At 48.3% G+C, this 114,336-nt stretch overlaps 28 protein-coding genes and 1 non-coding gene across 29 annotated transcripts; 16 read left to right on the top strand and 13 right to left on the bottom strand.

Annotated features, from left to right (window-relative positions):
- Positions 1-2,579: 2,579 nt before the first annotated feature.
- F4807DRAFT_472338 (carbohydrate-binding module family 18) lies at positions 2,580-9,291 on the bottom strand (the record flags this gene model as incomplete). Its single annotated transcript, XM_048003003.1, has 10 exons — positions 2,580-3,316; positions 3,409-3,807; positions 3,918-6,287; positions 6,351-6,716; positions 6,815-6,991; positions 7,086-8,147; positions 8,215-8,375; positions 8,432-8,583; positions 8,639-8,763; positions 9,286-9,291. 10 exons carry the CDS (start codon positions 9,289-9,291, stop codon positions 2,813-2,815), a joined length of 5,322 nt encoding a protein of 1,773 aa, XP_047848834.1. The 3' UTR covers positions 2,580-2,812.
- A 323-nt stretch (positions 9,292-9,614) lies between these two features.
- Positions 9,615-12,605, top strand: F4807DRAFT_465820 (uncharacterized protein; the record flags this gene model as incomplete). The annotated part of the gene is made up of 8 exons (XM_048002326.1): positions 9,615-10,083; positions 10,156-10,363; positions 10,444-10,723; positions 10,779-11,109; positions 11,210-11,613; positions 11,681-11,736; positions 11,808-11,899; positions 12,025-12,605. 8 exons carry the CDS (start codon positions 9,615-9,617, stop codon positions 12,603-12,605), a joined length of 2,421 nt encoding a protein of 806 aa, XP_047848833.1.
- Positions 12,606-12,949: 344 nt separating this feature from the next.
- On the top strand, positions 12,950-15,391 carry F4807DRAFT_354548 (uncharacterized protein). Its single transcript, XM_047995498.1, has one exon. The coding sequence runs from the start codon at positions 13,294-13,296 to the stop codon at positions 14,866-14,868; it is 1,575 nt and encodes a 524-aa protein (XP_047848832.1). The 5' UTR covers positions 12,950-13,293; the 3' UTR covers positions 14,869-15,391.
- A 168-nt stretch (positions 15,392-15,559) lies between these two features.
- F4807DRAFT_454764 (putative polyketide synthase) lies at positions 15,560-17,293 on the top strand (the record flags this gene model as incomplete). Its single annotated transcript, XM_048000623.1, has 5 exons — positions 15,560-15,611; positions 15,681-15,852; positions 15,888-16,322; positions 16,507-16,607; positions 16,638-17,293. The coding sequence occupies 5 exons, from the start codon at positions 15,560-15,562 to the stop codon at positions 17,291-17,293; spliced, it is 1,416 nt and encodes a 471-aa protein (XP_047848831.1).
- Positions 17,294-21,674: 4,381 nt separating this feature from the next.
- Positions 21,675-23,031, top strand: F4807DRAFT_354436 (DUF1711-domain-containing protein). The gene is made up of 2 exons (XM_047995497.1): positions 21,675-22,408; positions 22,532-23,031. Exons 1-2 carry the CDS (start codon positions 22,008-22,010, stop codon positions 22,929-22,931), a joined length of 801 nt encoding a protein of 266 aa, XP_047848830.1. The 5' UTR covers positions 21,675-22,007; the 3' UTR covers positions 22,932-23,031.
- Positions 23,032-24,397: 1,366 nt separating this feature from the next.
- Positions 24,398-27,366, top strand: F4807DRAFT_354270 (SPRY domain-containing protein). The gene is made up of 8 exons (XM_047995496.1): positions 24,398-25,549; positions 25,604-25,830; positions 25,906-26,030; positions 26,103-26,143; positions 26,197-26,251; positions 26,310-26,463; positions 26,512-26,997; positions 27,062-27,366. The coding sequence occupies exons 1-8, from the start codon at positions 24,726-24,728 to the stop codon at positions 27,211-27,213; spliced, it is 2,064 nt and encodes a 687-aa protein (XP_047848829.1). The 5' UTR covers positions 24,398-24,725; the 3' UTR covers positions 27,214-27,366.
- A 5,301-nt stretch (positions 27,367-32,667) lies between these two features.
- Positions 32,668-33,603, top strand: F4807DRAFT_465814 (uncharacterized protein; the record flags this gene model as incomplete). The annotated part of the gene is made up of 2 exons (XM_048002325.1): positions 32,668-32,910; positions 32,971-33,603. 2 exons carry the CDS (start codon positions 32,668-32,670, stop codon positions 33,601-33,603), a joined length of 876 nt encoding a protein of 291 aa, XP_047848828.1.
- A 2,296-nt stretch (positions 33,604-35,899) lies between these two features.
- F4807DRAFT_448052 (uncharacterized protein) lies at positions 35,900-36,491 on the top strand. Its single transcript, XM_047999907.1, has one exon. It carries the CDS (start codon positions 36,045-36,047, stop codon positions 36,318-36,320), a length of 276 nt encoding a protein of 91 aa, XP_047848827.1. The 5' UTR covers positions 35,900-36,044; the 3' UTR covers positions 36,321-36,491.
- A 366-nt stretch (positions 36,492-36,857) lies between these two features.
- F4807DRAFT_454760 (uncharacterized protein) lies at positions 36,858-38,004 on the bottom strand (the record flags this gene model as incomplete). Its single annotated transcript, XM_048000622.1, has 2 exons — positions 36,858-37,385; positions 37,450-38,004. The coding sequence occupies 2 exons, from the start codon at positions 38,002-38,004 to the stop codon at positions 36,858-36,860; spliced, it is 1,083 nt and encodes a 360-aa protein (XP_047848826.1).
- A 1,413-nt stretch (positions 38,005-39,417) lies between these two features.
- Positions 39,418-40,703, bottom strand: F4807DRAFT_465811 (uncharacterized protein; the record flags this gene model as incomplete). The annotated part of the gene is made up of 4 exons (XM_048002324.1): positions 39,418-40,060; positions 40,246-40,364; positions 40,443-40,492; positions 40,607-40,703. The coding sequence occupies 4 exons, from the start codon at positions 40,701-40,703 to the stop codon at positions 39,418-39,420; spliced, it is 909 nt and encodes a 302-aa protein (XP_047848825.1).
- A 2,801-nt stretch (positions 40,704-43,504) lies between these two features.
- F4807DRAFT_454758 (HET-domain-containing protein) lies at positions 43,505-45,722 on the top strand (the record flags this gene model as incomplete). Its single annotated transcript, XM_048000621.1, has 3 exons — positions 43,505-43,817; positions 43,963-44,289; positions 44,326-45,722. The coding sequence occupies 3 exons, from the start codon at positions 43,505-43,507 to the stop codon at positions 45,720-45,722; spliced, it is 2,037 nt and encodes a 678-aa protein (XP_047848824.1).
- A 17-nt stretch (positions 45,723-45,739) lies between these two features.
- F4807DRAFT_448038 (gamma-glutamyl phosphate reductase) lies at positions 45,740-47,935 on the bottom strand. The gene is made up of 4 exons (XM_047999906.1): positions 47,913-47,935; positions 47,752-47,861; positions 47,061-47,667; positions 45,740-46,988 (listed from the first exon to the last, which is right to left on the bottom strand). The coding sequence occupies exons 3-4, from the start codon at positions 47,359-47,361 to the stop codon at positions 45,940-45,942; spliced, it is 1,350 nt and encodes a 449-aa protein (XP_047848823.1). The 5' UTR covers positions 47,362-47,667; positions 47,752-47,861; positions 47,913-47,935; the 3' UTR covers positions 45,740-45,939.
- An 874-nt stretch (positions 47,936-48,809) lies between these two features.
- On the top strand, positions 48,810-50,615 carry F4807DRAFT_454756 (MFS general substrate transporter; the record flags this gene model as incomplete). The annotated part of the gene is made up of 3 exons (XM_048000620.1): positions 48,810-48,856; positions 49,019-49,221; positions 49,312-50,615. The coding sequence occupies 3 exons, from the start codon at positions 48,810-48,812 to the stop codon at positions 50,613-50,615; spliced, it is 1,554 nt and encodes a 517-aa protein (XP_047848822.1).
- A 435-nt stretch (positions 50,616-51,050) lies between these two features.
- On the bottom strand, positions 51,051-53,169 carry F4807DRAFT_465808 (tryptophan synthase beta subunit-like PLP-dependent enzyme; the record flags this gene model as incomplete). The annotated part of the gene is made up of 3 exons (XM_048002323.1): positions 51,051-51,502; positions 51,947-52,312; positions 52,830-53,169. The coding sequence occupies 3 exons, from the start codon at positions 53,167-53,169 to the stop codon at positions 51,051-51,053; spliced, it is 1,158 nt and encodes a 385-aa protein (XP_047848821.1).
- On the bottom strand, positions 51,699-51,786 carry F4807DRAFT_t159. Its single transcript has one exon. It is a non-coding gene; the product is annotated as a tRNA-Asn (tRNA).
- Positions 53,170-53,419: 250 nt separating the features above from the next.
- F4807DRAFT_448026 (ketol-acid reductoisomerase) lies at positions 53,420-55,550 on the bottom strand. Its single transcript, XM_047999905.1, has 5 exons — positions 55,004-55,550; positions 54,907-54,938; positions 54,555-54,833; positions 53,834-54,501; positions 53,420-53,755 (listed from the first exon to the last, which is right to left on the bottom strand). The coding sequence occupies exons 1-5, from the start codon at positions 55,209-55,211 to the stop codon at positions 53,728-53,730; spliced, it is 1,215 nt and encodes a 404-aa protein (XP_047848820.1). The 5' UTR covers positions 55,212-55,550; the 3' UTR covers positions 53,420-53,727.
- A 105-nt stretch (positions 55,551-55,655) lies between these two features.
- On the bottom strand, positions 55,656-57,237 carry F4807DRAFT_448024 (putative NEDD8 conjugating enzyme). Its single transcript, XM_047999904.1, has 3 exons — positions 56,838-57,237; positions 56,687-56,774; positions 55,656-56,618 (listed from the first exon to the last, which is right to left on the bottom strand). Exons 1-3 carry the CDS (start codon positions 56,856-56,858, stop codon positions 56,167-56,169), a joined length of 561 nt encoding a protein of 186 aa, XP_047848819.1. The 5' UTR covers positions 56,859-57,237; the 3' UTR covers positions 55,656-56,166.
- A 626-nt stretch (positions 57,238-57,863) lies between these two features.
- F4807DRAFT_353786 (uncharacterized protein) lies at positions 57,864-62,836 on the bottom strand. The gene is made up of 2 exons (XM_047995492.1): positions 59,341-62,836; positions 57,864-59,287 (listed from the first exon to the last, which is right to left on the bottom strand). The coding sequence occupies exons 1-2, from the start codon at positions 62,411-62,413 to the stop codon at positions 58,260-58,262; spliced, it is 4,101 nt and encodes a 1,366-aa protein (XP_047848818.1). The 5' UTR covers positions 62,414-62,836; the 3' UTR covers positions 57,864-58,259.
- An 8,979-nt stretch (positions 62,837-71,815) lies between these two features.
- F4807DRAFT_353635 (haloacid dehalogenase) lies at positions 71,816-73,334 on the top strand. The gene has a single exon (XM_047995491.1). It carries the CDS (start codon positions 72,044-72,046, stop codon positions 72,857-72,859), a length of 816 nt encoding a protein of 271 aa, XP_047848817.1. The 5' UTR covers positions 71,816-72,043; the 3' UTR covers positions 72,860-73,334.
- A 3,936-nt stretch (positions 73,335-77,270) lies between these two features.
- Positions 77,271-78,413, top strand: F4807DRAFT_353628 (ras-domain-containing protein). Its single transcript, XM_047995490.1, has 2 exons — positions 77,271-77,507; positions 77,622-78,413. The coding sequence occupies exons 1-2, from the start codon at positions 77,403-77,405 to the stop codon at positions 78,225-78,227; spliced, it is 711 nt and encodes a 236-aa protein (XP_047848816.1). The 5' UTR covers positions 77,271-77,402; the 3' UTR covers positions 78,228-78,413.
- F4807DRAFT_353623 (uncharacterized protein) lies at positions 78,414-78,899 on the top strand. The gene has a single exon (XM_047995489.1). The coding sequence runs from the start codon at positions 78,600-78,602 to the stop codon at positions 78,846-78,848; it is 249 nt and encodes an 82-aa protein (XP_047848815.1). The 5' UTR covers positions 78,414-78,599; the 3' UTR covers positions 78,849-78,899.
- A 1,013-nt stretch (positions 78,900-79,912) lies between these two features.
- Positions 79,913-80,455, bottom strand: F4807DRAFT_447997 (uncharacterized protein). Its single transcript, XM_047999903.1, has one exon. It carries the CDS (start codon positions 80,361-80,363, stop codon positions 79,971-79,973), a length of 393 nt encoding a protein of 130 aa, XP_047848814.1. The 5' UTR covers positions 80,364-80,455; the 3' UTR covers positions 79,913-79,970.
- Positions 80,456-88,008: 7,553 nt separating this feature from the next.
- Positions 88,009-89,373, bottom strand: F4807DRAFT_454749 (uncharacterized protein; the record flags this gene model as incomplete). The annotated part of the gene is made up of 2 exons (XM_048000619.1): positions 88,009-89,270; positions 89,337-89,373. The coding sequence occupies 2 exons, from the start codon at positions 89,371-89,373 to the stop codon at positions 88,009-88,011; spliced, it is 1,299 nt and encodes a 432-aa protein (XP_047848813.1).
- A 4,717-nt stretch (positions 89,374-94,090) lies between these two features.
- Positions 94,091-97,846, top strand: F4807DRAFT_447815 (glycosyltransferase family 2 protein). The gene is made up of 3 exons (XM_047999902.1): positions 94,091-94,661; positions 94,770-97,292; positions 97,355-97,846. Exons 1-3 carry the CDS (start codon positions 94,569-94,571, stop codon positions 97,490-97,492), a joined length of 2,754 nt encoding a protein of 917 aa, XP_047848812.1. The 5' UTR covers positions 94,091-94,568; the 3' UTR covers positions 97,493-97,846.
- Positions 97,847-98,206: 360 nt separating this feature from the next.
- Positions 98,207-102,263, top strand: F4807DRAFT_465800 (aspartic peptidase domain-containing protein; the record flags this gene model as incomplete). The annotated part of the gene is made up of 5 exons (XM_048002322.1): positions 98,207-99,134; positions 100,649-100,757; positions 100,815-101,585; positions 101,654-102,057; positions 102,112-102,263. 5 exons carry the CDS (start codon positions 98,207-98,209, stop codon positions 102,261-102,263), a joined length of 2,364 nt encoding a protein of 787 aa, XP_047848811.1.
- Positions 102,097-103,898, bottom strand: F4807DRAFT_472322 (uncharacterized protein; the record flags this gene model as incomplete). The annotated part of the gene is made up of 4 exons (XM_048003002.1): positions 102,097-102,750; positions 102,801-102,911; positions 102,970-103,323; positions 103,371-103,898. 4 exons carry the CDS (start codon positions 103,896-103,898, stop codon positions 102,499-102,501), a joined length of 1,245 nt encoding a protein of 414 aa, XP_047848810.1. The 3' UTR covers positions 102,097-102,498.
- On the bottom strand, positions 103,337-105,324 carry F4807DRAFT_353419 (uncharacterized protein). Its single transcript, XM_047995488.1, has 2 exons — positions 104,016-105,324; positions 103,337-103,959 (listed from the first exon to the last, which is right to left on the bottom strand). Exon 1 carries the CDS (start codon positions 105,155-105,157, stop codon positions 104,087-104,089), a length of 1,071 nt encoding a protein of 356 aa, XP_047848809.1. The 5' UTR covers positions 105,158-105,324; the 3' UTR covers positions 103,337-103,959; positions 104,016-104,086.
- A 926-nt stretch (positions 105,325-106,250) lies between these two features.
- On the top strand, positions 106,251-109,371 carry F4807DRAFT_353338 (GCS-domain-containing protein). Its single transcript, XM_047995485.1, has 6 exons — positions 106,251-106,668; positions 106,739-106,811; positions 106,873-106,938; positions 106,996-107,270; positions 107,324-107,909; positions 107,965-109,371. The coding sequence occupies exons 1-6, from the start codon at positions 106,658-106,660 to the stop codon at positions 108,988-108,990; spliced, it is 2,037 nt and encodes a 678-aa protein (XP_047848808.1). The 5' UTR covers positions 106,251-106,657; the 3' UTR covers positions 108,991-109,371.
- F4807DRAFT_353339 (uncharacterized protein) lies at positions 109,372-114,222 on the top strand. Its single transcript, XM_047995486.1, has 7 exons — positions 109,372-110,137; positions 110,186-110,495; positions 110,544-110,825; positions 110,878-111,109; positions 111,461-112,243; positions 112,300-113,430; positions 113,485-114,222. The coding sequence occupies exons 1-7, from the start codon at positions 109,752-109,754 to the stop codon at positions 114,138-114,140; spliced, it is 3,780 nt and encodes a 1,259-aa protein (XP_047848807.1). The 5' UTR covers positions 109,372-109,751; the 3' UTR covers positions 114,141-114,222.
- Positions 114,223-114,336: the final 114 nt, after the last annotated feature.

The following is a 114,336-nucleotide window of genomic DNA, read 5'->3' as shown; positions in this document are numbered from 1 at the left end:
ATTTTAAATTTTTTTATATATAATATAATTTATTATTTATTTTTATTTAATATAAATATAAATATTAAATTTAAAATAATTAATATTTTAAATAAATTATTATATTTTATTTATTATAATATATTTTTTTAATAAATTATATTTATTTATTTATAAAATAAATAATAATAATATATTATTATTATTATTATTATTATTATTATTATTATTATTATTTATTTTATTTTTTTATTTTTTATTATAATAAGTTTATTTTTATTAAAATTAATATTTTATTTATATTATATATATATATATTTATTTAATTAAATTAAATTATATTAATATTTTATTTTATTTTTTATATATTTTATATATAATTAATTTAATTTTTAATAATTAAAATAAATAATAAAACCTTTTATTTTAATACATGCCCTGGAATATAGCGCTTAAACCGCTGTCCCACGGTTGAATCCACGGTATTTTCCTACTTTACTCTGATTGGTTGCATCCTTGCTTACGTCAGCCCTGCTCTCCCACCTTCAATCCCACTCCTCCTAAGTCTGGTCCTTACAAATCAATAGCAGGTTAATCAGACTATAAATTCAAGACAGGTTCAATTAAACTAGAGGTTCAATACAACGTCAATTAGACTGTTGGTTCAACTGCTGTTCAATTGCAGTTCGATTAGACTGCAGGTTCAACTGTAGATCAACTGCATTCTAATCGCAGGTCAATCGCAGGTCAATTAGACTGTTGTTTCAACTGCAGTTCAATCCAGGTTCAACAGCTGTTCAATACAGGTTCAATTAGACTGCTGTTTCAACAGTCGTTCAATCCAGGTTCAATTAGTCAGCGGGTCAATTAGACGGCGGTTTCAACAGCTCTTCAATACAGGTTCAATTAGACTACAAGTTCAACAGCTGTTCAATCCAGGTTCAACTAGACTGTAGATTCAATCTAGGTTCAATACAGGTTCAATCCAGGTTCAATTAGTCAGCAGGTCCGTTGCAGTTCAATTAGACTACTGGATCAACTGTAGATCAACCGCAGTCCAATCAGACTACAGCTTCAACTGCAGATCAATCGCAGGTCAATTGCAGTTCAATACAGGTTCAATCAGACCTTGAATACAACTGCAAATCAATCGCAGGTCAATTAGACTATAAGTTCAATTGCAGTTCAATTGAATCGCAGGTCAATTGAACCGACAGTCAGGTTCAATACAGCTTCAACTGCAGTCTAATTGAATCGCAAGTCAATTGCAGGTCAATTAGACTACAGGTTCAACTGCAGTTCAATTAGACTTCAAGGTCAACTGCAAATCAAACAGCAAATCAATCGCAGGTCAATTAGAATACAGGTTCAATCCAGGTTCAATCGCAGTTCAATTGAAGCGCAGGTCAGGTTGAAGCGCCAGTCAGGTTGAATACAGCCTCAATCGCAGGTGCGGGGGGGGGGGCGCAGGGGTATGGCGGCACTAAATTGAATAAGTGGCTCTAATTGGGTGGCTTGCCAGCGTTTCCTTGTGGCTTGCCAGCATTTGCGACCGGGGTTGAGAATAAGGTTATTTTAGCAACGTTTCCTGCAGCCTTAGCGCGTGGCTTGACGACATTTAAGGTTTACTAGCCAATCAATAAGTGGGCCCCGAGGAAACGCTCATACAAAAATTTGAACTAATGGCGGGGGTTCAGGGAAACGTTCGATCTTTGGCTGTACACTGTATATTATAAAATTTAAAGTTTAAAAATAAATATTAATAAAAATATTTTTTAATTTAATAAATAAATAAGTTTTAAAAAAAAATATTAATTTTATAATTATATATATATAATTATTAAAAATTATTTTTTTTAATAAATTTTATTTTTTTTTATTTATTAATTTAATTTATTAATTAAAATTATAATTATTAAATAAAATAAAATAAAAAATTAATTAATTATTTATATTAAAAAAATTAATAATAAAAAATTATAAAAATATAATAAATTATATATAATATTTTTTTAAATAAATTAAAATTTTATATTTAATTTAATTATTTTAATTTAAAAATTAATTAATTATTAAGTTTTTAATTTAATTTATATTAAAAAATAAATTTAAAAATTAATTAAATAAATTTTTTAAATAAATTTTTTAAATATAATTTATACGTAAAATTTATTTTTTATTATTATTTTAAAAATTTAAATTTTATTTAAAATTTATTATTTACGAATAAATTATTTTAAAATTTATTTATATTATATTTAATTAATTATAAAACTTTAATAATTAATTTTAATTAATTAATAATTAAGTTTTTAAATTATTTTTTTTAATTTTATATTTAATTAACGGTTATATTATTTTAAAATTATCGATATTATATAATTTTAAAACCGGATTTTAAAGGATTATTACGATAAAAAATTTTTAATAAAAAATTTTATTAAAAATTTAAAAATTTAAATTTATAATATTTTTTCGTAAATTTAAAATATATCTTTTCGTAAATTTAAAATACAAGTTAATTAAACTGTAGTTTTAATACAGGTTTAATTAAACCTTAAATTAAATAATAAATCAATCGCAAGTTAATTAAATTATAAGTTTAATCCAGATTTAATCACAAGTCAAAGCATATCCCTCGTGAACTCGGGCACAACATTTTTATCCCTTTCAATCCTTTCTCCACCCAAGCTTATCATCGCCTGGACTCCGGCCCATTAATATCTTCGACGATGTAATATTCCGGCAGCCATTGGGCTGAATACAGTTAGGTTGTAACCAAATAATAATTCTTCCGCTATCACGAGTATATATAAGATGAACAAAAATTTATCTAAAAGGGATTTGTCCAAGACTTCGGCTTATATTCCTTCCACGCCACGTCGATCTTCTCGATCTTCTCAATGAGATCCTTCAGGCCCGTATCACCTTCTGCCGCCTGCTTGTCCGCCTGTCCCTTCATGAAATCGTTGATGTAAGCATCTTTCAGCTTGTGTAGGTGGTCGTCGATGTGTGTGACGGCCTTGGCGCTCGCGGTCGTGCACTTGTCGCGGATGAAGATGTCCCAACGGCCCTCGAGACCCAGCGGCTGCCACTGGCCGTACGCTTGGCCTTTGCTGTCTCGGCGCACCCAATTCGGTAGCTGATTCACGTCTAGCTCGAGGAACCGCGCCGCGATCCGTTCCTTCTGAGCCTTTAGTCGCTTCGCCACCGTGTCGTCCTGCAGGTACTTCATCGCTGTCATCACGTCCTTCAGGTTCTTGACCGCCCGGTGGCCCCCCCCCTCGTACTTCAACATCGTGTCGTCGTTTTGGATCGTCGGGTCCCTGCTGAACATCTGCCATGAGAGACAAAAGTTAATCAAGGCAAATAAAATCAATCGGCTTTTTTTCCCAATTTGTCGGGAGCTGGGGAAGGAGAATAACCTACCCGTTCCTTAGCGGTATTAACGCCGGAATCGAGGAGCACAAACTCGCTGAGGTATTTGTTGTCGTTCCCGGGAAGCACGGCGAGCACGTGGTTGACGGGATCGCGCTTCACGTTGTCGAGTGCGAAGCGCGAGGCCTCCGGGACGCCAACCCAGAGCGTCTTGACGGCCTGGCAGAAGGTTTGCGGGGGGCCGGCGCCGGGAGCGTAATTCGGGAGAGTCTGCCTTACGTCCTTGTTTACCTCGTCTATGAATTGGGCTACGAGCTGGAGCTCTAGTATGTGCTCGGTAGCCCAGTCGGTGTCGAGGCCGGTGGTAGGGTACTGCTGGTTGCCGTCGAAGCCGAAATCATTGCACTGACCGGGGTTGGTGTACCCGTACACACGTACGTCTTTCACTTTCTGTGTAGGCATGAAAGCGGGACCGTCAGTCTCTCCAATGCTCCACCATACAATCTCAAGATTCACTAGGGGTGGAACCTCTGTTGAGGATATGGTGAAATGTCACTTACCGTGTTGAGCGAACCACTCGTATCGTACGGAGGAGCTAGGAGCAAGACACCTGCCTTGGAAGTACTTGCACACGCCTTTACAGTCCGGCGGGAATCTGTAACTCGGCGGCTCCACTGATGCCAATGTTCGGCATCGGATGAATTGCCATATTCTACGAAGTAGCGTCGTCTCAGAGCGTTCGAGTACTGGTCGGGCTCCCAGCCTTTGATCTGCGAACAAGGGGCGTCGTCTCCTCCATTTTCGCTTTGGCTGCTCTCGGGGCAGAGCAAGGACTGAGCTCCGATTTTAATGACCGGCTCTACCGTGATCCTTTCTCGCTTGTCCAGAGCCTGTCGCTGTGAGAGGGGACCGAGTGCTTGGCTCGCGTTGGCTGAGACGTCGTCGGCATCTATTAATGCGGTGTGTAGCCTCACCGTGTCCCTCTTATCAGGGAGTCCGGCGCTAGGGTCCGGACACTCTTCCATCGGTATGATGGGCTTCATGCCTGAGCCCGGAAGGTTGAACCGCGGCAGGTTCCAGTTGAACACGGACGGTGCTTCGGCCTTTGCATACAAGTCTACTCCGATGTTGATCCCCCAAGTGAATGGACAGCTGCCATCCGTGGTGAAAGAAGAGTGGGCGGTGGCCTCGATCCAACCGTCAGCGACGACGGAGGCGAGCGCGTCGCCGTCAATGTTCCACCGCTCGTTGATCTTGATGCCGAACTCGATGGCGGCGATGGCGTGTAGCTTGGCGCGGCCGTCGGCCGTGATACCGGCATAGAACTCGGGCGCCTGTACTCCCTGGAAGTCGCCCGAGTTGCCGTAGTCGGCCTCGTCCGGCTCCGACGGCTTGAAATTGTCGTTGGCGGGCAACGTCTGCGAGAACTCCCACGAGGCTACATCCACGCGCGTCTCCATGACGGCCGAGACCACCAGCTGCGCCTCGACGCGCGCCTTCAGGTTCACTGCTGGCCCGATCTCGGCAATTCCTGGTATGTAGAAGGACGCACCCGGGAAGGGCACCCGCAGCATCGACTTCTCCTGGCTGTCGTAGTGCAGGTCCAAGTAGGCCTCGAGGCGGAAGATGGCCGTAATGTCGCCCTTGTTGCTGAAGGTGAGGTAGGACTGACTCAGATCGAACTTCTGGCCCGGCGCCGGCAGCTTGCAGACGAGGGTGAAACCGAAGCTGGACTCAACGCGCACGTCGGTCTCGGCTTGGGCCAGGAGGCGGCCGTCGTGCAGAGGGCACTGCCACGTCTCATCGATTATCTTTAGCAGGTATGTCTTGTCCAGGACGTGGCGGAACTCCCGCGAGATGGTCGGCGACAGCATCTCGCTCAGCCAGGCGATGATGCCGGACCCGAACCAGCGCGCGTGCAACTCGTCCCGCGACGCGAGCCCGAAGTGCGCGTCGTCGCGGTATTCCTCCTCTAGCCACCGGACGTGGTTGCCCTGGACGTCGTGCAAGGATCGCTTAGTTTTGCGCTTAGATGCCGCCGCCGACACGATCTCATCCCAATAGCCTACCTCATTGCTGAAGTCGATCCGCACCTGCGTGTCGCCGACGTCGCGCGGCACGCGGGTGAAGTCGTAGTCGAACGTGAGGTCGTAGACGACGGGGGTGTGGGCGAGGCTGCGGCGCAGCTGTCGCGGGAGGATCTGATGCGGCGAGGGAGTCATGCCGACGGCGACGGCGTACTTCCCGGGCCCGCAGTTCGGCGGCATCTGCAGGATAGTGCCCGGCACGCCGTGGCCGAGCTCGATCTTGTGGCAGTTGCTGTCCTCCGACACGTCCGTGCAAATCATCTTGACCGTCTGCGCCTCCTCCGCGTTGGTCGCGTTCTCGCAGTTTAGCAGCCAGTGCGACCCGTCGCGCTTGTCGAGCGACACCTGCAGCTCCTCAGGCGAAGCCATAACGACGAACTGGAATGCGGCGTCCGAGGGCTCGTTGTCGGGCGCCTTGGCGGTGCCGGTGCCCCACGTATCGTCGGTCTCCAGCTCGTAGTCCGTGTCTAGGTTGTCGCCCTCAGGCGGGTTCGGGAACAGCTTGTCCAGGGAGACGGGCAAGAATGGCGATTGTCCGTTGGCGGGGTCGCAACAGAACGCTCGAGATCTCTCGAGGCGAATGCCGCAGTCTTCACCCTCGCCGTAGGCGTTTGTTGTCAGTTGCACAGAATGGCCGACCGGGCAGTGGTTATCGAAGCAGCTCCCCGGCTCTCCGTACCAGGCGCAATTCTGCCAGTTGCTGATGTCTTTCTTGGGACAGCAGTAAAGCTTCAGAAGGTCTATGTTCGCCTCCTCTAAGGCCTCTTCGAGAACAAGACCGACCAAACCCAAGAAAGTCCCGGCGATATCGCTCAATCGCTGCAGGAAAGTTCCCGCGAACGTCTGTCATCGGCCAGGTTAGCTCGTTATGTTTGATACTTAAAAGGGACAAGGAAAACAGCGCACAATAGCTTCGTCATCTCCATTACAGCGTTGTCCCTCTCCGGTCCAGTAGCAGGTATTTTCCAGAGAAGTCTCGCAACAATAGGCCTTGTTCCCATCTTCGCAGTAATCCCCGTCGCCCCAGCGATTGAGCTCAACTGTAACTTCGTTCTCTTGGCAGTGGCCATTGCAAGACGGAGCACCGCCTCTCCACCTACAATGGTCCTTGCTAGGAGCGCCGTCGAGAGGACAGCAGAGCTCGCTGTCCTTCTCGGTGGAGTGGCGAGTGAAGAACTTGGCCCCGCCGCACGGCTGGGTCGTGACCTTGATGAAGCCCGCGTTGCAGTGGTCGCCGCAGTCGGTCACGTAGCAGTCGGGAACAGATACACCCTGTAAGAGATCGTGTTAAACCCAAGGACGCCAGATCTATTATACCTAAATATATAGTAGGGCGGAAGAAGAAGAGGAGGAGGAAGAAGGAAACTGACCTCCCATTGGTCCTTACTCTGGGCCTGCCTTTGGAATAATTTGAGATTGTTCTCGCCGACGACACCGCGAAGGGCCTCCAGGTCATCCGTATCTTGGTCAATGGCCCAGATCAGTAGACCACCCAGACCCTGGTCGTTAGCAAAGTCGATCTTCTGCTTAAATGTATCGGCGTCATCCTATGTGCATGGTCAGCCCATATTGTTCCAAGAACGTCTCAATGGCGATTGTCAAGATCGAGATTTCGAAAACTTCTGGCCATGGTAGACTTACGTACGAAACCCATTGGTCCTGGTTCCACGTGACGTACTTTACCGCATTCTCCTTGTCATAGTATGGCTTTAATTTGTTATTTTTAATGATATCCGTAATTTCACGATAAGTCAGTGTGCCGGATTTCTGGCTGCAAGGACCAGGCGAGGCACCGCCTTTGAACAGGCATCCCGGAGAGTGGCATGTAGGGTCAGAAAGTTGGAAACTTCTTCCGTAGAACCCTAGGCCCAGGTTGAGTTTCCCAGCCGAAACGTCGTTCCTCCAGAAAAGATCGAAAGCTAATTTGATCTCGGTGAGGTTTGTATGGGCGAGGGTTTGGTTGCCTATTGGGTTAGTCGAGTCCCAGATTCCGTGAAGGTCGTAACTCATGACGTTGACCCAATCCACATGGTTGATGGCCTCGAGGTCAAACCACCTCAAGTACCAGTAACTGGTGGGCACCGTGAACGAGACGACATACTTCTCGGGCTGTTGCTTGTTGACCTCATCTAACTCCTTAAGGAAAGTCACAAAGTTCTCACCGTCCTTCTCCTTACCACCCCGATCTAGTGCGCCAGGGTACTCCCAATCGAAATCGACACCGTCAAAGCCATATTTGCGCATGAACCCCATCAGGTTACCGATGAAAGTCTTGCGGTTCTCAGCACTACCCACCATGTCGCTGAATACCGATTGTGTGGCTCCGGGATCGTTGAAAGTCCACCCGCCAACAGCAACGACCGTTTTCAGTCCAGGGTTAGCAGACTTGATAGCGGTGAAATACTCAAACAGGTCTGGTTTGAGGTCGTCCATAGGGGCAATGAGGAAATTTCCGGGGGTGATGTAGGCGAAAGAGAAGTAAGCATGGGTCAAGGCGCCGACGGGGATATCTTTGAAGTTCATGTTTTGACATTCTCTATCATGGGCCCAAGCCTCGTAATAGCCGATGACGCGCTTTTGCACATCTCCGCCTGAAGAGCCCGAGCCTGGCTGGTCGCAGTTACTTTGACAACTGGTCTCTTCGTCATCGGTTTTCTTACAGAAGTCTCCTGTTGTACCGCAGAAACCAAATTGGGAGCAGCACTAGGAAGTACGTTAGACACTTATAGGTACGTTCCAGGTCATTGAATCATGCTTCTCTTGGACTCACCACTTTGAGGGGGCATTCCTTTCCAGGAGGATCTGAGTTCCGTCCACACTCGGCATGAGCGTCACAGTTTGACCAACAAACATCGTTCGGACTGGTACCAGTGGTACCGCAAGCCTTCTCGCCGTAGTTACAGAATCCCGTCGCCTTAGGACAACAGGCCCCTGCACTGGCGTCAGTCACCCATCATTTCGAACTGGGGAGTCGAGGAGGTGCGTACCATTCTTACAAGGCTTAGTTTCGGAACAAGAATAATCATCATCACCCGATGCCTGGCGGCTCATCAGGAGATCAGAACTTGAGGCTTCTACGAGGAAGCAAAGCCCCGGCTCATCTTCCCGACCTCTGATCTTGGCAGAGTAGTCGAAAGGTCTGTCTCGTCAGTACGACTTAAGGCCAATCATTGGGATGGCTTGTTGAGACTCACGATATGTGGGCTTGACAGACATCTCTGTCTTGGTAAACAGAAGTTGAAGCAGCATGATGCGGGCGACTGAATACTATGTGGCTCTGATACGCGATGCACACCAGTGCGGCGGACCTCAATGAAGCCTTCATCTTGCTGCCTAGGTCCTGAGTCCTTACGGAGCGAACGAAGAGTGCAACCAAGCATGTTTCACCTTTACCAAGTGCGTCTACACCAGGTGTTATAATCCGGTCTGACGAGAATATCCTGGAGCCTGCTTCTCGATGGTGTAGGGTTGTCAATACACGAAGGCTATCGTCAGGGGGGTATTCTAGGGCGCCACCAGAAGCCACCAACATCAAAGGATTCCCGCTCGCCCCTCGAGACGGACCTTACTGCAAAATTGAAATTAGACATACGCTAACTGAGGGTGTCACCACAGGTTTTTAATATCAAATGGTGCGCCATGTTATTTCCAAAGTGATATGATATGTCTTCACAATACAACCGAAAGCCAATATCCCTTATCCAGTGCATCTTATATTGGTAAGAGGGTGTGTTGCAGCCAGCACTCGGCACTGCCAAGTCACCGAACGCTCCATAAGGCATCCAATCAGGATCGACGGTGTTCGAGATGGCGGATGGTTCGTTGGGAGCTGTTAAATCGCCAACATTTTGGCGGTTTGGTGGCTTTGTTCATTCTGCCGGCTCTCGCCAGCTATTTACAATTCGTGCTATATAGTAGTTGTCACAGTAAAATAGATATCAGCACTATGGAAAGATATTTTTACGATGAGGAATCACACATGGAACTTTACCCCTGAGCTATTCCGGCATCCTGCAATATTTCGTATCTCCATCTCAAATTCCCCGCAAACTCATCCCTTTCACCAACGAGTGGTGCCAAATAAGTGAAGTATCCCCAATAACTGGGCTCTGTTTCCAACGACTGTGGCATATCCTAGCATTTGTTGTTCAGGGCTGTCGTGCACTCGAGATGTCGGAATTCGTAAGGCCGCTGTCCGTGGATCTACGCATGAACGTCTGGTCATTATGCTCTATAGCTTTACTTGCCCACGCGCAGGCAGCGTCCGCAATACAGATCTATACGCCAGAGACTCTGCCAACAGATCTCTCGTCGAGTTGTGCGGACGCTCTAACTGCTGATGTTGCTGCGTGCCCCCTCTTCGCCACCAAGCTACGATATGGCTTCTTTTATCCAGAGTCCAGGCTGAAGTCAACCTGCACCCCAGAATGCAGCACTGCACTTCAGACATACGAAGAGGGCGTGGTCTTGTCTTGCTCTAACGATACCTGGCTCGCATATGAAGACGACGAGGAAAACCTCCCAGTTACCTTCATCCCCAATGTGATGCGGTATCTGTACGAGCTAACTTGCATCCAAGACGATGGGAGGTTCTGCAATGTCATTGCCGGAATGAATGCGGCTATGGCAGATCCTGGTGGTATATATTTCCTCCTACCGGACTCAAGTCCTCTTTGATGTTTGAATAATAATCAGGACTTTGCTCGGACAGCTGGCGAATCGGGTTGGCTGGGCGACGTCGCGAATGGGACAGGTGCCCCGGAATGTGACTTGTGCTTTATCAAGAGCTTGCGGATGCAAGCTGGATCGCCGTACTACGACGGTCCCGAAGTTGCAAGCCAGTCGATCTATGAGTCTAAGACTTCCAGTTGCGGTATTGCTGACATGCCGCGAACAACGTGGGCCATGCCAACGACTGTGTATGTGAAACCAACCTTCGCGACGGCCAACCCTCTGGTATGATTATAAACACGATGACTCTCCTGCTTACAAGGTGCAGATCCGACCTACCTCAGCCAACTCCGCCTACGTGTGCAGGCAAGACATATCAAATTCAGCCCGGCGATGATTGTCATAGCATATCAACCTCTCAGGGGATTGCTACCTCGTGGCTCCTGTCAGATAATAATCTGGCATCGTTTTGTACAGATTTCCCGACCGAAGGGTCACTGTGCTTAATTAATACCTGTTCGGTTTATACCGTCAAGACCAATGATACCTGCAAGTCAGTTGCGAAAACTTCTAACATCACGGAAGCCCTTCTCATCAGTTGGAATCCTGTAAGTCTTTCTGCACTGACGTGCGACATACGAAAGAGTCTGATCATGATCGTAGGCACTCAGCTCGGGATGTGGAAATATAGGCCGCTATGCAGGAGATCAGCTGTGTATCAGCGTTCCGGGCACGCCCTACCAGGACCCGTCATCGACGGTGCTGGCGCCAACGACCGTGTCCACCCCTGTTCCCATTCCCACCGACGTCGCCCCGGGCGTCAACGAGAGATGCGGGCGCTACTACAAGGTGATGCCTGATGAGTATTGTAACCTCATTGTTTTGCACTTTGGCATCTCGCTAGGGGATTTCCGCTTCCTAAATCCCGACATCAATGATAACTGCACCAACCTGTTCGCGAACGAGAGTTACTGCGTCCTGCCGGTCGGGGACAGTGAGTTTTTCTTTTCCTCAACTTCTACAGCTAATCCACTCATGTACCACTCCGTGACTTTAATTATCCATCATGCTTACTCCCATATTCCTCTCGAAAGTAAACACCTATCCTGGCCGCCCGGGTGCGACTACTAAGCCCCCTACGACGACGAGGCCCTTCACGTCCATCCTCTCGCTCGACCCGACCACGTCCTCCCCGCCAATAGTGACGCCCACGGGGCTTCCCCTGGCACCTAACACGCGAGGGGACTGCTCGCGCTATTTCGACGGCACGCAGATGCTGAGCGCGAACATTACGGCGACGTCGTTCGCCAACGCGTGCGAGTTCGCCGCTGCTCTCTGGGCCGTCTCACTCGACGACCTCATGCTTTGGAACCCGGACCTGGGCGATCTCGCGAGCGGCGAGTGCAACATGGATCCCGAGCTACGGTATTGCGGCAAGAACCTCTTCGCCGATCCGCCTCCTGACCCCGTGGGTCCTGACTACGACCTCGAGATCAGGGTTGGTTACTTTGCTTCGTATATCAGATGCCGTTCGAGAATATCATGCTAACTTCACATGATTACAGGACGGCGCGATCGCAGACTGCACACAATACGGGGACGCGTATCCGGACTGGGACTGGTAAGGAATCGCTCCTCTACGCTATGCCCCTTGGATTAAATGACTACCTTATATACTGACCACTGTATCAGTAACGATATCCTAGCAAATTATGAATTAACTATCGCGCAATTCTTCGAATACAATCCGGAAGTAGGAGAGGATTGCGGCAATCTGTGGCCGGGTGAGCCAACAACCATTCCTCTTCCTCCCCCTCTCCTCCCAATTTTCTCATCGATGCGTCTTGCATCATCCGCACCCTTGCCAATTACCACACGTGCTAACTCGCGCTCTCTCTCCCTCGCGCAGGTTACGCCTACTGCATCCGCGCAGGCGACTACGTCGCCCCAACCCCGACGTCCAGCCCACCGCCGACGACTCCGACCGGACCCCCCGCGGAGACGCACTCGGGGCAGCCGGCCAACTGCAACCAGTGGCACGTAGTAGAAGACGGGGACGGGTGCGACACGATCGAGGCAGAGTACGGGCTGACGCCGGACCAGTTCTTCGGGTGGAACCCGGCTGTGAGCCGGGACTGTCTGACCAATTTCTGGCTGGGCTACGCGTACTGCGTCGGCGTGTCGTCTTCGCCACCGACCACCACTACCCCGACGAGGACGACTTCTTCGCCGACGCCGACACCGACGACCGCCCCCGCCGTGCCGTCGCCCGTGCAGGACGGCAATGCCGTCGAGAACTGCAACGCGTACGCGCAGGCGCAGGACGAAGACTGGTGCGCGGCCTTCGCCGAGCGCAACGACGTGCGGGAGGTGGACCTGTACGCCTGGAACACGGTTCTTGGCGACAACGGGGAGAACTGCGGCAGTAGTCTCTGGGGCGGATATTGGTATTGTATTGGTATCGCGGCGGCGAGGAAGAAGATGTCTTGATGATATTGGTGATAGTCTGAGCCGCGAGGGCCTATGGGACTGGTCTGACCTGGTAATAGGGATTGGCATATTCATGCTAAGTTAGTAGATACCTGCAACTTCCTAGCTGTGACCATGTACCCCTTATCCACAGAAGCCCTCTCTTATCCCATATAGGACTGGGATTTTTCAACTACCGATATAAAATTATTAAAATAAGTACCTATGATAAACCGAACTGTTGATATGAGAATATAGATAATACAAATTTCTCATTAAATTATTGGTATATTATATTATTAATAGCTTCACGCTGAATATAGTGTCCGGCCGGCCCGCCATAGTTACAGTGGGTTATAGCGTGCGCCTTTGGATTATGTTAGCTGGGTTGACGGCGGCGGTTTAGCTCATTTGGCGCACTGTCGGGGTTAGTAGTTCATTTTCTCCCGAATTCCGGCCTTTATCCGCAATTCTTATAATAAAATATACTCTTCTTATTAAAGTGTTTTAAATTCAATTTACAACCAGGAGCATTAAGGGGAGAGTTGGTAAGGTGCTTAGAAATTTGATAAGACGGCGGGGGAGGGGTGAGTGACTGAGTGGCAATTAAGAGAGTCCCTTGTTAATTCCGTCAGCTATCACTGTTCAGCATCTTCCATCTTACATCGTCAGCTCTCGTTTGATCAACCAATCTCGTCACTTCATCAGGATGAACAAGCTACCACTCGAACTATACGATCGCATCGTTCAATTCGTAGGTAGACGTATAGGTGAAGAATCCCTACCACCTTGGGAGCACGGCACTCTTCCCTTCGCGCTGCCAGCCATCGCGGCTGTGTCACGAAACTTTCAAGAGGCCGTCGAGCGACTCACCTTCCGCAATCTGAGAGTTTCCACCAGCCCCGAGGATCTAGATGTTTTCCGTCGCGCCTTGACGCCACGGCGTCAGCGTAACCTACGGCGTCTCGCCGTCCACCTCTCGATTGACCATCCGATGTCGCGCATAACTAGACCTTACCTAACCAGGAGATTCGCAACGAACCAGGACCGGAGGGTTGTCAATGAAGCAACAACGACTCAGTTGAGAGAATTGTTCAATATCCTCGCAGCGTGGCGTTTGCCGGGACCATCTTTGACTCTGGAGGTAACTGGCCCGCCGCTGTCTTACGAAACAAAAGATAATATATACACAACTTACCTCAGATTCTCCATGCTTGACGTCTCAGGCGACCTAGTAGATTTTCCGCCCTTGCCCATGGTCAAACAGTTATATGTGTACTCTATGTCGTGCCACCTGCACCCTCACTTGGCCGTATCTCTGACAGCTAAAATGCCAAACGTATCTCACGTGGACTGGGATCTATCGACCTGCCACACTATCAGTTTGGGTCTCTATCACTACTTGTCCCGGATCTGGCGAGACGGCCTTGTTCAGAGCATCGAATCGACAACCTTACCGTCGTCCGTCGAGAAGTTCAGCTTCAAGATGTTTGTGCCGGGAACTAGTAGATTCCAGATCTTGCCAAACTTCATCGGGTTGATTTCTTCTCCGGACTCTGTCAGTCTTGCCCTCCGCAAGCTAACGAAGGATTGCGCCGAGGTTTACATCGATGGCTCGATCCACGCCTCGCTCTTCGACCCGCCCGCCGTTCCGGGTACCGCTCCGCATGAAGCGGCGCCGGCCTGGGAAAAAGCCACGCGGCTGGAAGTGAGGGCAAGCATGTGCGGTCCGGACGGGAAGTGGCTTTTCAAGATCGATCCAAACAACGGGACTCCCGGGAACCCTCCCGAAGACCTCGATTTCGACCGTCTGCCTCCGGGCTACGGGACCACCGAGTCGGAGCTGGACGAGGCCGAGGAGTACTGCCTTGAGCACCTGGAGGACATTGCGCCCGAGACGATGGACGGGGGCGACCCGGACGACGGCGAGTTCTTCCGCACCGAAGCCGACGACGGGCCGATGAACGCGCTGCTGGCTGCCTTCGCGCGCGGGTGCGGGCGCGGGAACGCGCCCGCCCTGCGCTCCGCCACCCTCCAGTCCGAGTTCTTCAACATCGACAACTGGCCCTTCCAGGTCACCTGCTACGCCGCGGGCGCGGCGGCCCCGCTGAGGTGGGATGCCGAGTTCGCGGGCGGGGACCGCGACGCCTGGCGCGTCTTCTTCCACGTCGGCGACTGGCGGCCCGCCGAGGAAACGCTGGAGGAGTTCCGCCGGATAGGGCGCGAGCGCGGCGGCCGCGATACCGTCGTGTGCTTCTTGCCCTGGGGGAACTTTCTTGATTGATCAGGTTAGTCAAAATCAAGTGGTTACATACTGGTTCGGTACCCTACCGACGGCAGCAGTGGGAACTGATGAGCCGCATCCCCCGCCACCCCTATGGGCTGGGTAGATGGATAGGTATGGATGGAAGGTGGACCGAAGTCGTCTTCGTACTTCCCGGCCGCAACCTCTCCGACAGATGACGATAGACGGGGAACTCGGATATAAAATTAGAGGTGAATGCTGGATTGGGCATTATCGGGCTCCTGGGATTGGAGGCTGTTCGGCTGCTGAGGTCCTTATAAAAGGGGCCTATTCAGAAGGCCAGGAGGGCAGGCGGGTAGAGTATCGGACACCGAGGTTCAAAGGAAGAGAAAGAGGTACCGGCTCGCAAATGATTCAATGTTGTTACGCAAGAAAAGTTCTTCTCACGTGTGCCAAAGTAGGTAGATATAGATCAGCAGGTAAATCGAAAAGTGACAGAACCTACAGCATCGCGAGAGTTGGATCACGAAACATCATATGGTTATTACAACTAACAACAAATACCCCATGAGCTGAGAGAGCGGGTCATGGGGCTCGAGTACTCCGGTATCATCACGGGCGTAGGCACAGAGGCCCAAAAGCAGGGCTTCCACGTTGGCGACCGCGTCATGGCTCTTCTGCTAACCATTCGCAAGCCGCACGCGGATCTCCTGGCATGGCACCGTTACACATGCCGGAGGCTATGAGCTTCGAGGATGCGGCACCGCTACCAATGGTGTTCAGTACTGCTTACGTCGGTCTTGTCGATACAGCGCGATTCCGGAGGGGTCAAACTCTCCTGATCCACGCAGCTGCCGGGGGCGTCGGGCAGGCAACACTTATGCTGGCTAAGCACTCGGGCGCCGGAGAGATCTACGTCACCGTCGGCTCCCAAGAGAAGCGAGAGTTTATCAAACGTGAGTATGGTATCCCTGGTAAACACATTTTTAGCAATCGCAACGCATCATTTGCCATGGCCATCTTGTCGAAATTGGTAAGAAGGATCTCGAAGGCAACAGTCTACTCGATATGGAGGCATTCTCCCGTGTTGCATCAGACGGCTCTTTAGATATGATGACCCTCCTGAGACATCGTCGAAGCGATATACATCATATCCTCTCCGAAATCTCCCGGCCTGTTCAGGCGCAGGTGCTGGCGCCCGCCCGCCCTGTTATCGCGTACTCGATGTCAGACACTGCCAAAGCGTTCCGTCTTCTACAGACCGGCAATCATACGGGCAAGATTGTACTGTCAACTGGGCCTGGCGACGAGGTTGACGTTCTTCCATGTGTGGCTGCCACTACTCGGCTGAGGTCTGATGTGTCGTATCTACATGTGGGCGGCGCTGGTGGACTAGGACGCTCCATTGCCCACTGGCTCATCGACCACGGGGCTAAAAACTTGACGCTGTTATCACGTAGTGCTGAAAAGAGCAGTGGATTTGTAGCCGAGCTGTGAGAGGCTGGCTGCCGAACTATGGCCGTCAACTGCGACGTTTCGATTGCAGGACACCTCGCCAAGGCGCTTCCGCAGCTGCGAAGAAGAAGGACTGCCACCGGTTCGAGGTGTGATACAAGACGCCACGGTCCTTCGAGACTCCGTCTTCGAGCATATGAGTTTAGCCGATTGGCAGACGAGCGTTCAGCCGAAGCTTTACGGCACTCGAAACCTACACGTGCAGTGGTCCCAACCCGACTCACTCGACTTCATCATGCTTTTGTCCTTTTCGGGTATCCTTGGTGTCGTCGGCTAGACCAACTATACCGCAGACAACGCCTATCAGGACGCAATAGCGCACTGGCGCCAGGCTCGCGGGCTTCCCTGCGTATCGATCGACCTGGGCGCTGTAGCGGGTGTTGGGTATGTGGCTGAGACAGCAGATGCGGCCGATCTCCTGTGTATGACAAATGAGACCTTGATGGTAGTAGAGGCTGCCGTCCAGCAAGCGCTCCAAGCAGCCATCGCCCACCCGATGGATCACCCGCAGATCCTCCTAGGGCTTAATACGGGCCCTGCCCCGCAATGGAACCCGCAGGGCAAGTCGCAGATGTCTCGCGATGCGCGCTCTATGGCGTTGAAATACAGAGACCATTGTAGTCAAGGGTCTGGCTTGCAGAAGGATGCAAGCGCGGATGGGTCGAGGGAGCAGACTCTGTCGCATAAATCAGCGGGTGCAGAATCGCGCGACACTGCGGCAGAGCTCGTCAACGAAGCTATTGCTGCCAAGCTAGCGAGTATCTTCATGCTTCCCGCCAGCGATGTCGACTTAGCGCAGCCCCCAGCACAATGTGGTATCGACTCGCTTGTCGCCGTGGAGCTGCGTAATATGCTTATGTTGCAAGCTGCGGTCGAAGTTTCTTTTACTATCATGCAAAGCGTGTCATTGACAGTTTTGGCATTGGATGTAGTAATGAAAAGTAGGTAAGTATGTGCAACAATTATAAATTAGGCACTTGGATACCTATAGAAAGACAGATATTACCTCCTTTTCTATAGTAACGTTGAGTATCACGATGGGTTATTATATGTTCGTCGTGTTTGAGAAAAATTTAAAATCGGCGGCACATCTTACAGATTCTAAGTTGGCACAATACCTCGTGCCTTACACCTTAGAGGATTGCTGTATTGATATTGTAGAAGGGAAGGATTAAAATTTCCCTGTCATAATACACGATGGGCTGCAATACCCCTTTATTACGTAACCTAACAGTCCACACTCAGAACTGTTAACAAAGAGCCGGGTGTTGCATGTTTTAGTGTATTTGCTAAGTAAAGGAAAAATGTAATAGTCCAAAACGATGCAGAACAGTTCGTCATTAACCTCTTATAATATTTGTTTCCTAACCACTTTCCCAGTGTCACGACCTAATACGACCTTCCCGGAAGGATATAGGGGTCAAAGGTCACGTGATTGAAACAGTGAATCGTGACAGGAAGAGATTGGATTTAGCGATTCACTGGTCAGCGTAAGAGTAGAATGAATATAAGAAGGATGGATTTCCCACTGTATCTAGTTACTCGTTCTTCATGGGTATAAGACAGGTAAGCAAGTAATCAAACACTGGCGACAGAAAGGAGTAGTACCCATAAGTAAGGATAATACGATAATTAATAGAGGAATATCTAAAGATTACTTCCGTAAGATTATAAGGGGAAATCCTTTAAGTTATTCCTTTTGAAGTCCCAATTTTGAAATATATAGCCAACCTATAAGTCACACAGCCAATACTTTTTAACCTAGGCTCATTACGAAGTAATGAGCGAGATCTCGAAGCCCTATAAGACCAATTACCTTCTAAGGTAAGTGTTAATGAATTTTATCAGCTCTACTTCAAGGATTATCTTTAGGTATCGTTCATGGGCATCCTTTATTCCATTATCCGTTGAATTTTCCACTCCCTTGGACTGGTACTCCTCTGTAGCCTCTCGAGGTATTCGCCCCATCAACTATATCGAAGCTTCGCCGGAAAGCTATCCGATTTTAATTATTTTGGTCCCTCTTAATAGATTGGAAAGCATAAGCCTTTATAGTATATAAGCCCAGATTAAGCACCCCCATGATCCCTGCGTGTTGGGTTTTGTCAGAAACCTCCTCTGTGAGAGTTAATAGCCAGAGGTTTCGCCAGGGTTAGATAGTAGCCCCAAATGGTCGGGAGTTAGCTTATACGAGACCGCCCTGTTAGTAGTTGGCCTTTGGCTACAGACAAAGGAAGATCTATGTATGTATACCGCATCCCCTGGAAGGGAGTAGTCAGAGCTCTTCGCGCAACAACGTCGTTATTCCTTAGCCCTTTGGCTCCGCCTCATGACAAATTTTCGCTTTTTGTAAATAGTAACTTCAGCCGGTGTGGCCGAAAACTAGGAAACTGGAACTATGCCGGAGGCTCACCCTTGGCTCAGGTTAAAGTAGCAACAGCTCAGGGGGTTGAAGGTAACTCAGTTTTATTGACAACAATGGTAAATTCTCAGGGCGACTTTCGGGCGATGCATATATTTGTAGCAATATCATGTCTTCTTACCTAATCAACCTTTCCCCGTCAAGTTTAAACCGACATAAGTCTGATACCCTTTACTTTTACCCCTTTTTTATGAAATGAAAACAGTTATATAATGATAGTCATGACTTGGGTTAGATAATGCCTTTCTCGGATCAATTAATTGAATCTATTAACAATATAAAGGCTTGATTGTCCTTCCCCCTTACTTAGTATTTTGAATACTCAAGTTTTCCCTGCGTATCATGAACCACTCAAGGAAAAATCTTAACGAGAACGTTTGGGCCATCTAGGTCAATCATAAGTACCTCCTAACCAATCTATAGGGACGTGTTTAACTCAAGATGTGCGGCTTTTCCTCTGGAAAAGCTGCCCGAGGACGATTATTGTGGCACATAGGTAAATTATTTTCAACAGTTTCCGCGCCTGGGATGAACTTTGACATAGCTAATATCATACCCCATGGTAGTATGGATATCTAATAACTATTCCTAAACACGGCTGATAATGAATTTCTAAAATATAATGGTGAGGAATTCTCTCTGTTAAAGGCAATCATTGCTACCGCTGACGAATGACACCTCTGCAATGGCAGAGTCCAGGCTGACGAAATGAATAGGCTGCTACCTAATTCAGATTGCCATTATCAATCGTTCGTTCGAACATAGATAGACCATGATCTTGGTGTATGTTCCCTTTAAGCTGGTTTACGGTCCGTGATAAGATGCGGTCGCTTGATGCTGTCATGATGCTTCTCTAGCGACTAATCACCGTCAAACCGTTCCGGTTGAGGCTTAATAATGTCTGCTTCGCATGGTGCTAGTTGGATCGCATTGGCTCCTAATACGAATTATAGTTAAGACGTCATAATTATTAGAGAGGAGGATTCAACTTAGAATGAGTCTCTATATATACGTTGGCGTACTATTTACCTACGTAATGGCTTTTATCTAGCCGCGTGTCCCTTGGCTGGAATTAGATTCGCGTTGCGAAACTTGTTTGCTTATCTGGGCTGGATAATGGCTTGTGGGGTTCGTAGACACTAGGCGACTCAGAAATCCTAGCGACTAGGTGAAGGATAAGCATGATGAGGTGGAGGCAGCGAACGCGGGCGGTAATCATGCGTAGGAAGATGTATGGAATGTTAGCGGGGGTTATGTGATCGGATTTTGTCGCATGATTTGGGGATTCTTCCAAGATGGGGAAGTTAGTGAATAGATGTGTTCGGGATGAACGGTTGAAAAGAAGGAATTTGGAGAACCCGTTGCCCCTATCACGTAAAATTCATGGATGTACGAAGTATCGTTGGCCGACTTGGAGAGTGGCTAGCTTGATCAAACGAGACACTCCCTTGCGGCATTTTGTTATTGTACGGGGCTCGTCTTCCCACAATTCAGCGTCGGACCGGGTTTTCACGAAGCATTCTTAACGAGAGGATGTATTAGACGGAGGTGACGCCATCCAAGAAAAAAAAAGCATCTAGTGTTGATATGTTTATATGCGCATAGACATTTAGGTACATGTAAGTGATGTGTCGAATCGTAAGTTTCAGCGTTGCGAGTAATGCATTCGTAATGAGTTTTCAAAGCGCTGACTTGCCCGATCGCTGGATCGTAGGCCACCTGAACTTGGCAGACTTAGACCAGTGGCATCCTTCCGCGCGATGCGTAAATAAACGATGGCTTTTGGATCACCAGTCCCATTACTTGGTTGGGCTCATTTGCCGCATGTCCAGGTGACGGGAGGACAAACGGTGTCAGCCGGTGATACAGAAAGGTATCACTCCGTTGGTTGTTAGGCTGCTCTGCTGCTCTGGCTGTTTGGCTGCTTGGCTGCTGGACAAGGGGGGCTGAGCGCCCTCATTCCTCCTAGTTTCTTCCGTTTCTTCCCAATGCATTTATACCATTTGTAGATACCTATGAGACTCCCCTATCTCATTACCAATGTAGTTCGGTATTCCGGTATTGTGATATTGTGGTATTGTAGCATCGTAGAGATAGCCTTGTCCATGGAAAAGCACGGATAGGAGTGTCTAGACGCAAATGGAATAGCTTCAAATTTTATCGGAGTAATAAATAAAATATGGAATTCCAGTCCGGTCCACTGGGCGTGTACCTGGGTACCTGACTAGCCCCTTTTATTACTGGAAGGCGTGGTCTGCGTGGTCTAGCAGACATCTTGCCGTTGTATGTGGAAAGTATGAAACACGTGACATTTCGGACAATTTACTACCCAGGTGGTTCGTGCACCACCAAACCCAAGTTGGATTCTTTCGCGACGAGCTGGATGTTGAGCCATGACGGGAAGCGGGAAGGAGAGACAGAGCAGCCAGCCCTGGAAGCCGTTTTAAAAAAGATTGTACAGTTTAAGCTGCCCCAAATGATTACCACCAACGAACACAATGGCCGCCCCCGTAATTCATAATTTGGCCTTTCCATCATCGCACCCTCATCTTTGTTTTCCCATTCCCATCCCATGACATTTTAATGCAATCCAAACCATCATCCATCACCACCCAGCATCACCACCATCATCGTGTCATCGCTCTCGCATTTTCGGCCAAGTAGTCCAATCCGCAACCGAGTGCGAGAGAGTGCCAAGTCAGAATCACCACATCACCGCACCGCCATCACCGCCTCAGCCTGCACCGCACCACGCATCTCACAACTCATCCGCATCCGCACCGCCCGACTCAAGGGGGATTGGACTATCTCCGAAAGGGCAAATTGCAAATTGCAACTTGCGACTTGCAAATTGGCAGAGACGCCTCCTGCTCCTGGGCTGTCTGGACCCGTGGATAGGACTCACTTTTTGGGGTCGGATCTCGGTGGATCAGTCTTCACGCTTTGCCAGGTTGATGACTTGACCCAACCTAAACTAAATACAAAGTCTGCAAAGTGCACCATCCCACCAAGAAGGTTTTTTTCTTTCCCCCCAGAAAACAGAAAAGATCACACAACAATCTCACGCTTCCACCAACTCACCAACAAATCTTCCACTTTCTTCCATTTCTCACCACCAGTTTCATCATCACCAACAACAACATCGACACCAATACCAATACAAACATCAAAACCTGCACCACAATATCGACACTTGACCGTCGCGACTTTATTTCTACGAAGCCTCATTTTTATCGTCGCCATGCCTACCCCAAGCAAATCCTCCGCCTCCAACAAGGAGAAGGATCGACGAAAATCCACCGGCAAGACCACGGCTCTCGTCACTTTGCGCGTCCCGTCTCTCAAACTTCGCAAAATCCTCGACCCGTCGTCAATCAAGGAAGAGTCCCCCGTGAAAGAGTCCGATGCCACGTCGGCCACAGCTCCCATCGACCAAACACCAGCCGCGTTGAATGGCGACAATGCCTCCGCGTCGAGTCCTGGCACGCCGGCCCCTGCAGGAACGCCGTCGCAGGTGCCCATGGGACCTCCAACCGAGGCACCCAAGAAGAAGGGCGTAAAGAGAAGTGCCGCTGCTGCAAATGGATCTGACCCGACGGCGAAGATCAGAGGCAAGCCCGGCCCCAAGAAGAAGCCTAGATTGTAAGTTTATATCACTTCATCCCCATGAACCTTGTCTCCCCTTTCCACGATGCCATTGCCGATAAACCTCTTAACCCGCGTTAATTAATACTTATCTGATCACCTACTAATTAGGTCTACTAGGGAGGATGGCACCATCGATCCTAACGGGCGAGCTAACGGAGGCACTTATCACAAACTTGGACCGAAGGCAAACCAAGGCGCTATTAATGCCGGACTCCGCGCGCTCGATCGATCCGGTACGCCCTGCCGGAAGTGGAACCGAGGAGGCTTTAAGTTGAAGAGCTTTACTGGCGTTGTCTGGGAGATTCCTCGTTGGACCGCGCCACCCAAGCCCAAGCCTCAAGCCACTCCTGAGGAACCCGCCACTTCTGCCGAGAGCAGCAACAAGGAGAATAAGGAGGGCAGCCAGATGAAGAGCGAGAACAGCAACAGTCATGCTGATGGCGGCGAACAACGAAGCATCCCGCCCAGTATCAACGCTAGCTCTCCAGCTCCTACCCCTGTTGCCGCTGCCTCATAGGCGATACTACTTACTCTCTCGTTTCTTAAGAGAACCTGTCCTAAGGGCTACATTCTTCTGGCCCTATCGGTGGTCATTTGTATTTCATAGGGGTCTAGTATCGGGTTGAGAGAACAACAAAAAAAGCACGGCGTTGAGGGTTGCGTTGACGATGCCAACTGGGAGTTGATCATGAATCGCATTGCTCTTACCAAGAGATAATGAGGTACTTGCGTCGGACGTCGAATTACTTTCAGCGAAGAGGATACATTGGAGTCACTTCATTATTTGGCGTTAGGGATCGAAGGAGGGTTGTACATTACACATTGCATGCCGGCGTTACGGCCAAAATAGCGGGTGGCATGGATCGAACAGTCGACCATAAAGGAATACACGTGTGCTATATGGATCTTTTTTCTTGGGGCTCAGTTCTAATTTCTACCACTTTGTGCTGTATTATAATCGGTTTAGCGTCCTCGGGGACAGGTCGTTCATGGGTTTCCGGTTCACTTGTCTACAAATCCCCCCGTAGTGTCAATATACTCCAAGGGACTATTGAACATGACACGTTCAACATGATGGCTTCCTATTCTATCGGATGGCCCATTCATCATATATGAAACAGATTTTATACATGTAACATATCACCTTTCATTCATACACATTTTCTTGATATGCAGTACGGGCTGTCTTTTTTGAGCAATTATCTAGGTACAAATTTATTATCCAAATACATACCCATGATCTCAACCTCTTATTATTTCTACCCACCAGGTAGGTAACTTACTTTGATACGAAGATTGTGTAGTAGTCTTGGATTTCCCCTTTTCAATGCAGCCCCGGGTTCATCCGCAAAGTTACAAACATGTAACAAAAGGGACCATTAAATTGGCCCCTCGCCGCCAACTAGAAATGGGTACAATCTGCGCGAAAGATGCAATGTAAGGCAATCTTTGCATCATCTAGACTACCATGACATTCTCAGATGCTGACCACTTGAGAATCTATCTATTGATTATAGACTACAAATGCACGCGTATATGCAAATATCGTATTACTAGCTTCAAAGACATACATATGTATCGAGTCGAGTTGGGCATTGACCTTCGATATCGAAAACACGCGATTCTAGATACGTACCTAACTAGGTACTTTTAGGTGGTAGGGACTTGGCTGCTTGGAGGTAACTCCAGGTTTTAGCTCTACGAAACCGGCACTCATTGGATCCCACTGCTATCGATTGACATTTGATATCCCCACTTACCTACCTCCAAGTAACTTAGGTAACTACGTTCGACGTTATCGGGTCAAAGTCAAGCAACAACTTCCGTGACCTCGTGATTGCCCGATACCTACCTCTCTGCACCATTGACCTTTCCAGGTTCGATTTTCTCCGCAACAACAAATCATCTCTCGACCTACAACTCAACATCATAATTGATGCCCATTTCGGACACGCTCTCCTGCTCGGTGTCATTTAACGAAGCCGTTCCGTCGACTATTCCCCCCGAGTTTCGATCTTGCTCGGCAACTAACTTATACGCATAACCCGGGTACGGGATAAGCTGTAATTCAACGACTAACTCACATCCTTTCCATCGTCACCATCATTTCTCGGACTAAGGCGCCGTTCGCGAATCTTATCCGCCTTATCAAAAAATTCTATACATTGTAATCCTCTAGTTCTTGCTCCTGCGTCTCTTCCGTCGGCCTTACATCAATAAATCGGTGCTCCCAGGGCGACAAAGGGTACCCAGCGAGTTCCGGGTCTTCCTCCAATCCCTCTGGGATCCAGCCAAAACTTAGAGGTTGGCTATGGCCAATCCTTACCAACGAGACTCACCTGGATTGAACCCAGACGTTACTCACACGAGCTTCCTTCCACGATTTAGAAATTACTCGTACGCGTCCGGCATACCTGGAGCCAATGCAAGCTTTGCGCCTGCGTCGCATTCTCCGATCAACCGTCTCTCATACCTCCTCAATCCTTCATACGAACCGGCGTCCGACCTCTATGGAGCGAACCCGACTTCTCAACGTTATGTACAAAACATCGACACGGATATGAATAACGGTAGTGTGGACGGAGGGGTCCCGGCTCTGCAGAGTCGTGACCCGCAATTGCCGTCGTTTTCGAGAGCGTTTGAGAAGTTCACGCAATATGAAGCCGGGGAAGATGTGTGGACGAATGTGTACAAGAAAAACAGTTTCTTCACGCCATCGTACTTGACGGGTTCTAGTTACATACAGAAGTTGGAAGAGGCATACAAGGCGAAGCAAGCGCAGAGAGAGACCCAGCAACAATCAGTGAGTACCTTGCCGGCCGGTATCGCGACGACAGGTTCCCTAGCGAACAAGACGCCAGCATCTCATCTGGGAATGACGTACGACTTGATTGAACGAACACCTGCTATCGAGGACGACCATTCGATACCTCCTTTACCCAGTAGATGGAATAAAGATGACAAGCACGGTGCGTTGGAGGTTATAGCTGATGGTCAAGAAGTCAAGTATGCGGCGAGCCGCAATTCGAGAGAGCAGGATCACGAAACTTGCGCAATACGAGCCGATCACCCAATGCCATGGCAAGCCGGGATATATTATTTTGAGGTCACCCTTCTCTCAAGAAGACGAGATGAGTACGTGACCGACGATGACTCTGATTCAGACGAACCTAACCAGGACATGCCTAGAACTACCGTGTGTATCGGATTCTCGACCAAGAACGTGCCCTTGATGCGACCACCAGGTTGGGAGCCTGAGTCGTGGGGTTACCATGGCGACGATGGCGATGTCTACTCGGGACAGAACGTTGGAAAGCAATACGATGGCGGTTCTTTCGGTCCACAGGACACTATTGGATGTGGTGTTAATTTCCGAACCCGCGAGGCCTTCTTCACCAAGAACGGACAAGATTTTAGTATGTACTTCTACTATTTGCCAGCTTCATGCTTAATGTGGCTCGACTTAGTCCCCTCTCTAACCCCATGTACAGAAACCGCGTTCCGAGACATAAAGGGAGATCTTTATCCCACTATCGGTATGAAGAAGGCTGGAGAGCACATTCGTGTCAACTTTGGCCAAACAAGATTTGTGTTCGACATTGATCACATGGTGAAGGTAATCTCTATGCCAGGCCGGATTTCTGATAAGATATTATATTGGGCACGGCTAATACATATGGTTATATAGAGGGAACAAATGAAAATCAAGCAAGCCATAAAGAGAACAAGGTACAACAATCACTTAAAAACGTACTGTATGGAAGCTAATATTTGGAATTCAGCATCGAGAAGTTGGTATCGCCTCCTATGGGTGAGACGGAGCTCATTCAACAACTGGTAAGTCAATAGGTATTTTGCTGGCGACCTTGCGTCGGCGCTAATTGGGGCATTTCAGGTTCTACAGTTTTTACAGCACGATGGATATGTAGAGACAGCTCGGGCATTTGCCGAGGAGATTCATGCTGAGAAGCAAAATCTACAAATAGACCAACGAATACCGGTCCCAGGTATCAACATTAGAAATGACGAAGATGCCCATTGCAGACAACGTAAGTACGTTCAGTCATTTTAATTCGTCTCCTACTAACATGAACTAGGTATTCGGAGAGCCATTCTTGAAGGTGACATTGAGGAGGCTATCCAGTACACCAAACGCTATTATCCAGGTGTTTTAAAGGACAACGACGATGTATACTTCAAATTGAAGTGTCGGACCTTTATCGAAATGGTGCGGAAGTCCGCTGAACTCGGCAGCCCTAATGCCAAGAAGAGCAACGGTCATTCATTTGACGACATTCCTAACAAGATGGACGTCGACGAGAACGGCTTTTCAGATCAGATGGAGGAAGATGGTCTAGGATCTCAGATAGGGCAGGAGAGCCTTCTTACCAAGACCATAGAGTACGGACAAGCTCTACAAGAGGAATTCAGGAACGACTCGAGACCAGAAATTACCAAGACACTCAATGAGGTTTTCTCGCTTCTAGCCTATCCGAACCCACTCCAGGTAAAGGAGATTGCACCGTTACTTGATCGTAAGGGGAGGGTAGCTGTAGCTGAGGAACTAAACGCCGCCATCCTCTGTGAGTTTTATCATCTACCCCCATCGCAATGATACAAATGGACATGGCTAACAATTCTACTTAGCTTCTTTGGGCAAGTCATCTCGGTCGGCGTTAGAGAATGTATACGGACAAACGAGTGTGTTGCTAGATTACCTTCGCGAGGACGGCGGACCTGGGTCGCTCATCACTATACAATCTCTCATCGATGAGATACCAAAGTCGCAACCATTTTGATCAAAGGCGTAGGTGTCTAAAGACAAGCCTATTACGATGTCTGGGGTCTCCCAAGCCGTCAAAGTCTGCCTTAAGAGCTTAGAAATGGCGAGGGTTATTCCTCACTATCCTCCGCCTTGAGTTCATAAACAGCCATGTCAGAACCGGAGTTACTCGGCTTGTTGATTTCGATTTACCCGGTATACTCTTAGAGCTAGCTTAGCTGTTGTCCTGTTTACATATCGAGGCTCAGTGCTATCCGCCTATTGAGAACACCTCGGTCTACGTCTGCCATAGATCATTAATGAAGGGTCTTTGATGGAAGAATGCGCTGTCTTTTACTTTGTACATGTGGTCGTGAAATTCAACCCTCAACCAAACACTTCCCCTTGAGGGTAAAACTCTGCTCAGCACTAGATCACCTATTGTATTATCGGGCTAGGGATGGCGCCAGTGGTTGGTGGGAAGGCATGCTGATTCTGTTCCTTATGTCTTTTACATGGCGGGGTTGCTCTGTCCCTATGTACGCATTATTCAAGTCTACCTTTACTACCCGCTCTCCCCTTTTTTCTATATCGTGTCTCGCGAGAACTCCGCCACAGATTCCCGCCTCGAATTCCCAGACTCCTCTGCGCATCAAGGTATCAGACCCCCCATAAATTAGCAGTGAAATGGATTAGATAGGATAGATCAAGCCAGAAACCTTATAACCCCTCCCCTTAGAAGTATTATTAGTGCGACTACTAATAAGCCTAACCTAGTCTATCGGAGTTAAGGATAAGTGTACGGATCATTGATAAGAACTAAGAAAGGACAGGGAAGGAAACGGAACGGAAGTGCTGGATCGCTCATTCGATTCTACAATCATGATGGAAAACAATAGATGTAACTACTACCTTCGTACACGAGTAGAAGACTAACCACGCACAATTCGAAATATAAAAAAAGTCAAGGTTCAAAATCTAAATAGATACACACCTTCTGAGTAGTATAACCAGGAGAAAAGGGGGTGAATTTCCACAGCACGCCCAGGAGGATCTAGACCTAGACGCCGGAAGACGGGATTCCAAAACACGCATATGCGTAGAATACCAAAAACAAGAGCCAAAGCAACCCTTATATATCGATCGATCTAACGATATTTTTGCTTCTTTTCTGACTGCAAAACCTACCTAGGTATGCTCCGGTAAAATATGAGCACCTACCTCCAATGCAACCGCTATGCCCCCACGTTAGGTATTGCACCGTACCGTCACCGCCCACCGCCCACCATCGAACAAAGGAAGTCGAACAAAATTTGCATGGTTCACCGGCTAGGAGTCGCATCGCATCGAGATTTTTACTTCTTTCTTTCTATTATGAAGTAGTAACCTGATCTAATCTGGTCTCCTCTTCTTTGTCTCGTTGGGCTGTTCTGCCCTGCCCTGCCCAGCCAATCCGTTCTATCCGGAAAGCAAATAATCAAAAACCATCTGCATGCATGCATCCGTGACCGAGAATAGAAGAGGGAAAACAAATACATGCAATCGGGGCTGCAACCTCCAACTCCCACCCTCGTTATGCGCTGCGATCCAATGCTGCAGCGCATCGATTTCGCGAATCGTATCGTGCTGTGTCCTGCAACTGTAACCAACAACAAACCACTTCCCCTTACCGCCCTTTTGCACGCGAAAAAAATCATTCCGTGAAGTGACGGCGACAGCCACACATTAGGTCAATAGATATTAAACACAGTAGCCTCATCCGGTGTAAATAGCCCCCTCTACGCCCTGCTTCATGTCTTCATCTTCCGTGGAACTCATCCTCGTAAAATAAGCATTGGTGAACAAGTGCCTTGACCGTTTCCCCGGGTTATGCCGATGATAAGGTTCCCTCGCTAGGATTGTTCGCTGTAACGCCGATGTCGTAGTGGGGGAAGAAGGAGGGGTGAACCCGAAAACAAGCCTAACGTCATCATATCATCCATGACTCCAAAACGACGAAGGCCGAATCCGTAAAGGTGAACAAAGAGCAGCCCTAGAGCCATGATCCACCAACTAACCCATCGTGCGAAGGTATTGAGCGAAGCCAACAACTACAGGGATGGGAAGAAGGCGTCGAGTAGAACCTATACTGTAGCGCGAATGTAGACCTCATAAATAGAGAAAGCAGTCGAGTGCACACAAGGAGAGTGAGGAAGGTAGGTGTGAGATTACGAGATCGCTATGCCATCAAGATCTCGCATCAGCACAGCCATCTGGGCTCGCTTTGCAGCTTCGGCCACGAGGTTGAGGTCTCGGATGAAAGCATCTGTGCTTGGTGTCTTCTGTGTCGCCGGAGGAGGCTGCGCAAAACTTTGAGATGTCGAGGTACCAGTTGTCGTCGCAGATGAGAACTGGCTCTGAGACGTATTAGAGGAAGTGGTGGGAGCATCCATATTGCTGTAAAGTTTCGTAGGCGAAGGGAGTGCGGTATAATAGATAAGGCTTGACGACAGCGTCTGCTGCCTCGAGATCACTCTATGAAAGAAAAACTTGGGACTCGGAAGGATGAGTTCGTTTGCAACGCAAACACAAGGCTGGCGCGTATTTATGGTGCCTTCGGCAACCTGCAGATATGCGGAGGACTTGGAAAAGCGTACACAGATCGTGCGCCACTTGATCTCTCGGTCCTTTTATATTCTTGTGATAGCGGAGCACGAGATGGTGCGATGTCGTACGACAGGTGGATTTCCTGCTAACGTATAGAAAGAATGATGCTTGTAAGAGTTTGCGGCGAGAAGGACGAATATGTAAATTGTTGAGGGTGAACTTCTCTTGTGCGATGGTGTTTTGAGGGGAAAAAAGAGTAAAAAGGTTGCGAGGTTTTCGTGGGTTAGTGGTAGACCTTATTAAGGACTAGTCAGTTCACGACCACTGCACAGGTGGTCAGGCTGTCGATCAGGATGCGACGCAGGTTTGCCTTAGCTGCTTAAGGCGGTGACGAAATCTGCAGGAATGAAGGTTGTCAAGTATCGCAATTCCCTTTTGCAGGAGGTAAGCGGGTTAAGTTGGAGAAAGCGTCGATGATTGTCTTCCTTTTCTAATTCTTTTTGTTCTTCAGTTACCTAGTAACGGCAGAAAACGGAAAGGATAGTTAGTTGGCGCGTGGGGATTCTCTTAAGAGCAGCACTAGAACATCAATGATCCGAGGTATTTCAACAAGTGCCTAGCGTGCTAAGTTCAAGGTTGCTGGGTTGCTAGGTATCAAAATGGAGATATCGTGATTATTTGCTTTTTGTCGCCTGATAGCAATAACACGGGTGGAGGGCTGTTACTGTATCGACCCCCAATTCCGAGGTCAATAGATTTAAGACCAGGGGTCCTGACCCAGGCTTAATCTTGGCCGTAAGTGCGTGCAGATTGTCGACTAGGCTAGATCTGGATGAAGGGGTCAATATTGAGTAAACCATCAACCATCCAATATAGATAATAATCACCAAGACGGATGCTGCATATAGGGTCCAGCACAGCAGTCAGGCGAAATCCGATAGAAGTATTTTTGGGATGAAGGTGGTAAAAAAGTAAGTACATAGTAAGCAGATTGAATATATCTGGATGGTGTCTATCGTGACGAGGTATTCCGTGTGTCGGTAACGATTGTGACTCGGTGGAGGGACATGACTCGGCGATACTACACTAGTTGACTAGGTGCTGATGCTTAATTGTTTGCACCAAGCGGAGTCAATACATAGTATCGTGACCCAGGAAACGAGGATGACCTAGATGATTGACCTATTCGTGAACTTGAAGTTGAAGTTGAAATGAAGAAGACGGTAGGATCCACTCAGCCGTCAGATGTCAAATAATACTAGGTAGACTTCGTAAACTGCTGTTCATCGCAGTTACTATATACATCTTACCTAGCTACTTACTATACGGAGTTTTATCCCGGATCTTCTATATTACCTACATATAACCACATTCAGATGATTTCACTCGGTGAGCCAGCTCTTAACAACATCCCGCGCCAAAGGTGAACAATCCCACTAAGCCATCGTGGCGCAAAATACCACGCGCCAGTTAGATCTCGAATGCAACCCCGAAAATGGAACATTTTCAGGTCCCCAGGTCCCCAAGATTCGATCCCCCTCACTGATCTCAGATCCCGTTACTGAGAAGCTACATCATCGTACATCTCAAGGTTATTGGGCGGTAGAACACGTAGAACGTGTATTTGTTGATCTCGTTGACCATGTCCGGAAGCAGTAGAAGTCCATCTTCCGCGACGCTCCGCTCGAAAATAAGGTCTAAAAGTCTATGATGTATTCCGTGAGCGGCAGTCTGCTATATCTGACGTGCTGCAATATAGCCGTTGTTCAATTACCTCATATCAGCTAGCGTCTTCGGTAGTCTCATGAATTCGGATGAGCGGCTCGCGCACCGGCCAAGAACGATGAAGCGATGAAGCGGTTCAGTCCCGTAAAGCTCTAGTCCACCATTATCGCGTCCCCTCGGCTTCGTCGAGATATCTTTCCTCCGGTGGGTAACAGAACTGGAGTGTTCTAGCTCTCGTATTTCCCACGTATATCTCTTGGCGATAAGAGAAATCGACTTCACGAGACGTTTTCAAAGGGGTGCGAGTTCGGAAGAGGTTCGAACTTCACAAACCTCCGTCCCATATATCATATATGATAAGAGAACAATATGCATCGGGCATACAGCTCTTCGGATGGGATGATATGGAACGACCTCAGTTGATGCCCGACCTTGAAAAGTCGAAAGAAGTAACATTGAACTCGGTACGTGTTTCTTGCTCCACATTTTGACAGATTCGCATTCCAGGTAACCCCCCATTGATGCGCCCCCCACGGAGAAGAAAATAGAAATTCACCCCGCAATGCGCCCCAGACTTTTTTGGAGTTTGACTATGACAAAATTAGTCTATGATCTGCATTCTCACGTTCCTTGCTTCTAGGTACGTGAATCCTTCCATGCATTATCTGCATCGTGATTTCGTACCTGAGGTCGATGACCTAAGGTATAGACGGGATGTCGTGCTTTCAAGATGTAGGCTCGATGATTTTATCCAACATACCATCCCCTTTGAGGATCTCCGTAGGATGAGTTGTTATCGGACACCGTAGCTTGGAAAATTTCCATGGTTGCGTGGATGTGACGAAGACGAGGACCCTGAAAATGCCTGCAAACCCCCACAAAATGTCCGAAGCTAACGGAATCTATCGATGCTAGCCCCAAGTAACGCGAATATCTCGGAAAGCCGCTAAATCTTCGGTCGATGCTTAACGATAAGCTTCGAGCTCCGATAATTATTATCGATAAGGGATAAGGATGTCAACTTTTTGGGCTTCACTTCTAAACATGAGGGGCAACTGCGATCAGGAAGACAGCCTTTGAGCCTCGAAAGTCTTTGAAATACATAGTATTCGCATGTTTAGGTTATTATATGGGACATATGAAATAGGGAAAGGGCAGAAAAGATTCCATAAATTTCACCATGTCGCCAGATACACCCAATGCGACAACAAATCAGAAACCATCCAGGACGTCTGGCTGGTTAGCTATACCAGCTCCGCTTGCTCGATTATTCAAGAGGTTCCCTCTCCTCACATATCCTCCCAACGAGCTCCCGGCTCGTTCGCCCAGCGCAAGAGATGTAGCGACTCTGTATGTCTTCATATCAGATCGGGACGCCCTAAACGGCTTGCCAAGCTTCAACCCGAACTGTCTCAAGTGGCAGGTACGTCTCTCACCAACACGATAGCTTGTCTTTACATTCCATAGCTCACCGTCAGCGCAGACCTTCCTCAAAATGGCGGGAGTCGATTTCCGCATAATACCCTCAACCAACCACGCCTCGCCCACCGGCGCATTGCCATTCCTCCTGCCCCCATCCAGCCCAAAGCCCATACCCTCCAGCCAACTCGAACAGTACGCCGCTGAAAACGGCACGGCCAAGACCCCTGACGTCCCGACCCCGAAGCTGGAGGCATACGAAGCGCTCCTCGACGACCGGATACGCAACGCCTGGCTCTACGCGCTATACCTGTCGCGCGCGAACACGGCGCTGCTATCGCGCCTCTACATCACGCCCATTTCCACGTCGCCGATCGTGCGGACGACGACGCTGTACCACCTCCGGAGCGCGGCGGAAGCGGATATACTACGGTCGCTGGGTTCGCCAGTCGTAAGCGCGAGGGCATTGTACGAGGGCGCGAGAGACGCGTTCGAGGCCCTGTCCGCAATCCTGGGCGATGACGACTGGTTCTTCGGGACGATGCAGCCGGGGCTGTTCGACGCGAAGGTGTTTTCGTACACGCACCTGCTGCTCGACGAGAGGCTCGTGTGGGAGGATTGGACGCTGACGGAGATCGTGATGGAGTTCCCGAATCTGGTCGCGCATCGGGATAGGATATTAGAAAGTTGTTGGTGAAGGGGAGGGGGGCTGGGTGTATATATCGCAAGTGGAATATAAAACTTTCGATGAGATGGGACGTTAATTATAAGGTGAATTTACCCCCGGCGATAGGATGAGTGTTGATCTGATCCGATACGCGCATGAAGTCATGAGGCACATGCAATGAAGATAGATATTATACCCGTTTGGGCCCGTGTAGAAAAAAGCTATATACTTGAATGAAGGGTATTATATATCAATATACGCTCATGGACATCTCATAGTCCTCCAAGATACGTCCTTACAGCATCAATCTCCTCCCCTCCCGCTGCTACGGGAACGGAAACGAGACACAACACCAAAAAAAAAACTGTTAAAGGCCCAGCCCGAGGTATTATTTATCGGCTCCTGGCTACTGCGCCCCCGCTATTGGGTATTTCTTTGCCACTCCATTTCAGGCCCCAGGGATTCCATAGCACTGATAGTACTGTATTCTTTCTTCTTCTATTTTTTTCCTTTTTTTTTTTTTTTTTTTTTTTTTTGTAAATGGTAATCCTGAGAGTCGAACCCTGGACCACCCCATTTCAGGGGGGTCTTTTATGGGGGTAAGACGAGGTGTCTGAGGCACATAACCAACTAGACCATTGCCAGCAAGGCCGTTGATATGAATGCCGCCGATGGAAAATTGTGACTTTACTGTGCTATTTAAGCTTTGAGTCGGATGTGGATTGTCTGTTGCCCTGGGTTCCTTCCTTGTTTATCTCGTGGCTGGTCAATGCTCAACTATCAACAATACAGTGTATAAATCACCTCCGTGTAGTAAGAGTGACGGGTGCCTGAAGAACGTATAGAGCAGAAATATCACCATGCGCGGAATATATTAGTCAGGCTGCCTACCGCACAGAACAGGACTATCTCAAGTAAGGGATGGAAATAGGAGCGCGAAATGTGAACAACATCTTACAACATTGGTCGCCCTACTCGAATTTATCTTTGACACGTCCTATCGAATTTCGCCAGAACCATGCAATCTACCTCATATCGACGGGATCATTTGACCAGCCATGTCAAGCCACCATCAAACTTGCGACTCGTGTTAAACCACAGTTGGCCATATGAAGTCCTCGTGACCTCTTCCATATTTGCCAGGAAATATTTAGCATACAATCGCAATGTCGGCTCAGACAATCTAGTCATATCTAACATTCCAACCAAGACGTTCCAACATGAGTATGCCCAGCATGTACAACGTATCACCGTCGACAAGCTCACCAGACTTCAAATACTTCCAATTAGTTCGTACACATCACATCGTCTACGACACGTGTAAAGGACATTTCACAGAGAATGGCTTCCGTCGGTAGAAATTTGTGCCGGCGCTTCACGGAGGGTCCATATGCGCAAATGAATAGCGGACGTCATCGGGTCCCCCCCTGATCCAATATCCGAATTCAACCAGCTCCTCAGCCTCGTCATCACGCTTTAGAAGCGCGAGTGCTCGCCATTTGTGGTTGGACAATCGCGTAAGTCCGCTATGCTCATACCACCTTTCTCGATACAGACAACCAGTGCGAACGAAAGTTTCCGAATACCACCAACTGCTGACCCAGCTTCCTCACCATCGCGTCTACCAGTTCCAGGACGTCAATCCCGAAGTCTGCAACGTGATCATTGGGAGGTGAGATACGTACGCTTGCCGACATGCCAAAAGCCACACCATAACCCCAACAAAGCACTTCCCCGGCAACACGCGCAGTCCGGCAAGGCACGTGTCGTGTACGGCTCAGCCATCAACCCCTTCCCGCTTCTCTTTACGCACTACTCTAAATGGAGATGGTATACGCGGCTAAACCATCTCCAGAGCTTAGGCCACGCTGCGTCGCGCTTGCGCCAACTATCTGAGCCCACATCAATGCCGTAGCAACTGCGTCTCTTCCGCGCTAGCTCGTCGCCTGGGTAGAGCGGCGGGTGGACGAAGACTAAGTCTACGGGCGCCGCACTTCTGGGGGCTGAAGTTGGAAGAAGGGGCTGCTCAGTGAATATGTTCATAAATGCGACCCGGAAGGAGACGGGGCCGATGTGAAGACACGTTGCGCCGGCAGCTGTGGTGGCGTATTTGAGCCTTCTGACATGTTTTCACTCCGATTCCGACAACGAACTGGCTCCGTTCCATGTCAGATCCAATTACGAAGTTTCCTAGACATTCTTTGCTGCCGTTCCATGATACTGTGAGAGGTCGAGTGTGAGAAGACGTCGTTGAGAGTGGGAGTTATTCAGGGGTAATCCCTCTCTAGGTACTTTTAACTGTATAAATGCATTTACATAGTATAATGTACTCTACAGATACATATATTCCATCACATATCGTTATATGTATATGATTAGTCACCTTATTGCCCAGGTCAAGGGCCAGGGTTAACTATGCTCTTAGATGTTTCTATGTTCGCGTCTCATTTATTAGGTATTACTTCTCTACTATGAAGGAAGCAGCTTATTTCCCGGTTTTTATATTCATCTTTCTGCCTCTAACCTTAGTTCCTCCGATCATCTCCGGTCAATTAGTTACGCCCCTCAATGTTCGCGATGAGCTTCTGCGCGTCTTGCTTGCACCTGATCGGATCGCTAGCCTTCTCTCTGATTTCTGGATAACACGAAGTATGACAATTGTATGTATCCTCGATGATGCTATCGACATCCGAGTCCGATACATACGCGTTTTCCTGGCTCTCCTTCTCGAAATTGGGCCCGCCTGACGAGCCACCGCAATTAATATTAGCAGGCATGTTTGCTGTGTCGTTTATATAAAGTTGAAAGTAGGTAAATATCGGGGTTGTAGTATAAAGGTTTGGTGTATGATCCTTTTGATTGTAGTGGTCGTGGTTGGTCTATTGATATTTCACGAGGCGTTGAAAATCGAATTGGAAGCTTATGTTATATATTTTTCTTTTGATAGTTACCTAGTCACCCAAAATTCCCAAACGACTTAATCACTTGACATCCAATCTAACCGTTGCGTGTGGCCAGTGATACAAGGTAAATATCTGGGCATGCTCCTAGCTTAATCTGACTCAGGTAGGTAATAATACAATAGGTACTGAATAACTACGTCGCCGTCATGGTGTAACAACAATAATTCGCTACGCTCTTTTCATGGCTCTCAATATCGATACACCAACAAAAATTTCACACCTATAGTCAGGTAACGCTCATTCACATCGATTCCGCCTCAAATTAAAACATCAACCCATGAGAAAAAAGAGCATCGTAAGCACTGTCGCGATCACAACTATCTAGAACCAGGGGTTCCACCTCCGTACGCTATGTAATTTCTCGTCAGTACTGCTGCAAACGGTAAGCCAGTCATTCTTGCTAATCTGCTGCCATTCGACGTTGTCTTTCTGTCCTAGGCATCGGTAACAATTCCAACCATACGCCTCAGCGTATAAATCGAGTAATTCCTCCTTGCTAAGTTGTTGCCAATCCTCTAAGCTCAGCACCACGCTTTCTTCGCACGCGACAACCTCGAATATAGAAGGTCCCGTACGGCGAGAACAGATTGCACAGCACGCCCTTCTTGGTTCTGTAGGAGGCGGTAGCAGAGGTAAGGGCTGGTTATGCAGATGTCGTGATTCCTGAGTTATACTTCCTATTTGGGTCTGGCCTGATGGATCGTGGCGCTTTAGACGATGTTTTTGCACTGCAACTCGCTTTGCCATCTGTACATCTAGTACGAACTGCTTGACAAGGGCCAGTCTCTGGATCCTTGGGAACGGCGGCCATCGGTGTTCAGATGCTAACGCCATTTTCCTTTCCGTAGTCTGCCCGGCGATAAGCCCTGGTGCCGGAGAGAGACTGGATTAGGTGAGAAAATAGGTTGCATACCATCTCTAATTGGAATTTACGCATCATGACCTCTTCGCGAAGTAGTGCGTCGAAGGTCCGCCGCCAATCGAATACAATACCAAAGCCATCATCCTCCACTTGCAGATCGACGATATCGGTATCGTTAACGATGTACCCTCCCGTCATGCCATGGTTCAGAAGACCTTCTCCTAGTCTTAGATGCGCGACTCGATTCTCGAAGGTGTATTGGTCCCACAAGGACCGGATATCCTCTTTGTTTAGTGAATTCGATAAGCCGGGTCCTAGAGTTCGAAACCGAACCTGACTGCTCTCGGGATTATCGTCGTCTGTACGGTTGGACAGTCTATAATCTATCTGGCATCGCGGTCCCGAATAAAGAGTGATGGTCAGCTTCGGTAACCAATAATGCCAGAAGAAGCGCTCTATCCGACGCTTCTGTCGCCGCGCAGTATGTCGCAATGTGGTCCACTGGTACGCGGGGTCCAGATCGTAGTCGTCAATCAAGAGATCCAGGATTCGTTCGATTAACTCGAGCGGGAGTCTCCCCCAAAAATCTGCAATCTCTGGAACCATGGTGGGACGATCGAACGATCAACCGATCAAGAGCGAATCAACTGCTCCGAGTGACATGAAATTGTCCAAAAAATGCAAGAGAATTCCCAGAATCAGGGAGTGCAGTAGTGATATATGCCATAGAATACCTTGTACATAGTACCCACTATCATAGGCTGCGATCACACGACGCGCCTATTGGTCATGCATTGTATGGGAAGCTTCAAAAACATGTCGGTATTTACCCAGAGGCAGGGATCGACAAGCCCTTGAGCTTGAAATCAAACAAATTGCGCCCATCCGCTCGCCCTCGTCGAATACCTGGCGTTGAAATATTGGGCATCATGGTAGTAAGAATTAGACGCGGTCAAACTTCCGGGTTGTATCGATGACGATGGGGTCGGGAGCTTGGGGTTAATGCTGTGCCGGTATTATGAAATTCCACCGAGCGACCAATGAGTCAATATCCGGTGGTAGCACTGCTTTTAACTACCTCGTGGATCGGCCCGTATCCCCAAATGGAAGGCGTCTAGCTACTTCGTCTTAAATTCACGTAGAAATAGAATCCGGGAAACTTTCGTTTTGAATTAGAGATGTTTTATATGTTCAGAAGACCCATCTATACGGCCCGTTTCTCCCATTTCGAGCGCTTGTCTCGGTTCTCTGCAGGACTTCGTCTCGAGACTAAGGATAATAAGCAGCCGGACGACCAAGATATATCTTGGACGTTCCACTTTTAACCTGGGGCTTGGCGATCAGCATCAGATAAGATCGCAAAAGCAAGCGGGTGAATTGAATCCGAGTACTAGGACGATCGATGTCGCAAAGCGAGATAAATATGAGAAATATAAAATAAAAATTAGCAGGCATAACTTATCGTGTTATAACAAATTCGTCCAGATATATGTTCGAAGCGTGACCATAATATGTAACGCCACTGGCTACGCTGTGAGCCTACGTGGCGGACGGCTGACAGCTGACGACTCGGTAACAAGAGTTGGACGACGCTAAAGAGTCCGCAGCTGTTTCACACCAGGCATATGTAGTAAGATCTCGCCAAGCAGCTAGGAAATAAGTAGGCGTAATTCGCCGAAACTGGCCAAGTTGATATTATTTCATTCTCGTTCATCCATTCAATACCTAGTTACCTATCATCTAAATGCTATAAAAAATACAAGTTTGGCATCAATCATCATAAAGGTTATGTCGTCTAACTATACCTGACTTTCAAGAGTCGTAGAATCGTAATATACACGTTTCGACCTGCAGCCTGTCTATTGTGCGGTTCATGTGGAATATGCTGAGTCCCTGTTTCGTTTCCTGGAGTGTGTAAACTCTTCGCCGTACGCCAAATCCGTTGGTATGCAGGATATTGTTTGTTTGAAGCATCAAGTGTCAAAAATCAAAATTTCATTCGTTTCCCTGTATTCCGCTTTATTTCAGTCCGGCCAAAGCAACGTTATGCATTGATCTCACGTCGTAATTGATATCTCGTTCATCGTGATGTCGGCCATCTTGACGACCTTCTTGATCATCTCGAAGTGGCCTGACGCTGTTCTGAGAGCTAGGTCTCTGCCTCCGCGAGGTAGAGCTTGAATTAGAGTACCGCCTTCGCCGTTTGTCTTCCCTGCGCCTCTCGCCCCTCACGCTTGCTGTATCTGGGAGAGTACTTTCCGAGGCGCTGATCTGAGGGTCGTCGATATCTGTTGCTGTTTGCATCTCGCCCGCTCTTCTGCTCTTGTACTCCTCCAAAGCCCTCCGCAGGATCTGGCGCATGAATGCCTTGTTGACGTTTCTACGGACCCGGTCGAAGTAGCGCACCACGTCACCGACGACCATGACTTGGGCGTCGTGATCAACTTCGACGATGTCGGCATAGTTGGCTCGTGAGTCTTCCTTCACGCGGAGCTTGCCGGGGCGCAGCTCGATCCCAATCGACGAATAGGGCAAACGCGCCCCACCGGCCGGCTCAGCGCTGTTGCTAGGTGTCGGATCGCCATTGGCGAAAACAAATCCTTGCTGGAAATGGTCAATTCCAGGTTTGGCGAACTCTTGCTTGCCGCCCACAGATATGGGTCTGGAATTTGAACCACGGTCAGCTAATGAAGATGGAAAACCGAAGTTTCGTGAAGCTGACGTGCCCGCTTTCTCCCCACGCCGATGCACCTAAATACCCCAAAGGACGTTCATAGGCAGTTCGTGATGGAAGGGAACCCCGAGGGGCATACAGAATGATTATAGGGTACCGGGACGTTCACTTACATGCAGGCACAGTGATGAGGGAATGTATCACTATGGCGAAGGACGATGAAACGACTGTATCCTAAACATTTCCATTCCCACTCGAATTCTGGTGCGTCGGCCCAGAGAAACTCGAATACCTAAAAAAGCCACCTTTCAGCCATCGGTCTTCCACCTTTTGCTTTTCCAGAAAAAAAGCAAAGGGGAAAAACACTTACGTCGCCAACTTGCAATTTGGATGCCGGCCCAATATCGTATCCTTTAAGTGCTGTAAACTGGTCAGCGCTGCAACAGGTGGAAGAATAACACCAACCAGGCAAATTCAAATATGCGGGAGGATGGATGTAATGCATCTTCAACACGGGCTACGAATCAAACTTACTCAAAGGATGAGCATCGGGGCCGTCTTGCGGCAATTCGGACGCATCGTCCCCATAACCTGAGTCACTTCTAATCGTTGCTTGGTCGCGTAGTCCCATCTCTGACGAGCCAGAAGAAAGGCCAGAAGAAAGGGAAGAAAAGAGGGAAAGGGTCATTAAGAAGGATGGCCGATTTCGTTCGGGGTTATATCTGGGGGAAGAAGGGTTTACTCGGTTTACTAGGGGGGCGATTTGTTGTTACAGCAATACTAGTCCTAGCATGTCTTAATGATTATTGAGACTCCTTTTCTATTTGTCGGGCGCGGAGTCGGTGATGCTGCCCAACCCCATCCACTCCACATGTGTATGCAGCTCTTGTTGTTTTCAATGGTTGCGGTCAACGATAGGGATCCACCGCGTGCCGTTTCCCTAGTCTTACGGTACGAGAAGTGAGCCCAGATCACAGGGGGTCACGGCCCCCCGGGGATGAGGCGGCGGAAGTGGATCAGGGGGCCCTTTGGCTGGCCAGCCAAAATCGACCACATCTCGTCACCGCCATTTGGCTCCCGCCAAAACCAAACGATTTTTGAGATAATGCAATTTCAGCGACCGCCCACAGACAAAAGGGATAAGCCCTTTCGATGGTCCTCGATGGGTTCCTCCGTGATCGCATCCCGCGTACCTGACTCCGTTTTGCCATCACCTGAGAGGCGCGAAAAAGCTCGACGAGCAAAAAACTCTGGGCTTCCCGTCCCGCTGCGGGGACTTTGATTTACTTTGTGCGCTATCATGAAACGATTTTGAATCCATAATAGAGCGCCGATATATGCGAGGCATGAAATCCGCGCTCATGGTACCCTGACGTCAAAAAGGACGAATGCCATCGGCGCCACGAGGGCCCTTCGAGGGACGGAGAAAGAGCCGATCACGATAGATGGTTTATTCAGCCCGACGGGGTCGCCCCTATTACCCCGTGATACCGGATCCGGAGCCGCCACACAGCGACGTGGACAAATGCATCGCGAAGATACTTCTGCCTATCTAGGAAGGGAGTGCTGAGGTATTTCCTCGTGAAGCCTGCTCTGCAACAAGACTAGACCTGAGCCGATATGGATAGCACATATGGAGTCATCAACATTTCCGCCCATGCTATTCGCCCACCACAGGCCCGGTGGATAGTTAGCAGTAAGATGTGCCAAATTGCATCATGACTCTCCCGCCGCTCTCTAGAATCGTCGAGAAGATTAGCACGAACATACGATAAATAATTGCGTTGGGTTTCAAATCACAATTGCATTAGCTCGTATGCGTAAAAAGTTCTTTCGTCAATGTTGCCATTCTTCCCAACCTCATTCGTAGACGATCTCATCTATTCAGCTCGGTACCAACCTCCCCAGATAGGTAGTCTCCTTCTCTGCATCCATATAGGCGCTCACGCCGCCATAGGGTCACTCGCCTTCTCCAACATCGATATCGATCCAAGATGGTGTGAACTCGAAGTCAAGTGCTGGGTCATAGATTGGAAGCCATTCGCAGAACGACCTCTCGTCGCATATACGCCCTGGCCACCCAAAGGATCTTTAACGTCTTCCCTGTGGGATTGGATCGAAGGTGCAACGCACTTCATGCCACCAGATACCCATTATATAGGCGAACTGTCTTTTACTATCAAGTTTTCGCATTGAGAAGGATGTATATATGCAAACGTCTACCCAAGTAGGTAGCCATCCACTGCCATACCTGAAGAGCACATGTAATTCCCGTCTGCAGCTCTGGACCCGGCTAATGCACTTGTGCTATACCTTCTTCGTCATTATAATTATTCAGCGCCTTCAGGGCTTAGCTCAAATTCTATACTAGAGTTGATGCTCCACATTCTGCAGGTATTGCATGATAATTATTGAGAGTCTACAGACTTAGTAGCTTATCTCCTTCGTTTCTAGTCGCAGGGAATGGTCAATCATATGCACGACGTAGCCAATTTAGCTAGTCTATAAAACTCTCGAGGCATGAGAGCAGCATTGGTGATGGCCATAGGTCCCAGAACGACTACATGTGAGTAATATTAGCTAGTATGTACGTAAGTGTGTTGTACCTCTAATTATAAAATACGCGCATAAGGTACTTAGTCTAGGTAGGTATGTCATATATGTGCAGCTATATCAATTTCGTCATACTACAATATTATTTCTTAAAGCCGCGGATCTTATAACAAGTATATATCTTCCACGTTCACCTGAACGTATCATTCTGCTTATATCTAACGGTGGAGAGCGGGGTTTCTAAATAGCACTCGATATACTTGGCTAAGAAGCGGTTTTGTATCACTTCTAGTAGTACGTATGGCTACTCCAGTCGTAATCTTCGTTTCTCTTCATTTTTATAAATATGCCTTACAGTAGGTTTGCAAGTGCTGTTGGCTGCCTTGATTTTCACTGCCCTCTTCACCTCCTTCCTGGTTAGTAATAGATATGACAGTAAAGGTATTTGCAAGGTAGCAGATGGTCTGACCTGGGCTGTGAGCTCATGCGTGCGTAAGCATCTAATTGCCCCGGGAAGCTCTGGCTTGAGATATCTCTCTTGTTGCTGGTGAATTTGGAAAAACGGGAAGGTTGCCTGAAATATGAGTAAGTAACTTAAGGCACTCTTTTCGATGGCCGATGTGCTGTATGATTATAGAAGGTTCTGAGTGGTGACACATCAAATGAGGCAATGGCGTCTCACGAAATGGGACGCGAACGCCCATAGTAGTTGCTTATCTACTTAGTATTCATTCGATCTGCGTTTCTAACCTTCATTTTCTATTCATCCACAACCAGGCAACGATGCAGCATATCACCAATAATCGCCTTGAAGGCGGGTCTAAGTGTCCTTCTCCCCTATTAGCCCTCGATGATATCCCGCCGAGCAATGCGGAGACTATGCTCTGTTCTGCATGCCAGAGAATCTTTTCGCAGACATCACGGCCATTAGCACAATATGACAAGCTTTGGGTCGACATTGCAACGAATTGCTATGTGCCCAGAGAAGAAGCAACGAGATTACTGCACCACACGACCCAACAAAGCTTCGACCAAGCTGTCCAAGATGGGTGCTTCATCTGTACCAAGGTCGACATCACTCCGGCTGGACAACCAATTAGTCCCGAATTTGAAATTATGGGGAATAGATCCCAACAACCATGCTGGGAGAGTTTCATCAAGATAATCCCTATGGAAAACAATGGTTTGAATCGTGCAGGACGCTACAAAGTGGTCGTATACCTCGTATGCGAAGTTGGGCAGGAAGTACAGGGAAAGGCTAAAATTTTCTTCATGGTCCCAGGCGAGTTCACTTTTATTCTTCTAGGATATTCGTTCTAGTATTGATACCAGAGCAGTCCATGGACGGAAACCAGAATTCAATATACCAGCCAATGATCGCTTATCCCAGATTAAAAAATGGGTGACTGCCTGCTGTCGCCAACACGAGTGGGGTTGTGTAAAATATCGTCATCATGAATGGGCAAGACCTTCACGTCTTATCAATGTGGGGCATCCGGGACAGGAATTCGTCTCATTGGAGCTATTTGGGAACATACGAGTCCTAAATGTTCCATACATCACGATGAGCCACAGGTGGCTAGAGCCGAAGCCACCAGTGCTTAAGAGAGGCAACATCGAACATCTGACAAAGAGCGGAATATCTCTCTCAGAACTACCTAAAAGTTATCAGGATGCTGTAAGCATTGTCCGATACATAGGAATCAAATATCTTTGGATCGATTCTCTCTGCATATTACAAGATTCAGAAGAAGATTTTAGTAAGGAAGCGGCACGCATGGGTAATATCTATGCTGGAGGTGCATTCAACATTGTTGCATCCAACTCGGGTAACAAGGAAACTGGATTGTTCTCGAGCAGAACTAACAAGGGGCTTATACCTATTGTTCGGCCATCATGGCCAGGTATAGGAAGTGACAAGGCCTTTGCCTTGAATCCTGAGGGTGTCGATGCTTCTGAACGCACCTTACTAGGAGATCTCTTATTCAATAGGGGTTGGGTTCACCAGGAGGTCCAGTTAGCCCCTTCGAACTTGTTCTGCACCAAAAATCAACTCTGGTGGGTATGTTTAGAGGGAACTTATTGCGAAGCCTATCCTGGAGGCTTGAATGAAACATTTAATGGAATGGGATACAGGACAAGCCGACTAGGAATCATACGTACGCTCGTGGTTCCAAAGATCCATCCCCCTATTTGGCATAGGTTACACAAGAGGCAGGATGATCGGACTTTCGAAAGTCGCCTATTCATGTATGCCTGGTTCAAACTCGTTCAGTGCTACTCGGCATCAATAACCACACAGCCTGATGACAAATTGGTTGCGATAGGCGGCATTGTTGAACTGTTACGTGAGTGGATGCATAGGGAACAATATAACCTAGAGTCTGGCTATTTCTCTGGCATGTGGCGATACTGTCTCCTCGAACAGTTAAGTTGGTGCGCCTATGGATCATATAGGGCTAACAAGCTAGAATACAGATGGAAGGGTACATATAAGATACCTACTTGGTCATGGGCTAGCATCAACGGTGCAATTTTTTACGACCACATAACCGGGGAAGAATATACTCACGATTGGATCTTACCCAAAGCTTCCAAAACATCAAAGCCTTTAGCGAAGATACTATCACTGAATACTACAGGACTGGACCCTCTTGGCCGAACAAGCAATCGAAATATTCTCAAGATTAAAGGGGCGACATTCCCTGTCTCATTCAAGAGCGAAAAGTTCGAACCGATGGTATGGGCAGATGTTGAGTATAACCAGTCGGATTCGGTTAAACGGTTAGGAGTTCAGATTTTCTTCGATTGCTCCGAAGAACTCCTAGAGGCGAAAAATGACAAGCACGGATATATTGCGATGCCATTGCTTCTGCATGAATCGCAACAAGAACGCGGTCTCTTTCTTATCTTGAGAGGTATTATATTGCGTAGAATAGGGGATGGAGATACACAGCTGCATAAGCGATGCGGATATTTTGACAGCCGCTTTACCTATTGGTCTAGAGGCGAGCTCATATTGAACCGGATTGCTATGAACCCTCTGGACAGCGATGACTCGCTAGATAGCATTGATAACACATATCTCATTACATAATACTAAGACGTTTTCAACCTTGGTTAAGTTGTATAATCATCTTATGTCATAGCAAGGCATATCTCATACACTGTTTTTTTCCTTATTTTAGAAGCAAGTCAACTTAGCTCAGGGACTTTTTCCAACTTTTTTTTCACCTGCGCATTAAAACCCCCCTACAAAACGCCATGGACCATATGTATACTCAGGTATATACTTACCTACAGAGACCGACTCTCTACAGCGGAAGTTTCTCATGTTTAAAGCTCTTCTTTCCCTCGCCCTCGCCGTACACAGCCGTTACATGCCCATGTCCCCGGATCTTGTACTTATAGATCATCAAGCCTTCTAAGCCAACGGGACCCCGGGAGTGGATCTTGTTAGTACTAATACCGACCTCGGTACCGAAACCGTACCTCATGCCATCCGCAAACCGGGTAGAGGCATTCCAGTACACGCCCGCCGCGTCCACGCTCGACATGAACAGCTCAGCGAGCTCCGACGAACTGGTCAAGATCGCGTCCGTGTGCTTGGAGCCGTGGGTGTTGATGTGAGCGATTGCTTCGTGGATATCTGCAACCGCCTTGACAGCAAGCGTTAGGCTAAGGAACTCGGTGTCGAAGTCAGCTTCTTGTGCGTCCTTCAGCGTGGCAGCCAAATTCGAAGGTAGTTTTTTCATAAGACCCGCTTTCGTCTTGGCGTCACAGCGTAGAGTAACCCCTTTCGCGATGAGGTTTCCGGCTGCCACAGGGAAGATGGTTTCGAGAGCCGATTCTTGGACTAAGAGCGTCTCTAGGCTGTTACATGCAGCGGGATAGCTGGTCTTGGAGTCGACGAGGACGTCCGATACTATCTTCGGGTCCGCTGATTGCTCGAGGAATATGGAGCACAAGCCATCCGCGTGACCGAGAACTGGAATCTTGGTGTTTGACTTGATGTATTTTACCAGATCGTTGGAGCCTCGAGGAATTACGAGGTCGATGTATTGGTCCAGATCCAGGAGTTGAGGTATCACGTCTCTCGTGGTGACGAGCTGAATGGCGCCGTTAGGGACCTTTGTCTTCTCCAATGCTGCGGAGATGACCTTGGAGATGGCAATAAATGATTCCGTTGACTCCTTTCCTCCTTTTAGAATGGCGGCATTGCCCGACTTTATCGCCAGGGAGGCGATGTTAGCAATAACCTCGGGCCGTGCCTCGAATATAATTAGGAGGACGCCGATGGGGCAAGTGACTCTCGTCAACTCCAGACCATCGTCAAGCTTAGTTCTTAAAGTAACCTTGCCAACTTCAAAGTACTTAATTAGCTGCGTACATATTAGGTATGTAAGCACCTAGCTCACCAGCGGTGATGACTCACCAGGATCCTCAAGACCTCGAACATCAAGTATGCCCTTCATCATGTCTTCCCATTTCCCTTTCTTCCCGAGGTCCAACCTTGAAACCAGGCTCTGACTTAACTGGCCACTTTCTGCAGCTACCCGTGCGGCCTCAAGGTCGCGAGCGTTGGCTGCGAGGATGTCCTGCTTGGCGGCAGTCAGGCCCGCATGGATGGCAGTCAAGGCATCGTTTCTGGCATATTCAGACAGCGTAGCAAGTACGTGTGAAGCATCTTTTGCCGCCTTTGCAGCTTCAGAAGGGGAGGCGTTCGTGAGAGACATTGCCTTAGTGTTTAAGGTTGAGCAACGTCAATTATTCCTATATCGGAAGTTGAATAGCGTCAAAGTTATGAAAGCGACTATGATGCAAGTGGCTAATCACGGCTCAGGTTATCAGCGGTATCACCTTGGCAACTTCTAGGTTACCCCACCCCCACCAACATAGTACAGCCACGGTGGCTAGGTGAGCATCCATATAGCCACATTGAATCCCCTGGAATTGAAATTTCGTCCAATAAAACACGATACTCAGCAACTCGAAATTTACGTCTCCTTATGTGACATTCGCACATATACATGTCCACCATGCTGTTGTATTGAGTTAGGAAGATAAATTCTCTCTCGTATTTCGAGATGAACCCATCGGCACAATGACCTGCGCGGCCTGCCTACCTTCTATTTTCCAAGAAAAAGAATCCATTTCTTGTACACGAGGCTGCTCTGCAAAAGCTGTCTTCTCAACGAAGGAGCCAAGATCCATCTCAGCAACGAGTGGATAAGTTCTAATGGGACCTTAGATGATTACGCCTCAAGTGGGGTGTATCATAACTGACGGTCTGCTAGAAGCGATGTCTTGCGAGTCACGACTCATCGCCACGTTTATGCGTTCATGCTAAAAAGGAAGGCAGCGAATGACAGCTCCTAAGATACCATAACAACCTGATGATTGAACATCCGGCGAAGTGCTGTAGTTTATAAACTACTATCGCATACTTCCGCCGGGGACCGTTCCTAGCGCCGATATATTCCTTCCACACGGGTATATGGCAGGCTAGTGCGATAGAATCCGATTCCAAGTCAGCTTATACCCGCATTGGTGTCCCGAGATCGCCAGAATGTAACCTTTTGGAGGATCGATTTTCCTGTTGGCGATGGTCTGGCATATCGGAACCACTAACCGGATGGAAATTTCTGACCCGTGGCCATGTATCTCGGATTTTTCGGCTTTTCGCGCCAGGTGCAATTCCCGTCTCTGCATGCTCGTCCCCACACATCCCAAAGGAGTGAATCGACCAGCCGCCTCAGAAAAGCTTACCTTCTGTTATACCTACCTCGGTAGGTAGGTTGCCAAGTTCCTACGATAGGTCCACTATCCGAGTGGTAGTGCTCACCTCGCCTCTCATTGACCCCTGGCGGTTCTACGAGTATAGGACCTAGGTAAATCTTTACGATTTTATTCCTTCACCGTTTGGTCCCCCGACCTCCAAGTTCTTGACATCAAGGTTCCCATTGTCTTGGTAATATTCTATATTCGTCCATGAAGTCCATGAATCATCACAGTACGGTACTATTACAGGGTCCTCGATTGAGTATTAAAATCTGCTCTTCCACCTTCGCTTGAAGTTTTACCTTACTCCACCGATATCGGTTATTGCATTGTCGGTCTAGATAACCTAGGTTGCAGTGAAGGGCCATTGCTCTGTTCAATTTTCACAAGAAACTCCGTGGATATGACTATTGATCCAGAAAAGATAGAGGAAAAGTCAGAAGATGTTGGGTTCGATAGAGGCCGTCCAGACGACAAGGAGGCTACTGCGTCTATCACCAGCTCGAGTCGTGGAGTGGATAATAATTCGATAGATGCCGTCCCTGAGCAAATATTAACAACAAATGGCATACCAGTCGATGAAGAAGCTGCGGCTACTGCCTCGACGGGAAGAGCGAGGTCACAAGCATCGTCTGCTCGATCCAGGACGCTGTCTGTAGTGCCAAGGCTAAAACGACGAGGCTTCCTCGCGCAATTGACGCTTATTCCAGAGGTCGAACGGCCGTACGACTATCCAGACAAAGTCAAATGGACCATAACAGCGTTCATAGCATTAGCAGCGTGTGCTGCGCCGATGGGGTCTTCTATCTTCTTTCGTAAGCATACCTACACATGTCTTCCTTTAAACCGTAACACAACTTTGTTTCTGCGAATAAGTACCGTAAGACTCACGTGAATCGTATTAGCTGCCCTCCCGGAGATGTCTATAAGTCTCAATGCATCGCCTACAGTGGTAAACTTGACGGTAGCGTTGTATATGCTTTCAATGTCAATTTTCCCACTATGGTGGAGTTCTTTTTCTGAGACCCTCGGACGACGTAATATCTACCTGTCGTCCTTCTTTCTAAACGTTGTCTTCTCCCTTTTAAGCGGACTCAGTGTTAACATCGCTATGTTGATCGTTTTCCGTGTCCTCTCTGGCGGAGCTGCTGCATCTGTGCAGGCCGTCGGCGCGGGCACTATAGCCGATATATGGGAACCCAGAGAACGCGGTCGTGCTATGGGCTACTTCTACCTAGGACCATTGATGGGCCCCCTTTTGGCTCCCATCATCGGTGGAGCACTTACTGAAGGTTTTAACTGGAGAGGCACAGAATGGTTCCTTACTGCGTATGGTGCCGTTGTGTTTGTTCTTGTCTTATTCTGCGTGCCGGAAACCCTAGCAAGGCGTCCGGCCGCGACCACGGCCCCGTCCTCACACGCAAACGACCTTTCACGCGTCTCCACCACGCGCTCGGTACAGATATACACCAAGAAAGCTGCAACGGGGTTCAAACGATGTTTCCTCGACCCCCTCGAAATCATCACGTACCTGCGTTTCCCCGCCGTCGCGATCACCGTCTACTACGCCGCCATCACCTTCGGAGCCCTCTACGTCCTCAACATCTCCATCCAATCCTCTTTCTCGAAGGAACCGTACAGCTACTCCGCCATCATCATAGGCCTGCTCTACCTCCCCGGGTCGCTGGGCTACTTCGCCGCAAGCATGCTAGGCGGCCGGTGGATCGACCGCATCATGGTGCGCGCGGCGGAGAAGGCGCAGCGCTACGACGCCAACGGCAAGCTCATATACCTTCCCGAGGACCGCATGCGCGAGAACGCGTGGATCGCGGCGACCTTGTACCCGGGCGCCCTGGTGTGGTCCGGCTGGACGCTGAGGTACGGAATCCACTGGGCCGCGCCGTCCGTGGCCAACTTCTTCTTCGGCGTGGGCAGCATGCTGGTGTTCAGCGCGGCGACGACGATGCTCACGGAGTTCATGCCGGGGAGGAGCAGTAGCGGCGTGGCGCTTAACAATTTCGTGAGGAATATCTTGAGCTGTACTGGCGGTATCGTCGGACAACCGCTGATCGATGTGATGGGCGTGGGTTGGCTGATGACGTTGGTGGGATTGGTTGCTTGGGTAAGCGGGAACGTGTGCATTTACTTCCTGAGAAAGAACAGTCGGAAGTGGAGGGCGCAGATGGATAAGGCTCTGAATGGAAAGTGAGCTGGGCTACGCTAGATGTTTAGCCCCAAAGGAGTTTAAGTGGGAGGCGCTTGGAAGCTTTCATTTACGACGTGATGTGATACTCCGCTTGGGACAAGGGTTTTTGCACAGGGGCATGTTGAAGGCATTGGTGGTGGATGAAGGAGGTTTGGTCATCATCAGGTAAGTAGCATAGCGTTTCCTTTTTGCCTAGAGGTATATACCCCTTACTAGGCGCTTAGGTACTTATTACCGCCTACAAAAGTCTTATTTAGAATACCTAGTTATGTACATACGAGATGGACGAGATGAATGACACTGCGTATATATATACCCCCAACTCTTTATATATCTCTTATGTCTTCTTATATACCGATACTTACCTGTATATACGACCAAGAAACCCCCGAAGTCAACCAAGCAGTCCTCCCCCTATACACCTTTACCCCTTCCTCCTTACTCCTTCCCCTCAGCAAACAAAGCCCCTAGGGCATCTAACCCAACATTCCCGCCACTAAAAACAATCCCCACATCCCAGCCCTCGTCACCCGCCTCCCTCTCCACCAATTCCCTGAACGCCTCATCGTACAGCGCGACGGCAAGCGGCACGGCGGAGCTAGGCTCGATAACGACCTTCAGGCGCTCGTACGCGAGGCGCATGGCGCTCTTGATCTGGGACTCGGAGACGGAGAAAAACGCGGACACGAGACGCCGGTCGTAGATGACGGACCACGGGATTGCGCCAACGGGCGTGCGCAGGCCGTCCGCGATCGTGAGGGTTTTGACGCTGGTGATCCGGGACCCGGATTCGAAACCCCGTTTCGCGTCGTCGGCGCCTTGGAAGGAGGGCTCGGCGCCGAAGACGCGGATGCCGGTTCCCTCGCAGGAGAGGGCTACGCCGGAGAGCACTGGGGGAGGTGTGGGTGTTAGCCTGTTAGAGGGGGTTTGGGAGGTTGGTTGGGTTGGGTTTGGTGTGCAGATAGGTGATAGGGTTAAAGGGGGTTTGGAAGGAAAGGGGTTGGTAATGAGGTAATGAAGGAATGAGTCAATGAGCCGGATTAATTATATCTTTATCTGCAAGAGTAAACACAAAAAAAAAAGTATCTGCCCATCCTGGGATCGAACCAGGGATCTTCTGATGTTTCTGATTTATGATAACAGTCAGACGCCTTGACCACTGGGCCAATGGGCACTAAGGAATGAACGTTTTCTCACACAGTGACACGTTGATAGATGTACCTGCCATTTAGGTAATTTATATGGTGTAAAACAGTGTGCGTACGTCATGATCATGGTTGGGTAGCTCCTGAGTTCAGACTGAAGGAAGGATGGAAGGAGATTCCGTAACTTACTACCACCGCCACCACAAGGCGCAATAATCGCATCGAGGCCTTTCTTCTTCGTCGGCTTTTCTCCACCCTTTTCCGCCTTCTCGGCCATCAAAGTCTCGACCTGCTCCTGGAACTCGAGACCCAGGGTACCTTGTCCTAGGATAATATCCGGGTGGTCGTAGGGCGGCACGAGGCGGGCGCCAGTGTCCTCGATGACCTTGGCGGTGACGGCCTCGCGCTCGACGCTTGTACTACCGCTGAAGATTACGTTGGCGCCGTAGCCCTTCGTTGCGGCGATCTTGGGAGGTGCCGATATTGAAGGCATCACGATGTAAGCCGGGATGTTATTTGTGCGCGCTGCGAGTGAAAGCGCTTGCGCGTGGTTCCCTTGAATTTGTTAGCCTGTGTTTTGGTTCCTGCGTCTGGGAAATTTATAGGAATTCAAGAGATAAGCGGAACATTTCTAATAGATATCTGAGATCATAAGGCGTTTGGATAGAAAATATACGAGAAACGGAGCTCATGGGTAGAGTAGCTACCTGTGAAGCTTAATCATTGGAGAAAAGGGGAAATGCATTGTATCTCATGACACATGAATCAATTCCATCCCGCAACTTCTCACTCCTCAACACAATATCCCAAGCAAGTTTCAAGGCACCTATCTCCCTCGCCTCTTAATTATGTAAACAACATACCATTTCTTAACTCACGCCCATTATCTCAGTCCCTAGAGATGATAACCCACCCAATATTCTACCTTTAGACCCAGCCGCCAAACCAAAGTGAGAGGAAACAGAGGAAACAGAGAAACCAAGCAACGGCCACAAGAACAATATGAAACCAACCCGCAGCCCATCACCGCATCAAAAACACGAATGTAAAAAAGAAAAGAGTAAAAACCCACCAGAGCTATGCGTAACTACGCCCCTCTCCCTGCCTCCGCCCTCCAGCCAGCCCGGCTCCCTCTTCAGCCTCTCGATAGCATGAAACGCGCCGCGCGCCTTGAAAGCGCCCACCTTCTGGAAATTCTCGCACTTGAACCAGAGCCTAAGTTTCGGCTTCGCCTTGCCCTTCTCCTCCGCTCCCGTTCCCGCTTCCCCTATCGCCGGCGCTGGTGAGGAGGCGAGTTCTGAGAGCGAGGAGCTCGAGATGACCGGCGTCCGGTGTACGAACGGCTCGATAAGCTTCCGGGCTTCTGCTACCGAGGCACGGGTCAGGGGCGGAGAGGTTGAGGGATCTGCCATTATGTAGGTAGGGGTAGGAATATATTTCGGATGACTAAGGTGAGACGGGATAGGTGTTGAGTGAGGGAGTGAGCGAAGTATTATGTAAGTCGCACAAGTAAGGATCGAATTCTGATTCGTCTTTCCTGAGTCCTTCCTAAATACCTATCCAAGCTGACGGTATTAAGCTAAGCTGACGGTATTAAGCTAAGCTGACGGTATTATGCTAAGCTGACGGTATTATGCTGGAAGTGAAAGAACTTGGTAAGTGGTGAATTCTAGGCCTAGCCAGACTCTAACCAGTCAAAAATCTACAATTGGTTATCCAAGTCCGATAACGGAGAAAATTACATTAGCACGCATCACGCAAGGCGTATCGAACAATTTCAGAAATGCTTCATGACAACTGGACTACAGCAACTTTTGGGGCCATTCCCGAATATCCTCGTGACTGATGAACCTTTGGAATCCTGAATAGGTAAATGTACAAAAGCTCCTCCTTTTGTTCCCCGGGGAATATGCCTTCACCATTTAGTTTACCGTCCCGCAAATTTTTTCATTAAAAACGCCAAATGCAATTTATTTTTGGTTCTCGGGTCGGAGAGATCTGCAATTTAAGCGGTTAGCTTCGATAGACTACGATGCTTTTAAGCTCATTGGAGAGCCATGGGGTAATAAATCTTACCTTACGGCCTTGCCGGCCTTCCAGATCTCCAAGTTGCGGATCTCCTCCATCTCCGCCTCGAACTTTTGTCGATAGTCCTTCTGGCTGTTGTACTCGAGCGATCGCTTGGTCTCGGTACCATCTCGGACGGAGTCGTAGAGCGAGTTGAAAACGGGCTTCAAGGCATCCTTGAACTTAGGGGTCCAATCAATGGCACCTCGTCGGGCAGTAGTGGAGCAAGCCTCGTACATCCAGTCCATACCGTTGGCACCGATCAAGGGGTATAAACTCTGGGTGGCCTCCTCAACGGTCTCATTGAAAGCCTCGCTGGGGGAGTGGCCACGTTCTCGGAGAACCTCGTACTGGGCAAGGAACATACCGTGGATACCACCCATCAAGCAGCCACGCTCACCGTACAAGTCAGAGTAGACCTCCTTCTCAAAGGTAGTCTTATAGAGGTAACCACTGCCGACGGCAACACCGAGGGCCTGGGCCTTCTCCTCAGCCTTACCAGTGACATCCTGGTAGACGGCGTAAGAGGAGTTGATACCACGGCCCTCACGGAAGAGAGATCGGACGGTTCGGCCAGAGCCCTTGGGAGCAACGAGGATAACGTCAATGTCCTTGGGCACATCGACCTTGGTAACATCCTTGAAGACGGGAGAGAATCCGTGGGAGAAGTACAGGGTCTGTGAATTGTTAGTGATTTGTCGCCTTATGTGGGTGACTCATACTACCGCACCTTTCCCTTGGTAAGTTGGGGCTTGATGGCGGGCCACGTCTCGCTCTGGGCGGCATCACTGAGCAAGTTCATGACGATGGTACCCTTAGAGATGGCTTCGTCAACCTCGAAAAGGTTCTTGCCGGGAACCCAGCCATCCTGAATAGCATCCTTCCACGACTGACCGTTCTTTCGGACACCGATGATGACGTTTAAGCCGTTGTCACGAAGGTTAAGACCCTGGCCGTGACCTTGGGAGCCGTAGCCGATGAGAGCGAGGGTGTCGTTCTTGAAGTAGTCCTTTAAGAGATGTTAGTTGTTGTTTCGACAGAGATACCAAATATCCATGTCAATGTCGGTTCCAAGAACTCACCAAAAGCTTCTCCTTAGGCCAGTCGGCACGCTCTGTAAAGTGATATTAGCAATCAGCAAGCAATATACCTAGGTACATAACAGTCAATTGAACCTACCATAAACCTCCTCAGGAGTTCCAGCAAAGTCAATGGTCTTGACACCACGGATCTGCTGCTGGACAGCGCCAGCCACGGCAGGGCGGGCCTTGATGGTGGCTCTGGAAATGTTGGACACAGCGACGAACGAGCGTGTCTGGACGGCGGGCGAGGCAACACGACGAGCCAATTGGCTACGAAGGGCCTTGGAAAAGCCTCTGGAAGCCATCGTGAAGAATGTGAATTTGAGTGGAGATCAAAGGGAAGAGGCGTGGTCAAGAGACACGATGGGTATAATTGTATTGTATAAAATTCAATTGGGCTCTTGCGAGTCAGATTTTTTCTACACTTTTTTTTTCTTTAAACTTTTAACAGGGCCCTCCAGTTTCGGTAGCTACTGCTAGGGAAGCTAACCGCTAGGTACTAGGTAGTTGTGCGACTTCGGCGGTGAGTCTTTGCACACAGCCAATGGAGGGGTAGTTGAACCTGTAAGGCCCGGTCCGGTCAAGGTGAGTGTGGGGCAGGGTATGGTGGTATGTAGTACAGCTTCATAATAGTCCTGTAGCACAGTTACTATTTTACGTTTTCCTTCAAGGTTTCTAAATATGTATTAAATGAAAAGACCCGAAAATGGAGAAACAGGGCTGAAAACCATCGAGTAGGTACCTACCTAGGTAGATATACGGCCCAACCAGCCCGACATGAATGGTGTTCACTCGTTGTTTAGTTAGATCTTAAAGAATATAAATTGCGCCGAAGGAAGACTTCAGTAGCGTGGATTTTATTGCATTTGCGCGCCAGTATCTATCTATCGTGTACGGCCGGTTGCCATCTATGCAATGCGTCGTCCCTGACTATCAATGTCCATGTCCATGATGCTATAGCCATAGGATTCATAAGGCAGAGGCGATAAGGTAGCTGTTTCGCCCATAGCTCCCAGTAAATGCGGTCCCTCGTAAACGCCCTGCTATGTGTCTTCTGCAAAGCTAATGTAAAGCATCGTCCTCTCGTCCTCTCGTCCTCTCATCCTTTCGTTACATCTTGATCCTCCGACTCTTATGATGATCGGATATCCGTCACCAGAGCTACATCATTCTTCCCAAGTTTCTGAATTCTGCCAATTGGGTGTAGCCACTAAAAATGTCCAGTTGAGTAATATGTTCTGCCTAGTTCCTCAGAGCATACTAGGTTCTTCCAGCCATCACACGGTCGTACATTACCCCTCTTATGGAACCACCGCTCATAGTATTGCGAACATTTCTGCGGAATGCGTCTCTATTCGCCCGTAGATCATCAGCGGCTTCTTGGTTAAGAGGATCCGAAGCATTCGGCTCAAGAAATAAGAATTGTAACCCAACGATGACGGCGTTGAGGTTTAGTACAGGCTTCCAGTCTTCGCGCAGAATATTCAGGCACACCTTGCCCTCGAGGTCGATGTTGGGATGGTAGATCTTCTGTTGGCAGCGCACTTTGGGAGGCTCGTGGGGATAGTTCGGACCCATGGTGAAAGTAAAGGTGAAACGACCGCCTTGGTAGATGCCTTCGTCAGGGTTGATCTCGAGGGTAAAGTTCAGGATATCATCTGGATCGGGAAATATCGTCTTCATTGTTGAGCCCAAGGATAATTCGGAAAGGTCTACATATAGATGCGAAGTTGAGTTATTCCGTAGTCTAAATATAACAGGTACAGCATCCGCATCTTACCTTTCTGTACCCGAAGCTGAGCGGGCGTGACCTTCTTCTTTTTGCCAGCTGCGCCATCAGCGTTATCCGCCTTTTGTTGGGCAGATTTCTAGAAAATAGCCTTGATCAGAATGCGCAATCCAATATCCCAGGTACAGGTAATGCGACTCACCATAGACCAGATCTTTAACATCTTGGCGACAGTATGTGACGGAGGTTATGATTAGGGAGTTGGACGGATGACAAACGGGGTGTACGTCTTCGATGGCGAGATAGAAGGCGATTTGAACAGAAATGGTAGTAGAGGGCGGATTAACGAGTGAGAAGAAATCAACCGATGATTTATAACCTTAGTCAAATTAAGAAATTGTCTAGTAGAGAAAAATTAAGAGTGTTGACGTTGTCTCGTGATAAGACACAATCGAATGCTTCGGAAGTTCAAGGTTAGCAAGGTTAAAGGAGCCTTGCCAGCCTGGAGTTTGCGACCTGACGCCCGGACCAAGTTTTTAGCCATTTTGGTAATGCACTTACCTAACCCAGTCCGTCAGTGTCCACTTTATTATGTGCTCCGAATGCCTGTCTAATATTCCGAATGCTAGATAGTGCTAGATATCCGCATATTTACTAGTTCTATCGTTTTATCGTATATGAATGCCCCCCTATGGACACCCGTACAAACAGCGATGTCTGCTTATCCTACTAACTTGAAACTTCACAACTCTCACGAAGTACGCATCACTAGAATGACAATCACAACATCCAAGTCATCTTCGAGGACTTTTATATCCTTATTTCTTTTCTAGCTATTCACAAGAAAATATCCCCTAAGAGAACCTATCCTTCTCGCAGATCTCGAGCCAACTATTTTGAAGTTCCCTATGAATGGTCCTGAGACCCGGAGCCGGTTGCTCATCTATGTACCCTTAGACGAGTAGGTCTGCTTTCCCTTTTGCCTTAACTTGATATATAACACGGGCTACCCATCCGCCCTCCGATCCTGTTTTTGATCCTGTTAAGGTCAAGATATTCCCCGTGTCCCTAGGGTTCCAACTCCTTCCCTACCTCACAAAGAAACGAGAAGACGAATAATGGAACTAGAAAGGGTAAAGAGGAAAGACCAGGAAAACCTGGCCGCATAATTAATGTACAAGAAGATCGCAGAAGTAAGAGGTTGCGATTTGGTATATATAGAAAATCATCGAGTGATGATCAGATGCCAAGAACGGAAACGGGAGGTAAGGAAACCCAAAGTCGTACTCGTACAATAGTACACCGAAGCTTCGGCAATGTGCTTTGCGACAGAATGGCGCGAGATTCGATATCAAGACTCAAAAGAGCGAGACAACTCCAAAAACTCCAACGGAAGCCAGACCAGGCCATACGCATTAAAGATGTAATATGATCCGGTCCCTCCCTTACTTGCTTAACGAATGTGATATCATTTGAGCAACATAACAAACGAATCTCGAGGGTATCTTCACGCGCGCAAAACACGGGCAACGACATAGAAGCAACCCATCAGAACGGTTCAGTTCTCTTCCCAAACTTCACAAGGCTTAGCTCAAGAAGAACCGTCGGAATAGGTTCCCCGAAATCAGAACCCCTTAAACGGGTCATCGCGGAAGTAATCTTCTTCGCCCGCTCTACTCCCCGCATAGTATGAATCGGTCCCGCGGGTTCCGCGCGAAACATAGCTATCCCTGTGTCTGCTGCGACTCCTCCTCCGCCGTGCCTCCTTACTCCTCCTTCGGGCACGGTACCGCCATTCCTCCTGCTCGTCGGGGTGCTCCTCGAAGCGGGGGAAGGACAGCGGGCTAATGAATGCCTCCATGCGTACTGTGCCGATGGCCTCGAAGAAGTTGCCCGGCGGCCGCGACGACGCCTCGGAAGTGCGCTGCGATCCCGCCGTGCTCATGCCCCACGTCATGCCGCCGCCGCTCGACGCCTGCGACTGGTAGATGTCGGATGAGCCGGCGGTGCCCACGCTGTTTCCCGCCGTGCTGTTGGTAGACGCGTGGTACGAGCTGCTGTGGCTCGCCGGCCCCGAGAACCCGCGGAACGACAGCGGCGGCGGAATGTGGCCCCCCGTGTTGCTACGCTTGCGCCCATGCAGCACAACCTGGTTGGCGCGCTCGTGCACACGCTCGTGCGATCTCTCGTGGAAGCGCGGAATAAAGGGGGGTTCGGCGGCATCCCTCGACAGGTCGCGCTGGTGGCTGGGTAAGTCCTGCTTAAAGGAGTTGAAGGACTCCTCGAGCTCGTTCGTGCTCGGGAGCGGGTCGTGGCGGTGCATCAAGGCCGGATTCTTCCCCTTCGTTAACCGAATCGAGTCTCGGATACCAGGTTTCTTAACCTTAGCCTGCGGGATCTCGAAGTCGGGAGGCGCTGGGGCGGCGAGGTTGGGAGGAGGGGCGGATGAGGGAAGGATTTCGGGGACATCTTGTTGGGAGTGGGCGAGGAAAGAGAGTGATGTCAGCCAGAGGTAGTGTCGTTCGGCAGTCGAGGCCGTGAACTTAAGTGCTCTTTGAGGTGTTAGGATAAGGATTGAACGGTTGAAAATCTGCGCTGCGCCTTTTGGCGGAGGATTGTCGTCCTTGACGTCCAGGACGGATTGGATGACCACTATTGATAGTCAGCTGTCTTATTCGAGACATGACGGCATATTTATTGCTTACGTTTTCGACCTGGTTTACCCATTAGGGCACTCCCGTTTGCAGGTTGCTTACTGCTCCACAGGATCGCGCGCTCATACGGCGCTAGCCAAACCCATCGCTTATGGCGATCGTTGCTGTTCTCTTCACCGCGAGCATTCCCTTCAGGCATGCCGAAAGACTTACGTCTTCTGACGTACTTAAACATCCATTCTCCGACCATCGTCTGAGCAATAGCATCTACTACGCTCGACGACTGTTGGTTGCTACCGGTAGAGCCTCCATTGGTGTTCTCGGTGTTGGCCGTGTTAGCGGTATTCGTTGAAGGCTGAGACCTGTGACCGCGGTATCTTCCGTAGTTACGTTGGGGAGTGGTGATATCGTTTGTCGGCAGCGGTGGCAGGCCGGGGCTTTCAGGAGCCTCTTCTGAAGGCGACATTGGCGGTGGTGGCGAACGACTACCATGTCTCCTAGCCCTTCGGTTGCCGGGTAAAGCTGCGACCGACCTGGCTTTGCGAACGCTGCTAGTTCTATACATGCTGCTCCTCATGTTCCGGCGGCCAGAAGATTCGTCATTGGGGGTAGGACTGCGGTAGCCATCGCTCGGAGCACTGATGCTAAACGGCGGCTTCCTCGAGCTTGCCCTCGTGGGGATAGGGAATGGAGGGTCCTGAGACTCGGGTAGGCTGGGACTTCGCGAACGGCCCTGATGCGAAGCGATGCCACTCTGGATCATGGCTGACTTGCGCATCACGCTAGCCCGAGAGCCTGTGCTATACCCAATGGCCCCACCAGAAGCTCGAGTCGACACTTTGAGGGACGGCTTGCGTCTCAACCCTTCAGGAGAATCAGCAAGGCGGTAGGAGCTGTAAACTTCCGGACTTCCGATCTTACTAGCAACGCTTGTCGACTGCCTAGCCGCGGACTTAGCCTGTTCCGATGAAGTAACAGGAGAGACTGCGCTAGTCGTCATTCGCTTGCTAGGTTTAACGGTGCCGATTTTAGGTCTTGGGGCTAATGCTGTGCGGTATTCGGAGTCGCTCTGATCATCGTTGAACTCGTCAGCCTCGTCCGAGCTTTGTACGTCAAAGCCGGCAAACAAGCTGCTAATCCGATGCGGCCGTCTCACGGGCGCTTTAGCACTTGATAATGGGCCATCGTCGTTGTTACCTGGGTATGCGTCCCGCGTCTCCTCATCCTCTGCCATCGGCGATGCCGGGGGCGACGAAGGTAGTTCGCCTGAGAAACTCCGCCTGCCTTGTTCAAGACGGCGCGGGTTTCGCGGGGGAACATGTCCAGGCACCGGAGTGAAAGCCTTGGTCTCATCAACTGCTGAAGTAGGAGGGATGGGGGATGTCGGTCTCGATGAGATGGCAGAAGGATGAAGGTGTGGTGGCAGCTTGTCGAGCCTCTTGTCGATTCGAATTTCGTCCGTCTGGACTGAAATCGAACTCATAGGCTTCGACTGCAGAAGAGAAACTTGACACCCAAAGTCCTTGACGTACTGAGGTAACCGGTGTTCACGTGGCGTTGACGGCCGGCTGGTTGGCGGAATGATGCTGATGCTGGGTACCAAAAATGGCTCAGGTGAAGCAGGTCGTTCAGCCAAAGCAGCATCGGTCTGGGTGGCAATCGATTTCGTGATGGTAGCGGCCGCAGGTTTCATTTCCACGGTCACCGGGTTGGAAGTGGTCAGTGACGGGACCTCTTTTGACGTCTGAGACCCAGCTGATATCATTGGCTTCGCAGGTTTCGGGGCTTCCAGAGGTGTTGGCTTATTAAGATACACCCTCTTTCGGCTCTGATTTGCCTCGATCTCACCCTCGGTCCGGGGAGGACTCTCTAGGCCCATCTTCTCAAATTTCAAAGAGGGTTCTGGGGTTGATGGCTTCACAGGGACGACCTTGGGAGATGGCGGCGGGGAGAACTGGACACCCGTGTCGGTATACTCTACCTTAGAGGGTAAATCAACAGATTCCTCATCATCCTCGCGAATTCCACCTTCTAGCCTGTCAAGCACGGTCTGGTTCATGAACATCCTGCTACGCGCAACACTGCCTGGCCGTATCTGGCTCTCGATGCTCGTATTTCGCCGATGGGATTTCGACATCATACTATCCCGACTTTGAGCTCGGTTGTGTCTCGTGGTCGAGATCACACTTTGGCGGCCATCCGGATCCGTCTGGTAATCGTCATCGTCATCGAAGTTGAGCTCATCGGCAAGGCTGTGACCATTTGCCTTGCCATGTCCACTCATCATAGAGAACCGAATGCTATTGGTTATACTCATAGTACGCACACTAGCACCATCGTTCTCTTTACCCTCCTCGCCTTCGCTCTCGGCGCCATTTTGAGGTTTATTCGCTTGCGACTCCTGGAGATTGGCGAACTCCTCCAAGACAACCCTTAGTCGACTCTCGGCAACGTGTATCTTCCGCTCATATTTACGCCTTTCCTCGTCCCATTCATCTTTCTCCTTTGCCCAAAGGTCGTGTACCCTCTCTGAATCTTCCTCCTGGGTCCGAAGCTTCTTCTGTGCGATCTCCAACCGTCTCTTTGTTTCAGTTATTGCATCAACAGCTTCATCACGTTCTCTTGCTAGCTCGCCCAAGGCAGATGATGTGCCACCTTCAAGGAGGGCCAGTTGTCGCTTCAGGGAACGATTCTCCTTACCGATACTAGAAAGATTGGTTTGCGAAGATTCATGTTCTTCTCGGGTAGTGTGCAGTGCACTTTCCAGGCTCTCGATGATCTTCAGCTTTTCCTCCTGGTCTCTCCGCAATGAAAGTATCTCCGAAACGAGGTTCGCGTGGAGGGTTGGTGTGAACCGGCGAGGATCCAATATGCTGACATTGTCTTCGTTTGCCCCATCTTTCGAAGTCCGCTTACTCTTGTTCTTACTCTTCCTCCTCTCTATCTTGTCCAGTGGCAGCGGTGGAGGCGGGGAGGAAGCAGGGGGCGTAGCAGAACCAGAACGTCGCGACTTCCTCGAGCGCTGGGAGCTTCGCGACGGCGTCCGATAGGGCGTATCCGTTGGTGTCGGCAGCGTCGCTGCAGCGGCACTGCTGAGCTCGTCTTCAGTTTCCCATACAGCCATGATTTCTACCACTCGCGATCCAATCCGGTTTCCCGGTTGTCGAAGATGGCGACTTCAAACTGGGAAACACGAAGAACAGGTCATGCAAGTTCGCATTGACTCTAGCTTCGTACCGTTCTGTTCAATCTTAGAAAAAGGGTCCAAACGTCGGGCTCCACTATGTAGACCCCTGTTCGACTGTGGAGCGATTGTTCTGCGTAGAAGAAAGTGATGATGTGTGAATGGATTTCGCATTAATACAACTAGCCCCACTATTAGAACTAATCCTTCTTAAGACGGAAGACGACCAGGGGTATGGGATATGAGCTTGGACGATTCGAACCTACCACACGCTGTGATAAGTATTCCAAATTACAAGGGAGTTTGCCTTGTACCGTCAGCGTCGGCTATCCGACATAACAGAATGTGATTGAACCATTTCTGTCTCGGTTAAGCGTTATGCTCTCGACGATTTAGGTAAGAGTATACGCTCAAGATTCGCAATCGTATGGGGAAAATGAATGATAAAGTGATATATGCAACTTACGGGAGCTATTAAGGAAAGAATAGGGGGATGAGTCCTGATTCGCTCAGTAATGCTATAGTTGAGAGGGAGGCAATAGTCGTTGATAAGAGACCAGAGTTAATGGTAGGCCTCAAAGCGTTGTCTCCATGCTCGGCAACTCAAGCATATGTTGAATGAGTTTCAGTATATGCGCGTTCAACCCTATTCTAGCCAATTGGAAGAGACCAAAGATAATGTGAGTACATATATAGGCCTATGTATTATAGAATATGCAGGCTACTCGACGGACCAATTCCTAAATAAATGCTATGATCAGCCCTCACGCATCAATAGTTGAGGTTTACGAAACAGCTCATAGCAATAAAGGGTAAGTTGCAAAGAATGCAGAAGGGCGACCTAACCGCGATCGACTTACCAAAGTCCCAAGGTCTAAGCTGAATTTGTGCAATGAAGAGAAGCAATTGTCGGGATATGCTTGTTAAAAGAGAGAAGGGTCCGCGCTCATGCGAATATAATCAACAGCTCGAGCCGTCAATTGTCACACTATTCTCGAAGGCGCAGTATGACGCTCGGTCGAATAGGCGTTCAAACTTGCATTCAGACTTTGGGGTAATGATTTCCCCGGAAAATGCAAGGAAAAGACGACGAACGAGACAAACCGAGTAGACGAACGGGTGGCAGGATGAACCAAGTAAAGAAAAGGAAAACCGAGATTGAAAAGGAAACGAGGCAGCTGGCAGTTGAACGACCGTTCCGGATCGTCACTGTAACTGAGACGGGAAGGGAACGAAAAAGCAAAAGGCGACGATAGGATGTTCGTGGTGTCGCGGAATAAGCTCGACGAGAGATCAGAAGCAAAGAAAAGAGACTACGACTACGACCAACCAGGTTCCAATGTCGTATGTGCGATGTGCTCCGTAATAATACCCACTTAGCATGGGACGCAGGGGACGCTGGGCCAGACCTGGCAGACCATGACGCCAGGATGCTCAGAAAAAAAAAGTGATAGGTACCTAACTTGAAGCTCTCAAAAGTTCAGAGGCGGGTATGGACCGTGTGTAGACGGGCGAACGCGGAGTAGGACTCGACGACGCGGGATATGTGTGCGGTACCTACCTAGCTACGGCCTGAGTGATCGCTTTTGCATATTGTGGAGTACCTGGTAGTACCGTACCTAACATAGCAGCAGCATGCGAGAGAAGAATCGTGGTATCTTCTCTGTGTGTTTCTATGCCCGTAATACATAATAGTTAGGTACTCTCGTGTTCGCGAAAGCCCAATCACCAGCTTCGAGACAGGCATTCCTTACGCCGTCACAGCCTACGAAAGGCGTGTTACCTAAGGCCGGTGACGGGCAAGCTTAAGATTGTCAGGGGTCAAATTTAACCAAACGGTACCAAATCCGCGGAATAAGCAGGTGCCAGAACCAAGAGTCGGCGCCGGACGAGGGGGCACCCCTGAATGGCTAATAGAACCGCTGTTCCAACGACCCACCACAATAAGCTTGGCCGCTTGGCTGCTTGGCGAGTTGGGCCTAGCAGCGTTCAGAGAACCCCAGAGAGGGTTAGGACAGTGCCTCAAAACAGGGGGGGCGGGCTTTACTGCAAAGGGATTCGATGCGGTAGGTGGAAAAAGCTATTCTGTACATACAAAAGGTATGGAGACTAGCAATATTTCGTTAAGAGTAGGCAATTAATCGACCTGAAAGAAGAGTCCTCATTGGAAGCCCAAACGTTACAGTTACAGTGAGACATTCAGAGTAGTAACGTATCGACTCGGAAGAGCCGCCAGTGGTTCTCTTCTCTCCAATAAATATGGCGAGGAAAACGTGAGGGTGAATGGACGCCATTGAGCTCGATGGAGAAAGCCATTGTTCTTCCAATACGTACATACACTCGATCGCGTGTGGTATGATTTTGGCATCTGCGAAAAACCGCCCTCTCGGAGCGCGTTAGCGTGCTCAGCACATTAAGACAACCTTACCGACCACGCCGAAGCGGACGAACTACGGAATGTGGACCAGTCGCCATGGAATTACAGGGAATTTTAGTAGCTTTTGCCAGGTTGAGCTCGCCAGCCCGTTCAAGGGGGCTTGTCTTGACAGAGTGAGGCTTATCTTGTCCCACTGGGTGACGAATGTTTGAATTGGAAACTCGTCCGAGTCCGTTGGGAATTCTGACAAGCTTTAATGATGCTGGCTTGATGATGATTCGAAATACCTATGTGCTAGCCAGGATGGGAGGGGTATCTTAGATGTGACGAGGGCGGTGATGTCGAATAGGAACCTCTGGTAATCACTTCCATGCCGGGCAATGTTTCCTCAGCTGTGCCTCCTATTCAAAGCGCTACACACTGTAGTACCACTGTATCATTCATAGTTAAATGTGCAACGACTGGACAATTCATAGGAGCAGGGACATGCCGGGCAAGGCAACGTGGAGCAATAAGAAAACGTCCAGATCTTTCTGCATACCGAGCTTCCTAAAAAATCGATCTCTCATTCAAAGTGATCGCTCGTCAAAGCACAATCCTACCCGAGTGATGTCGAAGTTGCATATGCAAGGCACAGCTTGACAGACGACATGCATGGGGCGGGCCACCGACTACCTAGACAGACGACAACGAACAAGCATTTTGACTTATGATCTGTTAGCCTCATTAAGAAAATAATACGACTTTTATTAAGATCCTAAGAGAGATATCATTTAATCCCACGCGTTTCCCCAGCACGTTGTATTGCTATTATTACCAAAATCATGCCGCATACCTAATGACTCCGTGTTCTCGGATACTAATCGAAATCCCCCAGACTGCGAAGTGTCTGTGTGTGAGCTGATCACGGCTCAGATCAGATTATTGTATGCAGCTGAAAGCCCAATTGCTCGGACAGTGGACACGCGAGGCTAAAAATGATGTGTGCATATTTAAATTTAACTACCGGTTTCGAATCATTAATACATAGCTAGCTACATACCTACGGCTTCCAGAATCACACGTGGATAACGCTTGGCGGCGTACGCCATACGATATAACTAAGACATCTAGAAATATACCTCCCTAGGCTCGTACATAGGTAATGAGGTCTTCGGAAGTTTCCTTTGCCATTATATCTGACACTCGCCTACGCGGCGGATGATGCTCGCCTGCTCGCTAAATCTTAAGATAGACAAACTTCCCTGTTTTCCAAGGGTTTTCTCAATTACATTGGATGTGTCATTCCTAATCCCCCCTCACTTCGCTTCGAGACGTCAGGTTTGTATCCCTGAACCTTCAGGCTTCAAAAGACGAGCATATCAAACTTGACCGTTACCTCGGTTGTTACTGTTAACGGCTAAGCCGGCCTTGTTCTCGTCAAATTAGAAACGGATACCTTGGTGGTAGTTGGGATATTATCGAAGCTATCGACAAGTGTTGTTGCCCAACGAACAAAACCACCACGCAACACATGCTCCTATCAGTTTTTACTGCATTATATCACATGTTTCAAGATGGGCTTCTACGAAGGCGCAGTCGAAGGATAGAACCCGGCGAAGTCACCTTCCAACAGACAGCCGGATGCGACGGTGACCGATGCTACGGTTTCTGCATCTCCCCGGCCTGGAGAAAGCTGCAGCTATGCGACCAACCAAGCTAGATCCAACCCTGCCCACCAGGTCCTTGCAAAATGGCCTTGTAAATGACCTTGTAATCTAAAGGCGAGGCACGTGTTTTCATGACACTAACGAGCTATTTTAGTCTGGATGGAGTTGGGAAGAAACGGATTTCTTCGCAATTTGGGACGCTCGATCTTTTGGTTGATAGATAGAAAATCGTTTGGAAACTTGTGAAGCTAAACTGAAGAACGCCACACATTGGCGAGCTACTTACAAGCTAATACTTGACTTAACAAGCTACCTGCCCAACCCCCACGCGGCCGAATGGGGAATAAGTCCAAGCTGCCCGGGCTGCCAGGCGAATATTTGTTCTCCTTTAAATGCCTAATCAAGCCTCCATAGGCACCGTTGGATTCTCCTACGCGGATAAGGTAGCGTAGCTGGAGACGTTGCCTCCCGTCCCGCCCCTCCATTACGGCTTTTCTGTGTGTACAAGCCGCCTAAAACCAGCTTAGGTACCCTATCACGTCCGCAGGCTAATGTCTGCCGTGTCAAGTTCTACAGCATGGTGGTACCTACAGGCAAGTGCAGTGATACATAGGTACAGTAATCTTGGACAGTTGGGTTAGGTTAAAGGGAACCGTATGTAGGGGTAACTATCTCTAGCAGCTCTACAGCATACAGACCTGTAGTAATTTACCAGCGAGAGATCGTCGAAACTAAAAACATCTACAGCAAACTAAACTCGATGACGATAGCAATGTCTCTTATCTTAACAGTTCTGTTCACCGAAGCGCAACATCGCGTCCCCGACACTTCGGGCGCCAAGGTTGGAGCACCGCACGCCGCAGATTAGACGTGCGACTCGTTCCAAGATCTAAGTCAGACCACAGCAATCTGAGCAATCCGGCCCTATTCAGTCTTCCCGTCCAGCGTAGCAAGGTGAACTATTTTAGTCTAGAGCATTGTAACCTTTCGCACCTCGACATCTTATGTCGGCTCTTAACTCGATTCGACGGCCCATCTTACCCGTTATGTCTTCTCACGGCGCTCAAACGGGAATAGGGCCATGCGAGGGAGCTTTCCACTCTGCCACTAGGGCTTTCTGAAACCTAGACCGGGTACCTGACCAGCTAACGCAGAACATCTTTCCCTCGTCACAGCTGGCCGCAAGGTTTCTTTTTTTTTTCGAAGGATTTTCGAAGAACCGTCTCGACGATCTGGGGTTTCATACCGGAAGCCACGCCAACGAATGAGCCGAACCAGTCGAAACGCCTTCGAAAAAAACCTTTGTCAATTTTTAATATCATTTTATTTTACGTTTGAGTGGAAAGCCTCTGATCAAGCCTCTCTCCAACTTGGTAGCAGGAATCACGCTAACAAATGAGCCCCTTAGCTGGGATGGGGGAAAAGGGAAAAGGAACCTCTAACCAACAAAAGAAACTCGCGCTATTGCACAGAATAGATTTTCTTCCAATGCGCGCGGGCGGCCCGGGCGGTCTCATCTGAGATTCCACGCGTACAGACCAACCTTAGGCCAACCTTACTACCATAATACCACACAATAACCCATAATGCGGCCAGGTTTGGTACAGGAACCTGGGGAACCCTCCCGTCTCACTATCCAGCCAACTTCGAGGGTAATTCCGTGAGCTGATTCGATGGTCCTTTTTTCCTTTCTTTCTTCCTGCCAGAAACAAGTCTTACCAACCTGTGTAGAGCCATCCGGTTAATTCCATCTCGTCCATACCCAGACCTAAAAGTACGCACAAACCGCTCGACAAATAAATCAATAAAAACTCCACTTCCCGTGTGCTCGGCCTTCTTGGATGCAAGGAGAATCACACATCCTCGGGGGGTTGTGCCAATTTCAACGGGCTTGCAGCACTTGCATACGACCCCGAGGGCGCAACTTTAAAAGACGTCAGCGAGATGATTGATCATTGATAACCCGTCGTATTCCTGTATTGCGTGCCATCGCGACTTGCGACGTGACCATGCGGTTCCATACCTATGCATAATTGCTATCATGTTTGAATAACACGATATGTAATCATTAACAGTAGGTACCTAATAGGGGCTATCCTATCAACGATCTGAATTGTGAATGCACCAACGCAACAGGCCAGTGCCTTGCCCAATCACTTATTCGTGACGGTTATTTCTAGGTTAGACATGTTCAGCCATTACAAGCCCCCTTTCCTCCTCGCCACATCGTCAATTCCCTCAAATCATCCCTAACTCCGACCTCAGTCAGCAAGTATTTAAGTGGCCAGGTTCGACTCCGTATGGCTCGCAATCCAACGAGAAGCAGACCTCGTTGTTGATGGCAGGTATATCCGTAGTACAAGGGAAGAAACAGGTCTTACGTACAGTACAAAGTATGTGGCGAGAGAACACGAGTCTCATATTGATTACTCACAAGTCCCCAGTCCAGCCAACTTCCTTTTCCATGCGGAGATGGGGTTGAGCCTCAATGTTCCCTTGCGTGGAACCTGCTGCATGATCTAAAAGTTCGGGAATCGCCCCGGTTCCCTTGCATGTGGGCAGGCAGGGCGGCAGGGCGGTGGTCAGAACGAATATGTCAGATCATAGTTCGTCCGTCCGTCAAAAGGCGCCTCTTTTTTCTTTTTTCTTGCCTCTCGAATTCTTACGGTGTAAAACTGCTTTTTGATTTTGCGTGGTTCTCGCACGATTTCCCCTATTTGTATGGTTCTGGTTGAGTCGGTAAGTTTGGTTGATTGGTAATCACCCGCTGAGATGAGATGAGCAAAAAGCTTGGCGACGTCGAAGTCCCACTGTCCCATCAAAATCCGAACACTCAATTCGAAACCTCGACGGTGAGTTTCGGCCAAACTGTAGTCGTCGTGTTTGCTTAACACGCAGCTACGATTGCCTCCCAGTCGGTCAAACCACATAATACTGCAGGGCAACCTTGAAATAAGAGTATCACCTCCGGACTTCGTATATAGACGTTGCCACAATTTTTTGTGGCCAAGCTAGCTGGAATTGTATCATAGGTTTAGAAATGAAAAGGCCGCCGGTAAAGCCTGGCTCAACTTCCTGCATGCCAAAACCTCCAAATCAATCTGACGCTCCCTACCTACCGACGTCTTGATCGTAGATCAAGACGCATGTACCGGTAAGCCGGAGGTGGATCCAGACCACCGGTACGGGTTCCCTTACGCGGCTCCATAAACCGGGTAGTCCGGAATGTCTGCTTACCTACAGTAGCTTCCCACGCTTTCTTGACTTGAGGCAGCATCGGCGCCTTCGGGGAGGCTGGGGTTGGCGCCTACGAAACGTACGATTTCGCGTCTATCAGCCGCCAAGAACAGGATATGACAAGAATTATGATGCAACGATAGCCATATGAGCTAAATGTTATAGGTAGCTATCCTGATTTAGGAGCTGGGGCACGCGACACGTCCATTGGACAAGTTCCAGACTGGAAATAGAAGATGCCATAAACCTTGACTATATACCGATGTAGAAAGGTTACTTATAGATGCGCCTATGTTGTCCGTGCCGCTCAGCTGCATGACAGAAATGTGCTAATAATCTCTCCAGCGAGGTGCTCGTATAGTTACATAGTATCCGGGCTAATACTCCAAAGACCCCTCTTCACTAACTACCAACGGAAAGCCGATCAATACATGGCCATTATACCCAAGACTAAGGTGTCCTATCCCTAAAAGTGAACGACCTAGCGGCCACGAGTAAAGTTAAGCTCCGGCAAGCGTCGCCGGGGAATATCAAAGATGCATCCGACGACGACGGTCTACCTAACGACCGACTCTCAGCTTCCAGCCAAAAGCAGGAATGTGTGTAGGGTACTTAGTTAGAGACTAAAGGTAGATTCTAGTCCAAAAACATGGTCTGCGAGGTGGATCATGTATACTACTGCGCGGCACTTGTCGCTTGCATGAGAAAAGAAACTCGCTGCGATGGTATACGATACTCACGGTGTACTAAGTGTCTACTTGCTGGTACAAGTTAGGAAACATGGAAAATCTTGTATGAGGACTATAACATACAATGTCTCTCTAGAACTCGTTCTTTGTGTGATTATGGCTATGCGTATGAGACAGGTACGTTCTTGAGACAGCTTGATATGCTTTATAAACCGGTAGGTATATAGATGTTACACCTACAATAGTTATATGAATACACCGCACTTTGATCGTATGCCAGTTCCTAAACATGGTTAAATGTGAATAATCCAACTTGAGCACCTAAGCATAACATCATATAATCCTCACGAATACTTATTTACCTAGGTAGTCATGATGTGAGTAACGATGATTATCCAAAACACCTAGTGAGAACATGACGCTACCTAGGGAAATCTCGATGGATTATATAAGGTAGGGCTAATTCTTAATGGAAACTTACGCTGAGATATAAACATGGAATATACTTCAATGTTTGTGATGTTAAAGGCAAGTCAAGGAATGTTAGTAAACTAGGTATTCAACTCCGCCCTGCTTCACGTCGAATATCCTGAGCTGTGTCTAAGCCTTTGTTTCTCGTATATCTACCACTTGGTAATGTACGGAAGCTTGCTAGAGTTTCCGAGACTTAGTCGTAGAAGCTTTCAGATGTAATCTTAGGTACGCTCTTGTCAGAAAAGGGGAGTGCTGGATAGTATATAAATAGGAATGCCCTCCGATGGTCCTCATTATCGAGCAACACCCATCCTTCTGTATTTTATTGATACTTTAACGAATGTTTTATTCCCTTTCCGCTCCTTTTTAGCAATGGATGGAACTCGTTCATATAATAATATATGGACCTTAGACACGACACTATTAACATCATAAACAGATATGGTTTCTTCTAGTTAAGTATAAATAGGGCCAAACGGGGATATGGACTTTGATGTCCTAGAGAATTGTTTCCTCCACCGTAAGTAATATTGGCTGAATGCTTTGAAATCATTGAATAAAAATGGTATGTGTTCTAGTAAATGTACCTACGCTATCACGAACTCCATAATTCCAGTAGAGGTGGCTTCGTTTGAAACTCGTCGATATCAATTATTCATACAAAGTAACGACAATTCTCAGCATAATTTTAGGCGAATTATGCCTAGGTAGTAAACAGAATATCGAATTTTCTAGCAAATATGTGAAAACAAAGGCGTGGACGGCAGGTAAAATATATCATATACGATACCCCTAATCATCAACCGCAGGAAAAGAAAAGATGCCGCACATTTCTTTCACGACGTCACTAGCGTAACATCGGGGCTTTGGAATTCAACGCCCTATAGGGCGCGCCCATATATATTTCGGCACATGCTAGTATTCTGTTTTCGGTACTCGACGGACAAGCGGGAGCCCCACCCCTTTCCGATGGCCGGATCACAGTCACATCATCGCTATTGTTAATCGATGAAAGACATTCTTATTTAGCAACTGGTAAGACATCTATAACATTCATATATATAGATAGTTTTAAGCTTGTGCATATCTGAGGTTTACAACATATATCTACCTAGTTATCTAAGGACATTGAGCAAATATCAACATGGCAGCTCCAATCCCCGAGGCGTTTCGGAATATCAAAGCCCTAACCTTCGACGTCTTCGGCACCGTCGTAGACTATCGCACCTCGGTTCCGCAAGAGCTCGTGAGACGAGCCCGGGAGAAGATAGAATCACCTGGATTTAGCTCTTTGCCAGAGGCACTGCGGACTCGGTTCAAGGGGATGACCGAAGAGGACTGGGCCAAGGTGACTCAGGAGTGGAGGATTAGCTATTGGGAATTCACGCGGTCCTTCGTGCCCGGCAAGTCGGAGTGGAAGGACATCGACGCGCATCACTACAGCGCCCTGCACGAAATTCTACGCAAGTGGGGACTCACCTCGATCTACACGGACGACGAGGTGCGGTCTATAAGCCTGGTCTGGCACAAGCTCAAGCCGTGGGACGACTCCGCGGCAGGCATACGGAGGCTCGGGACCCGATACGTCACTTCGACGCTGTCGAACGGCAACCAGTCGCTTCTGCAAGACCTAGACGTCTACGGTGGTCTGGGCTTTCGGAAGATCCAGTCTTCCGCCGATTTTGGCGCGTATAAGCCGCATCCGACTGTGTATCTGGGAGCGGCAGCGGCACTTGGAGTTCGGCCCGACGAGGTTGCCATGGTTGCCGCCCATCTTGCCGACCTAGCCGGCGCACGCGGGACTGGGCTTCGAACGATCTATGTGGAGCGCCCCCGCGAAGAATCGTGGGGGCCCGAGGAGCAGCAGTATAAGGAGGCGCGGGAGTGGGTTGATTTATGGGTTAGTGAGGGCGAGGAAGGGTTCCTCGAAGTAGCGAGAAGACTCGGGATACCCGAGTGAAGCGCGCATAGCCCAATTGTAGGCCTTTCTGAGCCTTGTTAGACATGGGGGTTCATGATCCTAATCATGAGTGTTCTTTTTCTTTCTCCGCCATGACTAACGAGAAGTAGCTCAAATGATAAGTGACATCTCGTAGCAGGATGCGAAGAAAATTGACAACCCGATTCGGCGACCTACGAAGATTTTGAGCCCAAGTGCCCGGATGCTCCACCGGAACCTAGTCTATATTCAATACCCTAAGTTCCTGCGGAAAATCTGAAAGTAGCGGTGATGTCGTACACCTCAGGCGCTTTACCCATTCGTGGTCCCAGGAGGGTGGAAGATGCGGCAAGTCCCGATGACCGCGGCTCCCACGTGCATTTATCGTGTATTTCGGGTGGTATGCAAGTTGCGACCTCACACGATACGCTTTACCTACCTATGAACACCGAGGTCTGTATTGGCACTAGTCGCAAAGGGACTCGGATGCCGGATTGAGAATAGCCGATTGTCTTTGATATGCTGTACATAGATTCTGCGCGTAATCAAGCGTCCTGGTCTGCGTTAAGCCAAAGTTATAATAGTGGGAATGATAAGTGAGAAGTGGGAGTAATTGAAGAGCGTGACGCTGTATCTGTGATGTAGTGCCCACGATTTTTGCTTCTTTGGAAATCTAGTCAAAGCCCCTTTTACCCGGTTAAAAGGGCACCACTATTGTATCTGAGCCACAACTAACGACCCTCGAATATTGAGAGTAAATTGACCCCCTGTTGGTAAGCGCATAGTTTATGCATAATAGAGGATTTTCCATGTGCTCGAGCATATTGTTGGGATCCGATAGCTCCCCGCCGACTCTGTTGAATCACTCGAGATGGGATAAACAAGAACTTGAAATATCCACGTTGCAATTCAACTGGGAAGTTGGACGTGATGTAGAGGAACTTGGCCCTCTTTACGTAAACGACACATTGCTCATATGAGAATGGCTCTATCAGATACGCTTTGTAAGCGTAAGCAAAGCTTGGAAATCAGGAGTTTCCGCGAAATCCAAATGCGCCCCGTCTCAATCAGAGAGATCGGACTTGAGAAAGTTTGCTGCTTGCATCTCATCACGTCCGCTCTCCACCAAGGTAGGTTTAGATAGGAACAACACGAGCGCCGATACTCCAGTTCTATGGCAACGCCGCGCAAGCCACCAAGGCATCCCCTATACGACTTTGCCATTCGCGACAAGCGAGCGCATGCATGATGCGGAATTGTAAATTAAGCGCCGCGAAGTCTGTTACGTGTGGAAAGCTCTGGACAGAGTGCAGCCCCGACGTCGTTCTGAGAGGTCCCGCCGCCAAGGCGAGAAAAAGGCGCCTGCAGCTGTGAAACATACTGTAGCGAAGAAGGTGATTGGGAGGACTCAAAGACCAGCAGAATTGTGACGGTAAGATCGAATAAACTACGTCGTACACGCAGTTATATGTGCGTGCGCATACGGTAGAACTTCACCTCTCGGGTCGACCAATGGCAACCCTAACGGTGACGAGAACGATTGTGGGCGGCCGATGAGGGCAAGCATCCTAAGCGAAGTATGTGCCAGTTGCAGTTGATAGGTATGCGGCCACGCCTATTCGTCGTTTCCCCTTCATGACCTGTAGGTATGGTAACATTGCCGCGGAGTAGAATGAGTTTTGACAGAAGGATTCATCGTTGATCTTGAAAATGCAACAGTTAAAAAAGAGTATTAGCGAACAGACCAAGTTTTGGCATCGACAGTTGTAATCGTTTAAATTTTCCTTTTTTTTTGAGAGAGAGTGGACACTTGAGGTGTCTGTCTCGGTAGTGATATACGACGTTAGTTCAGCAGACGGATCTCGTTCTGATCTGTAAAAACTAGCGGGAGCTAAGGTAATCTGCCTGTCTTAACTTCTTTTTCAAATGTCCGGTTGTCGAATGGTTTTCGAAGCCATACCACCCTTCTCGGACACTCTCCTAACATACGAGAGGTTCTCAGGCAAATGTAGGTAATGTAGGTAACGAATGCCTCGGACTTAGACGATCCGTATTCGATAGTATATGAATATGCAGACCCGGGGAAGACATCTTACAGGGTGAAAGCCGCCGACATGCTTGCGTACGTAGTAACGGCCTATGCAAGGTCTTTCTTTCCAACCCCTCAACGCAGCGAAAATCGGATGCTGTAGCTCCCCGGCACGGAACGCGGGTTAGTGCTTGCTTGTACGTGCGTATACCGGCGGTTGAGCCTCATTCGTTCTCGAGCCGGGTTGTAATATTCCCAGATTCTTCAGGCTTCAGCGGAACGCTTGTTCAAGAAGGGATCTCCTTGCAAAAGAATAAAGGAACGAAAACACCAAGCCTCTATTCCCGCACGAAATCGACAGAGATCTTGACGAGGACTTGGTGATAGGTGGGTTTTAGGAAATACGAATTTCCGAGAGGAAAGGAGAAAAGGAGAAAAGGAAGAAAAAAGTGAAGCAAAGAAGGTAAGTCAGCTCCGACATAGCCTGCCGCAGGTTTTAACGGATTACCTGTTTTCGAAACGAGAAGAAATTCGATATTCGAAAAGGAACCAGTGCGGTTGGTCCCATTAGATTGCATCACCCTTATTTTATATACTACTCTATGACCTCAAACCTTGGAAGGAGTTGTATCGAGCCGGGAATTATCTTACATCAAGAAGGCCGAGGCATCTGGAGTCGTAGTCGGAGTTGTAGTTGTAAATGTAGAAAATGCAAAGTATCCAAGTATCTCTAAAAGGTAACCTTAAGTAAAGGTAATGGAAGACAAGGTAGGAACTACATAGGTAGTTCCTACCTAGGACGGAATGTACCTATCGTCCTACATGTAGGTAGGTATTGATGTAGGCGTTACAATAAATCCTCACCTGCACCTTCCGCTCAATTCCACCATGTACATTACATGCGCATACATGCCGCACCGAGCAACTTATTTTTCTCCTTCTCTTCAAAAACCCCAGTCTTTTTTCCCACTTGCATACATACATACAGAGAGAAAAAAAAAAGGTCGAAAAATTCGTAGCATCTGACTGCGACGACACATAATCTAGTATTGCAACAATAAATATTTGTTATTACCTCTTGGCCGTACGCACATACATATCTATTCAATACTTACTCTATTTAATCTTGAAATCAACTTTCCAATATCGATTACCACCCTTACTATTAGTCTATTAAGAAATCCGAAGCCAACATTTCAATTTCATCAACGTCGTGCCACACTAGATCAGTATTGAAATCGACAAGGTTGTTTATTATTGACTTGATCCTTGCTTTCTACCTGCTGGTTACCTCTTTAGTACGATACGATACAATCGCAAAGTGGAACTCGGTTCAGCCCAGGGAACCCGCCCGCGGCACCTACAGCGTACATCCCGACAGAAGACTATTAGAAAGAGGGAGAAAAACAAAGTAGGGAATCGAAGGGGTCGTCGAGAAAGAACAGGAGACTATAGCGACATTCGCCGTCGCCGTCGCCTTCGCCGTCATCTTCGCCGTCATCTTCGCCTACCACCGAATAAGGCCTCCTACTCCATATCCAACTTTACCTAGGTGTATCATACCTGCATACATACATATTCATCGTCGAAACTCCGCAAGAGCTACACTATTAGGGTTAGCGAGTTAGTGGGTAGTGGTCTTTCTTCCCAGCGCCCCCCTCTGGTACTGAGCTGGGAGCTGGAATTGATTGGTCGGCTGTTTTGTACCTCGCCAGGGAAACATTGGCTTTGGGTCCTTCTCCACCTCCGCTTCGCCATTCAAAAATCATCCCGGCACGGGTACTGTACCGCACCTCCGGCTAGCAGCGAAACTGAGCCTACCAGGCCTGCCTACCCAGGTACTGCTAGGTAACAAGCCTAGGGAAGCCTAGGAAACCTAGCAAGCCTAGCAATTGTTGCTGGCATTGGTGCTGGCATTGGCTTACTTTTCGCTACCTGGTCTCCTTTGGCTACATTGGCATTCCCCATCCCAGGTTCCCTCTCAACTGTATCGGCCGCCCTAGGAGTCTGGAATCTCCCTATCTCATGCGCTACCATCCGCTACCACGCTTAATTTTCCAGAGCTTAGGCCCTTCCCAAAATCTCAATTCTCCACAACACCCACTACGTACTACTACTAAGGTCCTATCTCTCCTCATCTCTTACCTCCTGGCTCCTTGCTCCTTGCTCTCTTCTCCCCCTTCTCCATTTCTTGTCTTGCTCAAGCTAAAAAGTACGGACGTTGCTGCGATCAATTCAAACGTTCTTGTCTCCTCAACTCCGACGAATTGACTGGTGCCGCTCCGCGTGCCCATCCCATCAACCATCTACAACCATCTTCCATCTACTCCGCCTCCCGCCGAATCCAGCTTCTCTACATAGCCGAATAGCTCTGCGGCCCGACGAACTTAGCCACCTCGCCTACTGTCCGTGCTGAGTCCGACATCCCTAGGTCTTTCCACGACCTTTTTATCTCCTACTCCGTTTCCATTCTTTCATCATTCTTAGATCCTGAAGAATCTTGCCTGGTCCTGAGAGACCATTATTTATTTCATCATGGCGGGAAAAATGGTGCTATATAAATTGGTGGTGCTCGGTGATGGTGGTGTTGGTAAAACAGCTTTGACAATTCAGTTGTGTCTACAACACTTCGTTGAAACTGTGAGTCTCTCCTGTAACGATTTCGCCCGCGGCCTTCTCTGTGTCGGCCGCGATGGTATCCGCGCGCGACCAGAAGCGTCAAATAGTCGCTAATCGCTAACAACGCAAAAATAGTACGACCCGACAATTGAAGACTCGTATCGAAAACAAGTCGTTATAGATGGTCAAGCGTGCATGTTGGAAGTACTAGATACTGCTGGCCAAGAAGAATATACAGCATTACGAGACCAGTGGATCCGGGATGGCGAGGGCTTCGTACTAGTTTACAGCATTTCGTCCCGGTCGTCGTTCTCGCGAATCAAGAGGTTTCACCACCAGATCCAACGCGTGAAAGAATCGTGTTCGGCATCGCCTACTTACCCTGGCTCTCCGATTTCTACGGTAACGCCTGCCGCCGCCGTACCTATCATGCTAGTTGGTAATAAGAGTGATCGAGTGACGGAGAGAGAGGTCTCGACTCAAGAAGGCCATGCTCTGGCGCGAGAATTAGGGTGCGAGTTCGTCGAAGCATCGGCTAAAAACTGCATAAACGTCGAGAAGGCATTCTACGATGTCGTTAGAATTTTGCGCAGACAGCGACAACAAGCGTCCCGACCGATGCCGCAAACCGGCCGCCCACGGCCGCAGAATGGAGAAGCTCCCCACAGGGAACCTGGTGATAGGTACAGAAGGGGCCGCCGAGGTGGAGGAGGAAACGGAGGGCGCTGCGTCATATTATAAATGGGCCTAATCCTTAGTATTACGTGCGCACTCGCGGCGTTCGCGATTGACGCGCCGATGACGAATAATGCCTAACATGTATTGGATTGTCATGGTATCCTTCGCGCGCTCTAGACCATCTACGACCTTCGGATGATGGCAGCATCAAACATTCACACATCAGATACCACGAAAGCACTTTGGCGATACTGTGTTCATACTTATTAAAGGGCTATTATATGCCTCACCTTACACTGCACTCTATACATCTACTAGCTTTCGAATTGGCGAACGGCGTACGAACTAAAAAGCGGCATCATTGGGCGCAAGTACCTCTGGTTTCCTTAAGCAGGGACGAAGACGTGTTTTGTTTTGTTTGGACAAGACAGGCGGATGGCTATGATGGTGTTTTGGAGTCTCGGGGCGTGCCTTACTCAGGTTAAACCGAATTTTGCTAGTCCAGTTTTAGGCACCCTTATCGAGACATCCGTGTTGTCGAAGAACATGTGTTGGGGATATTTACCAATGGTCGATTTCTTGCTTGGAAATCTCAAAAAGAAAAAGCGCTGCAGTATTGTGGTTCGAGGCCTCGGATCTCTTGGTCTTACCTCGAGCCAGCTACCACTATTTACTCGAATCTAGAGAGCCTACGTACGCTCAATGAATTGATCTATCTACTTTACTTTATTTTCGTTCTCGTCTCGATGTGTCGTTACCGACTTTTCCTATTTTTCTTTTCCCCCTTGAATATCAATTGTGACTTGAGTGGTCTCCGTCTGGATTGGAAGTTCTGTTGATTCTCTTCAGACGAATATCCCCTAACCATTTCCTAGACCAGGCTAATAGCTTCAGGATTCTAGGAACTGCAAGAGGCCAGCGCTCAACAATTACAAATTCCGACGACGCCCTACACAAATCGCTAATCCTTCGAAGCACACGGAAAACTACTACTAATGGGTGCTGGGGCGTTGCGCGGGAACCGGACCGGGGGTCGAGGCCAAGCGTAAGGCCCATAATCCATCGTTTACCCACAGGGGCCTGTGTACCCAGAAACCGCATTCACGATACGGGGGCTGCCCTGTACAATGGAACGGGTATAACCCGTGTAACAGGATGGTAAACGGTCGCGCTACCCGGAGCATTTCTAAGATTTCTAAGCACACCTCGGGCGAACGGTCTGCCGAGACTCTTGTTTTTCTCGATCGACCGGTGAAGCAGCATAGTGGTTGGGTTACAGATCGCGGGCTCTCTGGCAACCAGGTAATTGAATGGTATGCATAATTACGGCATGTATGACAAGACCACTTATGTACTAGTATATTGGTATATAGAAAAAGGGATACCCAAGTTCCATGCTGCCAATCATAAGTCTGGGCCATTCTCAAAACAGTCCCAAGCTTGTAGGTCGCAAGCGTTGTGGGGATTTTTCATTAAGTATTAGGCACTGAGAGGTCCTTGAAGCTGGTATTGGATTAACATGATCTACGTTTTAAAGGAGCCTCTGGGACGGTAATATCGTTAACCTTGTTCTGTTCGGCATGTAGACCGAACTTGGCGCCGCCTCCAATAAACAAAACAAAACGAGGTCAAGACGGGAGATAGACCGACCACAGACCGAGCTACGGAATATAATGGGCCTAGCAGTACATATAACGTCGAGTTCGCTTCTACTGAATCACGGACGATGTTCTTCTGCACAGACAGCTCACTAAATAGCATATGTACGTGCGCCGAAGCGGCGCGGCAAGGTTCCTCTAGTTTGGACTAGGTACATAGGTATATGAATGGGTGTAGTGGGAAGGGGGAAGGTTTTTTTTTTCTTTCTACGCCAGTCGGTAATTTTTTTCCCCTCCGTTCTGGCGCCGATCCTGATGGCTGGGACAGATAGAACCCGGATGCTGCCAATGTATAGATATGCTTAGCCGCGCAATTTACCAAGGATGTATGTAGATATGTAGTGTTCTTGATCTTACGGCATATGCTACATGGCACACGACAGCGAAGTGACGTGACGATACCCGACATATCAGCGCCAGTCAGCGGTAAAGTTCGAGTCTCTAGATGCAAGGCGGTTATACTCATCACGAGGATAGTCGGCTGAAGAGCATGCACTATGCACACTTGCGTACCAAGTAGGTAAGTATGCCGATGTCCCATATTCTGCTACCATATATGGACCTGGATATGAAGAACTCAGGTACTTGTGTGTAACCTGTCAGCATATAGCATGCATCATCGTTTCCCTTTCCATCAATACAGCCCTTGGCCGTCTCGCTGCGTGCATTAGGGATTGCGCAATTCTCCAGAGTCTAGATACGGAAGAGGTTAAAAAAAAAAGGGGAGTAGTAGGGAGTAGGGAGTAGGGAGTATAGTGTTATCAAATTAGACTACCTTGATGACATATGTGACTCGCTTGCTCTCTTACCTTAAGCAGTCTGGTTGGTATAATGTAATAATGCAAGTATAATGCACTATACCTACTTCCGCGTTTTGTATGCGCCAGCGTGCACCTACTTTCCGCTCTACATACGCTAAGAGGAGATAGCTTCTTACGGGGGCAGCGCTAGAGTTTGACGTTTGCATCGAAATGGGGTGATCAATTCAAACTTGAATGGGACTAATCCTTGGAAACAACCCGCAATCAGATACATGATTTTATATAGGGGTTCCAGTATAGAAACGAAGTAACTGAGCATGGGACAGAAACTTCAAGCGGCCCTTCCTGCGGCCAGCACATATCGGCATGTACATATGTATGTATGTAAATGTACCGACAGGACAGACCACAGTTCTATCCGCTAACCTTGTAATGAGTACTTGGGTCTACTAGGCAGGCTGCTAGGCCAGTTAAAGTTCCAGGTAGCAGCTTAGTAGGCTGCTGGTCTTGCTAAGTAAGGTAAGCGGAATCCACCGGACGGAGGACCTTCATCTTTATTTCGATTCAATTGGATGAATTAATTTTACATTCTGACCCTTTTACTTATTCGCTTCGTTGGACCCCTCCTACTCCTCCATCCATATGAACATACCCAGGACCAGTCATCCTCAGAATTAAACGACAGCCGACCTTAATATCGTCCAATCGAATAACATGCCGTACATTACCACCTCGGTCTTCTTTTCTAGTCAATCAATCGATGCAGATCATATACGTTCCCAGGCTGCCAGTCTGGCATTATGGTTCAACATGATGGATGTGCAGGCATGAATAGGGCAACACTTAACTCCAGATCAAGGGGTTCAAAAGGGGGAATTTCCTCTCGAGCGTCGATGCCGGGGGCTTGGTTCTGTTATTTCCCACTGACCCTCTCTCAAAAGCCTTGGTCCGTCTGCCGGAACTCGGAATGTCAACCCGATGTGGGACCTCTTGCGTGCAGTCCGTGTACTTGGGTGCTTGGATATGACAGAACGCGATCTATCATCTTGATGTCAAAAATCTGATATCTCCCACAGTTCGATGACTCTTGGTTTGTCCCAGTCTGTCCGAACGAACATGCCGCCGTTTATTATTAAGAGGGTCCTGATCTGACCTATCACATTTACGTCTGGCACAGCAACTCGCCTTTCCAACCTACATATGTACAGACTGCGTAGGACGATTATACGGTCTAAGCCTTGTCAGTCTTAGTCAGTTCGGAAACCTCATCAAGCTAGGATCGCCGGATAAGACTGGCCAGCTCGACAATGCCGAGAATATCGTGCCCGCTGTTCTGTCTGCTATTTATGTGAAAGCACGGAGCACATAGCGGTCGTCTAAAATCTGTCGTAAGACTGGCGGATTGCTACGCTCGGCTCTTCCCGCGTCTAGGTACTCCTGTCGCCCCTATTGACAATATTTCGGTCTCGAGTGGGAACAACTGTGGCAACTTCGGGCCAGCCTCTGCCCAACTTTCACGGGCCGGCATGGCATTGTTCGCCGTAAGGCATGGCTCTGTTTACGTGTGTCTCTACTTACATCTATCCCGGTCACTATCCTCGAGCTCGGGTTAGTTAGATACCACTTACGGCAAGATGGTGGAGAAAACCCTGCAGTACCTCATGTCGGCTATCACGCTTAGTCTCACGTTTCATTGGTATCACCATGGCAGCATGGGAATATGAGTTGCCAACCAGGCCAACCTCGCAACCGCCAACCGTTTCTCTGGTAGCATTGTGGGGGTTCCCGAGCCAAAACGGAAGGTCAAGTGTTTCCATTGTAATGAAAATGTGCTTTTACTTCGTCAGGGATATATTTTCATCATCAACCTTGCATCACGTCCTTTCATTGACTAGGAGCATTAGAAGTATTCGCATCACCTCAACAAGAAGATATGCCCTGTTGCTCACGGTTGCAAGAGTCTCGCTACGAAGATTTTAGGCATCCGTCTTTTCCTCGACTCGATAGGCAATACGCTGCGCGCCGACAAGTTCATCCGGCACCAGTGATGACGCCAGGCTGCTTTCTAGGTATTACTCGATACCTCGACCAACTGTTGTTTAACTCGACTCAACCAACTTTTGTTTTGTTTCACCGCCGATATCAATGCCAATACGGGTCATTTAGAGGTGAAGGGGTTAGCCCCTTGCTCGGTGACATCAAACCACCTCTGCCAAAGGAAAGGTTCAGCACAACTCCATCTCTTTCTGATGTCTTGCAGAGTTGGTGCCAGTAAATCTTACAACGAAATCCTGCTATCTCTTTGTTCGATCTCGTTTTCGGGTCCGAGTTAATGATGGCGTTTCTCTTCCCCATTTGCCATCGTCGACTAGTGTAGGCAGCGGTAAAGGCGTTTACGGCCGCAATTGAGGATACCCTCCACGATAATAAGCCATGGCTCCGGGCGATCGGCCCCCAGGCTGTAGGTGTACGACCCCACAGCTTAATCTTCCCAATGCCATGGACGCGGCTTGCGAACTCTGATTCATCAATCCTACCTTATCAGACGATGATTGTTTGCCTTGGAGACTCGTGATTGTATGCCGTGGAACAATGCATCAATTTCCGGAATATCTGAAAGGGCGATGGAAGCCATCACCTTGTTAATCCCTCCTCTTTCAGCCTCTGCTCAGAAGACAGGCATTGCGATCCTTTGCAGCGTCAGAGGGGCCTGTTCGGTTCGTCCCCGCGTGCCACGCTGGCTCGAGCGCGTGTCCTCCTGCACGCAAGAGTGACTAGCGTCATCAAACCTAGAAAGCTTGAAGATGGACACGAGTTAAAAAGGGATTCTGCTCGTAAGTTTACTGAGACATGTGTAACTGGCGCCTAAGCAAGTGAGCGTTACGACATCAACACGTGGTGCATGCTTACGGCGCAGATACCTGGTCGTCCGAAAGGAATAGCGATTTCTGCCGCTTCGGTCGTGCTGCAGAATTCCACAACCCATATGGTCCGATCTGGCATATGCTGGCAGTTCTCTAGAGTCCTTCGAGAAAAATTTTCCTATTCTATCTTACAAATCCACTCTCCTAAACAGTGTTTCCTCCTTCCTTTCTTGGCCGGGCCGTCCCGTCCTACTATCTCGACCGGTGTATAAAACGCGGCTTCAATTCCAGGGTTTGCGATCCTTCCCGGAAGCGGCTTCTACTGGTTCGCCCTTTAAGTCCTCGGCATTTACGATAGGCGCGGCTGTCCTATGTCTGGCTTATGTGTTGACCGGTCTGCGAATAGGAATCAATGCATACCGCCGGCTAATGCTTAGGAACGATTCCGCGAGCTCTCTTCATCTTTGCAACGGCCGATGCGCACTAACGCTTCTCCGTCTGGTGATCTTACCGCTCATACTCGGGCGTATGTATCTCCTTGCATGTAGGCACTCGTATTTCGGCGCTGCGGAATGAACTCCGACGACCTTGCCACAGACGCCGGTCTCACTTGGATAGTTTCGGGTCTAGCTTATCGGCGAACTCCTCACGTCGAGTCTCCGCTGACGCGGTGCTTATCCTTAACCACACGTGGGATTATGCATCACTAACAGCCCGTGATCTACTCGCGGGGGTCACCTTTGCCTTATCCGGTAGGTCATGTGAGATCCAGGAAGCCTTGTTTGGCTAGATACCTACTCAGATTTAGGATCTCTTATTTCCTCCCGTCGTCATCGTGATATGGGCTCGTCGATAGTCTTGTTAAATCGTGCAGACCGTGTGCATATGTATAGGTTGATCTACCAGAGGGAAATATGGAATTTGAAGTATTGGTCCAGGGGTGTTGTCTCCTGAATCAGCAACCTCGCGATCCCGCCCCACTGCCGCCTACTTGATCTGATCGGAAAATTCACGTAATAAGAGTGTGGGAGGTATGTGTGCACGTCAGAGTGCAGGAGTGGCGGCATATGGCTTGTCTCATCCACCATACCTAACCCCCACGGGTGATCCAATCTTACATTCCTTTACGTGGGTAGATATGACCCTGAAATCTAGATAGGGGAGCTCGCCGCTGCAGCTACGAACGCCCGCCTCGATGCGGAGTAAGCAAGCAAGCGTGTTTTGACAACAGGAACTGTTCTGGAATTGCGGAGTGCATCAGGATAGATCTAGGGTTTAACCCCCCCTTCGCCTTCGTCTCGAAGGGGTTATGATCTTTCTTTTCGTACCTAGGTATCATACCTGCCTGCGCGGGTAGGTATATCCGGGAATATCAGTTTGTTCACTTCATGTGTCTAATTGGATACTTGACTCTGATAGGTCCAGGTGATCAAGGTCTTGGTTTTCGAGGACTTGTGGTTATGCTTTTTTATACAGCGTATGAATTCCTAGACGCTAACGAAATGTTTATGCAAATTTGTTATCTATAAAGGGTTACAAGGTCTGGATGAGCATGAGGCTATATACCTAACATTCCTTTACTTTATGTTGTCTTTACGTAAGGCCAATTTCTCGTAGTCATTTGTTAAGATACAACGCCTCGTATTTTTAAAGGCTCTCGACGCTTTTTTCTCGGCCATTAGGGGGCCCAGAACAAGACTGAGTGAGAACCGGTACGTGCCTAGGTAGTTGTGAACACCTACCTAGGTAGGTACTTATAATAAATATAGGTAAGGAGGAAGATCTAATAAGCCATCTATGACATTAGTATCCATTAATACTAAGAGCCCAGTGTATCTAGTGAAATAAACGTAGGGAGAATGCAAGTAGCTCAATATATATGCATTGATCAAACATAAGTCTTAGGCCGAGTGTTCCCATACTTGATGAGAAAAGGGAAATCGTGTAATTTATGCAGTCCAATTTACCAATTTGAGATCTAGGTGGACATGTAGGAAAGCTGTAAACGTCTAGTACATACGAGTTTATGCTTACTTGGTATACTTGATGCTAATAGACTCATTTCTCTTATGTATCATATCTATATACATCACGTACCACATTCCTTGTCACGTCAAACCTCCACACGTGTTGCCGGTTACTTACTTACACTTACTGACCTATTCACCTACACGCTTCACCTTAACTGTCCTAGGTAATTACGGGGTCCTATAAGGGGTTCCATCCTGAGGTTGCCCTCCCATGGTTCCCGTATGTCCGGTCTCGGAGCACCGACGCGGGCTTCCTGGCCACCCTCCACCCCTTTCCAAGCTTGAAAATATCCCGAGCCTGGTACCTTGCATTTGGAATTTCTCCTACCTCTCAGTCTCATGAGCTAATTATAACGTTGCCTCCTCACCTACACACGCGGTGATGATCGTATAGGTAGCCGGTAGGCAAGGAAAGAGTGCGGCAAGCCACGTTGATGGTATGTCGGGGCCCGCGCGGCTGGACCCTTGGTAGGTAGGTGACACGTGGGTAGGGACGGCTACGGGCGTCAGGCGTCGGGACTACGGGTACGGGCAGTTGGATGGGTAGGCTGTCACGGGCAGGCGAGCGGTGATGTGGTACACGTCTGCGCGTGTAACTACACGCATACTTTACGTAGAGGTGTACCTGTTTCCTTGTATCACGCCACGCGATTTGAGGGAGATAACTAAAGGGAGGGAGAGAACACAAGAAGAGAAGATGGATGAAAAATTTTACCTGGATAGGTACATGTGAGTGAGTGTTGTGGCTAGGTGGCTAGCTCTATGTAGGGGCGTCGCGTATACGAAGATAGGTATGACAAGTATGAGCCGTCAACACGAGATATCTGCCTTAGATAAGTCGCCCGTCGCTATTTAGGTAATATTTTAAATCGACGAGCTGCAGATGCGCGAGGTTGGGAGGCGGATGAAGGTGTGCTTAATTAGGTCACTTAAACCAAGTAAGTTCATATGACGAACAAGTTCTTCATAGCCCCTTTCCGGGGAAAAGGGGGAGGTGGCATGTTGTACCTATTGGAAAAAAGGTAGAATTTGGCAAGATGTATAAGTACCGGGCATTTTATCCCATATATCGGGCGTATCCATCCGACTATGCCTTGAATTAACTACGTACAAGTAAATCCTGTGTAGGACTTTCTCTCGTTCCCTTGAAGATGTTACATACATGAATTATTGCATCTCTACCATTATATGAGCACCTAAGTCTTCTTTTATACATCTGCCCCTTTTCGCTTCTACGCTCCATTTCAACTTCTCCTTTCCACTCTTAAGCAGGTGAAATACACCTGCTTGCCTAAGCGCCCCGTATGCCGCCACCCCATCGGACACCGATACGTGCAGCAGGCAGGCGAAATGTCTGCGGGGCGAGTTGCCTTGTGGCCTCGCTTCGCGGACCTACTACCGTGGCGGAGGTTTGACAGCGTTCACACCCGTACCTCCTTGCATATACGGTGCCTATCATCGTATGTTGTCGTCTCAAGAAGCTGAGTGAACGACTATTTCGTTTCCCTCTCCCCGCTTCCCCGACCCCCTTTCCCAAAACCCATATATAATAGCCCATAAAAGATATGAAAATATCATAATATTTATATCCATAGATGGATAATGAAGGAATTCGTTTCGTGCCCAGTTTCCCGTCTTTTGAGCATACAAAAGTGTTTAAATGGCCGTAATAGGTCATAGCTAGAGTCTGTCGTGCAACTATCACTGCGTAGCGTGACACACAGAATCCAAGTCTCGATAATCGTGTTCCTACCATCGAAAAGTGATACGAGATCCCCTCTCCAGGATCACGTAAAGTGAACTGCAGTTAGATGCGTTATCCCCAAGATATTTTGCGAACTGTTAGAACTAGGTGACGAGACCAACGCCAGTTGGCATAACCAGACATGAACCGTTACTAGGATTATACGCAACAAAGTAGATTAGGCAGTAGTTGTAAAAGCCATTGGCTTCAACCAGGTCATCACCAAAACCAAGCGTAATACATTACTTAAAACTCAGATATACGGGACTACTTACCTACGAACTTCATCTCATAATTCACAAGGTCTAAGTTACAACCGCTGGTGATCGCGCAACCACAATGGTGCGTTGAACAACATCGCATTTTTTTCATCTCTACGCCTCTGAGGCATCATTGATAAAGGGAGGGAGCAATACGTAGCAAACGACAGCTCCGCCAGCCGCGATAAATCGCGATACTAGCAACCGGGTGCCATTTTTAGAACTTGCTGCCCCCAGAGTCGTTCGTATCTCCAAGCCCGAGACGCCGTGCCTATAAAAAAAAGATCCAGCCCAGGCCCTCTCCCGCCGCATCGCGAAACGGGTGGTACGAATAAGAATTCGATAACAGCAGCAGGCTTCTCGATTGACCCGATAATAAGGAAGACAGGTGAGAAAATAAAAAAAGTCCAGACTAAGGAAGTAGATACTAGAAGTAGTTTTAAGATAGACGAGTTATATCCCCCCCATTCCCGCGTGTTTCCCATAACCTGTCATGATACTAGACGTCACGTTAGATTGCGGCTAGATTACTCTCGCAAGACATTTTCGTCCCCGAATGGACTGCTGTTCCGTTCTGCGGAGGACTTGCGTTTGCCGTCTACCGCCCGCTGAGACTCTCCTATTACTGCGCTGAGGGAGCTCTTTTTCTGGTGACCCTGCTTAGGTGGATCAGCAAAGGGACCCTGATCAACGCTCGGCGATTCCTCGATAATCGTCGCCGCGGCTGATTCTCTTTCCTTGCTAGTATCGATGAGCTGTACTAGGGGCTCCGAGTTCTCGGACTCTACAGCGGTGGCGGAACCGGAAGACTTCGATTTCACGTCAACAGCCTTAGGCCCGCTACCAACGCGGACAACCTGAGGTCGTACGGCGGTTGCTGTCGAAGCGCTAGCGTTCTTGAAAAATGTAGCCCCGATGCTGAAGGCTGGCGATACAGGCGGCTGTTCGTACTTTTCGTAGTCGACGGCTGGAACGGGCGGCGTTGAACTGCCGCTAGTACTACTAGGGGCACGAGATTTAACGCTGACGATAGAGGGCTTGAGGAAATTGCCCTTTTGAGCCGGGAGAGGGGAGACAATGGCGTTTTTGCCGTAGATGGTAGATGCAACACTAGAGCGTGGGGCATAAGAGGTTCGGGCCATGGATGAGCGGTCGGTGTAAGCAGAGATGCCCGAGTACGTCGAGTCACGAAGGTCTCCCGGGACGAAGAAGTGTTGCTCATCGAATGGCGAATTGCTGCCCTTGTCCGAGTGCGCAATTGGGATTGGGGGGACGGGGGGGACGAGTAGCGTGGGCGACGTAGGCGTAGCTCGGTTAGTAACGCCAGGGATGTATGCGATTTGGATGATGTTTGAAGCGCGAGTGAGAACAGTAGAGGCGATAGAATGTACTGTATGCGTCGAGGTTCGTTTGGATCTCCTCGAAGCAAAGTCGGCCTCCATACCCTCCTTCGACTGTTCGACGTCTCCTTGCCATCGCTCTGGCTCGTACTGTCCTCTCTTGTTCTTGATGCAAAACCTCCAAACCAAGTACGTAATGATGGCGACGGCTGCTAGACCGCCTATTACACCACCTACGATAGCACCGACGTTTGGCCCGCTGCTGGGCTTGGACGAGGAGGTGGTTGCTGTTGGGTCGAGTGCGCAGAAGGCCCTCGGACACTCATTGCACGTCTGGATGGTAAATGAACAGGATTCATTATCGGCGCAAGAGGGGCAGGTTGGCGATGTATTTTCACAAACCACACATCCATTTTGTCTCTTAGAGAAGGAGGATGGAATATCTTCGTCTGATGTTTAGGTATTAGACAGATGTTGGAGGTGGAGAAAGATAGTGGAGAGAGAGCTAAACTTACCGATAGAGAAACCGACGAAGCCGGGAATGCCTGCCATGATTATCTGCAGAAGCAAAGTCGAGATAATGTACGAAAGGGAACCCAGACAATCGAGATATAGGCAACGTCGAATCGTCTGCTCGTCAGGGATCTACAGTAGGATACTCTAACGTCGATGAAGAAGTCGGCTTGGCGGTGAGATCGACCCAATGCAGATCGGTCTAACTGACTACAGCGCTTCGATTGGCGATTGATCCAAGCGTAACGTGCAACCAAATAATCGCTCCAACCTTTTCCAGACTTCCCTAGACTTGTTTAGATTTCCAGAAATTACTTGGCGATATCGGGTCGTGGTCGTCGTGTGTCGTGAATTAAGTGTTGATCGGAGTTTGGCGTAAAAAAGGGGCGCGCGATGGCGTTGGGCGGGTACGTGTCGCTCGTAAGAGGCGGGTTTCGATTTTGATTGATGGATTGATTGGAATAAACGAGTGACAGAGAGACTAGCTCAAAGAAATGAATTCGAATAAAATGCAACTTATGTTGCCATCAGAATAACATTTAAAAATGTCCACTTTAATATCGATTGCAACTCGTGCACGCGATATTGTTCTGTTTGGTGGGAATTGGCTCGAGTATGTGGCAAGTGGAAGATGAAGAGAAAGACGACGAGGATTGGAATTGAATCCCGCACGACGGAGTGGGCAGAGGGGGGTGGAGGAGTGGAAGAGTGGAAGAGGATAAGGGTGTGTGGACGGGTTGAATGAGACGGGGATGGAAGCATAAATGGCAAGGTCTGCAGAGCCTACAAGGTTTAGTTCGGCTTCATTAATTCGTTGATTGAGGGATAGCCCTGGTTTGTCCTGAACTTTCCAGGTTCACACCTGCCTTGACCTGCCCTGACTTGCCCTGATCTGCCCTGACTTCCCTTTAACTTCTTGGGCGAACTGGGCGAAACACCCGCAAGGAACAGGAACGAATGGAGCAGATTGGACAAATTTGGACCCCAAATTGCGGGCACACGGCGGGTACGTACTTCAGGACTGTCGTACGAAATAACAAAACTGCCAAATTAGGCGAAGCAAACTGGTCCGGAATGATCCCGTCGCCCGTTCTAATTGGTTCGCTAGTCGTTGCTAAATAATCTTTTAGCACTTTTTAATGTTCTTTCCATCCCATCTTTGTCCAAGAGACATTACGACAAAGCGTAATATGATAGGTCCTTGAGGTATTCGGTACGAAAATGCCAGGGGGCAATATGAAGCATTTCCACATTTTTTAAGTGCTCATACGATGTATCTACGTACCATATCTACATTGATATGCATTTCCAGTATGCGTATGCCAAACTTACATCAATGATCTATTATCAAAGAAAACAAAAGATATCTTAAAATAACGACAATAAAACTCAATGAACATTTACAAAGCTAGGTAATCAAACGTGAGATCTAAGGTTCTTACAATAATGAACGAGTTCTTGCACGAGCGAGTAAGTGTAAGGCCAGACCACGGGATCTACAGTCCCACGCAAATGGGGGCGCTCGATTGTGTACGAATTCGCTTGGCCTCCCTGCACGTGAGGACCTAGGTTATTTTGATTGAACTTATGTGTGTATTGCGTATACCACCTACGCTGCTATGCCTAATACTATGAACATGTAGGTAGTATGTCGTACTCTAGACTCCGAATCAGGTCTTGGTGGTGTACGGGCAATATATCTTTAAATGACCCGGCCCCTCTGCCGCCATCTTGTCGAATGGCCTGTCCGATTCCGGAATGGAATGATGTTGCCAGTCCCCTGGGTCGGACAATTAATCTGATCTAGGCGATTCATGGTGCGCGTTGCTGTTGGGCTGCAGCCCGATATCATCGTGGCTCCTGCTTCCCGATAGTATGGTGATTGACTGCCGGGTCTTCCGGGAGAAATCATGGGAAATGAAGACTGAGCAAATTACCTGAGTGCTGGCTCATGGCAGCAACCTTAAAATTATAAACTGGGGTGTTTCCCCGGATTGGAAGTAAAGTTAAGTTTGATCTGATTAACTTAGTGTGTGTTTGTTTCTATGAAGAATAAATGGCTTTCTCATGACATGCCAACTGACATGAAGTTATTGCCCTCCTTGCTTACCTAGCTCCTTAGTCATCTTAGAAAGTCTAGACCATCTGAACAATGCGTGATGAAATTAATAGGTAGGCTTACCTACCAGTATATACGTGTTCGGTCTCCGTTCCGACCTAGTATTACATAATTGTGATATTAAACTGCAACGCCTCGAGGGATGCCCTTACATGAGCCCTATCCCAAATCCCGGCAATGACTATTGGGAAAAGCAGAATGCTGCTTACTTCTGCACGTAATGTTTATGTGAAAATTCGAACAAGCAAGGGAAGTCTTAAGGATTTTCACTTCGATATAAAGAGGTATATCCATGGACGTGGAGAGGTAGGCAAGTTACATTCAAGCTTCTATATATTTCAATGTCTTCAATCTAAGGTAGGTATTGATCGCATGCAGTAGTCAGTTCTAAGGCTTCCCTTGAAATGAAGTATGGTATTAGTGTGAGAGACTGTTCGTGAAGCCGTGAGGCATTACGATTAAGTGAGCAACGTATAGCTACATCCTGGCACTCCCGCGTTCGCACCAAAGCTTCTCCCTGATTCTACAGGTTGGCGCTTACTCAATGAGCGACAACTAGATCGAATAAAGCTTCTATCTGGCCATTACCTCATTCAAGCACTAGCTACCTGTTCCGTTACAGCTAGGAATGACTAATGCAGGAAAACTATTACTCTAAGCTCAGAGCCAGATATAGTCTATATATATAAATAATAAGGAAGCAAGTAGCGTATCATATATCTAATAGGATCGGACTTAATACTTTCCATGTGACACTAGAAAGCAACCTTATATAAGTGCCGTGGGAGCTAATGGCTTAACTTACTTCTTAAACCATGCGCTTTCCGCAAGATGTAACGTTGGTAGGGCTAGAAGAAAATACCCACACGCCTAGAGTTGAGGATGACTATCTGTAGGTAGATACACTAGTAACTACGTCAGAAATGAACGAGTTTAAGGTAGTATATAGCACTTCATATTGGTTATATTTGTCTATAAAGACTCGGCATAGGATAAGCTAAAAATCCGGCATGAAGCTTATGTGAGATCGTGATAGGCGGTGCTTTCGGTGGAAAAACGGTATTGGTAGGAGATTCAAGCACAGCCTCCTTGCTCGTATCCACCGGAAGGGATCCGCCCCACCCAATGAGGCTTCTAAATCTCCATAGATCCATAATACATAGATGCCTCCTATTTCCTTGCTGCTATTTTTATCCTAAACGGACCCTTATTGGACCCCAGACGCGATGCACTTCAAATGTTACCCATCAACTCGACACGACACGTATTTTCGAAATAAATTCCCATTGTAAATAATCATCGTACAATGGAAATCTGCAACAGTAACGAAACTGAACCGCAATGACAATCATTTCTTACGACATATCGTAAACAAAGAGTTTGCATAACACACTCAGCATTATATACCGAGCACGATCTGCTAAATTCATGCGTCCACGTAAGGTACTCTGGAATTATGGGGCCCTGGTTTCAAGCTAATCCCATACTGCCCATAGCTGAGGGCGCCAACCGAAATAGCCCCTAAAATGTACAGTAGGGCTGTACGGTATGAAGTTAACGAAATTACTGTACTAGGTATCTACATATGTACGCGTTTGTCGCATGTGTCGCATGTAGCGACTAACCGCATGCATGTGTATTTCGTATTCTGAAATAAAATAGGTAACAATTTCATTTTGCATGCATAAAAGAGTTTTTGCCGGGAGAGACAAGTTTTTGATATAGGATCGCCTTCGAATGTCACGTAGACGAGTGAGTATGTATGTTGGCGGTGGTGATGCTCATGAACTGACTGACAAGCTGGCTCGTCTTGTCCCCTCATCCCTGCGCTGACCGTAGTCCAATGTAGCGCGTAGGCTATTACACTGGCAAGTTATAATAGTCGGATGCATTGCGCCTTGCTAGATTCATGCCATTTGCCAGCTCGCATTTGTGGCTGAAATCTGGAGAGGTTGGATCCGCTGAGAAGAGAAAAAAAAACCTGAACATGCGAGTCAAAGCTATCAAACTCCACTACTGCATGTCTCTTGTTAATTCTTTCTTCCTACTAACGCATTATTGCCACCGCCTATATGCTGTGATTAAAGGCAGGATGGAAAATTCAAAGAGAAAAAAAGACTTTGTAAAATTCCATCGGAAGGGTGACATCGTTGAGCAGGCCACGAGAACTAAATGCAGATAATATATTAGTGACGTAGGTGGTTGTTTGGTGGTATTCGTGTCTCTCTCTTGAGCAGGTGACGAATAAGTCAAGCACCTTCTGGACAGTTGAAAATATGTACTAGACCACAAACAGGGGATTTTCATCCAATCAACCTCAACTTGGCATCGGTACTAAGGTGGTCGATACGGAATCTTAGAGGCTAGAAGGCTAAAAAGTCTATCCTGTCTGTCCTGTCCAGCCTGTCTTATGTACGACAGCAGTAACGTAACGGCTGAGTCGCCTGTAGTCTATTGCTAAGCCACAATTAGGCCCTAGGTACCTTACCCATCAGCCCGCATTGAGTGGGTACTTGTGCTATGCAGTACCCTATCTTAGTACATTAGTAGATGTATTTTTTATGGGATGTCTCTTTTTCCTGCATATGTCTCCTTTTACTTGCTGGTACTTACGCATGGTACCGCATAGTACTGGTTTAGAGACCTCTGATAAAGCCATATGGGGTACTTTCCCGACGCTGATCCCGTCCCTGCCTGAAAACTGAAAAAGAAAAATACGAACTCCTGCCCTTTCTTCATCTTCTCCTTTAGAATCTACCTAACCGCGAACCTAACATATTCACATCCATATTCATCCATCGCCTATGTCTTCGAGCAAGCAGGGTGATTGATTCATCAACTCGCTCGATCCCCCGAATTCCCTCATTTTTATTATTTTATTCTAGTAATATCTAGACCTGCCTGCATCCCAGGCTGCCTTCGCTTTTTTTTTAATTCTTCGTTCGCCTGTGGGGGAACCTAGATTATCGCGTGGCCCCTGAACTTACGTGTCCGTGTACCGACCGGTAACTAAAGCGACGTCCACGCGAGTTTCGACTGAATCAAAAATAAGCACCATCATTTGTCGGGTTGTCATTTAGACTTTAAACAACGGCTGGTGTAGCCGACCGTCAAGATGGCATACAACGGTGGACACAACGATGAGTACAAGCGTGGAGATGATGAGTACAGCGGCCATACCCTTCAGGATATGCCCGCCGGCAGCACGGTAAGTAAATCTTAACCTTAACCATAACCATAACCATAATCGTACCCGTAACTATAACCATCCCGATGGAAAGGCCACGCAGCTAATTGCCAACTTAATTCTATTTAGTACCATCTACCTCCCCATGATCAAGATGAAGACGAGTCCCAGCGTCACCTCCTAGGCCAAACTCCTGGCCTCCACTACGAACAAGACCGGTTGGGCGCGCACACTCCTCCCGTGCGCCCAGTCTCGGCCTACAGTCTTTCGGAATCATATGCAACCGATGCACCTCCTACTACCCAGTCACCCGCACCTCAATATGGTAGCGAGTACGTCGGTGGGTACGGCGGTCATCAGCTTGAGGATACCGGTTTCGGATACGGTAGACCCGCATCTACCGTCGACAGCGACGAAAGCTGGCTGCGACGTCAGCAGCCCGGTGGCGGCGCCGGTGGCTTGAAGCGCTACGCTACTCGAAAAGTTAAGCTGGTTCAAGGTTCCGTTCTCAGTGCCGATTATCCCGTCCCCAGTGCTATCAAGAATGCCGTCCAGGCCAAGTACCGAGATGCCGAGAGCGGCAGCGGTGAGTTCTTGAACATGCGATATACTGCCGCTACTTGCGATCCCAACGACTTTACCCTGAAGAACGGTTACGATCTCCGGCCTCGGATGTATAACAGACACACGGAGCTGTTGATTGCCATCACCTACTACAACGAAGACAAGCAGCTGTTTGCCCGAACATTGCATGGTGTGATGCAAAACATTCGTGATATCGTCAACTTGAAGAAGTCGACTTTCTGGAACAAGGGCGGTCCCGCCTGGCAGAAGATTGTCGTCTGCTTCGTCTTCGACGGTATTGACAAGGCCGACAAGGAAACCTTGGACGTCTTGGCCACCATCGGTGTCTTCCAGGATGGTGTCGTCAAGAAGGAGGTTAACGGCAAGGAAACCGTCGCCCATATTTTCGAGTACACTACGCAGTTGTCTGTGACGCCTAATCAGCAGCTCATTCGACCCGTGGATGACAACCCCCAGACGCTTCCACCTGTCCAGATGATCTTCTGTTTGAAGCAGAAGAACACCAAGAAGATTAACTCCCACCGTTGGCTATTCAATGCTTTCGGCCGAATCCTCAACCCCGAGGTGTGCATTCTTCTCGATGCCGGTACCAAGCCTGGATCCAAGTCGCTTCTCGCCCTGTGGGAAGGTTTCTACAACGACAAGGACTTGGGTGGAGCTTGTGGTGAAATCCACGCCATGTTGGGCAAAGGCGGCAAGAAGCTGATGAACCCCCTTGTCGCCGTCCAGAACTTCGAGTACAAGATCTCCAACATTCTGGACAAGCCCCTAGAAAGTTCTTTCGGTTATGTGTCTGTGTTGCCTGGTGCCTTCTCCGCCTACAGATTCCGAGCCATCATGGGACGACCTCTCGAGCAGTACTTCCACGGTGACCATACCCTTTCTAAGATTCTCGGACCCAAGGGTATCGAGGGTATGAACATCTTCAAGAAGAACATGTTCTTGGCCGAAGATCGTATTCTGTGTTTCGAACTTGTCGCCAAAGCTGGTTCTAAATGGCATTTGACGTACATTAAGGCCGCCAAGGGTGAGACCGATGTGCCCGAAGGAGCTCCCGAGTTTATCTCTCAGCGACGTCGTTGGCTCAACGGTTCATTCGCCGCCTCTCTCTACTCTCTGATGCACTTTGGTCGTATGTACAAGTCTGGCCACAACATCATTCGCATGTTCTTCTTCCACGTTCAGCTTATCTACAACATCGCAAACGTCACGTTCACCTGGTTCTCTTTGGCATCGTACTACCTGACAACAACGGTTATTATGGATCTAGTCGGAACTCCTCAGGCTGCTAGCGCTACTAGTGCTGAACGGCACGGTTGGCCCTTCGGTGATACTGCTACCCCGATTATCAACATCATTCTCGAGTATGCGTATATTGCTTTCCTGATTCTGCAGTTCGTCCTCGCTCTTGGTAATCGTCCAAAAGGTTCTAAGTGGTCTTACATCGCTTCGTTCGGTCTCTTCGGTTTCATCCAGCTCTACGTCCTCATCCTCTCTGGTTACCTCGTCGTCAACGCCTTCCAACCGCAGAATTTGCCAACAGGAGAAAGCGCCGGCGATGCACTCAAGGATATGTTCACTGGTCAATCTGAAGTAGCCATTATTATCTTGGCATTGCTCGCGACGTTCGGTTTGTACTATATTGCCTCGTTCATGTACTTGGATCCGTGGCACATGTTCCACTCGTTCCCGTTCTACATGATTCTCATGTCGACGTACATCAACATTCTCATGGTTTACGCTTTCAACAACTGGCACGATGTCTCGTGGGGTACCAAGGGTTCAGACAAGGCCGAGGCTCTACCTTCTGCTCAGGTTGTGAAAGACGAAAAGGGTGAAGCTGCCATCGAAGAAATCGACAAGCCTCAGGAGGATATCGACAGCCAATTCGAGCAGACGGTCAAGCGAGCTTTGGCTCCCTTCAAGCCAGAACCAGAAGTCGAGTCCAAGGATCTCGAGGATTCTTACAAGTCTTTCAGAACTTCGCTGGTTATCTCGTGGTTGTTCTCGAACTGTGCTCTCATTGTTGGCGTTACCAGCGACAAGCTATCGACGTTCGGAATCGGGGTAAGTTTACTCGAATTATAAGACTTGATGATAAAGGAACGACCGTACTAACTAGAACATAGGGCACTACCTCTGACAGAACGGCGCAGTTCTTCAAGTTCCTGCTTATCTGTACCGCAGCCCTCTCTCTCGTTCGTTTCATCGGCTGCTGCTGGTTCTTGGGACGAACAGGTATCATGTGCTGCTTCGCCAGGCGGTGATGGCCATGTTTACCTAAACAGCAGCAACGTAAACGTAGTTGGGTTTCTACTAAGAATTATTATACCCCTGAAATGTGTACAAACGTGGAGCCCATCTCCAGGACCTGGCGTCGAACACTTGCTTGTTTCTAAGCTGGATAGATGGGACGAAGAGGGACTCGGATTTGCGAAGATACTAAGGGAAGGGGAAACCAGAAAAGTTGCGCGCGGCCTTTCTGCTGCGCCAAATGGTCCGTTAGATCGTGTGGCATTGTCTTTGGCGTCGTTGATTTCTCCTTTTATATACTCCTAATGTGCCTAAACTGAACTGAATAATCAGGACACTTGATACGAATGGATTCCGTTAAACTTGAACGCCTGTCTTTCTCTTGGGGGCATCTATGCATTTATACGTGTTTAATACTGTGACTGTTTTATGTAAGACTTGAATTCGTAAGGTATTACGCACTTTGTAGTGCAGGGCTAGGGAGCTCACCACCCACATTTACAGCTATCATATTAGAGCTACCCCACTATAATTATAGAAGTTGTGCCTGGAAGCTGCAAGTTTACCCCACGTCACAAGAAGTTAATGTCGAACTTAACATCAAAGTTCACCCTAACTTTTATCTTTCAACTTCCTCATCATATACAAACTCTCTTACCACCTATAGAAATTCAATGATACAGAGATAATTCGGTAACTCGACACACCGTCCTTCACCTCAAACTAGCATGGAATCTTTAGAAACGATACAAACCCGGCACCGCAAAGAACAGCGGGAGCTACAAGCGCGAATCACGAACAAGAAAAAGAACGCGACGAAGAAGACGCGGAAAGGCGTCAACGACGAGTGCGCCGAGCTCGAGCGGCAACTGAAGGAGAGGCAGGAGCGCGAACTCGCCGCTCTAAACGGGGACGCGGGTGCGGGCGCGGGCGACACGACGGCAGACGACGGACCCGACGAACAAGCAGGCGAAGAACGAGAGGAAGTAGATGGACAGGTCAACGGCACGAGATCCACGGACGTGATTGCACAGAAGCTGAAAGAGGTTCGATTTGACGAACCTCCGGAACAACAACATGGAAGCGATAGTAATGGCATAGGGCAAGGAGAACAGCAACAACAGCAACAAGGCAAAAAGCGCAACCGCCAAAAAGAACGCATGGCCCGACGCGCGGCGGAACAGGAAGCTGCGGCGGCCGCCGCGGAGCAGGAGGCGGCGAATATGACGGACCACCGCGAGGTCGAGAAGACGTACCTACTGAAGGAATTCAAGGCCCACGGCCTCGTCGAGCAAGAGATACGGCCCGACGGGCACTGTCTGTTCTCGGCCGTCGCGGACCAGTTGCTGAGTCGGGGCGTGCCGCTCTGGGTCGCGGAAGAGGAAGGGGAGGAGGGGGTTAAGGGGAAAGAAGGGATACCGCCGTACAAACTAGTCAGGAAGAAGGCGACGGAGTACATGGAGGCGCACGCGGACGACTTCGCGCCGTTCCTGGAGGAGCCGCTCGAGGCGTACACGCGGAAGATGCGGGATACGGCCGAGTGGGGCGGGCAGCTCGAGCTGCAGGCCCTGGCGAACGCGTACGGCGTCGAGATCAAGGTGCTCCAGGACGGGAGGACGGAGACTATCGAGCCGAGTGATATGGGCGAGGGGAAGAGTAAGAGCGGTGATGGGGAGAGGGTGAGGATTTGGTTGGCGTATTATCGGCATGGGTATGGGCTGGGCGAGCATTATAATTCGTTGAGGAAGGCTGATTGAGAGCGGGTTGCGGGATGGGTTTGTGGGATGGGGGATATGCCCATGGGAGGAGGGAGGTAGGAAAAGGAAGGGGCAGTGCGTGAGGGCTTGGAAGATGGGCTTAGCTTGTTGGCTACCCAGATAGTCTCTCGGGGGGCGGCCGCTATTAGATGGTTTTGCTTGAGGGCCACGTGTGGCTATCTTGGGGTGTATGGATGGATATGTGCTACAGTTAGCCCGTCGAGCACGTTTTATACATATCGAGGTACTTTATGCCTCATGATAGCTCCTGCGCATTAACAAAAAGCGTAATGCAAAAATGCTCCCGTGCACTCCTCTGCTTCATCCCAATGAATGTGCGGAATAATCTTTCTGAGAACGCAATCTAATAATTTTCTCTTGTCGGAGTTGTGGAAATTACCTACGGATTAACGAGAGTGGACGTTGAAGGTAAAAGGGTTGGAGGACAGTCTCCTGAATTCCTATCCCTTTCCCCTTTCTCATTATATATGAACTGTTCCTGGGAATTTATAATAAGACGAATCTTTTGAGTGGGTTTCTAACTGGTGATTACGACTTAGTATTCGTTTCTATGGCATGAGACGATGGAGCTAAGTCTTCATAGTAGAACATGTAGTGGCAGTTAGGCCTGTTTACTGAAGAGTGCCTAAGGTGTTTCCATGATGGTTGTACAGGTTTGCCCCAGGTATTAAATCATCGTGCTTAGCCGCCTGTGTCTAAGTAGCCGCGTATTCTCGTTTCGGCAGACTGCTCCTAAGGATCATTACGGCGGCACATATCTATTATATCTGGCATACAGTGAGAAACGGAATGACCGTTTGGAAATTGCTTGGCCTGCTTCATTATTGGAAGATACCTATTCATATACAGTCTGTTACTATGCTACCTCTATATATGGCATATGATAATTTGACTTTGGTTTCTTGGTTACATATGACCAAATATTGCCCATAAGAGGCGACCATGTGTAGGTCAGTGATCGAGAGCCACGTATAAATTTAGAAAGATAGCCACATGCGAGAATTATCAATGTAGGTAGATATTGCTCGAGCCCGATTACGATGGCGTTGCACTTGGTTATCGTGACTTTATGAGGTTTTCATGTAGGTGTGACTGTAACATGAATTCTAGTTTCTTAGTGGCAGACAATCCCGCGTTCAAAATTTGACTATTGGCGATCAAGATAGGGGCTCCGATCTGTTGCAGGGGATCATGGCGAGTATTAGTTACCCGCGAAGTCGAACATCGTAGGTTTTTATTTCTAGTTTTTGACAAGCGAAGTAGTTTCCGGTTCGGCTTCTTTCAAGTATAAATCCTCGTCTATTATAATGAAGTCCGTACTCTTTCTCCAGCTTGTTGCATTGGTTGTGGCTATTCATGCAACTCAATGTCGCGAGATTAACCCATTCCAAGTACCAATCCGAGATGTTCAAGTATCATCAGTCATACCGAACTCGTTCATGAGGGGGATTGCAGCAACCGTCGGGACACCACCTCAAGATTTAATACTTCTTCCATGGCCGTAAGTGACTCCATATTAACAATCTCCTTTTCGGATGGATCTCTTACAAGAATTCAGGGAGCTCAATAACACTTGGATCTATAACCAGGGATTCTGCGATGCGGTGTATATCTGGAACTATTTCTGTTGTCTTACGCGCCGTGGTGGTTACTACCTAGAGAGCGAGTCAACAACTTGGGTGAAGGCAAATGACATCACTCTCGCTGGTGGAGCGCCCATCGAGGCGGAAACGCAAAGAGAACTTGGTATTGGCAAACTTATCACATCGAGCCTTGGAGGAACGGACAAATTTACGTTCAACACTACCGGCAATCTCGTCGACTTTCCTGTTGGTCTACCAACAATGAACTGGGATGATGGTCCCACGATGCTTCATGCTATGGGGATGGGTACGAACTCTACGATTCTGAATGTCTTGTTCCAAACAAGACGCATAGGCTCTCGGGTGTGGTCCATGTTCTGGTGCCGTATATGGGCAGCACTTGATGGTAGTTCTCTTGATGGTTCCGTTGTGTTTGGTGGCTACGACCAACAGAAAACTGCCGGAAAAGGCTATACCCAACCCCTCGATTCCAGCGAAGATGCCGGGTGTTCGACTGGCATGGCGGTTCAGATCTCAAAGCTTACACTTCACAATTTCTACGTAGAGACTGCCGACCTCCTCGAGTCAAGTACCCGGATTATGGCATGCATCGTACCGCAACACGAACTATTGCTCAACGGTCCGGCGTCAATAATCGATAGTTTTCAGGATAGTACGGGACTGAAAGCAGTCAATTACTCTCACGGATTACACAGGGGTGCGTCCCAATACAATATATCCGAAGTGTATGTCTTCCGTCCAGTCCCTCTACATTCCATTTTAAGCTTCAAACATTAATCTTACTCCTCGTTAGACTTGGTGGCGATCTGACTATTTCACTTTCTATGGGGTTGGACATCCGCGTCCCTAGTAATCAATTTCTAGTACCATTAGAAGATATTGATGATGGTGGTTCTCGGGTGGTAGATACGCAGCAGCGAGAGCTCTTGATTGGTACCCTGACAAGCTCTAAGACTGCTACCCTTGGCCGCTATTTCCTTACCTCCGCATATTTAATGGTAGATTTAGATGCCAATAGCTTCACTCTATGGCAGGCCAATCCCACGACAGATAGCAAGCTCGTAGGCGTTGGTAATACCGGGTGCGGGGATACGACGCCCCCGAACCCAGGCACAGGAGCTGCGCCGAGGCTCTCTGGAGGTTCGATTGCAGGTATAGTCGTCGGTGTAACTGTAGGGACTACGGTCCTGGGGTTAGGTATATTGTTCTATATCCGTCGAATTCACTAGTCGCCTTAGAGCGATTAGACAGTAACGAGACCCCCGAATCTAAGGGATGAAGCAAGTCGGCTATCCGAACTTCCGGTATTGGACAGCACCAAGCCCTTGCACCACACAGACAATGAACTCCACGGATCGCCAGCTGCTGTATCTGAAGTGAATGGACAAGCCCGCCACATATGAGATAGTGGCAGCACCTTAAGAGAAGAATAACAATGCCTAAAGTTAGCGGGACAAGAAATTGCCTGATATCGCTCTTGGAGTCCGAGTCTTCAGTAGTAGACAGGGTCATAGACACAGCATCCGGGGACGCGATAATCGTTAGTGAGCACTAACTTAGCGAATATTTCTCTTCAAGCCTAATATTTTTGATGCTGGCTATATGTTAATCGCATGCTTATGAGCAGGTCGTGCTATTCTATACACCTTGGAATATGGGGATTTGCTCGTCTTCTTTTGATTTGCGCTCCTGTGGCGGATAGATAGCTTTCCATCGGAATCGTCTAAATAGTAATTTGAACCTAGACAGTCTTCTATCGTCGTGAACTAACCAGAGGACTACAGCCGACACTGCCCAGGTAGAAACTGCTATCGTGATCGTGATGACGACGAATAAAGCTTCACTGCTACGAATGCTGTCGTAGTCAAATATATCCATACTAAACAGGGACTGAAGCCAAAGTTAGGCTACGAGCTTCTTGAGGAAATGGGGTAACGCACCGAAACGTAGCTTAGGGGAAGATAAAATATGGTGACGATTGTAAAAACCAAGATATATTGGTTTAATGCTGTCGCCCGAGATGCCTCCCGTACTGAAGTGGCACTGAAGAGCTAGATGATCCTCTTAGCAAATCCTTATGTGTATATCGATGGTGGATCTTCTACGTACGCCATCCCTGAAACTTTTTATCTCCACTTCTTTCTTTTCAATACGATCTAGGAGTGACTTTGAAGAAGAATTGTGCAGAGTCATAAGTTCTTCCCATGCCTCGTCAATTTCCTTCACGAACATAGCTGGAGGCGCTGTGCCGTGACTCGAAGCAATGGAACTGCGGCGAGCAGTGTTAGACTGGACGTTAATATCAAAGTCTCGTTTGAGCTGCTGAAGCTCCCGTTCGCTCTCTTGAATCCACTCGGTGAATATCCTCAATGTCTGAAGGACTGTGAAGTAAAGCTTAGACCTCTCAAAGCTACTGTCAAACATCGCAGCGCCATCGCGTTTCGGATCAAACAGGTCATCGATCTAGGCATATTAGTGAGGGTCTAAGGCACTATGATGGACGTTTTTACCTTCACCCCAACCAAATTATCAAATTCGTTTAGGGTTTCAATCCATTTACGCCTCCATATAGGCAGGACAGAAAGCAGAACTTTAAGATACACGGCAACGCCCGTAAATCTTCCCCGACTCGGCATATCTAGAGGTCGTTCGCTTTCCATGAAGAGTCGCCGATACCCAGAGTCGCTAAGGTAAATAATTGTATATGATGGCATATCTGCCGTATGGGAAGCGACTACTGCAATAGAGAATCTTTCTTCAGCGATGCCAATATCACCTGTGCCGCTCAGCGAAGTGAGTTTTCCAGAAAAGCGAGCAGGACGAAGACCATTCTTCAGATGATACTGATAAGTACCCGGCAAATACTGCTTCCCAGCTAACAGGACGCGAATATGGAAATGAAGGTGGATCCAATTCGATGAGATCCAAACCTGGCTCGTTTGCATGAATCGTGGCCATTTGGATGCATAGCAACTCACGAAACGAATCGCTTTCCTGGTTGCTAGGATACTTTGTCTGGTGTCGCCGACAACACTCATTTGTGAAAGGACGAGATATATACAGGCAAAGCTCAGGAGTCGTCGATGAGGAAATATTTGCCTTGTTTTACGAATTAGCTCGCTGAATCCAGAAAGGGGTCAGTATACTAGCTGTACCATAACCGTCCGAAGACTCTGCCGTCCCAAGGGCAAGATCGATCAACCCGTAGTCTATCGTCATCAGGCTATCATGCACTATCAGCCTCATACTTTTGGCGGTTGAAGACTAAGGTTACCTGGAGCTGGCATAGAAGTGAGCGCTTTCCACTTAGCCAAGGCTCCCGAGAAAAGTGAGCCCCGGAAGAATCATAGCTTGATTGGTATAACAATGCTTTCGTATATCCTGGACAGTTTAAGAAGAGAACGGAGTCCGCAAACTCGTCCGTTTCGAATGGCACATCAGGTTCGTCTGGATTCCGGATTGACCTTCCTTGGTATAACCAATTCTCTTTGATAAGTGACACGACTTGAGTGACTTTCAAAGCAAGGAGTGACTCTTCTGTTTGATTAATAGGTTTCCACGGCACTTCTATCCCATGCGAGTCGTCATCTGTATGCTGCTGAACTATAAGGACGATATCTCCGTAGCGTTCCTGTTCCCAACCATGCATAGCATGCATTAATTCGATTGGGTCGTATGATCCAGTAAGAATATGCGGAAGATTGTATCTTGCTAAGAACATATCACATAACCGGACCGGATCTGGACGTAATGTGATCTGTAGATACTTCTGTAGCGAGGAAGAGCTGAACACGTCTAATCTTGGTTGAAAGAGGTTGGCGCTGGTCGGTGAGAAGGGGAACCCAAAGTCCCCATCATTATTGCCGTTGGCTCTTTGAAGCATATTTAGAAGCCGCTCTTGTCTCATATCCATCTCTTCAAGTCGCTGGAGAACATGCTCGAGACAGCGATCCCCACTATTTTGGTTCTCGGTTGACAAGCATCGTGAACAGGCAAGCCCCTCGTCCGAAGGAGGTTTGCATAATTTTGGTTTCCGTCTCCAACTTGAGCGTATTTGATATTGTCTTTTCAGTCTAGAAGATCGATGTGCATATTGCCCTACTTGGGAATAGGTTCGATCTATGGTAGATACTGCAGGCGAGCAACTATCCGATTGCCCTAGGGTCTGAAAGCTGCTGCTGCGGACAAGCGTGGTTTGGGTGGAAAAAGGAAATTGCGGATCTTCGGTTCCCATGTTGCCAATTTTGATAAAGTTGGGAATATCATTCAAATTACCTAACCTACCAACATCCACCATTGCATTGTAGGATAGGGCTTCGTCTTTTCAAGGCTTATGACACGCCTTACCCCTATTTCTTGGAGGCCATCTCTCGTAGGCTGAGCAGCTGCGCCTGCGTTGCATTGACAAATCCCATTGGATTCTACTTACATTTAAACGCCAAGCGTGCTGTACGATATCCCCGACATGGCCGACGTTACATTTGAGGAGACACAATGAGCAATCGATCTCCAAGGTCGAGCTGGTCGAGTAACACAAGCAATACTAGTAAACGCCATTCCTGCAGGATGCAAATTAATTTGCGACATGAAAGACGCTGATAACGAATAGCCTTTCTGAATGGACCGAATACTTAGACAATTGGGACCTGAAGGCTGAAGCTGCAGATACGAGCGACCTTTACTTTGAGTGATATGGCAATATGGTAAAATTTTATGAAGAATGAAGGTGTAAGTTCAGTTGTATGTGGGGTTAGAACTAGGGATGTGGAGGGGAGATGTGGCCGTGCTTGTCGCACCAGCCACATTTCCCTATTGCCGAGACGGGCCGCGCTCGGAGTGTTGGATCGCAACTCGCCGTTATCAGACAGATCTTACACACTATGTAGGTAGGCGCGACGGATAGAAAGTTTTATATGATGCTACTAAAGAATGCAATTGTATTTCTAAGCCATTTGCGGGTTCGGTCGGCATCTGCCTCTTAATAATCCATTTTCTTAGTGCCCCACAAAGAAATAGGCATAGACAAGCTAAGAAGCAAGAAAAAAGAGGAAGAGGGAAAAAAGTTTATAATCTGGAAAAGATGTTAGACCTTCGACTTCTCCAGGAAACCCCCCAAATATATATCTCATCAGCCCGAGTCTGATTTGACTTCGTTCCCCTTCCAATCCCACACAACTCATAATTTATTTCCGAATTGGGAAACAAGGGATTGTCGCTCAGAGTCCCGAACTAGAGAAAGGGAAGTCATCCGGACCAGTGGTATGACTAGATAATTGCGTGCTTCGACGCGGAGTTGGCATACTATACAACCAAGGCACCCATTCGCCAATTCATCTTTCGCCCGTCAATATCCCAATTCGCGGTCATGTATTCGAGACCCTGAGTCTAGTTCCGTGGGGGTTCATCCTGTGATTCTAGGTGGTCCAAACGTCGAAGCTTTGTCCAACGAGAAGAGGCGCATTTGATTCTCATCTATCGCCGCCACTCGAAGAGTTTATCCCCAGTCTGTGCTACTATCTGGGTTTGCGATACACCGACCATGATAGAGCAAACTTGAATTCGAAAAGGTTAAATACTCCGTGTCTTGTTAAGCTGTCATTGTCGTTCAAAATACACACTTCATTTATATATATCCCTGCTATCCCGTTACTCGGTTACCATAGGAAAAGGACGATAATTGGCAACAGTCCCGTAACGTCCCTACGTACTTAGCACCTGTCCGGACCGTGGAACTTACTAGCACCGAAAGTCTGGTACCTTACCAGGTTGCACATTCGTCGGTCGTTGAGCGGCAAATATGGGTTTATTGTATGTCACTCCTTGGGACCGAGATCCGGTAGACCAATATCGTGATACGGGACATTAACATGGTTTCTAGAGCCTTAGGCACGGCTCTTGATTGGCCGGATGCGCAGAAGCACGCGCAGAAAGTTAGGGAATGGGGTATAAAGGTAGCGCCTTATCGCATCCTACCTCATGATTAATCCGACGTAAGGGCTGACCCTATCATAGCAATTACTCGAAATATGGAACAAGGCTAAGCACAAGGAGCGAGATGCTATGCTGTGGGGTGATGAGGTATTGTTCACTTCGCTTTCATCATTCAGTTAACACCTTCGTTAATAAACCGCATAGGTAGAGTACTTGGTTGTGAAATATTCCAAAGATGACCCCAAGGTCCTCTTATCGCTTCGGCAAGCTGATATCTTGACGGCCCTGGCGGCCGATGAGGAACTTTCCGACAAGGGCGGTTGCGTGCCAGCACTTCAGGATGTTGAGTCGCAAAAGTCGAACCCATTGCCGGTATTCCACCCCGAGTTTGGTAGGTTCATGCTCGAGGCTACGCCTGGCAAGCCGTGGGGCATTGGATTTAAGGAGCTTTTAGGCGTGGAACGCGACATGAAGATTAGGTATTTTGATTTGGCTATCTATATATGCTTACTCACGGCTAACAAGAGTCTAGGAGGAGGATTGCTAAAGATCACATGCATTCTGACGAATATCCTATTACCCTCACGACGTTTCCTCGCTTGGGCGTCCCGGGTGTCTTCACAGACCCCTATTACCCAGCTTCTGGGCCGAAGCTGCGGTCACAGTTTGTGCCAGATGAAATTGCTAACCCACACATCCGATTTCCTACCTTGGCAGCTAACATACGCTGGCGGCGCGGGAGAAAGGTCCAAGTGAACGTCCCCGTGTTCCATGATGAGAAGACGCCAAACCCATGGAAGGATCCCACAGTCAACTACGATCTTCATAACTGGCCAGAGGACGACGATGTGAGGAATGGTGCAGCCCCTGATAACTTTATTCATATGGATGCCATGGCATTCGGAATGGGGAGTTGTTGTTTGCAAATCACTTTCCAGGCAAAGAACATCACCGAAGGTAGACGGATGTATGATCAGCTAAGCCCAATAGGTCCGATCATGCTAGCCTTAACAGCAGCAACCCCTATATATAAGGGGTTCCTAGCCGATACTGATGTCCGCTGGAATCAGATCAGTCGCGCTGTAGATGACCGTACCCCCGAGGAATTAGGAGAAAAGGTCAGTCCGCCAAGTATTGGCCCGGTCAACTTTGCAAGTACTAACCATTAACAAGCCCCTGAAAAACAATCGATGGCGTATTCCTAAATCTCGCTATGCGTCCAATTCCACCTATATCAGTACCGATGCGCGTCTGAGACCAGAATACTTTGACCCTAACCTCGTCATTGACGAAGCTATCAAGGCGGAGCTCCTAGAAGGCGGCATGGATGACCGTCTTGCAACACACTTCGCCCACCTATTCATCCGGGACCCCATCGTAATCTTTAGCGAAGATCTCAAGGAGTTGGACCTAACCAAGGCCGATCACTTCGAGAATATTCAAAGCACCAACTGGCAACACATGCGGTTCAAGCCGCCTCCACCCGGGTCCGATATCGGCTGGCGCGTCGAGTTCCGGCCGATGGAGATCCAGATCACGGACTTCGAGAACGCGGCGTTCGCGGTGTTCATGGTGCTAATTACGCGCGCGATCCTCAGCTTCGATCTGAACTTCTACATCCCCATCGCCAAGGTGGACGATAACATGGAGACGGCGCACGCGCGCGACGCCGTCCTCGAGAAGAAGTTCCACTTCCGCAAGAACCCGTTCGCGAATCGGCCCCCGCGGTCTGGCGCCGCCTCGAGCCAGGGCTCGCCCACAGCCAGCCGCCCGCCGACACCGGTCGGCCCCGTCGAGGACGAGTTCACGCTGATGAGCGTCGATGAGATCATCAACGGCGCGGGACCGGACGCCGACCACGATTTCCCCGGCCTGATACCGATCGTGGAGAGCTACCTCGACTCCGTCAACGTCGACGTGCAGACCCGCTGCGACCTGTCGACGTATCTGGACCTCATTCGCATGCGCGCCAGCGGCGAGCTATGGACTGCGGCGAAGTGGATACGTCATTTTGTGGCAGGACACCCCGGCTATGCGCGTGATAGTGTGGTCTCCGATCAGGTTACAAAGGACCTCGTAGCAGCCGTTGTGGAGATTGGCGAGAGGGAGCAGGAGGGGCGTGGGTGGAAGGATCTTGATGTGCCGGATGTGCAACGTTTGTTGGGGAAGTTTAGGAGTAGTGGGTGTGGTGGTGTTTAGACTGATTGGGCGGATAGGAGGCTTTGAATCGACCAAGGCGAGGTCAGGCTGAGACTCGGGTTGGTCAGGTAGCTATATGTACTGGAGTAGCTACCTACCTAGGTACCTAGAAGTTCGCCTGCTCCTTGGGCACATATACGACAGTGTTTTCGCGATTGGCGGATCTTCGCGCCGTGGCTGCTCATCTGCCTACCTCATAGCCACGTATGTATGTACATTGATCAAATCAAGTTTCTGCCCACCTAGGGTACCTACATGCACACGAGGGTCGCCCACATCAAATCACCTGGCTTCACGGTGTTGAAGTGGCAGAACTTGTCGGGGGCTTATGACTACGGTCAGATGAATCGAATACTGCTGGACGTCTCCAACACATAATCTGGTTATATGGCTAATACACTCCCCGACGTGAGTATAGGTAAGATGGAAGAGAGTAGAAGAGAGTCCTAGTGGGGAAAGCAAGCTTGGTGGCGATACGGGGTACGTATCGAAGTAGGCACCTATCTACCTAAGTACTACTTTGGAGCGTTCCTTTCTATCTTCCCCTCTTTTGACTTTAACAATTTCCTCTAGGATAACCGTTAGCTTCATTCGTCTTCCTTTCATAGTTTGAAACACCTGGTTGCATTTTGGAAATATCAACGTTACCAAAAACACTCTTCTCAAGCGACAAGGTCGGATTGGAAACCAGATGAGCAATGGAGTCCCACTTAAGAACCTCACACTCCCTCTACTCACGTGACCAACCAACATCCTAAACCATGGCGAACGAAGGATCTGGGTCTCAGATCCAGGAGGCTACACCGAGTACCACGATACCTGCGGATAAAGCTATAACGTATAGATTGCAAGGTGTACCCCCTAGGTTCAGCAAAAGCGGTCTAGAAGATGCTCTTAAATCAGCTCTAAATCTTGAGGCTGGCGTCACATTCAAGGTCAAATCTCTTGCGGACGATCCCTCTCCAGGAGTATCTACGAAAAGAATTGCCACTCTAGATTTCTCACGGAATCCAAAAAGATTTTCCGAAAACCCTATACGTGGAGGCTGGCCTATTCAAATAGGGGTTGATGATGTGATCCATTTCGATACCTGTTTTCAAGGATGGACGCCACTACACTCTACACCGGATGACCAATGCACCACTGAGTAAGTAGACCTATATCACCCTCAAGCGATAAGGACTGATTGGCGTAGCTTGATTGCAGTATCTGGTCTTGCAAGTCATGCCTTCGGGTCGTTGAAGGCAAGAAACGGATCGTATATGTGGTTGCGAGACGCCCTTCCTGTCCAGTTTCCTAAAATGAGAATTTTCATATATGGATTCGACTCCCAGTTGAAAGAAAGCGAGTCTACTCAGAACTATGACGATGTAGCAAACCGGTTCCAGACGAGCATCAGAAATATAAGAACCTTTTCACGGGACAATGATGGGAGACCAGGCCCTAGCCATCCAAGACCAATCATACTTCTCGGCCACAGCCTAGGTGGGATTATCATTAAACTCGTATGTGTCCCCGTCTTCTTAGAGAATGTTGAATTAATACCATGGCAGACACTGTATCGAATGGCCGAAGGTGATGAATATTCGGACCGAGTCAACCTGATGTCTACCTGCGGAATGCTTCTCTTCGGTGTTCCCAATTATGGAATGGAAATTAGCCACTTGGCTGCCATAGTGGAAGATTCGGCAAACCGGACCTTCGTCCAGCAACTAGACAAAACATCAGACATTCTGAAAATTATTCGAGACAAGTTCCCTTCTGTGCTTCCTTTCAAAGATGCGAGAATCTACTCCTTCTATGAAACGATGCATTCACCGACCGCCAAGATAGAGGTAAGTCGAGTAAAAGCCTGAAGTAATATAATACTGAGTTCATATATTATAGGATGACGGCAAATTGAAACTGACGGGGAAACCTGTCCAACTCGTCGACACCGCTTCCGCAACTTATGGAAGACCTGGGGAAGATGGTGGAAACCACATACATCCGATTAACAGGATCCATTCAGATCTAGTCAAATTTACCTCTGAATATGACGAAGACTACAAGCTTGTCTTGGGTTGCCTCCGAGACATAGAAAAGAACGCTTGCAGAATCATTAAGAATAGATTTATCTGTACGTTCAAAGTTCCGCATCTCCTCCAATATACATGGGATACTGTGAATAGATAGGAACCTAGATAGATACCCTACATGCACTTTCCCTTAATCTACTTTCCTGAAGATAAAAAGGGCTATGGCACCTTTCTAACTTTAGTCCGGCTTTCTAAGGAAAGAATGTCAACCATAACTATTCTGGACAAGGGATTAGAATCTTTATGGGGGTTTCCTTCTTTTTTCCTCGCTTCTTTTTGCAATCAGTTGCTATGAATGGTCTGTAATGTTATCTGCAGAGATACACTGCGTCGATGCGGGGACCTAGCTGAATACCTAGGTAGGAATTTGAAGCTGATATTTATTATGGCAGCACCACGGGATATGATTCGATCCCTTGTAGACTCCGTAAGGATAGGCAAGTTTATGGAGGTACTATCGACAGTTGATCAAAACAAACACAAACCTACATTACGGGCCTCTGCCGACAAACCAAACGCCTCCTGGGTCTTAGGAAATGTGGACTATCAACTTTGGGAGAACTCTAACAATTTTTCGGACAGTCGACCCCGAGTTCTGTTGATAACCGGGCCTCCTAAATGCAATATACATCAAGTCTTGACGTACATTTCGAGCATAACTGCACAGAAACCAAAACATTATGTTCTCTATTTCACCCATTCAGCCATAAATAAAGGAAAACCGACTTCAACACAGTTCATCCATACTCTCCTCTATCAAATCATAAGCTTGTTGCCGGCAGACAAGCAGATACCAGTCATCAAAAGTTTCTTGAGCCACACTATCGAAGGCATTATCAAGGAAACGAACGATGAAAATCAACTACTTCCACTTCTAAAGCAAAAGACTTCAAGTGGGAAGATAAATATGATCCTCAATGAAGCGGTTGACCAATGTCGGGCCGCTCTTTGTGATGTTCTTACTGATATGAATGAGTGCGAGATATTACTCGTTGTTGATGGCTTGGTTGGAGCCGACACTAAGGAACACGACTTCCTGAATAGTCTCTCTATATTCGTCAACAACCTACACCGCCTAAACCCAAAGGCTAAGACGTTGCTTACAAGCCAAGTTAAGGACGAGATAAAGGGATTTGGTACACTCCTTCATATTGAATATGACCAGGAAAGGCAAGGTTCGTGTGCGAAACCAGTGCCCGAATTAACTAATGAAACAACTAATAATCTGAAGAATGTCTTCGTAGTCTACGCTTCGACAATACTCGCTTCAAAAATATCTCGAAGCAGCAGTACGGCACTTTGGAATGGTTTTGGTCCTCCCCAGAGTATAAGGGATGGTCAACTGCGGAAACCTCTTCCATTTTGCTCATACAAGGGAAACCTGGCAGTGGAAAAAGCACCCTTGCAAAGCATTTCAATGACAATCTCAGAGAACGGGAACTGGCCACAGAGCCGGCTGTTGTAGCCAAGTATTTCTATAGTGCTAGGGAAGGCGAGCTCCATACTAGTCACTATAGTATGCTTCGGTCGATTCTTTTCGACATCATAGCTCAGGACGAGTCTTTCTTTTACCCAGCTTTTCAATCTGAGTATCGAAAGGAATTGAAGGGGCGTACACCTGGCACGCCTCTTAACTGGCAATATAGTCGGTTGAAAGAAACACTCTTGTTGTTGCGGGATCACAGTCCCGGAAAACAACTCTATCTGATTATCGACGCAGTCGACGAGGCTGACGATGAAGATAGACGCGATATATTCGGAATCCTATTTCGCATCTGTTCTGAAGCCACAGGTTGTATCCTGAAACTATTCATTGCTAGCCGGCCGGTAGGAGTACTCGATCGTCTGGTTATGAAATACAAGAATATCGCCAAGGTTCTAACGCTACAGCATTATACACGGTCGGACATTCGTAATTTCACTTGTTCTTTCGTCAGAGAGCTTGAATTCGATGAATACTACGAGGAAGCAGTTGAATACATTGTCAAGAATGCACAAGGCGTGTTTGTCTGGGTCGAATTGGTTCGAAGGCAACTCTTGAAGTTCAACGAGCAAGCGCGACCTATTCAGGATGTCCTTAAGTATCTGAAAGGTCTGCCCCTTGAGTTGAAGGCCATGTACAAACGCATGTTACAGGAACTTCTGAGAGAAGATGAGGACATACTTAGGCGCAGTAGAACGATATTTATATTCGTTCTCTTTGCACGCCGTCCTCTCGCACTTGACGAACTAATCCATGCTACTTGCACTTGGGATGAACATCCAGAATTTACGTCATCTCATACACTCCTCAACAACATGGCTCGGGCAAAGCAATTTTACATCACTGTGTGTGGAGGGAATTTCATAGAATATATTGAAGGTAAGAAACAAATATTAAGAGTTGTTTAAGTTCCTTAAATTAATGATTTCGCAGAGACTAAGACTGTTCAAGTTATTCACCACACAGTCCGTGAATTCTTTTTTACCGATGATGGCATATCAAAGTCCGTACTCTGGTCGAACATAGAAGATGCGCACATTCATATCTCGAGAACATGCTTACGATATATTCAACTTTGGTCGAGTAGCTTACCTTACATTGATGAACGAACTCCACAGATTCGAAGCCCTCCCTTTACTTCATGGACTTCAACAAACTTTGAAGATTGTGCGCAATACTTTGATGGGGCGATTCTAACACTCTTTGCCTTGGACTATCTCGGATTTCACATAAATCGCTGCAGCGGGAAGAGTGCTGTACGAGATGCCGTTTCGGAGTTCCTTGACAAATTCACTAATACTCCAGCCGCTTACCTTCTCAATGGCTGGCCAAGTTCATTTCTAAAACAAAGTTTCCCGAGTATCATAAACGAAATTCAAGCAGACCGTTTTATGGTTGAAATGTTACAAGCTGCTTCAACAAAACGGTTTTATACGACACTCCGAATGCTACTAGTGGTTGGATCAGGTATCGTCTTAAGCAACCGGAATGAACAGACAGCGTTGAAACTTGCGATACAACGTGGGTGCAAGGTGTTAAATAATCTGTGGGGACAGCGGACGATAGTACCGAATCCGCCAACCCGTTAATTCATTTTATGTATTATGATGTATATTGTATAAATGCATAATAAGCTTTAATTATTAATATTATATTTTATTATTTAAAAAAGTTATAACATTAAAAAACGTTATAAATTATAAAAAGTTATAATATTTTTTAATTTATATTATTTATAACGCGTTAAATTTAAATAATAAATAATTTAAATTTAACGTTATATAT

The sequence above is a fragment of the Annulohypoxylon truncatum genome (genome assembly GCF_022578515.1).
Source record: "Annulohypoxylon truncatum strain CBS 140777 unplaced genomic scaffold F4807scaffold_60, whole genome shotgun sequence".
Taxonomy (NCBI): Eukaryota; Fungi; Ascomycota; class Sordariomycetes; order Xylariales; family Hypoxylaceae; genus Annulohypoxylon; species Annulohypoxylon truncatum.
Note: the sequence above shows the minus strand (reverse complement) of the source record. Positions and strands in the feature narration are given on the sequence as shown.

Excerpts from the sequence above, each read along its gene's own strand:
- F4807DRAFT_354270 (XM_047995496.1), top strand. The coding sequence starts at position 24,726 with ATGGCCAATCCTTACCAACGAGACTCACCTGGATTGAACCCAGACGTT. Across the intron at positions 26,144-26,196 it reads CAAGCCATAAAGAGAACAAG|CATCGAGAAGTTGGTATCGC; the intron begins GTACAACAATCA and ends TTTGGAATTCAG. Across the intron at positions 26,998-27,061 it reads ACTAAACGCCGCCATCCTCT|CTTCTTTGGGCAAGTCATCT; the intron begins GTGAGTTTTATC and ends AATTCTACTTAG.
- F4807DRAFT_447997 (XM_047999903.1), bottom strand. The coding sequence starts at position 80,363 with ATGGGACATCGGCATACTTACCTACTTGGTACGCAAGTGTGCATAGTG.
- F4807DRAFT_353635 (XM_047995491.1), top strand. The coding sequence starts at position 72,044 with ATGGCAGCTCCAATCCCCGAGGCGTTTCGGAATATCAAAGCCCTAACC.
- F4807DRAFT_353786 (XM_047995492.1), bottom strand. The coding sequence starts at position 62,413 with ATGGCTGTATGGGAAACTGAAGACGAGCTCAGCAGTGCCGCTGCAGCG. Across the intron at positions 59,288-59,340 it reads GGGTAAACCAGGTCGAAAAC|TGGTCATCCAATCCGTCCTG; the intron begins GTAAGCAATAAA and ends GACTATCAATAG.
- F4807DRAFT_353419 (XM_047995488.1), bottom strand. The coding sequence starts at position 105,157 with ATGGTGGATGTTGGTAGGTTAGGTAATTTGAATGATATTCCCAACTTT.
- F4807DRAFT_354548 (XM_047995498.1), top strand. The coding sequence starts at position 13,294 with ATGAACAAGCTACCACTCGAACTATACGATCGCATCGTTCAATTCGTA.
- F4807DRAFT_353623 (XM_047995489.1), top strand. The coding sequence starts at position 78,600 with ATGGCTATGATGGTGTTTTGGAGTCTCGGGGCGTGCCTTACTCAGGTT.
- F4807DRAFT_448038 (XM_047999906.1), bottom strand. The coding sequence starts at position 47,361 with ATGTCTCTCACGAACGCCTCCCCTTCTGAAGCTGCAAAGGCGGCAAAA. Across the intron at positions 46,989-47,060 it reads TCGAGGTCTTGAGGATCCTG|TTGGCAAGGTTACTTTAAGA; the intron begins GTGAGTCATCAC and ends AGTACTTTGAAG.
- F4807DRAFT_354436 (XM_047995497.1), top strand. The coding sequence starts at position 22,008 with ATGCCTACCCCAAGCAAATCCTCCGCCTCCAACAAGGAGAAGGATCGA. Across the intron at positions 22,409-22,531 it reads CCCAAGAAGAAGCCTAGATT|GGAGGATGGCACCATCGATC; the intron begins GTAAGTTTATAT and ends TAGGTCTACTAG.
- F4807DRAFT_448052 (XM_047999907.1), top strand. The coding sequence starts at position 36,045 with ATGAAGGAAGCAGCTTATTTCCCGGTTTTTATATTCATCTTTCTGCCT.
- F4807DRAFT_353338 (XM_047995485.1), top strand. Across the intron at positions 106,812-106,872 it reads TTAGGGAATGGGGTATAAAG|CAATTACTCGAAATATGGAA; the intron begins GTAGCGCCTTAT and ends ACCCTATCATAG. Across the intron at positions 107,910-107,964 it reads CCGAGGAATTAGGAGAAAAG|CCCCTGAAAAACAATCGATG; the intron begins GTCAGTCCGCCA and ends ACCATTAACAAG.
- F4807DRAFT_353339 (XM_047995486.1), top strand. The coding sequence starts at position 109,752 with ATGGCGAACGAAGGATCTGGGTCTCAGATCCAGGAGGCTACACCGAGT. Across the intron at positions 110,138-110,185 it reads GATGACCAATGCACCACTGA|CTTGATTGCAGTATCTGGTC; the intron begins GTAAGTAGACCT and ends TGATTGGCGTAG. Across the intron at positions 110,826-110,877 it reads CACCGACCGCCAAGATAGAG|GATGACGGCAAATTGAAACT; the intron begins GTAAGTCGAGTA and ends CATATATTATAG.
- F4807DRAFT_448026 (XM_047999905.1), bottom strand. The coding sequence starts at position 55,211 with ATGGCTTCCAGAGGCTTTTCCAAGGCCCTTCGTAGCCAATTGGCTCGT. Across the intron at positions 54,834-54,906 it reads GGCCTAAGGAGAAGCTTTTG|GACTACTTCAAGAACGACAC; the intron begins GTGAGTTCTTGG and ends CATCTCTTAAAG. Across the intron at positions 53,756-53,833 it reads AAGGCCGGCAAGGCCGTAAG|ATCTCTCCGACCCGAGAACC; the intron begins GTAAGATTTATT and ends CTTAAATTGCAG.
- F4807DRAFT_448024 (XM_047999904.1), bottom strand. The coding sequence starts at position 56,858 with ATGTTAAAGATCTGGTCTATG. Across the intron at positions 56,775-56,837 it reads TGTTAAAGATCTGGTCTATG|AAATCTGCCCAACAAAAGGC; the intron begins GTGAGTCGCATT and ends GCTATTTTCTAG. Across the intron at positions 56,619-56,686 it reads TCAGCTTCGGGTACAGAAAG|ACCTTTCCGAATTATCCTTG; the intron begins GTAAGATGCGGA and ends ATCTATATGTAG.
- F4807DRAFT_447815 (XM_047999902.1), top strand. The coding sequence starts at position 94,569 with ATGGCATACAACGGTGGACACAACGATGAGTACAAGCGTGGAGATGAT. Across the intron at positions 94,662-94,769 it reads ATATGCCCGCCGGCAGCACG|TACCATCTACCTCCCCATGA; the intron begins GTAAGTAAATCT and ends AATTCTATTTAG. Across the intron at positions 97,293-97,354 it reads TATCGACGTTCGGAATCGGG|GGCACTACCTCTGACAGAAC; the intron begins GTAAGTTTACTC and ends ACTAGAACATAG.
- F4807DRAFT_353628 (XM_047995490.1), top strand. The coding sequence starts at position 77,403 with ATGGCGGGAAAAATGGTGCTATATAAATTGGTGGTGCTCGGTGATGGT. Across the intron at positions 77,508-77,621 it reads TACAACACTTCGTTGAAACT|TACGACCCGACAATTGAAGA; the intron begins GTGAGTCTCTCC and ends ACGCAAAAATAG.